Raw genomic sequence first — 141,049 nt, forward strand, 5'->3', positions numbered from 1 at the left:
CACCTCCACATCATTGCGTTTTATTTTTATTCACAATTTGTTTAGTGTCCCAACTTTTTTGGAATCCGGTTTGTATATAAAAGCCTGTGTAACTAATCCAATTGCAGTCATTGGCATTACTATCTTTGTGAATGCATGTTCTCCGAAATCCCTACTCTGTAGGCATATATTGCTATTATGCAGGGTGTGGAAATCATGCAAGTATGTACAGTGCTTCATGACATGCTGCTGTTATTAAGCGACTGCCTCATTTCCTTCCCTTTTGCCACACAGGGAAAGGTAAAACCATTATGATTCATTTCTATCCCACGTGCCAGATCTTCAGGCTAAGTTCATTTGGCTGGATTTCTAATATCGGATATGAACATTTAGGAATGAGGTGTAGATGCCTGCCTGAAGAAAGTGCTAGGCTTTCATCAGTTCATCATAATTCACAGGCAGCTACTAAACATACTTAACAAAGAGAATTGTTTTCATAGTACTGTTAGACCAGAGACCAGGAAGCTGATTTGACCAATTAAAATCGAAATACAGTTTTTTTGGGCAGATTAATTGAGTGTAGTTCCCAGAGCGTTTATAAATATTTATTCTGGATAAGCAAACAAGAGAGGATAGGACAGCACCAACCCTGCACTAGTACAGAATGCTCTGCAAGTGTAACCAAACTTGTTTGTGCAGAAAAAGGATACCTAAAATGCACAGAAAAAGGGCAGAACTTAGAAACAAACTATAGGAGAAATGGGCAAATGCTGCTCACTGTAAAAATGAAAAAGGTGGCCAATGGGGCTGATTCACTAAAGGTTGTTAACACTTAACACATAGTTTTATGCATTAAAAAGTGTTCGATAATTAAGTACCGATTCATCAAAGTAATTTTGCATGCGTTAGTACTCATATCACATTCGCAAAAATCACAATTATCGCAAAGCGTTATTTCCATCGCATTGCGGTAATTATCTAATAGAAATAATACTAACGCATAATTCACAGACATATTTTAAGCGTTAAAAGCATAAAATGTGGCGATAATTACTGTGAAACTTAACGCTTCCCAGCAGTAGGCATTACTAAACAATATTGCAGCTGGTGATTGTCTGTGGTGACAAGATGGAGTTTGCAGTCAGATTTTTTCAAGTATGTGATCTTCCTAGAGTGATGCATCCTCCAGTTTTCAGGGAAATGGTAGTTTTCAGAATGGTAGCTTTCAGAAAGTAACAATTCCGTGCATAATAGCGTGCGCTAATAACGCAGAAATGTATTGCCTGGTTTAAAATATTGCTTAAAAATATGTCATTTTGGCATCAACATAAATAATGACAATAACATTGCTTCTTAACTCAGACAAGTGTCTTTTTTGTGAATCGATCGTTAATTCTCCAAATATAAGAAGTGATAATATTTTTAACGCATGCTATAAATAACACTAGTTTTTGCACCCTTTAGTGAATCGGCCCCAATATGTCTAGCTCAGTGGCACTGCAGACTAATTATGTTGTGTTATAATTTAAATATAATCTTGTAGTCAGCAATTCTTGAGTATATTAAATAACTGTGTAACTATATGGACAAAGCTGGAAGGGCCGGATTTCTGAATAGGGTACCCTGAGGCCGCCCCCTTTCGCCGCCTGCCCACCTCGACCGACCGACCCCCCAGTGTGGCTGGGCAGCATGCCTCCTCTAAATTTCTGCCACCCTAGGCCTGGGGCTTTGTGGCCTCGCCACAAATCCAGGCCTGAAAGCTGGACAACACTTGTGTAGATGTGTGAATGGGGCAAGGAATAAAAAAAAAATTAGCCATGTCTCGATCGGGCAGGTTTGATTTTCCATCAGTTCTGGGACTGCATCGGATTGTTGATGCAGTCCGCAGTCTGACGGAACCTGTGTACACTGGTTTAATTGTATTTAGCCTGATATCACCCACCTTAGGTGGGTATAGCAGGAAATGATTGGCTTGTTTGGCATCCTCGCCAAACAAGCGGATCTTACAGTGTATGGCGGATCTTAAAGTGTATGGCCATCTTACAGTGTATGGCTACCTTAAAGCATTATAAACCATTAAACATTGTTTTTTTTGTGCACATTGTTGCTTTAGTAGGGTGGACCTGGCCATACAGTATATAATGCCTATGTAAAAAAATAAAAAGGATATTTATAAATTCAGTGCAGTGTGTGAAGTGAGATTTTCCACACAATGTAAAGATTTTACCTAAAATTCCAGCACCTGGCATAATTGCACCCAATGGATCAAAATGAATGCAGTTTAGCATGTGATAAATATTTTGTGTGTGTATCCTTAATCTGCTAACAGTGCTTTCCATTGCTGTCAACAGAATGTGATTTGGACTGAATCACAAGTATCAGTGATCAGTATTAGTACCTAGTGTGCTGTAGCTCTCAATGAAATATTACTACAGGTATGGGATCAGTTATCCGGAAATCTGTTGTCTAGAAAGCTCTGAATTATGGGAAGGTCATCTCCCCTAGACTCTACTTTAAGCAAATGATCCTAATTTTTTAAAATAGTTTCCTTTTTCTCTGTAATAATAACAGCACCTTGTAATTGATGGTAACTAGGCTGCATGAATTTGTATTGGTGGCAAAACAGTCCTACTGGGTTAACTTATTGTTAAAATAATTTTTTAGTAGAGTTAAGGTATAGAGATCCAAATTATGGGAAGTCTGCTTATGTTGAAAGCATTCTGGATAGCAGGTCCCTAATCAGTATATATAAATTCCATTCATAATTACTAGAAGAACAACAAAATATTAGTAACGGTCCTTTTTAAGAGCAAATTCCCATTTTTTTAAGAAGCATGAACCCATTTCTTTGTCTTGGTGGTTCCTTTTCTAAAGTAGGATAAGGAAAGGTCATTCAGATCTTCATCTTTCTTCTTATGTAATAGGGGTGAGGCAACTTTCAGCCATCTGATGTGCATGAAGGCAGGAAAATGAGGCCACTTCCTGTGTGTCCACTTAGCTTGTGATAAACGAAGATAAGAATTTGACTCCGTTTTCTGAAACAATAATGCTGTCTGTGAACTCAGCGCAGATATCTTTCATCAATTTAGTTCACAAAAGTATTTACTCAGAAAGGAACCACTCTTTTATTTAATGAAGAAGTATATCCTGTTTATTTGTGGGGATTTTTTGGTCCCTGTAAAGAGAAAATATACCCCGTTTGTCTAGAAATTTATATAGGGCTAATGTATGAATGCTATGTACAAACATAGGAGCAGAACTGCAAAATAGAGAAATTGGATACCCACCTTTGGGTAATGGGTGGAGCTTTCCGTCAGACAGGACAATTAACCCAGAAATGAAACAAATTAAAAATAGAAAAATGTAAGGCTTCCCAAAAACAAGGGAGAATTATAATATCCTATTCTCCCTTATAAAGAAATTCCTCAAGTCTGTGTTATTAAAGATAGTAGACTAATAACTGACTGAAGTTAGATATTTGCCAGACGATGGACATGAGGTGGACATGAGGTGCAATGCAAATGGCACTTTGCTCAGGAGGAGGAAACAGTGGAAATGAATGCCTCTTTTGGACAAGAGCAGTAGGAATCATCTGTTTATCTATATTGGTCATACTGTATATATGGGATTGTGCATTGGCCCTTAGTACAATTTTATTCCTTTTATAATTATTTTTGTGCAGTTATAATTATTTTTGTGCAGTTATAATGAGAAATTTTGCTTTCTATTATAAAATACTGCTTTTCTTGGGGTATAATATTATTAAACTATTAGGATACATATGATAAACTTTGGTAAGAGCTATATAAAAACTAAGTGAAACAGTAAAGAAGGCACAGGTTTCTCATAGCCCAGGCAGCCTTAAGCTTTATTACATTTTTTGCCACTTCCCTCTTTTGACTTAACATGAAGACTTTGGGTTTTGCTCCTGAGTAACCTCATGTGGTTCATGAGAATAATATTTTGAAATCTAAGTCTGTCTCATGAGGTAACTTGAAAGTGTTTTCTAAACACCTGACTGTCTTAATTTATATTAGTTCCTGTTGCTGTCATGTGTAACAGTGGCACTGTGGTTAGCATTATTGCCTTCCATCACTGGGGTCCTGGGGTTTGATACCAGGAGTGTGTGTATTCTCCCTTTGCTTGTGAAGATTATCCTTTGGGAAAAATGCAGGGAAGCTAGTTATCTCACGATAAAACTATCCCTACTGTGTGTGAATGTGATAGGGACCTTAGATTATGAGCTCCACTAGGGCAGGGACTTAAGGTGCAGGATGTGAAATAAAGAGCTGTGAAATCTGTCACCCCCTCTTTAAAGAAAAATAATATTGTTAAGACTAGGGGAAAAATGCAACTTTATAGGGCTAACAAAATATCACAAATGTTATAAAAGAAGAAGAAATGTAATGAAATAAAAAGTCTGTTGATGCAACAACTGCATACTATATTGACATATCTTACACAGAAGGCAATATCCTTAATTGGCCATAAAACTATGTGCAGTCGCCAGATCCAAAATGGGTGAAGTATGCCATTTTTTTTTACTTTGCCCCCTACCCTGCGCATAGGAGAATTGCTGCAGATCTCTGCACTACAATCAGCACTTTGTCTGAAGTGCATCCAGACCCTGGTCAGAAGTGAACTTTGAATGAGCACTAAGGTGCACACTAATGGTCTTGCAATTCTTTCTGGGGTTTATGTTATAGACCTCTCATATCTTTTACATATGATAACATAAGAATTAAAAAAAATAAACAAAAACAATAGAATTATGATTCTGCCTTGTTTTCTCAGGTATTTGATACAAAAAAGTAAGTAGCTTTAACAAATGATGAACCATATTGTCCCAATGATTCATATAACATAGAAATATACGATTATGCATAACACAAGCAATCTGAATTCTGTCAATTTATGTTTTGCTACTTAAAGGAAAACTATACCCTTAAACAATGTAGTTCTCTATAAAAATATATTGCATAAAACAACTCATATGTAAAACCCCCTTTATCTAAAAAACATTTTCATAAAAATATACCAGTATGCACCATTGGATAATCCTAAATGCAAAATTTCCATTTTAGGAATAAAGCGCCGACCCCTGGGATCATATGATTCATGGTGCATACAAACAAACCAAGGTCACATAAGCCAATTAATAGACAGAGTTCTGTCTTTTACTCCCACACTTCTTCCTGTTATATTTACAGTAACATTATTTCCTGACAGGTGACCTCTGAGAGAGCACACCGACCAACATAAAATGGTGGCTGCATATAAAAAATGTTAGGACAGTTTTGGTAAGATTCTTTAACAGGCCACTATTGATTAAGTATTCATTCTGAGGGTATAGTTTACATTTTAGTTGGTCTGTCAGATGACATTTGAATGGGGGGGAATAGTAATTCATGGTAATAGGTTTTATTTACTACAGTGGGACAGCAGAGACACAAATTGAGAACAATACTCTTCTTATATCAGTGCAGATATAGTAATATATGTCTTCAATAATACCTCTACCAAATGCACAATGGTTGTTGGATGGACAATATTAATAGAATTTGCAGCAATATACAATGGGTGGGTCTAAATTGCTTATAACTATATCTTTAAAGCAGTAATGTACACCTATGTTCAATATGAGTATGGCTGGAAATAAAATAGCTTTATAAATATTCTTTTTGTTAAAACATTTCACATTTTCTGATTTTTTTCAATATAAAGTACTAAATGATAATTTTTTACTTTTCTATTACCTCTATTACCTTCTATTACCTCTGCTGCTGTCTATATCTCAGGTTTACAGATGGAGAATGGAGAAGTTTATTAACCAGTGGAGTCAAATATGTGACATTGAGTGAACACTAGAAGCAGGGCCGGATTTGTTGGCCGGGCGCCCCGAGGCCGCCCCCTCTCTGTCATGGCCCCCTGCGCATGCGCGAACGGCGAACGCCCCCTGCGCATGCGCGAACGGCGAACCTCCCCCCGCGCATGTGCGAACTCGCGATTGCGCATGCTCGGCCCTTTTCAATCGCATACGGAGCAGTGGGGGAGAGTTCCCCATTGCTCCGTATGCGCAATAAACTTTAATATTTTGGTGCGGCGGGGCGGCATGCCGCCCCCCAAATTTTGCCGCCCTAGGCCCGGGCCTTTGTGGCCTTTCCACAAATCCGGGCCTGACTAGAAGTACTAGAAGTATGCCCAAAAGCATATATATTATTTAACTAAAACTATAGACACATTGTATATCTAACACAAACACTATATTTTGAACTCAGAATGAGCATAGTTGCTAGTTATGTTTCCATTTGATTTTTTATTTCATTGAATGAAAAGGACATTTTACATTTAGTGATGAGCAAGTATATTTTATCCCAAACCTCTTTCGGGGAAAATCATAACAAGCTGTGCCATATTGTCTTGTGTTACACAACTGACTGGAACATGCTGAATTTTGTTGACGGGTGGATGTTATTTTCAGTCATATTCAAAGCATCTGTTGGTGGAAAAAGAACGCTCAGACAGGAAGAGTATTAAGCTTAGCTGGGTTTGTTTTCTTAATAGCAACCACATAAATAAGTCTAACAAGACTAACGGAGGGAAGCTGATAGGGAAGAAATGTCCCATTATGTAATAGAATATTAGGCGACCCTTATGTCTTGTTATTAACCAAAATATTCCATCTGTAAAAAGCTGATCCATGCACAAATTGCCTTTCATATTTCCCATGAAAGTTCATTTACAAACTGGGTGCAATATGTAAAGTGCAGTTTTTGAATGCAAATTGGCATGTTATTACCTATTGCAGTATCGCTGGATGCATGAAATAAAACAATTATGTGTGTTTGTGTTCAAAAATTGGGTAGAAGTTGCAGAGAACATCTTTACAATGGGGATTGTGTCACTTATAGTGTGGCATTGAAACTGCATTGGCATGTCATTTATTGGTGTATTCTCCCATGCTTCTAGGAGCTGCCCACTGTGTGAACCCTAAAATAACCACCACGGTAGTTTCAGGGTTCTGCAGCGTCCATAGCTACAACTTTGCAAAAGTGCAAGGAGTGTGTTTGGGCCCCCAGTATATTTAACGAATGGCTTCAATACATGCAATATTTGTGTCTATATTAGCACAGCTTCACACATTTGTACATACCAATACATTCAGCTGTTTTGAAAAATGTTTAACAATGGTTAATTGTTTCCTGATCATTAAGAACAATAATGGGATAGTATTGAGACTGCTGAGAATCCTGCCCAATGGAAGTCCGCCCCATAATGCCAAAAATAAAATGGAAAAAACAGTGTGTAAGAGCATGTATTATTAGTGGCAGTCTCCCCAAGATGTAGATGTCTGCCCTGATGCAAAATGTTCTGCCTGAAGACAATTACAGGGTATGTATAAATGCAAGTCATAAGTAGATGAAGCCTGCAGTTGGTTGTCCTGTGCATGGCAGCAGCCAACGGGCCTGCCCATTTGCTATCTGTATAAAGATTGGCTAGATATTTATGAGACAGGTTAATGTGGATGTTCTGCATAGCTACAAATATGATCCGTTTGTTGAAAATGTTATCGATGGAAGATCTTCTTGTTTGGTGAACTTGGCAAGTGAGTGGATCTTTACATGGATGGCTGGCTTAAGAATGTGAGGAATAATGCACATCAGTGATCAATCTAAAAGCAAAAAAGTGAACACTTTTTTTGTATCACTCTGTTGCATATATTCTAGAAGCCTGAGGCGGCTTCTCGGATGCCGCCCCCCCCCCTCGGCCCCCCCAGCGCTTACCTTTAGAGTGCAAGAGGGGGTCCAGGGGTGGGCGTATCACTAGTGTAGAGAGTGCAATTTCACTTTCTGCACCAGCAGAGTCAAATTTCTGTTTTATAAAAACAGAAATTCGAGTCTGAAAGTTACCAGGAGATGCTTATTGCCACCCCTGCTAACTTTGGGGATGCTGACTCAACAGCGTATCTTTATATGAGATACAACAGTGCAGCATGGGCATCAAATGTGAGGAGCCTTATGGTATAATCAGTAGAAACACTGGTCTTTATTGTAAGGAAGGTTATAGCAGTTGTAGCTGCTGTGCGGCGCAATACACAGAGAAGGGAGAAAGTATTGAGTGTGCTCAGGTAGTTGCACCTTGGGTGCAAATAGTAGTTGGCTTGGCACTGTCCAGACAATAATTCTAAATACAATGTACACTACATTGCAATTACTAGACAGCAATGTGAGCTATGTATTTTGCCAAAAAGTGGAATACATTGCATTTAAATTGTGATTTATATTTGCAATCAGTTGTACATGCAAGCTCCATGACAACAAAATATAAAATCAGCACAAAGAGGAACACTATCTGCAGTAATGTATGCACAGCTGGTAACTGGGCTTGTTGATCCAGAGCTGATACAGTAAGGTAAATGATAGTATATGTTTGGTCTCAGGAGCCTTTATCACTAGACTGAAACAGTCCTTCATCATTTAAGAATGATCCTACATAATTAAATATTCAGACTGAGAAAATAAATATCTATTTATTCCACTGAGGCAAAGATAAGCAGAAAACACATGGATACAGCAGCATCTCAGACAGCATCTTCTATAATAAGGTGGGGATCAGAAAGGATAACTGTAGAGGCTCACTGTTGCACCGATGATATTGTACGAAACCTGGGTAATGACTGTATTTTATTCTGAAAAGAATCAGAAAACATAAATATTTTTAAAAGCTGACTTTTTTCAAGTCGTTATTATTTTTCATGAAGATATCTCAAACATTTTGGAATGGGAGAAGCAGAACAAATAACTTGAGACCTGAGTATTCAAGGTTATGATATCTGCTAAGTAAATCTAAAAGAAAAGTATTTCCAACAGGCCATCTTAAATTATTATGTGCTATAAAATATTTTTCATGAAATATATGTAATTACTAACAGGCTAGGAACTAGGAATAGGCAGAAGAGGCACCTGCCTAGGGCACAACAGGTACCCCTTCTGCCTATCCCTGGTCTGTGGCACCCTTGTCATTGCCCCCGCCACTTGTCATTGCATGGCGGGGGCAATGGGGAGGAAGGGTGCAGGGGTGGGGTGGACGAATGGGTTGCCTAGGGCGCCAGGTCAGCTTGGCTTAAAGCTGAGTAATTAGACCAAATTTCCCAACCCATTACTCTGTCCAAGAAAGCCTACCTTTGGATTCCATCACAGACTAATTCAGTGCATTATATTGGTGTCCAGTGATAGAATAACAACTGTTTGCAGTCCAGTGCTTCAGCAGAAAGAGGAGGGCAGCCTCTGCAGTTTAAGTGAACATGGAGGCCTAGACTAGATAAACTTTAAAGATTTTAGGGCTATAGCAAATATGTAGAGGAGGGAAAAACTAAAGGGAGGGAATAGGTGTAGGGGGATTTAAAAGGTAGCACACAGAGAGGGATCATAACTAATCTGTGATTTTTCTCCGACCCTCCCTCCCAAGTCTAGGATTACCAAGTCAGTATAAGCATCAAAAACTGAGATACGCTTTCTGGCCTCGGGGATAAACCAGGCAAAGCCAATTTTAACAGAGGGGCAACCACTGAGGCAGGTCTGGACTGGCAATCTGTGGATTCTGGCAAATGCCAGAGGGGCTGCTGTATGATTCCATAGACACTATTCCATAGTCACTATTTAATGGGCATATTTGGACCTCTTTGTATCTGAAATACCAGGGCCTATTTTGAATCTCAGTCCACACCTGCAGGGGCTCACTGGCACTGGTTTTGTTTCCAGGTTTTGCTTCCTACAGGAGAAGCCCATACTTCTCTACTATGAAAACTGGTGGTGGGCCTGCCCATTTTTGGTGAATTTATAGTAACATTTTAATAAACATGACCTCTCTTTTTCCAGAAACTAATTATGTTGTCTCAGTGGTTATTATGATTACTATCTTATGGTAGAAGCTGAAGTTGTGGGTTTTTGCTTTGAGTGACAGGAGGTAGGTTGCACGCTACAGACCTTATGGTGCAATTCACTGGTGGTATCTCTAAGGTTTTCCAGCCTCACTAAGTGCATCTGCACTTTGTTCATCAGAAGAGGCAAGATGGATACATTGGGACTACTGTCAGGGCCGCTATGTGAAAGTTCAAGGATCATATATGGCCACAATGTCAGCCCACGCAACATCACTTCTACTTTAGTGTGTCTGCACTTGCAGTTGCCAGGTTATATATTCCAAGAGATGGTGCATCCCAGGCTTTGGTGAATCAGAGTAAAGAGCTATTCAATGAACCACTCATATACAACTTTAATCCTCATAAAAGATGTGTTTTAAGAAAAACTCATTACTAGTTTCTGCTCCTAAGTTCCTTATACCTGAAGATCTTTGTTCCTGAGTTCTTGTCTAATACCTGCCTTGATCCTGAGCTTTTAAGTGTGCCCTGTCCTGGTCCCTGTTTGTTGGTTTCCCTGGTTTTGATAGATGGTTGCTTTGGATTCTGCCCTGCCTGCCCACATCTATAGCCTGGACTTGTGTTACCTTGCCAACTGGTTTACTATTCTACCTAGCTAGTTCTTTTGGGATTACAAATGATTGCCACCTTCTGATTGTCTGAAATCCAGGTGTGGGGCCCGGGCGGGGTTGTGATGTCACGGGGTGAGGCAGGTGATGTTGGGGATGGGCAGGTGACATGCGTGGGGTTTTGACATGACAACCGGAGATTTCCCAATCGGCACATCAATTTTAAAGAGTCCTGCCCGGTTTCCCTAATTTGGAAAACTGGACATGGTGATTGGACACCAACAGACCTCCCGTAAGCTGGTCTGTCTGGGTTAAAACCAGGTAGGTGGCAACCCTAGGATTACATAAGTGCCTGCATAATTATTTTGCTTTTGGATAGTTACATTTACTTGGAAATCACCTCAACTACTTTCCCTTATAATATAATCAAGAATTGTCTTTACTTTGGTAGCATCTGCTGGCACTCTCTGTCGGGGATTGCTTAGGAACACTTCCTTTTGACATTATTTTTTCGCAATTTATTATGCCACAAAAACGTGACAATTCAGAATGCAAAAATACACCAGATAATGGCACTCAATGGCAAATGACCCTTTTACAATTGTAAGATCTTTCTTTGCTTAGTGGTTTTAGAGGTTTTCGGGGGGTGGTTTATGGTGGTTTTTGTTCAAGAAAAAGTCATGGCTTTGCTGTTTTCTCTGCAATTTTTTTTTGTTTATATTTTTCAATTTGGATTTTGGATTTTTTGATAAATGACCGCATCATAGAAATGTGTATACATAAAACCCTGTGCTATTTCAAGATCTTTATCTCTGTGTTGGAATTAGGAGGAAATATAAACTTAGTGGGCAACTTTATATAGGTACTTGCTTTTGACAATAAATAATATGACTTTTTGTCACATAAACACGGAAGTTGAAAATGTAACCCTTCCGAACCTAATTAGCATACGCTAATGAAGATTTAACCCTTCTGTTGTCTAATTTGCATATGCTAAATAGGATTCGGATTCTGTTCGGTGTTCGGTATTCGGCCGAATCCAAAAAAGTGGATTCAGTGCATTCCTCAATAGAACAATATAAAGGCAACTTATTGTAACTAATGGTATTAAAATGGCTCGGTGTAAACTATTTGTGCTGTTCCAATCTTTTTTCCTGTTTGATGCTTTTAACTTTACTATCTCGTCTTACTCCATTTATTGTCTTATTTCTATTCTGTATTTTACACTCTAACCATGCAGTGGAAAAGCAGTCAGAAACCAAGAATCGGAAGTGAAACTCCTAAAGTTAGAATAAAGAGTCTGTGCAGTTTTTTTTGGAGTCACAAAACTCACAACTGAAGGACAAGATGAGTGAAAGGTACAGGTATTCCGGCACTACCCGTGGTCCTCGTTGTGAGTTAATTGTCATGTAAGTAATAAGTGTCACTATTTCCTAAAGGGTACTGGCTAGAAAAAAAGAAAGATCATATTTTACAGGAACAGCAATCCAAGCAATGCTTTAGGTACTTTAGGTATCTAGTAACATGAGTTAAATTGGCAATACATGGGCCAATAAAAGCTGTGGACTCCCTTCAGCACAAGTTGCAGCATACTGACCCACTAACTGACCACAGATATAAAAATCTCACTGGGCGAGGACTGCATTTTTATGTTGATGTGGGTCTTTTTCTTATAGATCTCCACAGGCCCCACTGTATTATCCAATTATTGGCCTAATTATTATTATAATTACTATTACAGTATCTAGTAGAATTAAGTCTAAAACAACTGGACTTTTCTGAGTTTTTTCTTGAAAACGTTTCACCACTCATCCGAGTGGCTACTTCAGTTCAAATGACTGGTAGGGAATTCCCCGGTATTTAAACTCTTGATGGTAGTAGAGTCACAGACATCCAATCACAATGGTTCCATTGAACTTGTTCAGTTAGGTGTTAGCTGAAACTGACAGGTGTAAGAAGGTATGATCCAATCACAATGGTACCAAGATTCTCATTGATGAAGGTGTTAATCCTTCAAAGTACATATTTTGGACCGAGAGGACAGATGGTTTGAAAGAGCTGTGAAAGAGGCCATTTATGCCAACCTGGAAAAACCATCCCTGAACAGAGACACCGCTTGTCGCCAACATACAATGGCGCGTTGACATCCTTACCCCGGCAGTTTCACAACAGTTCACACTTCCAGTCATGCACTTTGAAGGATTAACACCTTCATCAATGAGAATCTTGGTACCATTGTGATTGGATCATACCTTCTTACACCTGTCAGTTTCAGCTAACACCTAACTGAACAAGTTCAATGGAACCATTGTGATTGGATGTCTGTGACTCTACTACCATCAAGAGTTTAAATACCGGGGAATTCCCTACCAGTCATTTGAACTGAAGAAGCCACTCGGATGAGTGGTGAAATGTTTTCAAGAAAAAACTCAGAAAAGTCCAGTTGTTTTAGACTTAATTCTACTAGATACTGTATATCATGACCTGGATGAATGAGAATCTTCATAGACATATAATTACTATTATAATAATTATTATAATTTTTAGCCCAATCTGGCTATGTACACACTTGACCAAATTGGACATACCTGATCGACATCATGAATCTGGGCAGATCTTACCATGAATGGCCAGCTTTAAATTTACCCCAGTTTAGTTACCCATAGCAGCCAATCAAAAGTTTTAGTAACCTGATCTAAGCTGATTAAAGTTTCCTACGAATGATTGCTAAGGATTTCTGGATAAGGGGGTATTTTTCTCATCTTTTCTAACCCCCATCCCACACTTATAAAATAGAAGAAGGTTCATATATCATGCTTATGCATTGGACTCAACAGTCAAGTCACTAATGTATAATATATCCTAAAGTCTAACTATAACAAATTGTTAAAGTCTGCGCTGTGAAGTAATACAGCTATCTCTAGTCCCTGCCATACAAAAATTGTTCAGTATTTAGAAACATTATCTGTTGGCAAGGATTATTACAAAACAGTTACATGTTAGCCGTAACCTTTCAGTCACTTTACAGGCCCAGGCACTTTATTGTTGCCCTGTACAAATTTCTGTTTTTTAAGCCAAAAGTATTTGCTCTTTTCTTGTAGAAAATCTTCTCCTCCTCACCTTGGTACATGCCTTTTTTTGTGGACCATTTTTAATTTTTAATTTTTCTGCATAAATATGACCTAAAATGTAGCCTGCAAAGCATAAAATGTGATAACCAAGTTAATTAAAGTTTGTGTTGTTTGTTTGTTTATTTATTTATTGAGGAAAATTATCCAAAATTACATATTTGTGTGTAGCAAAACATACTATTATATGATATTATGATATTATGCTATTATATAGATATTAGTAACTGGTGTGCCTCCCTTGTTGCTGGTGTTGCAGCAATGACTACACCCAAATGTTTCCAGTAATCCAGTAACTGTTGATCAGTCCTGCAAAGTCCTGCATTTGTGGGCAGAGGGTTATTTTATTTATTATTTTTGTTTATATAGTGGCAACACAATCACATGGCACTTTTAGGGTGATGTCCCACAGGGCACTTCATCGCCCGGTGGGAAATCTCCTCTCCCATGGTCAACAAAGCACCCAAAATACCAGCTCCTTCACTTTCCTGTCAATCGCCACATGTAAAAAGCACTACATGAGGCAATCCTGGGTAATCAATCAAAAATGTCTCCTGCATTTTTGGGTGATTACCAGGGATTACCCTCTGCATGTAATGTATTTTACATGCAGCAATTAAAAGTAAAGCATCCCATGTGGAGCTGATCATCAAAGGACCTGATAAGGTAAGGTACTTGCAGCACTAGCTATAGTTCTCTTTGGGAAGTGACCAGATATTTGATCTCTGTTACCCAGGGGCAACTAATCTCCCCGTGTGCCGCAGCCCTAAATGTGATACACTAAACAAAATAATTAAAAACATGACAGGGTAAAAAATTTAGAGGAAAACTGATCCCATCAGCTGTCGCAGGAATACTCTGTTCAGCTGCTGATACATCACTTATAGCTGCTTATTGGCAGGCCAAAAATGCAGGTCGAGGATCAGCCCCTATGAGGCATCAATGTTCTACTTTTCCTGTGCCCAGACCCATCCGCCAAGTATGCCTGCAAAGTAGGGAAGCAAGGGATAGGTAGGGTATGAAGGAAGGGAAGGATTTATAGGTAGGGTTTGAAGGAAGGGAGGGATTTATAGGAAGGGTTAACACTCTTACAAATTTACCGGCAGATATATTGCTGGTAAATTTGTATTACCAGCACCGGCCCTAGCAGGTGTTTTGCAGGCTAGGCCAGTCTAGGTAGTAACCCTACAAGGGGCTGTGATTTTTCGCAGACCAAAAATCAGCCCCATGTGGCATCAGCCTAAGGCTGAACAGAGTCGAGTGGGGATCGGGTTGAATATACGGAAGCAAGCATTTTAGGGCCGATTCCCTCTCGGCTCCACTTTATGATGTGGAGGTGAAAGCTGTACTTGTCAGTGCAGTTTTACTGAGGTGTGTAAGGGAGTAAATCTGCTTATCTCAGCCTGCAAAAATACACAGGCTGATAGCCAATGCTACCTGTGCCCTCAGCCTAAGGGGCACAAAAAACAATTCACTTATTTCCTGCCTTTGACCTGGCAACCCTCATTCTTCATAATTTACTGAATAATTTAGGGTAGGCAAACCATTTTGTGCTGACATAAAAAATGTAGAACTGTGCAAATGTTCAAGCTGTAACTTTTTAAGTAACTAACCCTGATAATTGCATATTTTAAAACTGATCTATGGATTTTTAAAAGAAAAGATTGTGTATAATGTTTTGTTCTGCCTCTTTCCAGGAAAGAACATATGAATCTAGATTCTTTATATTTGTTGTTATTATTTTATATTTTAAGTACATATCTTTCTATTCAAACCCTGAGTATAATAAAGGAGCCTAGCAGCTAGGTAACAGTTTTAATAAAAACCTTGAGTTCTGCAAAAAAATAAAAGAGTTAGGAAAACACATATCATTCACTCGATATCAAGCTAAAAGTACTGGGCATTTAAGTTGAAGAGATTTTGTTGTTTATATACACAGTGAAGACATTTTCACCAAAGAATTATGCCCTACCACTTATATTTTTAGAATAGTACAGTTAGAACCAAAACAACCCAGTGTTTTTATTGAAGACTAGAAATAGATATTGGTTAAGACTCTTCTGAAAATAAAAATGTTTTTGCTAACCCAGTTACTGTTTACAATGCTCCATACTAGGCTCCAAAAACGGCTGTTGTGTCATATTGCATGAAGAACTGTCTGATTTGAATGACCCCCATGCCCAGCACCTGCCATTTATTTTCCACTTTGTTATATATTTAATTACTAGACCCATGACATTGTGAATGAGACAACAGTTAACATATTACAGTGGTGCCAGTTGCACAAAAAAATTAGTCCCCATTGTTGTATTTATAGGGAGTGGCATTTTTGGTATTCTTTTTTCACAAAATGTCTCATAGTCAGCTCTATTATTTATTGATGGGTTTGTTCTGTAATATTTTTCTGAAAACATTTTTTAAAAAAAGGTTATAATAAAAAAGCAGGTGCAAATCAGATGAAACACAAATTACCTTCATCACACAAACAGTTGGTAAATAGGCATGCACCAACAAAAGACCCATAAACCTATTGCCAGCCAAAATAAGCAGACCCTTGCCTGGCTGATGTGTGATCTGCTGGCATGCAGGCACTTTTGGGGTTGGGTGGGTTTGTGTTATTACAGTTCCAAAGATGTGAAAATGCAGCATTTATTGCAAATATTTTAAAAATTATAAGGTTCAAGCCGCCCTTTCCCATCCTAACTTAACAAAATTATAATGTAGCCATTATTGTTCCAGGCAGTGGATTAACTAGAATTTCTAGTTCAAATAGCATCTACACTGCTAACTCACAAACACACTGCAATTTTCTAGCACTAATATGTGTGTAATTTTATTTTTTTCAGAGAAGCGCAATTATCTCTCCAGGTTCAAGACTAAAGCAGCATTTCTCATTTCAAGTCCTTTTGTTACTAGTGCTTACCTGCACACAATTTTGTGCATATTTTTGTGATTTGCACTTATGATTGCATTTGTAAATAGCCTTACTGAGTTTCACAGCAAAATTAATTTAGGGTCCCCAATACCTTAAAGTCAGTAACTTACTGGACCCTTAACACTCCTGGGTCCCCATACTATTCCTATTGTACAGCTCCTGTTTCAATAATATTAAAGACTACAATCCTTACATACCCCCCAAAGCATTACATTGAGCTGCTATAGAAGGGCAAGCCAACAGCTTGTAAGCCACTGGCCTCTGGAAATAAACAAGGCAGGTTTAGCAATAGAGCAAACATGTTGGTACATTTATTCTTTTGCATTCTTATCAGAATGATCTCATTTTCCCATGAAGTATAGTGAGATCAAACACCCAAGTTTACAACTTCTTGCTACATCTGTATTTCACAAGATCTTGAGAAAGGCCTGTTGTCTGGGCTGAAAGAAGAACAAAATAAACACACAAAACCTTTTTCATTAAAGTAGCCACTGACCTTAAATGAACCTTTAGGGTCAAGACACACGGACCTACTTAGTAGCAGCTACTTGTCGTGGCTACTAAATGTCAGAAAATACCCTGCCATAGACAATAAAGTTAGGTTCACTAGTGGCTCTAGGAGGTCCAGTCTAATGCAGGATCCAAATTGACTGCATAAGGTCAGTAGTTTGGCCATTCATATCAGAAAGGTGATCCGCTATAGGCATGGTGCAGTTTTTTTCATCAAACATAAAAAATTGTATCTGAACTTATCTGATTCAATTTGCTAGTAAGCAAGCAAGCAAGCAAGGTTGACAGACAAGGCCTTGATATATGAGGAAGTTTTGTTATTTTACAGGGAGCAAGGCTATTATTGACATAAACTCATTCAGTTGGGCTAATGTAGAAAAGGTGCATAAACACTATCTGAACTTCTAAAAATAAATATATTTTTTACACAGACATATATAATTCCACAGATTGAAAGAAAACCCTGATAATCTGCCTCTGACTCGTAATTGCCATTTCTCTGGATGCAAAAGGACTTCAGTCCCATATACAGTATATATAACCACTCATGTACCCTCTTCTGTTTGTAGTTGTCAGAGACCTTACGTAGTTTACGTAAGTCACTCTTGTGTCTGTCAAGGATTGTATTCAATTTATCAAACCAATCTGTGGTTTTATCTGCCTTCAAAGTTTCTAAATACTTCTCCTCTATCTTTTTAATTTCCTCCCTGAGTGCCACCAGTTCCTTCCCAACCTCTTCTACCACCAGGAGGATGAGATCAAAAGAGCATAGATTGAGGATGCCACACCACTTCCCACAAAATTCTGGATTGTTTCTTCCAATTGTAGGAATGTTATTAATCCGAAACCCTATAGGGATCAGTCTTTGATGGTGGTAATTAGATAGATACACCCCATGGAGCTGCAGATCTACTTCCTTTTTCTTCAAACCCAGCAATTCGTGGTATAAGTTTATAGCCAGTCTACTTACATTCAAATCAAGAGGCGTTTCAACCAATAATATTCGGTCTGTGTCTCTTGTAGCGAATCTAAAATCTCTAGTGGTGTCCACTTCAGTTGTGAATTGTGCTGATTGCTCATCCAATCCTCACAGTCACGGTGATGTAGGTCTGGAAGCCCCGTATGGGATTAAGCTGCAGTGTGTACAATTTACACTGTAGTCAAATTCCCATATCTTTGCTTATAAAAAAAAAATAGTAAAAACCTCACTAAAAAAAATCAAAGCAAATAAACTAAAAATAATAAAGATATATTGTGGCAGAATGAGGAATTTTGAGGGTAAGAGAAGCAATATTTCTGTCAGTAGTGCTAGGGTTAATGCTGTCAGGTAAGCAGGCGCATTGGTGTCCAATTAACATAGCTGCTGTGTTGTAAAGGGGTCTGCCACAAGAGGAGAGGAGAGAGTAGTTTCTCAGTGAAACTGCTCTGACCTGAAAGCCACAATTCGCCAAACAGGTGAATACTGACTTTGTGTTACTTTACGCCAGGATCAGAAAAGCTGACCAGCGTTTTAGAGAGGGGAAACTTTGTGTTAAGTTAGCCTCCAGACAGGACTAGGATTTTATTTTTTTAATTTTATTTGGTGTGAGCCTTAAAGGGGTGGCCTGTTGTTTGATGTACAGGAACTTGAATTAAAGCAAAGCTGAACATTCTGCTGCAATACCTGCTGTCTGGTTCCTTCACTGCCAATCAGCCACAATATGTATATGTATATATATATATATATATATATTCTTTTTTTTTTTTGAAAGTTCAGTACCTTTTTACATAAACTCAATTGGATGTTATTTTTGCCCTTTCAGCTGCATTTAGTATTCTCTAGTTTGCTCAGCTGTGTTTCTCCCTTATAACAAGCTACTGCCACTCAGGGACAACTTACTGAGCTTTTTAATTGACTTTCCCATGGAAATGTTACCGTGCGATCCTGGCATATAACTCTAGATGGAATTTCATGCCAGTTACTGAAATTAAAAATAAAACTAAGCATGGTCATAGTTTCAGTTTACAAGTATCATAAACAAAACTAAAGCAAAGAGGTGGAAAAGGATTTGTAAAAAAAAATACAACATTTTCTGTAATGACAGCAGAACATAATTCTAACTTTCTGCATGGGCGGGTTCGGGTTGAGCGCTTCCACTCACCCTCCCGGCTTGCAAGCTTACACTGCTGGCTTCCTCTTCCGGCTCTCTAATTTATAGGTGCATGCCCCGCCCCCTTTTGTGATGTAATTGCTGGGCGGGTAGGGTTCAGGTTGGGAGCAGCTGGGTTAGGGTCAGGTGTGGGTAGAGTATGGGTTGAGGATTTCTCGACACGCACATCCCTAATACGTGTGAAGTCACTTCCGCAACATAGGGATGCAGTTAGGTCTGGTGCCTAGGGTGGCTGACCTATATACAGCCCTCGTAAAGACCATGTAAAAATGTGAAAATATTTTATATTTGGGATTAAGTATGTATGTATATATATTTTTATTTATTTATAAAGTACTACAGTGCACATAGCGCTATATAGTAGAACAGTAGTAATCCAGTGTTGACTAACACAATCAAGCAGTAATAAAGACCTGGGGCAATGCAAGAAGAGCAGAACATAACGTGCAAAGCATGACAGTGTGCAAAGAGTGACAGCGTGACCTTCCCCACTTAACCTGGAACCCAGAAATGCAAAATCTAGGTAAACTCTATATTTTTTTTATTTCAGGGATAGAGTTAGCAATGCATTGGTTTCCAAATATTCATGTTAGAACTTGTATGCACACATATACACATAATAACTACTTGAATTGCATAGAATCAGACTGTTCTCAAATTTTTCTTTACTTAAATTAACCTTTCAAATTATATACCTTAATTAGGAGATTTCAGGATAACGAGTTGCCAGATCTCATACCTGTACTTGATGTTGAAAAGTAGCCAGACTCTCAATAGTGACCACAGGCATTACATAGGATGGCTCAGTGGGACTCCATAAAACATAAGTGTTAAGTGGCATAGAAATGTGCACATTTAGAGGTCTATTTATGAAATGCGATCAAACGTACCACACTATTTTTACACCATTTACCTGAGATAAATTATTTTACATGGCATTATAAATAGGCCCCTAAGTGTTCAGGGTGCTGTTCAGATGTTGGTGCATAGCTGGAGAGAGGAGGCATGGCCCTATAGGTTAAAAGCCTGCCATACATCAAGAGAGAAGTAGAACACTACAACACAGTCATTTGCATAATTTATTTACCCTTGAAAGTATATAATTAAAAGACACCAGCCGGCTTTGGGAGTGCTGCAGCCTAATGACATTATTAGGCCAGGTGGTCCATGACCGAGTCAGGCCCGTTACCCACCCATTAGAATGTGTTATTATAGCTGAGAGTTATATAACCACATATATACATATTTCCTCTGTGGCCAGGCCCTTTAAGTGACATAAACTCAGTATCTAAGTTGACACAATAAAGCTTATTTATAACAGCTAATGCAAGACGTTTGGTCATTATTCACTATGTATTTTACTCAGAATGCAGCATTTTTCCTTATAATTTCAGGGTAATTGCAGCCATGAGGGGGAGATAGGTCTGATTCAGTTGTGTCAAATGTGTGTGTTTGCACCTGCACATACTGATAAATTGGACACAATTGCGCTAAGAATTTTTGGAATCAGGATTGTGTCATTTCCAGCGTTCTGTGTCAAAATGATGTTTGCACGTGTCAATAGGTGTTCTTGCTGGAAATTCAGAATAGAAGGTGGGACACATATTTTGGCACAAACCACAACTACAGGGAAGTGCAGGGAAGCATCTTACTCTGCAAGTACCTTCTCTGCTACATGTTATGTAAGTTGTCTCACAAGGTTCACTAAAGATTATCTGCAAAATTGTCGCCAATTTTTATCGTCGCCTGGAGAGTGGCGTTATGTGAATCAAAGCCGAAACTGTATAGTGGGAGCGATATAAAGTCAGTATTTAAACATCAGCAGAAAAATGTTGTGACCCACTGGGGAATAATGATACTCATAAATGTATAATTATTAAATTAATTAAGAATAATTAATATAATGTGAAGATAATTGATTCCCAAAATTACTTTATTGGCCATAAGATATTTAATAATGCATTTATAAATTGCTAATAGATTTTATTTTATATAGACTATTCATTAATGTGGCCATTGGCAGTGGTGAAAAAAAGCAGATTATGCAGTTAACCTAAATGAGTGCCAAAAAACTCCCAATGCATCAGAATTAACACAGAAAAATATTGACAAATATGTCTTATCTAACTGTAGTAACTGGTAATCACAGGAGCACTTACCGGACAGCTCAGTGTGTGCTACATGTACCGCTGGCACCCAGACAGCATATCCATCCGCCCAACATAAGAAAGTATACGGAGCAAACCAAAACACTGCTGTATAAAAAATCAATGTTTATTCAGTCCTTTGAAACCATGTTATGCATGTATAAAACCAGGACCTTACGCTTGACGCATTTTGTGGTGTCACGCCACTTTCTCAAAAGCTGCATTGCTCTGTAGTACATGGGAGCGGCTTTGTTGGAACAATATTCGCAGTGATAACAGGTAATAGTATATAGACAATTTTTACGAATTTTAGTAAACAGATGCCTAAGGACAGTCAAGGGAATAAAGTGGCCAAAGAGTAAAAAATACCTGTTTTGCACTATATTGACTCTGTAGTGAGTTTATTGTCCACTATATCCCTTTCCTGGCAGACACATATGCTCCAGTACAGCCGTGGCACTACAGTATGTGTTATATTTATACTGGGTGATTTGCCTCATGATATGTATATGTGTAGTTATGCACCCACACACAGTGCTTTGCCTCATATTATTCTCTCTTCCTATGCTCCTATCTTTTCTATAAAGTCTGCTGGGGAGGAGACATATGACAATTTAGCAAGGCTAAAAAGAGAATAATAGGCTAAAAACAATTAATTCCTATGTATGTTTTCTCTCCTAGCAAGTATTTTTGATAACATTTGTTTTTCTCCCTCAGGGAATTGATTGCAACATAACCTTGTCAGTTTGTTCTCCTTACTCTCCAGCCTAGACTGTCTCATACAAATCCCATCAAATAACTCTCCCTGCAGGTATAGCCTTCTCTGTTCCAATGCAGCATCTTTTAAGGGGCAGAAGGCCATGTGTGCTTCCTGGCTGGAAAAGGAGTTAGAGCTTATTCTGACCAGTGAAACAAACACAATATTGAAATTAAGATTCTGGAGCCCACACTTGTGGCAACAAAAGGTAAGTAACATTATTTTTTTACACCATTTAACACATATATGCTTCTAGCTCTTAATTTGCATTCAGCAACTTCTTCTGAATTATGGCTGGCTTCACAAGGTCATAGCTGCTTGTGCACACCAAAAATATGTCTCTTTTTACCTCCATGCTGTGCAGTTGCCCATATTAAATCTCCCAGTGGAAATATGTGTCTATGAGTAAACTCCTACTGTTACCCACACCCAGTGCCTCCTAGAGCTGATTGTTACATGGGTCTAACTCTATGAACCCCATCTGCCCTTAATACAGTATACCTGAGCACTTAATGCTGATGCTGCAGGACCTATCAACTGCTAACGCTGAGCTGGCCCCCTCTAGTTCATGCATGGGGTAATGTAGAACTAGATTAATTTAATACCCTTCCAAATAGTGGCATAACTATAGAGGAAGCAGACCCTGCAGTCACAGGGTTGCCTGGGGGACAGCGGGCCCGGCCTGGACCTTAATGCTTGTACCTAGACTCTGCCACTGGCAATCCTATACAGTATATCCTCCTGAACTGCTAAGGAAATGGTAACTCTATAGTTGATTTTTTACCTCCTCGTGTCTGCCCATAGGAATCACACACATGCAAAAAGTAAAGGTGGCCATACAGGGGCTGATTCTAGCTGCTGATATCGGTCCTTTAGAGTTTAGACTGATTCGGCAGCTTCTCTGCCTCCAAGACAGGAATTCAAAGATAAGCACCTGCTTGGAGGCCACTGGGAGCAACATCCAAGGGGTTGGTGAGCAACATGTTGCTCCTGAGCCTAGTAATTAATCCTCCCCTAGATATAAGCATGTTTTCAAAGGAGGTTAGCATTTATACTGTGTATGGCCACCTAAAAGGCTTGTACTTGAGTCTGAGTTTTTTAAGTCCCTAAGGTGAAGGCAATTTTTTCTTTATTTTGTCTATTTTGTCCCTTTTTTCACTTGACTCTGTAACAATCTTCATTAGTGATGATCGAATCTGTCCCATTTTGCTTTGCTGAAAAATGTGTGATATTGTGAAAAAAATTTGTGAAACGCAACTTTTTTAGCGCACGTGTCAATTTCTTTTGACTTGTCATTTTTTTTACACATGCATCGTTTTTTGCTGTGTGGCGAATTTCTTCCGTGGCGAATTTTTGCGCCTGTTTTGCAAAATAAAAACACCAATGGCAAAACACAGAAATTCGACAGAAATCCATGCCTGGTGAAAAATTTCACTCATCACTAAAGGAAGAAAAGACAACAGTTTGGCCCTTCTGTGTTGTTGTTTGTTCTAGATTTCTAGCATGGTTGAAAGTAGTTTGCTGTAACTTTCCTCAACACTAGGGCCACTAAACAGAAAGTCAACAAGGTAAAGTGGGAAACAGGTCATGCTAGATTTAACTCTATGCACCAATGCAGCATACTAATGAACATTTGAAAGTAAGAACATGAAGCTGTGAAGCCCATGGGGAGGCATTTATGAACTGAATATTTGTTTCGGAACTTACAACCCAAGTATTTGAAGCTGACTCAATATCTAAATTTGCAACCATTTGCACTTTTAATGCACTACTATCAATAGCAAAGCTAATTGAGCTGGTCTCTGGGTAGTGCAGATGATAAATGAACCTAAAAGTGGCCATACATGCACCGATATAATAGTAAGAAACTTAATTATGTACGATTTATGTAAGTTTATGGCGGGAGAGGCAACCAGTATCAGCAAAGGACTTGGATAATGGTCGTTTTTGTTGATTGGCCTGGTTGGAAAATTTTGGTTGGAAAATTTTGATTGGGCACCAGCAAACCTTTAGTACTGAATCATCAGATAGGGGTAGAATTATAAATACTTTTTATCCAGTCTGTATATCTTGACCCATTCTCAGAATCTGAACCATCAGATGAGTTTTGTCTCACTAGACAAAAGAATTGTGAGTGACAGAAGTGACTTAGAAGATCCAGCAGCTCTCTGCTTGGCAAGAGGATTCTTATGTCAGCTGGCATCATTGGTGAGGTATGGGCACTTGCTCTGGTGATGCTGTTGTGGGTACTCTCTGTGGTGTTTCACTCTGCTTCCCCTTTTAATTACGTTTACCTTCAGACCTTAGTTCCCTGTGTGGCTTTTTTGTAAAAAGGAACAACAATAATCTTAGCAATTTGCAGGTGACCGATAAACCCTTTTAAATGGGTAACATGGCGTGATAACTTGTCTGTGGACACCCTGTTCCCTCTGTGAGGAGTGGAATGCGATGACACCTTAGACTCCCAGTGGAAGCTAAGCCTGGCATCCTCTCTACATCTTATGTGGCTGGACCTTTTACTTGACTAGACTATCTGTGGATTTGTGTGAGAGAAACTGCACTGATAATAATTATTAATGGCCAGGGAAGTGAGAACTGCATAAAAGTTGCAATTATCTGAGTCAAAACTGGAAGTGACATTGGTGCAAGTTCTATTTCTGCATACAGTTCTTGGGCAGATGCTGCATATTGGCTGACCCTTTACAAACCCTACCTGCCTACTGGGGGTCCAGTGGGCTGATCCCTTTTCCTGGTTAAAAACAGAATTGATGCCAGTTCCTCTGTTTCTCAGCATTTCACAGTTGAGAGTGGTAGGGCTGGGTAGACCAGAAGACAGTGGGGACAGGGACCGGGCCATGAATAATCAGACCGGGAGCAGGACCTTCTGCACATTTAATGGTAAGTAGTCAGGGGTAGGTAGTGCAACCTGTGCGCTGGTAAGAAAGCAGAGGAGTCAGCCATAAGTTGTGACTATAATAAAGGTCGTAATGAAAAACAAATGTACAAAGTGGACTTCTGTTCCTTTGTGTGAACAATTTTTTCGTATTTATTGTTTTGTTTGTGACTTTTACTGCATTTCCCCCATTAGTCTTGCATGTCACCTTACTAGCAGCCAGGAGCTCCTAATGGTATCCTTGAGGGGTAACTATTTTCCTGCTGTGCCTGTGGGCTGGATCCTGCCTCTTGGCTGGTGGCTGCTTTCCTGCTTTAGCTGGGCACTTCCTTTGTGCCTTGGATGCAGGTTGCTCTGTGGTTGCTACAGTTTGGGCCTGTCTGTATTAAGTCTCCATTAATTTGCAGACCCTGTAACAACAAAACAAAATGTTAGGCTTGATACAAACCGGCAGCCCAGCAGAATATAACCCCCTCCCTTATTTGTCACTTCCCTAGCTAACACAAACCCTGCCTTCCTTTGTTCATGGCTAGTGGCCGGGGATGGGTAGGCTGCTGCCTGGCCACCCCCCTCCCCCAGCTATGCCTGCCTGCCTGCCTGCCCTCCCTCCCCTGCTTCAGCACGCCTGACTCCCTGCCCCTTACCCACAGCTCACTGCTATTTGCCTTCGCTTCACATTTCCCCTTTTACAGAAACACAGCTGAGAATGCAGCATCATCTGCAGTATCACCCAGCGGCATTCAGAACCAAGACTACAAGCCCCAGAATCCCCTGCGTCTGACCTGAGCACTGCCTGATATTAAGAAGCTCAGGGAGGGGGAAGGCAGCAGAGAGTACTCAGTGGCGCTGCTGCTGTCAGACTAATACTTTGGCCGCGTCTCTTTATTTCCATCAACTTGCTGGCTGCACCACCCCACCGTGCATTCCTAATCTCACTGCTTTACAATCTGGGGACGCTGGAGAGAGACCACGGGGGACTTTTATTTTCTTCAATATTTAGGCCTCCACCCTATATTGTGTAAAGAGTCTTATTAACTAGCTTTTTTTCATGCACATTGTCACTTTTGCTATTTAATAATTGCACTGTTTGCCTGATTTTTTTTTTCCCATTTTTGTATTCGCTGCAAAGCAGTCTTCCCACAACTCTTCTTACCGTTAGATTTATTTTTATTATTTTTTTTGCGAAGATATTTTCCCCCCATTTGCACGGTTCCCGATGCCGAGGAGATGGATAGCGATGGGAAGATGGTAGAGAGGAAGCAGCAGGGGGGTGAGGATGGCGCAGGGGGGGAGAGCAGGCTTGCCCTGGCAGCCCGACAGCAGTGCGAGCTCATCCAGAACATGATTGACATCTCCCTGTCCAACCTGCGGGGGCTCCGCACACAGTGTGCCGCCTCCAACGACCTGACACAGCAGGAGATCCGGACCCTGGAGGTGGGTGACACAGGAATGACAACAAGGGGTGGGGAGGGAAGGAATGACAATGAGGCCCACAAAACCCAATTGGCATGTTGGGGTCCTGGGATTGCAGGGTATTTGCTCATGTGTGTGTCAGTGATCTTTAAATTGACTCTCTGTTCCCTGTGTAATTGCGCCATAAGACATCATGTTTGAACGGAAGGGTCATAAGTTTCTTCCTGTGACTTACTGACTGAATTACACATTACTTTTAGGAGCCTCAGAGAAGAAATGGCCCAGCACAGGTGTATGCTCTGTATCACTGCCTTCCCTTTGCCCCCCCTCCCTCAGTGCACCCAGAAGCCTGGCACAGTGCAGCACTTTTAGGCTCTTCCAAGTTGATCTGTTATCCAGAGAGCTCTAAAATACAGCATAGTGTAATAATAAGACTACACTTTGTACTTCATGGTAACTAAGCATACATCGATGCTGATTGCAAAACGATCGATTTTTTAGTTTATAAGTAAAGAGTAGCATTAAGGAGTCCTTCATCCTCAAAGGGTTTTTTTTTGTATATATGTGTTTTTAAAATTATCTGTAAATGTAGATACAATTGAAAGCAGTATCTATCTGCCTGTGCGTATATGTTATTTTTGTTCTGATACTTTAAACAATGTAACGAGTCAGTTTGCGTCTAGGTGTTTTTTTTAAACCAGCCCTTATCAGCAGGCTTGAAAAATTGTTTCAGGAGTCAGAGCCAGGACTGCAGTTCATTTTAAAAGACACTCATATTTTTTATGAGCAATTACATTTACAGATAAAAAACATTCAAATGTTTTTATCAATGTACAATGAAAAGTTTATTTTTTGATGGATCAGATTAAAATGTTTGTGTTAGTGTACAGGCATAGGCCACTCTATGGTGGATGCTGGTAATAGTAGTTCAATAGCAGTTGTAGTGCAGGTAGGATATTTCTTTAAAGCGACTTTAGTTACTTTCATAGTACTGAATGGTTTTACAGTCATTACTTTAGGCAAGTGATTGTCATTTTTATCAACATCATAATTATTGTTGGGGTGGGGGGGGCGGTAAATAGCCTTTGAAAATTAAATTTGTTTCAGGCAGCCCTCTAGTGGTTCATTTATTATTATTATTAACGTTTATTTATAAAGCGGCAACATATTCCGCAGCGCTGCACAATAAGTGGGTTTCATACATTGGTAAAGCAATCAATAACCGATACAAGATGTGAATAGAGAGCTTACAATCTACAAGATAATGATTTAATGATTGAATGTAAATCTGAGCAATTCTCCAAGGTTTTGAAGATATTTGTAAATGTAATTGCAGTTAAAAGAAAGTTTGTTTATGCCTTTCTGTTCTCTGGGCATTAATGTTCAATTAATGCTTATTGGAAAGTTGCTCAGAATTACAAATTCTTTCCCTCTGGATACATTTTTTTGGGGAGGGTTAGGGACCCCTTTAAAATCCTCTTTATGTCTATCTCATAATCTTTTTTAGGAAAATAAGTTTGGGTAGTTTCTCACTGTAAAAGTTATATACTTTGATAACAAGTTCAATCTTAAAAGAAAAGGTATTTCTCTAATATTTTGAAAGCAGTGGCTCTTTTTCAATAGTTTAATCATTTGTATCTTCATGTCTATTTTTATGGTTACTTTATCACAATCTATATAGGTACAAAACTACCTGCAGTGTGTACAATAGGAAGGAAGGTTGGTGGTTGATAAGCATTGATACAAATCAAAAGAAGGTCACAGGGCCCTGTTTCTGGTACTTGAGAGGATTGTTTGATATATGACATTTACAAAGAAACCAGACTAGTAACAAATCACACAAAACAGTTTTTCCCCTAGAGTTATACAGTGGTTCAGTGGTTAGGTACTGCTGCATATCTGGGGCTTTGAGTTTCATTCTGATCCAGAGACACTCTGCTGTAGTTAGTATTATGTCCTTGTGTCTGTGTGGGTTTCCACTGGGTATTCCACATCCTAAAAACATACAAGAATTTGCCTCTGAAATTGACCCTAGTGTGTGTGTGTGAATGTTAAAGGGACCTTAGATTGTAAGCTCCTTTGTGGGAAGGGGCTGTGGTAAATACAGAACAATGCCTGGAAAGTATTATTGGATGCTCCAGTTTCTGGTTGCTAAGGTCTCTATTACCTTAGCAACCAGGTAGCTGTTTGAATAAGAGACTAATATATGAATAATGGAGGACCTGAAGAGAAAAATAAGTTATAAATAGTAACAATAATAATACTGAAGCCTCACAGAGCAGTAGTTTTTTGGCTGCTGGGGTCAGTAACCCTCCATTTAAAACTTGCAAAGAGTTGTAAGAAGAAGGCAAATAATTCAGAACCTATAAAAAAAAAATTAAATATTGAATGCTCATTAAAAAGTTGCTTAGAAATTATATAACACACAAAAAGTTAAGTTAAAGGTGTTCCACCCCTTTAATGTTGGGGAAAAGTTGAGGATTTTTAGCGCAAGATGCAAGTGAATTGCATATTTTGGGTCCTGTGAGTGGATGATGTTGTTCAGATTAGGGCTGTACTGATACTATGGAAGGTACAACCATTGAAAGCAGGAAGTTATTCAGCATAGAACAACATACATTAGCAACATACACTACATGACTCATTTTCATAATGTGTTAATGCACTATAAATAATAGGCAACAAACTAGTGTCAGTTAAACTCTAGGTCCGTCTTGGTGCTACCCTAGGGTTGGGTTAATGCAGGATTTGCTTTTCCATATGTCTGGCAGAGTAAACTCTGATCCGCTCCCTTGTGCCCTTGAGTACAGGCAGATGTTGTGCCTGCCAGTGCACACTTTTGTGTATTTGCTTAAGCATCTGCCTGGAGTGTGCAGTGAAAAGCAGATGCTCTGCCTGTCGGTACACACTTAAAAATAATTATACTAATAACCGCTCAGTACTGTATATGTAGCTGAAGGCATATATCTTAAAAAGGCAGATTACGCTATTATTTACAGGCCAATAAAATCTTCCAGTTGTGAAAGAATCACCTGAAGGGGAAAAACACCGTATGGTTGAAATACTAGATACCAAAGCTACTGTATTCTAAAGTAAGGGTACCAAATCACTTGAAAAATTGGGGACACTTCAAAATTTAGCTGAAAGGGCTGCACTCAGTGCAGTAATGTACATTTATTAAGTCTTTCAAATGATGCAACAATCTAAGGTAATTAGATTGCTATACAAATGTAGGCCCTACATCCCAGGATAAATAGTGGCTTATTTTAAAGAAAACTAAAGCTTGACTAAAGAAGTAGGGCAGAAATGTTGCACATTATGTATTGGGCTTCTGTACCAGCCCAAGGCAACCACAGCCCTTTAGCAGGGAAGATCTGTGCCTCTGAAGATGCTCCAGTAGCTCCCCGTCTTCTTTTCTGCTGATTCACTGCACATATTCTGTACTGCTGTCACTTATCTGAGCATAGGGACCAATGCACAATATACTGTATATACAGAATAGAAATGTCACAATATAAGGCTGATTAGTATAATAAGGCCTGTAGAATCAGTTTATATGACAGAAAAAACCTCATTTCCTACTTGGTAATTTTTGACAACCCCAAGCTTAGCTTTTCAACAGCTGCTCAGAGCATACTGAGCATGTGAGTGTTTCAGCTAAATCCAAGATGGGGAACTCTTGTAAAGGCCTGGGTCATTGCTGCTATAGAGATGCTGAACTTTTAGGCTGGTGCAGAAAGTTCAGTATATAAAATATGGCATTTCTAGCCATTTTCATTTTTAGGGTTTAGTTCTCCTTTTAGTAATCTTACTTGCCTTTAAGTTCATTAAGGAATAATGAACTCCAAATAAAATGTATACAGATATAGGGAGCTTGTTTTGGATTTCCATGTGCAAGTCAGTATGTAAAGTTCCAGGAATGCAGTAATTACTGGATCTGTTGTACTTCTCATTTAATATTTGTACTTACTGCTGCATGTACCAAACTGTTTTGACATAAATGCTTGTGCATATACTATAGGATTGTCTAATGCTTTCAGACTGACATTTTGCCTTGGCCACATTTTGCCATAAGTGCTGCCTCTGGACTTATTGCTCAAAAATAAATGGACAAAAAGATTTCAGAGAAAAAAAAGGGTTGTACAAAAAAATACAAAAAAAAAAAGAGTTCTGTGGGAATGTGAATGAGTGTAACCTGTCCTAGAGCCACGATAATTTAAAAACTAACTTCCCCAATCTCCCCAATCCTAGAAGATGGACTTTGTAATGCTGTGTTTACTGCTGCATCAGTAATAATTAATAATCATTAATAGTGAAAGCAGGGATGCATTAAATTAATATTTTTTGGATTCTGACAAATTCTGAATCCAGGTTTCAGTACCTCTAACAAATCTCAACCTAATTCTGAGCAAACCTAAAATTGCATAGTCTGGAGAAACTCTCTTATCCAGTGCGGTCATCCATTCTCCAGCTTGTTCACTTTTTCAGTCCATTTTTTATTTCTTTAAATAGTGTTTTGGTTGTATGATAAGTATTGCATAATATTCTGGCAGTGCTTTCCCCCAGTGTACCATTTGTTCTCATAAACAGCTTAAAAGTTCAGTTAACTAATCAAATAGGTTTGAAATAAGCTTCTGTTTTTTAAGGAGTAAAATTGCCTGATTCGCCAAGCAAGCGAGCGGATCTTCTCCCCATATCCCCACCTACGGGTGGGCGATATCTGGAGAATCCAGGGTAATTTGATCGTTTGGGGCTAAATGATCGAATAATAATGACAGGCATACGTAAAGTTGGCCCGGGGACCGCATCAACGAGCCAATGTGGTCCCCGATCCAACTAGATTTTCTAACCTGCCCGATCGAGGCCAGGCTTTCCTGAAGTTGATTTATTACTAAGCAAAGTCCATTGAATCGTATGGAAAAAAGGCTTCACAAGTGTATTAAATATGCACAAGGATGGGTTCAGGTGCAGTGAGCAGCTAAAATCTGCCGGCTAGATGACAAGCATTTGAAAGAATTTGTTGGATCTTTCTTGCACACTGTCATTTCTTATGCCCACTTAGGAGCATATTTTGCTGAATTAGCCAAAGATGATAGCCAAGGACTTTTATGTGAGCTCTGAAAAGTCAGACTTTCTGTGTATACTTTACCTTTAGTCACATGATGTCTTTGAATAATATTTTTATGAGGTTATGTAACGGTTATGTAACAAGAGGTGAAAAGTTTAGTACATGTCTAATCATGAATAGCAACCAATCAACAGGTAGCATTTTGTTGTAAGCAAACTCTTATTGGTTGTGTTCTGTTACCACACCTGGGCAAACTTTGTGCCTTTTATTACAAATTGGGGATATTGCTTTAAGCAAAGGTTTTTTTTTTTTAGCTTCACAGTTCATAACACATGCATTAAAATAGGTACCTTATGAAAGAAACTGTCTAGTGGCAATTGTTGTATTGCTCATGTGCTTTTTATATGGCCCAGTTGGGCTTTGTTCATGTACAGGCAAGACAGCATAAGGCTAAAGTGCACTACTGCCTTTTAGTCAGCCACTTTGTAATCCTGCAAATGCATACATGATGGTCTTTCATCTTCTCTAGTAATATTTCCCTTATCAGTCTTGTCACTGAAACCCTTTGAATGGGAAAGGAACAAGAGAAGCTTTTTTCAACTATTAATTGTTAATTGGAGAGAACATCTACAATTTTACACTATATTCCATACTTTCTGGGATAAATTATTAGTAAATGTAGTTGCACGCCTTCTTCACCACTTTTTTTCTTGGTGACACAAACCAAGAATTGCTGCCGATGGTTTTCTCTTAATGCATCAAAATTGCACTACTTACAGCACATATAGGCCCCATTCTAGAGTTGTTGCCCTAAGATTCTTTTTGCTTTGTGCATTCAAAAATAAGGGAGTGGTGGGCAGCTGTAGAAGGCGGTACTTACTATGCATATTTAAACTCAGGTATTTAAGAAGCCATTCAGCAGTAGCAAGGGCATTGCAATTATTCCTTAAGCTGGCCATGCACGTTGAGATACACATTCTTCCAATGAACGTTCGGAAATCAACTGTATGTTTTTTTGTAGGTCACCCAAGGATATTCTCATATTAACAACACATGCATAGATTTTATTTTGTGTGCACACTGCAGGGCACTTCCCCAGATATTCACACAGTGCTTAAATCTCCTGTCTGTCCTTTGCCTTATGTTGCACAGGAGGATTAGTAGCTGCTATTAATAGGTTTAATTATATATGTGGCAAGTAGCTGGTTATGCACCCTCAGGAAACAATGAAACATGTACTGTATTGTAGCCTGTTACACGTAGCAGCTACCAATCTCCATTTGTGGTATAAACCTTTGGGAAGACTTTCATGACATTTGATAGAAAATCATTTAGTGTAATTTTGGCATTTGCACCATAGCAGTGCTAAAAATATCACATAGGGCTATACTAGGGGACTTAGTTGCCTGTCTGTCCACGATTAACTGGAATTGTAGCCTCCTGTAATATGCCTGTGCACTTTTGGGTAAGTAGATATCACTTTGAAACGCTTGATGTAGCCATGCTGTTTGTCAGTAATATATTGAATATTGCTGACACATGATGTAGTCTGTCAGACACTCACAGCATGCCGTGCTTGCAGCCAGGAAAAAATATTGGGTTTAGGAACCCACAAATAAATTAATAAAGATATAAACAACTATAAGACAATGAAACAAATTAAATAAATGGACTAGATTTTAGTATATTTTTAAATTACTACTTTGCTTTTAATGATGTTTGTCACTTTTCATAACAACATGCACATTTCTGTTTCAGGAAAAATTACTATCCTGCAAATCTATACACACAGTCATATTTGTTGACAGTCCCCGTTTCAAAGTGACAATTGCCTGATAGACCATTGCACAAGTGCTGTAAGGAAATTAGAATAGTAGGCAATGGGGTTCAGTTTGGCACTACCCGACAAAATTAACATTTTTATGTCAGCAAAGTCACTGTTTCTGCTTAGTGTCAGAATACAACTTGGTCTTTATTGAGTTCATAACATATTGGGATATTGGCCGGCAGTCCCTATTGCCAAACTACTATTCATTGTATATACAGAGCAGGCAATGTCCAGTCAAACAAGCTGTTATACATTTTTTAAGTGCCCCAAATCAACCTTTTTGTCATTGCAAACGTAGCTATTATGCCAGTATTCTTCCTTATCCACACCCACAGTCCTTTTGTCAATTATTTATTCAAGAAAAAGGTTGTAGTAAGTAAGATTTACTTGAGAAAGTTAAATGATATGCAATGTGCATAATTTGGTGATTTGTTAATAATTGTTAGTTTTTTTTCTACCTCAAGGACACTAACCACATCTGCTCAGGGTCGTACTTGGCGCCGGGACACCGGGAAAAATCCCGGTGGGCCCCGGCGACCCAGACCCGACCCTTGCCGGCGCTCCCCCTGCCCAACCAGCTCCTGCCCTGACATGTTAAATTTATGCGCTCGGGGGAGGACGTCGGGTGGGGGGGAGGACGTCGGGTGGGGGAGTGGGAGCCCCAGTGGGCCCTTCAACCCCTAGTCTGACCCTGCATCTGCTGCAAATCTTTAGGATTTTTTCCACGTAAAGGTTAAAATGTGATGCAGTGGCCATACAGGGCATACAGTTCACTTCTCTCCTCCTGTGTTTTGTATGCACACTGCGAGAAGCAGATCTGCTCCTATGTGTAGCAGCTACATGGAGCAGAAATTGTGATGAAAAAATGCAAAAGTATGCATTTTTGGCCCAATCTCTGCTCCTTGTAGCTGCACTGAGAGAGAGATGACTGTATGCCCTGTGTGCCCTTAGCCTTAAATTCAGGCCCAGAGAACAGAAAGGGATAAACAAAAACTTCTTTTATTTGCAATTATGTTTACAGATAACTTTAAAATAATGGAATTTTTTTTAATGTTTAAAAACCATAAAGAAAACTAATTGCATACTAAAAATAAATGGGATGAAGACTAATGCAAGTTGAATTTTGTAATTCAACAAAATGTTTCTTGCAATTTACAGTAGGTAGGCAGGTTTGACAATGCATGTATCTAGGCTTTGGTTCTTTTATTAAGTTGGGTGCAGGGTAGTTGGACAGGTTTCCCATGTTTTTATGTTATGCTTAGTAATCTTACAGTGGTTGCAGTTAAGAAAAGGAAACGGATAATTAAAGGGCTGTTTAGTTTGTGGTTTGGGTGGAATGTAAGGCTAAACCAGCCAAGCCACACATCTAACCTTAAAAGATGTTAAAATGTGTCTTCATCCAGAACCTCTGCGTCATGGGTCTGGAGGCTATGTTAACACCTTAAAACACATTGAAAGATCTCAGTGTGTTGGCCCATTAACAGTTTTTTCATACCTTTGGCATCTTCAAAATGAACCTATTAGAAATTATGGTTAATAGTGTAATTATTTTATACATACTCTATGAAGCATCTGATGCCAGGCCCATCTTGTTTTGGATTACATTTTCTCCATGTATGAGAAAGTGTTCTTATGTGTGTAATATGCAAAATTAATTGGTGTCTGCGGCTGTTTCTGCGGCTGAGTGTTTGATGTTAGGCTCTATAAACCCTATACACAGGGAAGCACATTTACATTGGGCGCTTTGATAGATAAAGATCCAAAGTTCAATTGCCCAGTGCATAACTTTTGCACATTGCATAGCCTTTGCATACTGCAGGTGCAACTGGTGTCAGAACATTCTTATAAATACATATCCCTGTTGAATTTGGTTTCTAGATATGTATGCAAATACACTGATACATACATATGCTAATAAGTACATTGATTTTTTGCAGGGGTCATTCACCTAATTGTTTAATAGTATGATGTAGAGAGTGCTATTCTGGGACAGCTTGCAATTGGTCTTTTTTTGCACTTTTTGTTCAGCAGCTGTTCAGTTTGGAATTTCAACAGCTATATGGTTGCTAGGATCCAATTAAACCTAGGAAACAGGCTGTGGTTTGAAAGAGAGACAGAAACATGAATAGATGTTGGCCTACATAGATAAATAGATAAATAAGCTAAGTAATAAAAAGTAGTAAATACAATAAAACTGTAGACTCACAGGGTAATAGTTTTTGGTTGCCAGGGTCAGTGGCCCCCATTTGAAAGCTGGAAACAGTCAGAAGAAGAAAGCAAATATATAAACAACTATAAAAAAACAAAAAAATGAAGACAAATTGAAGAGTTGCTAAGAAAAGGGCATACTATAACATACTAAAAGATAACCTGAAGGTAAACCACCCCTTTAAGTGCTCATGTGTGAAAGCACATTATTAGATTCAATTCTCATTGGAATTTGTAAAAATTTGAGTTATTTCTAAATTATTTTGACCTAAAACGCAGATGTGCATGATGCCCCAATTGCCCATAATAAACAGTGTTTTCTCCAATGTTTTTGTCCTGATGAGCACTGGTAGTTTGCACTTCCATGGTGTTAGATTTCTACACAGAGAGTATTTCCTTTTAAAATAATCCAGAAACTATAGTAAGTTTTCAAATTACATGTAAGAAAGAAAATGTAGATCTATGCAACTTTCCTACACAATACAGTCATTAAAAAGTTGTAGTGGTTATTTCTAAATTGAATTACAATGTACAGCAGTTGTTGGTCCCTTTCTGCACTGCTGGTTATGTCTCTTGAACCAGTGTAGAAGAAGGAAGCCTTGAATGCTTTGTTACAGTGTTGCACTTGGGCATGTATTCATGTGTTTGGGTTTTTCATTCAGTTTTAAAACAATAATGTGTTCGATAAAATGGAAAGGAAAAATGAATTGGAGGTTTTTTGGTGTTTTCTCTGTGACCAAAGATTTTTTTTTTCGCAATGCAGCAGCAAAGTCTCATGCAGTTCAGCAAACATCTGGTACAAATGGCTATAGGTTTTTCCACTTTCTGCATATACAGAGCTCCTGGAAGACTGCAGTTCTGTGCGACAAATTAGGCTAATTTTTTTGTTGAGTGGGTTGTTTGATACCATGGAGAATTCGTGCTGTTGCTAAAAATGTTTGGAATATGAGCTTGAGTGGGTGGAGTTGAGACAACGCTACACAGAATAAAATGTATTGAGACTTACAGTGGTTAACTGTTTTTTACATCACAATCTACTTTCCTGTTCAACCTTTAATCACATTTCTTAAAAGAAATGTTTTTATTCAAATGTAATGCATTTATTTGCTGCCTTCTGGTTAATAACTCTGTAAACTCTCTTGCCCTCAGTTCTTTCTGTTGCTTTCAGTCCTGTAGAACAGAACAAATCGGTAGCTGTCAGACTTAGCAGTAGTACCTAGGAACTGGTTTGTGTGTGTTTGAGACAACCCCTACACAAAGACTGCACAAGTTTTTTTTCAAGATAGGCACCCTTTAGTTATGTATAAATTCTTTTTAACTAATCATAAAAATGCAATTAATACGCTATGTTTAAGGCCATAATATGACAAGTGTGCCCTGTATAGGTGGGGTTATATAAAAGGGTCTAAATTTGCCCATGAACCCATAACAACCAATCAGCAGGTAGAATTTACTGGTCACCTGTTTAAAAGCAAACATCTTACTGGTTGCTATGGTTACTGCTGCTATGGGCAAACTTGCCCTTTATTACATATGGGGGTTAATGTCTTTTTATCTTTTATATTTGTTTGCAAGTCTATGCCCTGGTTTTAGATATATAGCTTACAGGTTTTTACATGGTATTCCTTCCTTAGGGCTCTGGCACACGAGGAGATTAGTTGCCCGCGACAAATCTCCCTGTTTGCGGGCGACTAATATCCCCGAAATGCCGCGTATGCCATCCCACCGGCGATTTACATTTTTGCGGGTGGGATGGCATTTCGGGGAGATTTGTCGCGGGCGACTAATCTCCCCGTGTGCCAGAGCCCTTAGAACACTGTTTTGTATTTACTCAGATAGGGTAATACAGAATACATGCTTATGGTAAATATTAAGTATATACTTTAATTTTTTTTGTTAAAAATGCCCCTTTTTCATCTATTAATAAGGCCCTTTTTTCATCGAACTAGAAGTGTCTGTTTTTTTTTTTTACAACATTTGTTATAAAAGAAGTGTCTTTTTTTTTTTTTTTTTTTTTTTTTAAAGCTTACTGTGGAGTTAAAAAGAGATTAACTGGAAAAACTGCTTGAGCCTGCTATTGCCTTTAGTCTGATCTAGTCTGCTGTTATCAGCCATGCCTTTGGCACACTGCTGTGATTATTCTTGGGAAATGTGTAAGAAAGTCCCTGCATTAAGGAATTGTAACAGGAAATGAAAATAAAGAGCATTTGGTCCCCACTCTCTACTTTGTATTATGGAAGGTTCCATTACACAAAGCAGACAAGAATAAAAAATGGTGGCAGAATTCAGCCGTTACGACACACACAACAATCAAAGCTAAGACTTCTGCCTTAAAGGACATGTAAACCCCACACACAAAAATGTCAGTGAACAGCCTCTTTGAAATCTTTCAATACCTGCCACACTGGTTGTCCAGAGGTTAATAGTAAGGCTGCAGCATCCCCTTTATCACTTATATTTCCTTCTCTTCCTGTAACCCACTCGGCCCCCTCGCTCAGGAATTTGTTTTGGCTGTTGGCTTGTGGGCATGCTCAGTTGTTTTAAGCTCAGATTACTAAACACGCCCCCAGTCTAGCAGCCAGTGGAGAGATGGCATTGCTGGTTCCCATAAAAAACCCCCACTTGTCAACGTTTGTTCACATGCATGTGCTTGGTGAGGGGGAAGGGTGATCACTGGCTTGCCTTGGGAGCTGTTTAATCCTGGCATGGCATTGCTGTGCAGGCTAAGAATCAGCCCCTCCAATGGCATCAGCCTCCTACCTTGCCAGCACCTGGGGCACAAACAAGGTAAAAGGCTGAAGCCAGCAGAGGGGTTGATTCTCAGTCTGTGTTTTTTTTCAGGCTGAGAATCAGCCCTGTATGACATCACCTAACTTCTACAGATTAGTAATAACTGGTATTTAAAATCAAATTTGTACTTTTCATTTTGGTGTTACTGGCCCTTTAATCAGTAGTGTACCAGCCATTGTAGTACAAAGCCACCGTGATTATCTGCTGAAAACACAGAGGGAGCAGTTTCTGGTTATGATATGAGATGTGACTTTGTACTGTCTGCATTTGAAGGTCAGACTTTGAATCAGATATAGACTTCTGGCAACCAAATTGTAGTCACTTTGCTAATGATCCATATCTGGGGTTTGAATTTCAGTGTGTTGGTTTCTTAGCAACATAGTTATATTTAAGCATTATGTGAGGCAATAATGACCTGGGTCATTAATGTGTTACTTTTGACCTGGATTTGATGGTACCTGTTGAATAGCTTCTGTGTATGTTTTGTTAGTTGAACTCGTTTTGCTGTAACAGAGGCATATTTGCTGTTAAATAAGGAATTGCTTAAACTAATAACGTGATTGCATACCTCTATTAAAGGTGAACTACCATCAAAAATCTTTTTTGCTCCACTTTTTATAAGTACACTATATTAAAAAGATTAACTAATTTAAAGATCTTTAGTGCTAATTCCCATACCCGATCTCCTCTGGCACACTGTATCTGGGGCCTTGTTGGATTCCTTGGTAAGCAGAACATTTTGTGCCTGGTATGATAACTTTTGGAGATAAGTATTATGCTTACTGTATTAATCTGGCCTACGGATTTTAGCCACATCAGTTTAATAGATTGCCAGTCAAGCTTAAGGTGAATGTTAACCCAAAAAACGAAAAATTTAATTGTAAGCAAGTTTGAATTTGGTTCCAAAAGTGACGTCAGCGTGTCTGCCAGCATCACTGCGCATGTGCGTGTGATTCGGGCCAGTGCGTGCCAGAGCACGCCGAGGACGGCCATGTGCAGGAGCGCGCTTCACTCCAGGAGACCAGGGACCAACGCGTCTCGAGGTAGGAATGCATGCCAGTCTCCCCGTGCTCCTTACAGTCAGATACCGTAAGAACATGTTTACAAAAAAGGAGACAAGAAATCCTGTGTTTCTTTTGATAGAGGACCCAGTGCAGCTTTTCTGTGAGTGCTTATGACTGTATTTACATAGATCTTTCTGTTAAAGCTGACTTAGTTTTTACTTTTCCTTCTCCTTTAAAATTACATTTTATTTTTGTTTTTGCAACTGAAGAAACTATTCAATTATTCATGGATACTTCTTTCTGTGTGGAAAGTGGAACTGTTCAATTGTGACAGGATGTTAAAGTAGCGGTATGACTTAAGAAAAAAATTATCCTTTTGAATTTCATGCAACAAACCATTTTAGCATACATTAACTTCCCAGTATAGTGGGGGCCAGGTGTGCTGCTCTGAGCCTGCAAATTAAAGGGGCGGATAAACTGTAGTATTTAAAGAGATGGCAGACACTCCAGAACCATCCCAAATTAGGCTTGTAAAACCAAAAGTAGTTGATTGATATTAAAACACCATCAGCTCCGTGTTTTTCTGTATTTCTGTATCTACCAATAGACCCAGACAGGCAATATGTGGATTCCGGCAAGTGTTGAAGGGGCTGCTGTAAGATGCCATAGGTACTATTTATTGGGCCAATAATACTGCCCAAGGACAAATTTGCCCAAACTTGCGCATTGTTGATAAATGAGCCCCCTATGTTTTTCAACATGTTTGCATTTTTTTATTGCAGCTTCACAGTTGCTTCTTAACATACTATATATGCAGTGTTTTACACAGGGATGAGCTATGTAATAAGTGGCTCTTTAAAAATATAGACCTGACAGCGATTAAAAAAATGCATTCCATCATTTCAGATGTTCTGTTTTGCTGTTTCAGAGTTGTGACATGTGCCTGTTTCAGAATCTTCCATTAGATGCTTCACATCTCTATTGTTGTCACTACAAAGGCAAGTGAAAGGGACTTTGTTTCCTGGCAATAAATTAGCAATTTGCTTAGGTTCTGCTCTAAGACTTTTGTGGAAAGCTTTCTCTCTCCCTTTTTTAAGCTTCTAAATGACATGTTCAAACAATCTGAGAGTTATATTATGTTTCAATGTGTGGGTGAAATTGCACTGACAAATCCTGACATGTTTAGCAATTTCATTTAAATGGCTTATCACTTGAAATGTATTTATCTCATTCTCTGAAGCTAGAAATCCTGAAAAGTATGGTTCCTTGGGGAGAAGCATTGGCTTTTTTTAACATGCATTAAAGGGATGCTAAATTCTACATGACTCATTTGTTTGCATTTACAATAATGTAAGTATAAAAGAACATACAGCATTGATGGCAGGACCCGAGCAGGTGCTTGGTGAAATCACACTCAGGTTCTGAATACACGATTGCAAGGCCACTGCTGTAGGTGAAATGTAACATGCAAAGTAGTCAGTAGTCTGAGAATTTCTTTCAAGGGGAAAATGCGTGTGATTGCACACAAAGTGGTTTATCTCTAGTTTCCTCATATGTACTAAAACCTTTGTTTCCTGCAGACTTGTCTGACAATGGTTACCAGACCTCTGCATCAGCATCTTGCAGTTTATGCTTGCACCTAGGTTTTACAATTTTAAAACACAGGGCATTTAATGGTTTTATTACATCCTTGATGAAATAAACTGAATATATTCAGGGAAACAATTTTAGCGGTGAAAAATTCTGTTTCCATAAGTATTCATTTATCATTTTGTTGAGAACATTTGCAGCAATACAGTTTGGGGGTATTTCACAGGTTTGCACACAGTTCACGAGTGGTTTTGCCACTTGGTGTTACTTTTGCTTTGTCTTTGGAAACATCGAGCTTTGCATATGTTGACTGTTTTCTTGAGGAGGCAAATGTTCACACTAGATTTTATAGTCATAAGGAAATGCCATTGTAAGTTAGGACAGCAGTAGAAAGGCACTTAGGGCTGAGGGAAGTACAGAATACAATTATATTACCTCAGCAACAGTGAAAAGATTAAAACATAAGAAGAATTTGTGTTAGGGGAAGGCAACAGTTATTTCATATTTCACTATCCTGTAAGCAGACCCATTGAGAAACAATTTTATATCATTTTAATTAAACTTCTGTACTGCATATGGATATGTGTTTGCATGTATATTTATATGATCTTATGCTATGTCCCTGTGTCAGTGTTTGTGTCTAAGTGATGGTTGTGAAAAGTATGATTATGTAGACAATGTAAATATCTCCCTGAATCCACCTATTCCATTTGATCTGTTACTTGGAAGGAACTTTGCAAGACCCTTAACTGAGGCCTCCACAAGGCACACCAAACTCTTCCATTGAGGTATGCCAACACTTCCTGATTCGAGGCCGCTTTATCCAATCAACTAACTGCTGAGTCACCTCCTTCTCTCATAGCTGTGGACTCCTAGAAACAATACAACAGGGAAGATCATCAAGTGCAGTATTAAAAAGCAGCAATAAATAAATAGTTAAAAAGACACAATGTATTCAAGGATCAAAACCTTTTAATAGAATCATATTCCCTTTAGCCGCAACATGGCATACCTGAGATTATTGTTCTGTCAGATGTATGCAATGAACTGAACAGAATGAACAGAACAATAATTTTAGGTAGGCCATGTAACATCAACAGATTGTTAACCTAGGACCTTTGGTGGAAATGGACAAGGCCGCAGCCTCAACATCTAGAAGACAAGAGGGATAGAAGTTCCTTCCCTAGAGCCTGGTCAGCATTATGTACCCATGAGGAAAGTAAATTAGTGACCTATTAAGGATCATGAGGACTTTATGTCTCCTGAAAGCACTGAAAAATAGGTCAGGCCGCAAACAGTATTATAATTATGTATTATAGACAAAGCAATTATGGTGAAAGCTGTTCTGATATAAAAGTAACTAGTCTGATGATCCATCAGGGTTGCTGCTTCGAGCTGTCCAAGTTCAGTTGTATAATTAGAAGACTTTCCTTAATTACTATTTCTTTATTATTGGTTATTTATATAGCACCAGTACATTTACTCAGCACTTTTCAGAGATTATGTATCAGTCCTAGCCCCAGCAGAACTAAGGACACCATTACTCACATGGATCAGTTTCATCTGAAGCCTGTTAACCTGCTTGTATGTTGTTGGAGTGTGGGAGGAAATCCTAGACAAAGCTTATGTTACCCCATTGGCTGTTGTTTACCATGTTACTATTCCAGCTTTGTTCCAGTATTGATTGAAAGCATTTTCAGTCCTGCAGCATGGTGCCACACTGTGATTACACAAACCAGCAGGAAGTACATGTGTGGGTTTATGCAATCACTGTGTGGCTCCATGCTGCTGGACAGGGCTTGCAATGTACATTGGAACTGAGCAGGTGAAATCATTGTCTAAAAACACACAAAAAGGTTTTATTAGATATTGGGAAGGGAGAGATGAAGAGCTAGAGAAGGCATAAAACTCAGTGGAAAGAGTTGGGGTGGAGATGGAGAGTAGTGGGGGGGGGGGGGGGGGGGGTCAGGGAAAGCAGAAAGAGCTGTGATAGGCAGAAAGGCCATATTGTGCTGAGATGAGGCATATTTTCAGGAAAATATTTGTTCCATCCAGGTTGTCTTGCAGATTTATAGAACTGAACTACACTTAAATAATCACACGATCAATGAATGAATTGATACCACCTGAGAAGAGCTGCACCTTTTTTTGAGAACTTGGTTTTGCCTTAGTGATAAATGTAATTTCTTAATAATATCTGTGGTAAATAAAACTGCCGTAGCCTGGAAGGTAGGAACAACCAGCCAAGTACAATTTTACAGTAGTAAAATTCAGTGCTATGCAGCAGCAGCAGCCAGCAAATGTATTTACTGGTTTCCTTGTCTGTGATGACTGTAGATTGAAGCTTGGAATGGTCAAGTGTCATCAAAATCAGTCTTCTTGCACAAGGACTATATTGTTAATTTTTCTAATTGTATCCCTTTGACTTGTGCATAAATGGCAGTCTCTTGCAAAGTAACAATAACCCAAGTTCCCTTAGAGCTGGGTCACATAACTCAGCGCTTTTGAAATAGAAAGTTTAACATGGCAAAAGCAATGCTGTTTGGATTTAAAGATTAGCTTAAATTTCTTTTTTCCCAGACTGGGATTTGTTTCTATGTATGTCCACATAGAGCCGTAACAATAGCGGAATTGGGCCCTATGACTGCTTTGGGCCCAGGACAAGAGATATAGAGGGCCTAGTGGTACTGATTTATAAAAGGTTTCTTTTTTTTTAAAGGTAGATTTTATTTGTTTTACAAAATCAAAACAAACAACAAAAGTAGATGCATGATTATAAAAGGTTTCTAGATATATTTATGATAAAATATCTTATTCCAACTTATTAGCCATGACATTATTTTGTTGTGGGGCCAAGTAATTTTTAGTTACACCACTCTGTACATGTCTGGAAATGTCATCTTGCTTAGGGTGTTTTATGTATTTAGACATTTGAAAATATATCATGAAATGGATCTCTTTTACTGGTTAATTTTTTTATCCCTCTATGCATTGCACAAGTCATGTATCAACATTCATGTAACATGCATGCACCCACATGAAAAGGCAAGTGCTAGGCGAACAAAATGCTGATACTAAAGATTTGCTATCAAAATATTTGTATTCTTTTAAATTCTTAAAAATATCTTCACAATGAAACTCAGTAGCTGTTGTTTAGTAGCAATAATCTCTTGGTAGATGATCTGTTATATTAACAGAAATATAATAAAAGGTCAATATTTCACTGAAATCTAAATATTTCTACAGTCAGTCAGTTGTTTACTCATTTACTGTTAAGCTACAATATACAAAATAGAAAAAAGAAGATTGATCAATGCACAGGGGTTTCTGTTTTTAAAGCTATATGCTCTTGCACAGATACTGTAAGCTCTTTTGGGCAGGTCCCTTTTCACCTTTTGTATCCGTTATTGGTTGCTTTATTTAAAATTTAGAATTGGTATGCAATTCTGTATGTTTAACATATAATTTTATATGTTACAGTTAATTTGGACAGATCAGTTGCACTTCATTTTACTTAGCCTTGGAGTGCTCCCTCACTCCCGTCCTTTTTGTTGTAAGTCCGTAAAGCTAGTATGAAACTTTGGAAGCCACCCAGAACTGCAGAATTGTGTGATCTAATGCAGACCAGAAATGGAAAACAGGTTCTCAGAAACACTTTAAAATAGACTTAGTCACGTCAAGGTATTGCAGGTTTGTGAGCGTATATACGTGCATTCACCTGGAACCTAAGCATACAGATTCAATTGTAATGAGTAGAAACAACTAAAAATAAGTTACTTTAAATCCCAGTATTGTACCTTGACTTTGTGAATGGCAGGGGTGTTCCAAAAACGTTTGGAACTGTAATTTATCAAAAACTGGGGCGCCAGAAATTGTCAGCATTTAGGGAGTTTGTGTGTGCTAGGGACGAGTGCTTTGTTCAGTCTAAACTATGTTATCCAACATTTGGCTGTTTAACTATTTGGGGACGCTGGAAGTTGTAGTTCAGCAACAGTTAGAGGGTTAGAGATTGTTGATACCTCATTTAATTCTGTTTTAGCTGGGTAAATAAAAAAAATATAAATAAACCCATGCCCCTTCTTGTTTTATATTAAAAATTTTAAACTATAGGAGTTTCAGGCACCGGCATTATACATATTCAAAACTCAGGAGAGTTTCTGTTATCTGTTGTGTCTCTAATATGTAAGAAAGTTGAACATGGTAACACCCAAACAAAACAAGATGCAATGTGATCTGCCTGCATACCAGAGCTTCCAATCTTTTGCCTCTGGCAAGAGACTTAATACAGTGACTCTGAAACCGAGCTTTGACAGTTGGGCGGAACACATTGTTAGTTTCCTGGTTCACTGTAGTTTTATGAGAGCTGCAACACATTTCCTTTTTATTGCCTGTATCAGAAAATTCCAGTTCAGAAAGGTTTTAGTTTTTCTTTTTTTCTTTTTTTTTTGTCCTTTATTTTATATAGTGACAAAATATTCTGCTTTAATGGCTCACTGGATCTTATTTTTTTGCCATTTGTTTTCTTCTTAACAGAATGTTTCATATAAAACAATATTTCAGATACATTCGCATAGTTGCAGCAATAATCTCTACATAAGATCTCTACGTAAGATTTAGTCAAAAAGAACTATATTTAGTATTTGACTAAGAGCAAGAAATAATATGCTGGAAACAGTCCCATGGTATCTAATAAATCTCAGCTTTACAAGTAGCAGCAACAAAATACATGTATTTTTAATAAAACTTAGGATGTTGTCCCCGTTAAAGCTTTTCCTATATCATTCTATAAGTGGTTTTAGCTGGTTATATTCAGTGACGTTAAATCACATCCTTGGCTAGCAGACTATGCCCCCTGCTGGTGCTTTGTTAAGGAACTCAGAGAATTGCATCTTTTATAGCCCTGAAAGTGATAACAAAGTTATCTACATCTTCCCAGAAACTAGGGAAACACTACAAATAATTATACTTCCACTTTTTAATATTTTCATTAGTCACAAATGGGGATAGATATAAGGTATAATGGCTCATTTCCCTGTACTGTGTTGCTTTGTAAATTAGACAGCGTTAACCTATTTTGTTGCTCCTCTGTATTTATAAAGTACCCAGTAACTGTAAGAGCTAAATGCTTTATGTAATACTGAGCTACATAAGTTGTGTACATTTTTATTAGACCATCAATATTCTTGTAGCTTCTCCATATCATTGCTGTGAGAAGTGGATCAGCTTTGTGTTATCTGCCTGACAAATGAATGCGTGAGATGGCATAACTGCAAGGCATATGATTGAAAGTGACAGCACATAAGCTCTCTTGTCCATGGATGATTGCCTAGTCAGGCAGTCTCATTTTACTGATCTGTGAAGGTTCATTAAATATTACATAGAGCCAGGTAATAGTGGCGTTGTTTGTTTGGAAACCGTGTATGTTTGGAAATCAGTAGATATTTATTCAACCTTTAGATATTTGATAGAAAAATATATTCTGCCTTTTTTATGTATTTCTTTCTGTGGCCTTGTTGACTTTTGAAGTTGATATTATTTAGATGACCCCCTGTATCTTAGGTGGGAAAAGGCATAGCTCTGTCAAAATGTTGAAGGAACGAATGGGTGTGGAAGTGTCTATTTTATGTAAGGAATTTGGGACCTCATTGGTCTACTTTAGTTACTGATTTCCTTTGAAGCAGAGAAAATGTAGTCTACATAACATTACAGGTATGTCTATAAGTGTGACATGTTATATATAATATCTGTTTAAAACATTGTGTTACATTTGGTTAAATGCATGTGAGAAAAATATTTCATATCGAGACATTTCCAAGCAGATAGAGAAAATAAATAGTCATCTCAAGAGAAGCTTGGACTTAGGCCAAAAATCCAGACTAGCTGTCACTATGGCAACCTGAGTTGTTGATGCAGTGTTATTAGCCATCTTGGCGGATGGTGTGGTCTGTCATTACCGTACAGTATCTTCAGTTTTCAGGTTTCAAATCCCCTTAAAATTAAGCTTTTAAATATTCACATGATTGGCATGATTTACAGGTGCCAGCCACTAACATCTATAGAAATCATGTAGCTGAAAATGCTGCATTATAAAGTGTGTTTTTGCTTTTAATTACTGTTATATTTGAAATGTCCACAAACAACTATATTTTGTTTGCATGTGACCTAGTGGGTTGATCGGAGAACTTATGTTTTTAGTGATTGCTGCTCTGTTGTTCAAGATATATTCAAATTGTTGTACCATAAAATAAACAGTGTACAATGTACAACAAAGTTAAAATTACAAGACAAAAGAATATTTGTGAAATTAAATGTGAAATAAACCCTCAGATTGTTTTTTTCTTTGCACAGATTTTTCTGTTTTTATACAGTGCTGTAGTAATTAATACAGAGTGCTGTAGTGCTTTCTTAAAAAATAATAGGCTAGTGTAACACCTACACTCCTAACAGCTTTCTGATGTGCCTGCCCCAGAGCCAGTGCATCGGCCAGCAGTGTCGTATTGGGGTGCCAGGGGCCCACCAGAAAACCTTAGAATGTGGGCCCAGTCTCCAAAGATTTTTACTTCTCTCTTCACTCGCAATATTTATCTTTTAATCACTTCCCCATACATGTTATTATCTATTCTTCCTTCTTTTCTTTGTTCTCATATAGAAATGAGGAATGACCATGGTATAGGCATACAAGGAAAATGGCTGGGTGAACAGGAGGGCTCACTGACACCCGGACCCACCAGGAGTTTTCCTGGTATCCTGGTGGGCCAGTCCAACACTCTCGGGGGCAGGCACACAAAGGGAATTTTGCTGCCAAAATGCATACTCCAGCATTTCTGTGCCAAACACCACTCCCTGATGCAGTTACCCAAGGTGCAGCCACTTAAGAAAGCTGTTAGGATCGTAGGGACAGATTCTTGGCCTGTGTGTATTCACAGGCTAAGCATTCGCCTGGTGTGGCACTACCCTTAGCATCTTAAAAGATACCTGATAACAAAACAGTACATTAGTACAATTTCAGATCATTTATTTACTATAAGTGACACTTATAGCTCATATCAAACAGTCACTTTCTCCAGCACTATAATGCAGATCATGGGGTGAACCTTTGCAAAACGAGGAGATGGGTTCTGCCAGCATCTCCCTCCTCAAGCATTCCACCTGCGCATCCACTCTCTGCTGTGATGGGAAGTAATGTTATGCTTGACATGTTTCGCTAAGGACAGCTTATTCAGAGATGCTGTTTTGATATGATGAATCTTGTAAATTGCTAATCTCTCAATGCCTTTCTAACCTGTGCCACTCATCATGTGAGTGAGGCCATGCCACTTGGTACAGTGCAGTAACAGCTGGAAGGACACTGGTTCAATAAGTCTAGTCTTATGCTGTGCAAATGTAGACATTTAGATGATAAACCTGACAATGTGGACATAACTGCATTTCTTTCAGTGATCTTTCCGTTGCTTACTTTCTATTTTTATTTTTCTATAAAATGATGTAACTGTTACATCAAATACTTGCTGTGTGGTCTTCATAAAGATATTAAGCCCAAATGACTTTATCACTGAATTCACTTTATTTACATTTGTAAAAACCTCCTCAGGGCAGTACTGATGGATGAGCATAAAAAGTGTGTACAATATTAGTTACTGTTTAGAGTCTCTAGCCTAATAGTTACATAGTTACATACATACACACACACAAAATTGTAGAGTTTTTTTCAGTATAACTCCCAGCAACCCACTGCCATCCAATGATCCGATTAAACTACTGTGTGCAACCATATTCCTTTTATTCTAGAATCAATTAAGGGGCAATTCACCTTCAAAAACTTGTTGATTTCACATTGTATACCAGAAACTGTTTTGTTGCCTTTTTCTACTATTTTTTCTTAAATTTAAGTTTTAAAAATTTATAAACTTTCCCCTTCTCCAGTTTCCCAGTAGCTGTTCAGTTAGCCAGATCATTAACTTTCCATTACCATTTGATACCTTAGTTGATACATTGCTCAGCAGCTTTACTGAAGTATGCTCCTTGAGCCTGTCCCAGAGCAACCTTTATTGGCTAAATGGTACATGCAAGATTTCATCAGGCATCAGTTGGACAATAAACAGTGTCACTTTACCATTTGTGGGTAACATGGTACAGCTTTTCAGGTTTTTTGATGCTCCAGGCAAATGTAAAATTGTGTATCTAGAAATAGATAGTTTAGAACAGCGTTTTTCAACCGCTGTTCGTGCCGCGAGATGTTGACTGGTGTGCCGTAGGCAGGGCCGCAATTTTTACTTTCAAAGGGGGCCCGGCGATGCTACAGTTTTTCTTAGTAGCTCGGGCCCCTTTAATAAAATCCGGGCCCTGTCATTGGTTGCGCCCCGTGTGTACGGGTGACGTCAGTACGCACGGGGCGCAACGTTATAAAAGGGCCTGTGTGCGGTCGCGTGTAGGCAGAAGTGCAGAGGCGTCGCGCCTGAGGCATACAAAGATGCTGCTGAAGCCACCGGAGAAGCCGCCGAAGAGCAGAAGTAAAATGCTGCTGGGCACCAATGTATTAGGGGGGGCCACGGGGCACACTGACTTATGGGGGCACTGCTGCTGGGCACCAATGTACTAGGGGGGCTGGCTCTTGGCACCAATGTACTAGGGGGGCACTGCTCTTGGCACCAATGTACTAGGGGGGCACTGCTGCTGGGCACCAATGTACTAGGGGGGCACTGCTCTTGGCACCAATGTACTAGGGGGGCACTGCTGCTGGGCACCAATGTACTAGGGGGGCACTGCTCTTGGCACCAATGTACTAGGGGGGCACTGCTGCTGGGCACCAATGTACTAGGGGGGCACTGCTCTTGGCACCAATGTACTAGGGGGGCACTGCTGCTGGGCACAGAGTTAAATTTTTTAACATTTTCTAATGGTGGTGTGCCTCGTGATTTTTTTCATGAAACAAGTGTGCCTTTGCCCAAAAAAGGTTGAAAAACACTGGTTTAGAAAGTCTGGGGCCTGCCTTGAAGAGTTTATATGAGAAGAAGGGAAATAAAACAAATTAATATTGAATTTCTTAATTTTAGATTTGAATAAGTCACTATTTGACATATACCATTTGAGAGTTAAGCATTTAGAAGGGGAGGAGTTAACTTTCATATAAAATACTTTTTCTGTAAGTACTAGTGAGAGTCTTTTTTTTTTTCCAAGAAAGAGAGCAGCAATAACAGTACCTCATCAGTTCAAAGTCATTCTGCCAATTAATCTTGTCAGATTAATCAAATGATCTTTTTTTTTTTTTATAGATTCTTTATTTCTCCAACACTGTCCTAATGTTATGTCTGGCTATGTACTGACCTACATATTGGGTTTTGTCAAACAGCATTCTTTCTACCAGTTGACTCTTCCCCTCCTTAAAGTAAATACAGCTTGTTTATAGTGTGTGTAAAAATGTCTAGTCACCATTGCGCCAGGGCTAAAGGCTAGTTAATGAGCATCTAGCTGAGAGAGAGTAGCACCTGATGTAGCAGCTTACTGCTAGATTAGGTGACCTTCCAAAATCCTTGACACAGAAACTAAAGAGAATGTATTACCATGAAGAAAATATTTTCCTTTCTTGTTTGGCAGAAAAAAAAATCTAAGGCTATGGCACACAGGTGGTGTATATATGTTAGTGGAGAAAAGCTGATGCACTGCCTTCCACACCTTGTATCAGCCTAAAGTGCACTCACAGAGCAGATTTTGTTGAAATTATGATTTTTTTGCTCTGAAATCTGGACTGTATGTTTGCTGACAGGGTGCTCACATTTATAAATCAGATAGGAAAACAACCTGTTTGCCATTAGCCTTAATTGTGATGGAAGGCTGGTTTAATTTTTTAAATACAAACACAATGACTGTTGTATTTCTGCTTGCTTTTCACAATGTGACAGTGTTATAACATCACTGGATTAATTCAGGGAAAGACCATTACCAAGCAAAACAGAGACGTCATACTGACCAATTAGAACATTGACCAGCAAATTACAAGGTTTCTACCTCTGGCCTAATGGTATGAGTATGTAACAGTGCCTGTTAGATTTTGGTAGGAGAAATGGATAACTAAAAGACCAATTCCACACTGACATATTTTCTGTTTGGAATAGTCCTTACTGCTTCCCTTGAGGGTTTTTTATCCCCATGAGAAATCTCAGATTAAAATTGTGAGTAAGCAAAATGCATGCTGTAACATGACTGTCGGCTAATGTCTATATTCGCAAGTTTGGATGTGCAAAAGCAGCCTTAGGGCAATGTCACATGGGTCGTTTAGGATGTCTCTGTAATCAGGCCAGAAATGTCAGCGCCCCCTATCCATATGTCACTGTTTCTGTGGAAACATGCTGCCTAAAGCACACACTCTGTGATATTGTCATAACAACTAAAGTTCATATTTTACACTTCTAAATATGTAATATGCATAAAAGCACCAGTACATACCTGTGTTTGGTTGTTTTCATGTTTAGCAGACTATTACTTTCATCAGTTGCCACACTGCTAAAATCCATTTATAGCAACTACCTATGCAATATGGTCAGTTCTCTTATCCTTATGATAAAAGACAGCAAGTATTAGATGTTGTATTTATGTACACACTTGAAGTCACTTGGGACCCTCCATGCTCCTCCCTCTTACAATCTACATTGCTTGCTGTGTTTTTCCATGGCCCCTACCAGCCCCAAAGTGAGTTGTTTTGTTTTTTTTTGCACCCAACCCCATCACTCTCACTTTGTAAATATTTTTACAGTAGTTATTTCAAATGTAAATGAATGGGACTACCATTAGATATTTGTTATATGTCAAGTTAACCTTCTATGCCATTTATTTATTATATCTGCGTATTGTATTGTGCTGCCTTCCTCACAGCTTAAGATTTTATTTAGAAACTTATCTCATCATCAGTTTAATACCACGTCTTGCCACCCCTCCCCAGGGTTTTAAATGGGCGTATAGTGTTGATATGGATTCCTTGTGGAACTGCAATTACAAATCAAAGAGACAAACAGACAGAGTTCTGTCTGAAGTGACAAAAAAAAAATCTAAAATATGTTTATTTTACCAGAATTGGATTCGGGGGGGGGGGTGATGCTACAAAGGCCCGGTCCTAGGACGGCATAAATTTAGGGGCGGCATGCCCCTATATGCGGCGCTAACATTTTGCCCCCCCCCCCACAAGTGATTCAACCTTTCCTTCTCCTTTAAATAGGTCACTCTGAGATAGATATATTTATCTATTTTATTTATCAAGGATGGCTATGAGCATGACAACAGATTTTATTAATATAGTGTCATGAATGGACCTGATAAAAATTAGTGCATAGATGTATATTCATAATATCTGCCTTCAGTTTTCACAACAGGATTAAAACTTTAAGGACACTAAATTGCGACAAAAAATAGTTTTCTGCGTAGCATCCACCTTAAGAAACTTGTGCACACTATGGGGCACATTCATGAAATCACGAGTTCTAATCCCGAATGGGAAAAATCCGGATTGGATACGATAATTTCTGAAGATCGCAAATATCATGAAGATGCCTACAAAAAAATCGTATTAGTCATGATAATATCGTATTGGCGATCCGAAATTTTCGTACCAAATGATTGTAAACAGCGGGAAAACCTTTCCGACTTTGATCCTTCGGTACATGATTTTGGAAGCCTCCCATAGGAATCAATGGCACTCTGCAGCTCCAAGCTGGCCCAAGGAAAGTCACGATAACGAAGCTTGAATGAATCCGAAACTTTCGTACTCGGCGCGACAATATGATTTTGTCTCACAAATTTTGTTGCAAGGTACGAAAAAGTAGCAGAAAATACGCTCGGAGCATTCGAACAAACTTTTCAAGTTGCTTAACTAATTTGCTCCACATTTTGCTATACATTAAAATGTTTTTTTTGTACCCTTGGTGCAAATTTTTGACAAAAATCCATCAGAAACTTTATGCCTGTTGTTGCATCATTTCCATGACTGTGCCATAGCACTACTTTTATTGTTCAGCCACAATCCGGAGACCACCAAAAAAGTAGCTTGCTTACCCTATTTTGAAGCACCCGATCAAGTTCCAGCTAAGAAAAGTGTTAACTTTGATGTTTTTATTGCCCCAACAAAATAAATTGGGTTAATAATATTTGGTATAGGCTGAAGTGAAACCGTGTGCAGCCTGTTAAACTGTTATCTCTCTGGAGTAAAGAAGCAGTATCGCAGAGGCTCATCCACTTGCCCACTACCTTTTGCTGTTTTCTGCTTTGCTTTCTGCTGCACCTAACTGGATCAAGCTGTGTTAGATCAGGTGACTACAGTATGCTGTGTGACCCATGCCTAATGAAAACAAATCCCTATTTATATGGGAAAATAAACATTTTTGCATTGTTATGATACAGGCTGTCATGGCTGTTATTGTCTAATAAAAATAAATCTCCATCTGTATATAAAAACATTTTTGCATTGTTTTTAGAACAAGCTCTATTGACTTTTGAAGGACCACTAAACATCTAATAAGTGTTTTTTGCTCACTTTCTTGTACGCCTTATTTCAAAGTAAGCCTGTTAAAATAGTGACAGGAAGGAGTACATTAAAGGGTCTGCTTTCTTCCACCTGGGTACACCTGGTGGAGGAAAGTAGACAATACGCTCCATGTGCCCCTGGCCTTCGTAAATCATTTTTTACTATCCCTGACCTGCTTTTATTTGGATGTCTACCATATGAAAACTATTGTTCCTGAGGAGAAGCAGCCTCTGGGAGCTACCATCCCTCTAGTACAGTGCTGTCCAACTTCTGCGGTCCCGAGGGCCGGAATTTCTCTCGCATACATGGTGGAGGGCCGCTAATGGAAGCCAGTTTTGGCCACTCCCCAATTTTAAACCACACCTACTTCAAACCACACCCATTTTATCGCAATGGTCGCTGCAAGGATATCAACCATCATTCATATGTTAAAGAATTATATTATGTCATATTAAGACACACCCTTAAATCCATATGCCTCCTCCTCCCCTGTGTATAGCACAGCAACCCCCAGCATATAATTACACACCTTAGGAACCATTTAATGGCTATTTCCAACTGCTAACAAACTCCCAGAACAAACCCCTGCCAGGTTCACCTCCCACAGGCAGCACTCTGCCTGTGTGTGCCATACTCTGCCTGTCCTATGCTGCCTGTGGGTGCCATACTATGCCTGCCCTACCCTGCCTTTGTGTGCCATACTCTGCCTGCCCTATGCTGCCTATGTGCCATACTCTGCCTGCCCTACCCTGCCTGTGTGTGCCATACTCTGCCTGCCCTATGATGCTTATGTGCCATACTCTGCCTGCCCTATGCTGCCTGTGTGTGTCATACTCTGCCTGCCCTATGCTGCCTGTGTGTGCCATACTCTGCCTGTCCTATGCTGCCTGTGGGTGCCATACTCTGCCTGCCCTATGCTGCCTATCTGCCATACTCTGCCTACCCTATGCTGCCTATACACAGGCAGCATAGGACGGGCAGTACATACAATGTCTGAGGTGTGAAGAAGTGAACAATGTGGGTGATTACAGCCTGAGCCTGAGGTGTGAACACTGCAGGGGGTGAACAATGCATAGATTAAAAGGTGTGAACAACACAGGGGATTAAATTTTTAAACAATACAGAGGGATTACAGCCTGAATCTGAGGTGATAACCATGCAGGGGGCCAGTTAATCTCAGTACTGATACCATTTAAAGCTAACACAAAGTTAAGCCATCAAAGCAGTCAGACAGGTGGGGGGCCACACAGAGGGGGGTCGAGGGCCGCCAGTTGGACAGCACTGCTCTAGTAGATATTTTGTTATTTTATCTGGAGTAACATCCTGACTCCAGCATTTCGGTGCTTATAAAGCTTTTTCTGAGGTAATTTAATCCAGTCGCTCTCTCTAACTCCCATAATCTGATATATTCACAATCTGTTATTCGATCTGGTGTGTTAAACCGCTTATATAGGATTTAAACTGTACTTTTAGAAGAAGCCATATTAACACACTTTTTGTAGAAGGAGTTCAAAACATCACTTGAGTCAGTAGTACTCCAGCAACATTATAGAAAGTGGATAATTTGAGATGCTCTAAATGTCTCAGCTGGAAAAAGTCTTAATTTTTCTTAATTGAAACCCTTAAGAGCCATGCTGTCAGTTCTAATTGGCCTGGGTAACTTTATGATTTTTTTGGGGGGGGAGAAGTTCAGCCTAAAGGTCCCCATACACGGGCCTATTCTAGCTGCTGATATCGGTCCTTTAGACCAATTTGGCAGCTAACCGGCCTGTGTGGGCACTACCGATGGGCCTGCCCGACCGATATCTGGCCTGAAATCTGCCAGATCTCGATCGGGCAGGTTAAAAAATCTAGTCAGATCGACTTTGCCTATACCCGCTGTAATAAAACGATCGAATTAGCCTGGATTCTCCCGATATCGACTACCCGTAGGTAGGGGATATCGGGAGAAGATCGCCAAGCGAGCGGATCTTAAGGTGTATGGGAACCTTTATGAAAGAAGTGCATCAGATGTACTTGCTTCCCTTTTACATTTGTTGGAACACTGTCTGTGTAGAGCTTTTGTTTGACAGTGTGATAGAATAGGAAATTCTATGCAGTGCAAGCAAGAAATGTTTTCCTCTGCTAATTTTTTTTCCAATCTATATACGGGCTCAGAACAAGAGCTATAATAAATGCTATTTGCATTGTCTCAGAGCTGCATCTGCCAGGCTCTACTGAAAACAGAAATTTGGGGTTGATGGTGTCACACTTTTTCCATGAATTTGGTTTATTACTGTGTTTGAAAACAGCACAAGGTATCCATGACAGGCTTCTGTTTTGCAGACATAGGCATCCCACTATGTGGCCCTCTTCTCTAGTTCTCAGTCAAATGTGGCCCTTAGCTACTGAAGTAGTACTGTATCATCTGATGTAGGGCTTAAACAATTTTAATTACTTGGTCTAAATATCTGTGGAATATGTTCAGGCTATATAAATAAAGGATAATGATAAAATATGTCAGTATGAAATATCCAGTGCAAATAATAATTAGCTTACCAACATTATTTGTGTTATATGGTTTGTGTTTCTCCGATACTGGGTGAAGACTGAAATTTTTTTTACATGATTCCTCCTAGTTTTTGTATGTTTCTTCTGTTAGTTTTATAAATATATATTTACAACTGCAAACACAGTTGTGGTCAGTGTCGGACTGGGCCCACCAGGGCTACCACCTTAGGGGTCCCTCACCACAGTGACTGCCCCTTTGCTTTTCAAACCTGCCCACCAGCCTCTGAATTGACACCACTGGATTGACACCATTCATTAAATTCATGGATGCTGAGTTACCCTTCAGCTACGTTCACTTCCAAGGTGGGGTTCCCACAGCAACCAGAGTCAGTAAGCATAGCATACTTGCATAATTGCCAACCTTTGTAAATGTAACTGAGTAGTCATACCATTGGGAACTTTTGAGCATTTACTAAGGAGCTTTAGGGAGAAAACAGTAAAACTTTCAAGGCCTAACTAATTAAGATACAACTGTGAGGAGCTCCTCATTCTAAGGTTAAATGGCAGCTAGAAAGAATATTATACTATAATTTCTACCCAAAACAAAGAAAGAAATACTCAGTCTAACCCACAATGTGGTGTAGACAAGCCACTAGGCACACATCAGTGCTCAATATAACCTATGTTCTGGAGAAACCAACAAGCAGTGCAGTGATGTGAGTATTAGCAAATGTATTGCTCAGTGGCTGCCACATATCTTCCAGTTGCATTGATATTAAATTAAAATACAAAAAAAACACTGCAGGGTCTCGTCTTACTGTCTGTTGCCTAAGATGCATTTTGTTTATGAAGACAGAACAACTTGCTGATATCTTCACAGGGAACAATGGCTAATGTAATGGCACATATGTTTAAAAAAGACAGACAACAAGGTATATTATTTTACCAATATTTGTCCAAGATGTCAGCTCAACATGCAAGACAAATATTAGTCATAGGGAAAAAGTTGGGGCCAGGGCAAATGAAAATGATTATAAATCATTCCTGAGTAGTGATCTTTGTTGTTCAGTTAAGCACTTCTCTCCTAGGCCCATATTTGCACTGGGGCAAATGGCAAACAATGACCAACATTTAGCTTTCATTGTTTTACCTGCAGCTGGCTGAAAAAGGTCTAGAGGAGGCCACATTGCTAGTGTAGAGAGCACAGTTGATCGGAAAATTCAGCTCTTAAAGTTACCAGGAGTGGATTTTTGCCGCCCCTGGTAACTTTGGGGGCGCTGCCACCTAAGACGAGTTTCTCAACTCACCTCATGGTAGCAGAGCCCCTGGTTGCTAGGTATTACTGCCCAGGTACAAATTTGCCTAGTATTGAGAAAAAGTACCTCAATGTTAACATTGGTTACACTGTTTTGGATCTTTACACACTTTCACTTTTATTTTACATTAACATTTTAACACTGGTTACAGGTGGAACTTTGAATGTTTGCACTTTTCCTTATTTCTGGCCACTATAATGCAAGTGCTTTTTGCTTGTTGGGTCACTTGTTGGGTCACAGTGTTGTCTGTGTATAGGGGTTTCCATGGTTACAATAGACTTTTGGTGCAATTTCACCTGGTCACTATAAAGCACAGGCTTTTTGCTTGTTAGGTCACAGTGTTGTCTTTGTATAGAGGTTTCCATAGTTACAATAGCCTTTTGGTGCAATTCCACTGAGTTTGGGTATTTTAAGTGTTTGTTTAGCTCCTCCTTAATTCTAGACAAACTGAGAATTAATCTTTTTTATCCATTGCTTGGCTTAGTTGTTTATATAGAAAGTTAAATATTAATTTGTAAAAGGTAATTATAATCAACAATCAAAAATATTTACCTTTAACATAGGTTGTCATACCTTTGAGTGATCCAAAATGGGCAAGCTGACTATTCTTTTTAACTTGTTTATGAATGTGGTTACATATAAAGTGCCTTATATATATAGTTCTTGTACCTATTCTATCATTCACATCTGCCCATGCAATGGGCTGAGACTGAGTTCATAATCTAAACCTTCCTGCATGTTACTTTGTATTGTTAACATTGTAGTAAGTTTTGACTCTTTCTGTTTTTTTTTTCCAGTCTTTCATCATATGCTACATATGCTATCAACCACTGTGAACTAATTGGTTATTGTATAACTGTTACAGGCAAAGCTGATTAACTACATAAGCAAGCAGCTACAATGCAAGCTTCATGTGCCTCATGTTGAGAGAACAGAAATACTGAACAGCTACCCAAGAGTCAGTGACTGGTTACACACTATCAGTGTGAGAAATGAAGTTGTCCATGTAAGTGTTTTATTTTTTATTATCTTTCACCTGCAAGAGACCCAGGGACAGATTTATCAAAATGTGAGTTTAATACATAAAATTCACCCACTTTCTATTCATTTCTATGGGATTTTTAAAAGCAAATTTATCAGTGGGTGAAAGTTTTTTCATTACAATAGGAAACATGTTTTGCATCACTAATGTACTAAGTGATTTGAGTCCCACTAGAGAAAAGTGCTATAAAAATGTTATATTATTATGTCATTTGTATGAAAGCCCAGTATTGGGCCTTAAACCATTTAGGGCGAAGACAACACATGGCGATTAGTTGCTGCGACATTTAAAAAAAAAAAAAAAAAAACTTATGTTAAACACTGTGATTTAGCTTCCATAGATTAATATATAAGTCAGCGTGACTAATCGCACATGTTTTGCAGTGCGTGATTAGTCGCCGCAACTTTTTAAAGAAGCTGCGTTGATTAATCGTGCCATGTGTCTTCACCCTTAGCTTTGCTGGCAAACAGATAACATAATCAAGTTCAGCACTCTTGAAAACCACTACATGTATAGCCCCTATTTGCAACCAAAAGTGTAAAAAGAATGCATGGTCTCTGCTGCTGCTACAAAATTTTTTTTAGAGCCTTACACTTTACATTTACCTTAGGCCCAGTAGTCTGTTCAGAATGGATATTTGCCTTTGCTTTTTATGTATATGTATGTTTATATAATTTATTTTTCTGAATTAAGGTATTTCATTATATATGCATTAAAAACCTGTTGGTCATATTTAATCAATCCTAATAATAATTTATTGTCCAAATAATACATTTTTTACCACCTAATGCAGATGTGTGTCTTAACATTTCCAATCTCTAGCTTTTTATCATTGTCACCAAAATACTGTTTTAAAGTCTTAAGCTGGCCATCACGCACCGATGATAACGTACGAAACCTTGTACACTTAATGTTTGTCTAGTTTGAGACCTTAATAAATGATATGGCAGCTTGTCCCAGGTGACCGTTTTTGCTGTGTTTTTTGTTTTTACGCTGCTCTCACAGAGGGAAGCATAACACTAGCATTTTAATGGTATATAGTTAGTTTTTATGTGCAGCCAAAGCTGGGGACGTCATGTTTGTTGCCAAGTTTATTGCTGTGCATTAGAAAAGATCTGGCAATTTAAACTACTGATGTCTTTTTAATTTATGTATGTAGCTCACAGAATTTGTAAGCCTCATTTTGCCATTTCTTCTGCAGATTGTGAAAATTCATTAGCACTTTCAGGCTGATTAACACCCTCTCCTCCCCCATACAAGCTTTGCTTACCACTGTTGCTAGCTGGATGCTGCACGCTGGTTCCTGATTGTTACATGCAATCTGTTTTCCAAAGAAAAGAGACTTTTGCAGCTCATTATTTAATTTGGACCATTATAATTTTTCTTTTGTTAATGTTTTCCCTGGCATATGGAGTGAATTCAAGCACATATAGTTCTTCAAATGTAAAATAGGGATTGCATTCTTTTGTTGATTTTGTTTCATAGTTTATAGGTAGCAAAAGTCTAAATTTAGCAGAGTTACCTTTTTTTTTGTTCTCAAAGACTTGTTACCAGCTGTGTTTGTCTGATTTTAGATTGATCCACAGATTGGATAATCCCATCTGGCTAGGACCACTGTGGATATCTATATGATTCCATCCTTGACCTTGGGACCAAAAAATCACATCAGCCCATAATTTGGATGACCAAATCAGGCAAATATTCCTCACCTTGCAAACATTGCTAACAGAGTGGCTTTTTAATGAAAAACACACCAACCAATGTTATAAATGGGTCATGAGGTGAAATTAGCATTAATAAGTTCCATGTATTTCATCAGATATTTGTACTCTTTCTTCATCAGTATACAATAAATGTGTCATCTCCCTGCTTACCACTACAAGCCTCTTGAATTTGTAATGGATGTAATTAAAAAAAAATAAAAATTTGTGTATTTTGTTAGAACACACAACATTTACAGATAGATCATATAAAGAATGAATCTGAGCATTTGTTAAAGGAAAAGTAACACTAAAATTTTTTAGCAAAAAAATCTATTCTACCCTGCCCCAATAACTGCCCTATCCTGCAAACCACTTAGTATTTTGAATGCTTTAGTAAAAAATACCTGCTTAAACTTGGCTTCCGGTCAATTGAAATAAGGTGATACGGCGATGCAGGGGAAGCATCCACTATGCGATGATCGATTGATCAAGCCTAGCCTGACTCCTTCCTATACAGAAAGAAGGCTAGGCTTGATCAGTTGATCGTCGCATAGTGGATGCTGCTCCTTCCTTCGCCGTATCGCCTTATATTAGTGTTACTTTTCCTTTAAATAAAGCATTGCAAGTGCCTAAGTAATAATTTGTACAGATCTCTGTACTGCACCTGTGAATGAACTACTTCTCTGTAGAAGTCAATATATACTTATAATTCATTCATTTTATTAATAAAGTAATGTCTCGGTAATAAAAGGTCTTAGTTTATGCTAGTGTCTCAGAGTTTCTGGTAAGAAGTGACCAACGGCCAGATGCTAGTAGTCGTGGGACAGATAGCAAAGCAGTGGTTAGCAGTTGCTACCTTTGGGATCCTAGGTTTGATCCTGGTTTTTCATGTTTTCCCTGTGCTTGGTTAAGTTCCTACTGACAGGTAAACTAGCTCGTATTGTGTGTTGGTATGTATTATGGACCTTAGACTGTGGTTTCTGGTGATGCAGGTATTAATGAGAATGATGAATAATGTCTATAGAGTACTGCAGAATATATTAGTGTCATATAAATAAAGCATTATAATATCCGTTATGACATCATATAATGTCTTGGTTGCTAGTTCAAAATGGCCACTGCTTGTATGACCTCCAGCCCTAGACACATGCTTTTGTTGGTTTCTCTAATTGTATTGTAGTGAGGGGCGGGGGGGGGGGGGTGCCGCAAGCCGTAATATTTTTACCTGTGTCAAAGTAGTTGAGCTTCACAAAGAATTGGGTAGATATTACCAGATGTCAGGTCCCAGAGGCTTATCTGCCTGCCCATCTCTGATTGCTTATTAATGCAGCTTTGATACACTTGGAGATCCACTCCAACAGGGTTACCCAGCAATTGGATATTTGCATGCTTTGGCCAACCAAGTAGTGGGTCAGATTAGAATCATTTTAATGATTAGTCCCTGGCCCATTTATTGGATCATATAGGGATTGAGGACTAAATAAACCTCCAATGCTTTCCTCACCTAGGATTTCCAGCTTCCCAATTAATATTTTACTTAACTAAGAATAGATCTTGGTCAGGGATTTTATAGTTTTGGTTAAATACAGGCTGTGGATTCAATCATCCTAAAAAAAACAACCTGTATCTCTATCTATATCTTTCAGCGTAATAGTTGTAACTAAGTGCTGAGCATTTTATTATGAGCTGATTTATTTGACACAGATTTACTGGACAGTTTAAAATTAGGTCATCATAGTGGAATGCCCCAAAGCTAACACTATCTCAAATAGAGTCCTACTTCTAATATTAAGGTATGTGCTGATTCGTCTGATCATGAGAAGATCCTATATTTATCCAGTGACTGGCATCAGTCATTGTTGGACACTAAGCCCTGCGGATTCAGTTAATGTTTGCAAACCTCCTGTCTCCTGCAGTCTCTGAAATGAGCTGGACTTAAATCCGTGGGAACATTAGTTTGATCAGAAAGCATAGAGTGCTGCACCAAGCAAAAGCAACAAGTTCTTGTAACATGGAACCCAAGCAGACAGTCACACTGAAAAGCATAAGAGGATTATTTTGCATAAAATCTACTGATGTAAAGGTGTGTTGGAAAATGCATATTGCATATGATTTCACGGTGAAGGTATTGTCACCATACATTCTATGAAAATCCATGCTGCAAAGGTTGGTCTGCAATATTAGTCACTATAAACATGTTTAGTTCTTTGTATGTCTTATTGTGGGTCGTTTTATGTGTTTGAAGGAAAAAAACTACCCACCAGTACATGGTTAGTTTCTTAAATCTGTCTGGCATGTAGTGCATGGTTTATGTTGATCCAGGGCCAGAAATAGGGGTAAGCAGAAGAGCTGCATGCCTTGTGGGGGTTGCTATAAACTCTAGAAACATCTTCTGCATTCTCTAACACTAACCTTGTGCATCAGCAAGCAGATAAACGGATGGAGGATTTGTTGTGTGAGTTTTCAGTAAGGTGGAGGTAGTTAGGTGATGAGGGATGGTGGGGGGCAAGGGGGTGGATGAGGGAAAGGGGGTGGATGAGGGAAAGGTACCTGCCTTGCATGCTCTTACCTGATGGTCCAGGACTGTGTTGATATGCCTTTTTTTCTTGCACTGTCAAATAAAAGCTGTTCTTTCTTAAATCCACGTATATGTGCAATTGTTCCCAAACTATGCGGCTGCGTATAGCTGGTTGGTGCCACTGTAAAGGTTACTTGGGCTTATGGCACACAGGACATTTTACTGACTGTCATATTGAGCTGAATGGAAAACCGGACTGGGTACAAAAACTGTCACGTTTTAAGGTGGCCATACACGTAGCAAAAACATCACCCCACCCTCCACAGACGTTTAGGGCTGAATCGGCAGGTTTACCACCACAAGGTTCTGTACGATAATATTGGTGTGTGTATGGGCCGGCTTTGGTCTGTAAATGCTGTATCTCATACACATCCAGTGTACTATCAGACTTAAGCTGGCCATACACTCACCAATATGATCGTATGAAACTAGGTTTGGTATGATATTTGGTGTGTGTATGGTGGATCGACAAGACAGCCGATATTGGCAAAAGCCTTGCATATCAGTTGTCATGTCAATTGAGCGGGTCAAAAGATTTTGATCAGGCACTGCTGAAGGCACCCCAACAAAATCTGCGTTTAGGGCTGAATTGTCAGATAGGGGTAGAATTCCTATTGTTTCTACCTCCATATTCAGCCCTGAACGTCAATGGAGGGTATGAACGATCTTTTCACAGGAAAGACCGTAATTGTAATGTGTATGGGCAGCTTTACTGTTGTGATGTGTCAGATACTGAATCTGTTTGTGGTCATCCTGTGAAAATACATTGCTATTTAATAAAAAGCTCAAGTGCAGCTTGAAACCACTTTTAACTTTAAAGGGGTTATGTAGTAAATGGCACCAAGTTTGCCCAGGAGCAGTAACCCATAGCAACCAATCAGTAGATAGAATTTACTAGTCACTTATTTAAAATAAGGCATCTTATTGGTAGCTATGGGTTACTGCTATCGGCAAACTTTGCCGTGGTTCTTGCTAGTTTTTGGCGCTCATTTAGGCTAACTGCATAACCTGCTAAAAATATTTTGGATATTTTTTTTGCCACTGCAAATGACTGCACCAATAAATAGTTTAAATTAAATAGTAAGTATTAACTATTTATGAATGTATTATTAAATGTAATTGTGCTCACTGGATACATATTAGTAGTCTGTTACATTCTCATTATATTAATTCTTATAAATGAATTCACTTAAGTACTCAGAGGACTTATTGTCACCGCTTGCAGAACCATATTACATCAATATTGTGCAGAGATACCATACATGCCTCTTTATGCAACAGTGCGTTAAAATGGTTGCTGCAGTAGGCATTTTACAGAACATAAATAGAGGAACATATCCACAAATATATCATAAATATACCTACAGTAATAGATAAAAAGGCACGTTAAAAAATTCAGTAACTTCATGATAATTAAAAATGGAAATATGCCAATCAGACTCCGTTATAAAAGAAGATTTAAAAGCTACAATGTCATTTTATTCTGAAGTATGCAGGTTGTATACTGTATTTTACAAAGTTGTTTTTCCTGGTGTTCAGCTGAAATTATTTAGTTTTTAGACACAATCTGTTAGAGTGATGCAGATCCCAGATAATAGATATTTTGCCAGTGCCTATCAATTAGATAGACTCATTCTGTCTCCTAGTCACCAGCTGCACCAGATAATGTCTGTTTAGAGGAAAGACTCCAGTGCCAGAGGGGTCTGCAGCACATTGCAAGTGCTTGTGGCAGTGTAGGCGTTCAGATGGATTCATGAGCACAGGCAGCACACTCTGCATTTGGATGAAGAGCTGGAGGCAGTACAAGAGTATTCCTGACGCCTGTGCTTGTGCTAACTCGTCAGCCTGTTAAAAACACACACATTTCTCAGATGTCACTGCTGAGAACGGCTTCATGAGCAGTGCATCTTGCGTGTGGATCTCAGTGTAATGTTTCTGGAGTGTCCACTTTGCTTCTACTTAAAAGGTAATATTTTTTTTCATAGCTGTTTGTAGCTGTGTACTGGTTTCTTATTTACTAGCTGCCAGCTACTTTTATGATGTGTGAGGTTTGAACTGATATATGAAGTTGGGAATCTTTCCCAGCTTTTTATTATTATGCTTGCTACAGTATTCTACAGCATAGGCATTGTTATACTTTTATTTTCAAGGAAAAGTCTTAGGGGGGACTGTGCTTTTGTATTATTGTGCAAATTCACTCTTTGGCTGCCCAAGTGCTCTCCCTTGTTTACCACTTTGGCAGTTCTGCCATTGTAACTGCACAAACATGATGAGAGCACCCATAGTATTTATACCCTGTTCCTGGTTGAAACATACTGTAAAGCAAGTTTCTTAAAGTATGTAGTTGATTATTAGTATGGGTGTGCCTAAAAATATGAGTTTTCCATGCCTTCTGGTCTGTATGCTTTACAGAAAAGGCACGGGATTAGTTAAACCATGATTTCACAAGGATTTTTTCTTCCGAAGGAGTTATGATCTCAGTGTGTGGGGTGGGGTTAGTTTATGCTAGCTAACAGGAATGTCCAACCTGCTGCCCTCCAGCTGCTGTTAAATTGCAACCCTTTGCATGAAATGACCACCAAAGTCTGTCGGTGGATTGGCAAAGGCTATTGCTCTTCAGGCTGGGCATCACTATTAAATTAAAGTCCCAATTGTTTTTTTGAAAAGGTTGCCATTGGAGATCTTCCTTTTCTTGTTCCAAAACAGAAAACAGCCCATAGCCTTTTCCAATAACTCTTGTCAATCTCTTTTTCCAGTTATCTTACTCCTTTGATATATAGTTTGTTTTATCCTGTGTGTCAGATGTACTCAAATCCACAGTACAGATTTTCATTGCAGAATGGTCACAATACACAATGGCACACCGCTTGGTTTTGTTTATGCCGGACACACAAATTACAGGTTGGGTGCGTTTCAGACTTTTGCATATGCTCTTATTGTATAACAGGGTAGATTTATGTGCTGACCCATTGTTATTTAAATTCCAAATAATCTGTGCTACATTACACACATTCAATACAAGATTTAGTAAATTTGCTTTGCTGCACCATGCTCAAACACTAACATATTCTGAGCAAGCATGAAATAATATATTCTCTACTATGAAAACCCTGCACTCCTGTTTATTGTATTCAGTGCAGAGAGGGGGTCATGTGGTTAAATGCCTAGCATTTCTACAGCATGGAAAGGTTTGCTCTTTGACATCTGCACATCTTTTCTCCAGCTCAGTAATTCTGCCAATCCAAAACACTGAGGTTCTTTCTGCAGTTGGTATTCTGCTTTTCTTAAAGGAACAGTAACACAAAAATACTTAAATACCTTATAAGTGACAAAACATCTCTAACATTAGGTCTATCCTTTCCCTCCTTGCCTCTTTTAAATGCTTCATGTAGAATTTTAGTGAGGAACTGCTCCATAGCAGCATGGCGAAAAGGCGAGGGGTGCTTGAATTCCTGTGTGCACTGACCCAGAAGTTGTCTTCGTGTCAGAGCACCTTCAGCACTTAAGCTTTTTATCAGCTTATGGTAGTTGAAATTTATGATCGCAACATTACCCCCTAAACTGTCCGAAGAAATAGAAACATAAATTTAAACTGCATAAAAAGCTTTAAGTGCCGAAGGTCCTCTGATGTGAAGACAACTTCTGGGTCAGTGCACACAGGAATTCAAGCACCCGTCGCCTTTTCGTTGTGCTGCTATGGAGCAGTTCGTCACTAAAATTCTACATGAAGCATTTAAAAAAGGCAAAGGGGGAAAGGATAGACCTAATGTTAGAGATGTTTTGTGACTTATAAGGTATTTAAATATTTTTGTGTTACTGTTCCTTTAAAGGGACAATATATTCTTTATTTGTACCGCCATATATTGTACTACACATTGTACAATATAAGGCAATACATATAGGCAAACAAAATAAAACATTTTTTATTTGCATATTTATTCATAGGATTGAATGATGCTATGCTGGTCTCCCCCCCCCCCTCCCTGCACAACAACTGTACTGTGTATGATTCTGAACAATTCAGGTGGTGTTTATTGTAGTCTTGGAAAACGACAGTAAGGAAGCAGAAATGTTACCAGTGTTGAAAAGTTAAACTTGTGGCCACAATGGACAAATTGTGGTGGAGCCTGCAGCCCACCAGAACTTTCACTGAGGGTAATGCAAATGCACCCTAATGCCAGTGCATGCACACCATAGTAAAGTCAGAAAAGGAATTCCTTGAAAGTATCACTAACACAAAAGCCACAAACACTGATGGATTATTCTGTTTTTTTTTAGCTTACTATCTCCGCTACACACTCCCTATAATCATAGAGATCTTGAGCTCTGTATAAACAAACCCCCTGACCATTTGTTGTTGCAGGAGTTCACTCCTCCAACAATTACGTGCAAGAACCAGGAAGTTGATAAATGAAACCAAAAAATAACAAACCATAGGTTTTTATTAAAGGAAAGATCCATGGAAATACAGTTTTTAGATAATGAGAGAAAAAAATACATTTTGGGTGGAAAAATTCTTTAATTTAAACAATTATGCTGTACGTTCATATATAAAATGATCATCAATGGCACTGACAAAAGTTACAGAATTCCACCGCTGTAGATGTTATATTTCTGTGTTACAGGCTATTCAACGTCTCCTGACAACTTACAACCCCACTGATGAGTTTAAACTATGTTTTACAGTTCTCCATTAGTTTACAGCTTGTGAGATTTGCATTGACCACTACACAAATAGATGGCTGCATGCACTGCTAAATCTTGAGACAAGCAGATTAAGATTTTGAAAGGCTGGGGAAGTAGCCAAGGAGTCTGCATAAAAATAAAACACAGCAGCATAGGGCATTATTTAAAGTACTGACACAATTCCTATATATAGTAGTGAAGTGTCAGCATCACTTTATGGCCATTAATTCATATAACAGCATTTTATATAAGCAAAACATAATGGGTTTTAGTGGTAGATCCATTAACTGGCTGTTTAAATGCGTGCAGGTTTGAAGTACACTATACATTTTCTTTTTTCATCAAGTTTCTCTCAAAAGATGTGCTTTATAAATACAAGATATTAGGTAATATCAAAGCTTTAAAGGAGACATATCATATAAAAATTATTAATGTACCAGTGAATTATACTCCTCTAGATATAGAAGGATTGTGTTTAAAAAGTTGTGTTTCTGACTGATTTATTGAGAAATTCCACAAAAACCCCACTAGTCCCGCCCATCTGTTCCTGCTGGCTGAATTCTCTGGATGAGCTGGGGAGCCGGCGGCCCTCCATACACTGCACTATAAGATAGGAACCAATCAGCAGCTAGGCTGACCTGATAGGGAACTGAAGCCTGTCTTTGCTTGTGTGAGTGCAGGGCTGTGATTGGCTATCCCCCTCTTACTGTGCTTCTGGCAGGGACCGTTAGGACACGCCCACTCTTCATTTCACACTGGACGGAGAAGTGATACGATCTATAGGGAGCTCCAATAAAGGGGCCATTTTTACAGAGAGGATTAATTTTTAGCACAAAGGGAAACCAGCACTGTATATTATTCATAATTGCCTACAAAATTAGCGTTTTTCCCATTTATCCAATATGTCTCCTTTAACAAAAAAAAAAAGTTCCAAGTTGTTGAGTTGTTTCCAGCAAATAAGAGTAGGAATTTTCCTTTGCAGTCCTACCTTCCTTGACCCCAAATTATCATAGTACAGAATTCTAAGGTATTCAGCGAACAATAGCTTCTCTGAGGTTCCCATATACTGAAATAATGATAATACATATTCTCTATTGGAAGTTCTTCTCTATGTCAGATGTCCCAGTAGAGATGGGCAAAATAATTTGCCACGCGCGTGCGTCGTTCTTTTGACACACGTGTCAGAGAAAGCATCGTCCACGTCAAAAGAAGCCACTCGCTGCAAATTTTATTGTTGCGCTGCAAATTATTTCACCCATCCCTGTCACCACTTAGAGTTTGACTTCATAATGTCCCACGGAGAGATTTAGTTGCCTGTGATAGATCTTTGCTACCGTCGGCATCTAACCTCTCGGAAAAGGCTTTCCACCGGTAACAAAGGGAATGGCTGGTAGAAAGGCCTACGCATTGCTTTGGCTTTTCGAAGTAGCACAAAGTTGCCTGCAGGGGGCAATTTTGTAAACAATGTGTAGGCCTTTCCATCAGCAATTACCTTTTTTGCTGGTGGAAAGACATTTTTGGAGAGATAAGAGTTCTGCTGCCATGGGCGACTAAATCTCTCTGTGGGACTTTAGCCTAAGGGCGAAGACAGAGGCAATTCGTAGCTACCATTTTAAAAATACAGTTGTGGTGCCTTAATCGTCTGCCACAAAAGTCACAACGACTAGCCCTGCACAAAACATTTTGAACACGGTGACTAGTATACTTGTGCACAGAGATTAGTTGCTTAGATTGCGTTTTCCATCACCCTGAGTGGGGTTTTAAAAAATTGAGGATGACTAATCGCTGAAGTCACTGGAGATCTGTGTTTTTATGGCTTAAAATGTAGTTTCCTAGAATTATTCTACTTTTATCTGCAAGCCAGTATCTATATCAAGCCAGTCCCTATATTTGCTGTAGCTTTGTGGTTTCAGCACTTGTACTTGCTGACTCTGTAATATCTTGATATATCTTTTAACTGTTAAGTGGTTTGTTGCATTTGGTTGTATTAATAGTTGTTTTTGATTCAAATATCAGAAATCACTGCATTAATGTCCATGCATGGATGATGGGTATTTTAGTATTTTACTTTGACACTAACCTTACATCAGCCTTACTTGTGTGATCACTTCAGCTGTTGCCAAGTCTGACCATTATAGCCAGTACCCAAATAGAAAAGGATCAAAGAACATAATACCTATAATATTTCTGTGGGTTAGGTTTCATAGGCATCTGGGAGGGGTTACACATGTGGTTGCCTGTACTATAATATTAATATCTTAAAGAAGAAGGGGCCAAACTGGAATCTCGCAATAGTTCACAGATCAGATATGTGACAGGTTTTTTCACGCTCATCCTCACAAATAAAGGATTTTCTGCACATCTCCAAGGTATTTCAGTTGGCACAGGAGCTAGTTGTTGCCACAGTTTGCCCCCTTCCTGGAGGCATTTTGACTTCCATCTTTACTTGTACCAGTGTACCTAAAGTTTTATTCATTGGGGCATGCAAACAACTGATAGCGCAGGTCACTGAGATCTATCAGATTTTGAACTGTCAGTTCCTTCACTGTTGGTTCCATAGCAGAGGAAATCTTTCACCACTTTGAATATACAACAATTAGTAATGATCAGGCTATTTTCGGATTCCTAACTAATCCCTGCTCCATCTGTTCTGCACAAGTGAGGGATAAGGGGACTAATAAGTGCCATAGAATACTAGAAAAAGAAAAAGGCAAATCTATATGCTGTTAAATAATTCTTATTAGGGATGCACCGAATCCGGGATTCGGTTCGGGATTCAACCAAGATTTGGCCTTTTTCACCAGGATTCGGCCAAATACACACTCCTGGATGAACTGAATCTGAATAGTTAAAATAACGACTTTTTGTCACATAAACACGTAAGTTTAAAAAACATTTGCTCTGTGCGCACAGTCCTCTTTACCCCTCCCGTATTCTAATTTGCATATGCAAATTAGGGTTCAGATTCAGTTCACTATTCGGCTGAATCTTTTACAAAGGATTTGGGGTTCGGCCGAATCCACAAATAGTGGATTCAGTGTATCCCTAATTCTTATAGCTTAAACTCAAATGTTACTACTACTATTATTGTTATAAGAAGTACTTATAAGAGCCTGGACACACAGAGCATTGGCTTTGCTGCTCTCAGCCTGCATTTTTTTCTTTAGGCTAAGAGAAGTGGATCAGTTCCCTTATGTAGCTTCGTGTACCTGCACTGAAAAGTACAGCTTCCCCCCGAGTGCAGGTACGTGGAGCGGAGCAGGGGTTGACTGCAAAATTCTCTCAGCCCAAGGAAAAAATGCAGGCTGAGAGAAGCAGACCAAATTCTCCACGTCTCCAGGATCTAAGGGGCTAACATTTTCTGCAGTCCTGTACGATAGAAGGGGGGTAAACATTCCTGTAATGACTTCTCAATATTGCATAGTCAGAGACCACTAATCCTGTAAACCTTACACTCAGCAGTGCACCAGCCTGGGGCCCAGAGCTCAAGTGTGTCTGCACAGTAATCTTCTGCAACCCAGGAGGTATTACCTTGCTCTTGCACTTCACCACAGGCAAAGGGGTGTAGGCATACTGCTGAGGAAGAATGGGGGAGTTGAACAAGAGCGGTACCATTTGTGATATGGTACAGCAACTCTATGATTGGGGACAAATGGTCTGGTGCCACCTTAGGACCTAACTGTGCTTGTGAAAGTAACTTTTGCTATGCATGATGTCACTTTTATGTGTGACATCACTTTTGTCACAATGAGTGGAGTTCACATCAGTGGAGTAAACTGAAACTGGAGTATGAAATATAATTGGAGTTATACTGGAGTTAAAAGAATGTCAGATTCACAAAAGCCTAATTTTGTAAAAAGGCCGTTTTGTACACTTTGGAGTTAAAATGTCATCCCTTCTCCATACAAATCTGGAGTACAATTTACACCAATTTTATGTTTTTGTAAGGTTTTTGTTGATGTTAACCACAAACAAATAAAGACCTATTGCAAAATGTCTCAGAATAGGACTGCCTGCACCCACTAAAAGTTAATTTAAAGGTGTAGTAACCTTTAATTTTGGTAATTTTTTTTGGGGGGGCGGGGTTAGGACTTTTTATTAAGTCCTGCTCTCTGCAGGTTCCCTCATTGTGGATATCTCTCTGAGCTGTTTCAGCTAATTCTGTTAAGTAGTACACATGAATCGCGATACAATCAAAAGCCTAAATCTCTTTATGATCTTTAGCTGAAGTTTGAAACAAATAAGAAGCTGTTGTTCTAACTAGAGATTTAGGGCCAGAGGTTTAGAGAAAGCCTTTGTTTTCCTCTCGGCTTAGCTGCTTTGGTCGCGTGTCACAGGGACTAGTAGCAGGTTTAGAAAGCCTGTCTGAGCCCTGTGGCCCCCAAGGTCATAAGGGCTGTTGCAATCTAATCTCCTTTCTGTTATTTATACCTGCACAATAACCCACTATAATATAGTGTTCCACAAAATGCACAAATGAAATTCAGTAGAAGGGTGGAGGTGTCTTCTATATTTGGTGAAGTTACTTGCCAGGTATTAAGCTGGAAGTCTAATTTCATGATGCAGGTTCCTCTTTCTTTTTGATAGAGGAACATATCTAACAGTCTACTCTCTAAACTAATACTAATTTTATAGAACAGAAGTTTTGCTTATGAGAACAATTTGGTTAATACAACATACATACATACAACATAGTGTTGAAGCTTGGTCAAGTTATGTGGTAATTCCTGATGTGCTGCACCAGTACTTATAAAGGTATGGAATCTTATATTCACAATGCATGGGAATTAGGGCTTTCTGAATAAATCGTCTTTCTTTATTATGGCGCAAAATGCCTTAAGGCTATTAAAAAACGAAAAACACTTCATCATAAGGGGGTTCTAAACCCAAAAATAAAATTTTAAATGGTAAATAAAGTCATTTATAAATGAAACTGAGTTTCGGCTGGAGGGGAGGAGAGCTGACTTCTGCTTAGAAATACATTTTTTTTTTTTAGGTTAGGAAAAGTTTTGTTTTTCGGAGTACATGCTCTTTAAAAGGAATTGTGCTTACCAATTTATTGTACAGCACTGCGGAATAAGACACTTTATAAATACATGGTAAGAATAATGATATTAAGTACAAGGTACTGTCTTATTACAAAGAAAAATCACATTTATCAAAATGATGTATATTGCAGTATTTCGCAGTTTCCAGGAAAACTTGATCCCATACCTGTACTCCAGACACAGTTACTGGTGGTAGTGAATGTCCAAGAGGTCAGACAGTACTCTAGAAATAAAGACCTTTTTTAGTTGCCTTCTATTTTTATTTTTGACCGTATTTCTAATATTGAGCTTTAAAGTTTAATTTTCACCTTCTTATGTATTCCCAGAGCAGCAAGTGGGTCGCTGATGTTTTTAAACAGTTCTAATTTGATACATTAGTTGATACATTTCGTATCTTTTGGCATTGAGCATAATCCCAGAGTTTCAGTAAAGTCAAATACAGGTATAGGACCCATTATCCAGAATGCTCGGGACCAAGGGTATTCCGGATAAGGGGTCTTTCCGTAATTTGGATCTCAATACCTTAAGTCTACTAAAAAATCAATAAAACATTAATTAAACCCAATAGGATTGTTTTCCATCCAATAAGGATTCATTATATCTTAGTTGGAATCAATTACAAGGTTCTGTTTTATTTCTACATAGAAAAAGGAAATCCGTTTTAAAATTCTGAATTATTTGATTAAAATGGAGTCTATGGGAGACGGGCATTCTGTAATTCGGAGCTTTCTGGATAACGGGTTTTCGGATAAGGGGTCCGATACCTGTAATATAATTTATATATTATATCAATTATAAGTAGCACCCCTAAGTAGCACCTTTCATGACACAAAGTAGCACCCCCAAGTCACTAGCCCTTTCATGAATGTATAACAAAAAGTTACTAAAAATTATGGGGTTTTTTGTTTTTTTTTTAGGAGGACAATTTAAATTTCTCCTCTAATAAAACACAAGCCATCACAGTTTATAGTGATCTACATAGGGATGCAGAAAATAAATTATTTTTGGATTTGTGTGTAAATGTAACAAAATTGGTCTATATACAGAATTGAACAAACCTTTTATTTGCATAGTTTTAGTTGACAAATACATAATTTGTTAATGCACAATTGCATTACTGTTGCATTTCATCAGTGTTTTAGGTTCATTTGGGCTTAACATTCAGCTGAATGTAAATCTTGCAAATATTTGTGGAATGCATCCAAATTCCAAATCCTAGATTGTATACATCTTTTGTACTATGTATGTTATGTAAGCTAGGTAGCCCGGGCCATTTTGCATTAAAATGAAGTAAAAGAGCTTTAATGAATTAATTATGCACGTTGCCTGCTTTTTTGCAATCCTCTAATGGTCACTATCCCTTCAGGATGCATCCAGGATCCTGAATGGCACTAGCAGCTATTGTGCCTTTATCTGTCACATGCATACATATAGAAGATACATGCCTACAAAACTAAATAAACTATACAAGAGGTTAAAAAGAAACATGTTCATATATGTTCTTGCCTTAGATACCTTGGCAATGCCTGTATTAGTTTTTCAATTTATTATTTTCAGAGCTGGTGTGGATATTATAACACAGATATACGAATCATGCCTGAATTCTACTCTTGAGTTTTGTATGTCTAACTGTAAGACAGTTAAAGGGATTTTGACATGATTCTTATAGTGTACTTTTAATTTCTAAATTACACTGTTTACATAGCAAATAATTCACTCTACCATTTAAAATGTTATTCTTGAACCAACAAATGTATTTTTTAGTAATATTGGTGCCTGATTCTGAACTTTCAGAAAGAGCCAGCGCTACACATTAGAATTTAGCCTATTGTTTCTCCTTCTCAATGTAACTGGAGGGGTCCCAAGCTGGATTTGTTACTATTGAGTTCTATTCTGATATGTACTGGGAGCTGCTACCTTCCCATTGTTCTGAGAGAGGGAAAGCAAGTTCATTATGAGAGGCTGAAGTCTGGCTCCTTTGGTCACACAGAGCATTTTTAATCAGGCGTATAAGTGGATCCACTCTTATCAGCATCTCCCTGTAGCTGCACTGACAATCACAGCCTGCATGCAGCTACTCAGAATGGAGTGGAAGCAGTGAATTGCCCTAAAACGTGAAAGCAGGCATTTTTGGCCGCTCTACTCTATGTAGCTGCACTCTGGTGGAAGCTGTCATTGTTATTGCAGCTACAGGGAAATGATGAGTGTTGCAGATCCACTTCTTTCCACGTGACTGAAACCCACAGGCAGAGATCAGCATGTAGGAAATTGAGGATGTACAGCAAATGGATACACATGTATAACAGTTTTAAGTACTTTGTGCCTCCTTAACCTTACTTAAAGATGGCAAATATTTACCATTTTGAAAGTTGTACATGACAATTGTTTTGCATCTGTTTTTAGAAAGTATCAGAAGAATTAACACTAGATGCCTTATTGGAATTGAATGAATTAAAAGTAAAAGAAACCATGAAGAAATGTGGAGCCAACACAGAAGAATGCTCCAGACTTAATGGAGCTCTAACCTGCTTAAAGAAATTAGCACGTTCAGGTAAGAATTTCTCTCCCAACCTGTACCATTACAACAATAATAAAACAGGACATGACCCACCCAAAAGGGAATACTCCCTTCTGTAGAAAGCATTTCTGAGTACATAAGGCAACCCTGTGTAGGTCTCAATAAGCTGACAGACCAGGCCAGTATAACTGAATTTAAAGGTACAACACACACCCATTTTCATCAAGAATTCTATGAAAAGGCTTGTGCTAATCTTACTTATATAATCTTTTACATCTGACACTAAACTAGAATATGAAGCCAGTTCCACTTTAATACTTCCTGTCACATCCTGATCCTACAGCACTTCAAAGGAGCTGATAAAACTAATTACCAGTCCATGGAAAAGCCCTCTGATAATGAGCTGCTCAAAGGCTGCTGCTTAGAGAAGGGGGGTGTTAGTTTAAATGTAGATCTATCTATCATCTATCTATCTGGTTTCCCAACATGATTTCTGCTACATAACACCAAGATTTAATATCCTGGGGATGGTTTTGATATTTTCAAGGCCACAGCCTAAATTCCTGCCTGCTACCTCCTAAATATTGGCAGCCCTAGCCCAAGCGTTTATATATACCTGTAGAACGTGTTTCTTAAATGGGACATAAAAAAGGGTAAAATACAACTTTTAGCAAACTAGACTTTACAGAACAACCAGCTGAGTACATTTGCAACATTTGGAGCAATACAAATCATTTATTTCTGCCTTAAAGCAGACTTTGGATGCTGTGAATAAGCAAGAAAACTATTGTGAAGTAAAATTTTAAAAATATACACTCCCTAGTGATATCAGATTGTGGCTCATTCAGCTATCCATCAAAGACATTAGATTAGAATAGTGCTGTACAACTTTTGTGGTACCGAGGGCCAAAAAAACACTCCCCTTTTTAAACCACACCAATTTTATCACAGGAACTTTTAAGGCAATACCCCCATTAATGGTGGTAGCACACCAAAAAAATCGAATGATTGGTGCTCACCCACCACTCATATGTGAAAAAAGTTGATTGTCATATTAAAGCATACACTTATACTCTTAAATCTATAAGGCTTCTCCTCCTTCCCTGTGGGTAGCGCCTTAACCCCCACCTTTGTGTAAGCTTTAAAAGGTATCCGTTCTGAGATTAACTGGTCCCTGAATTATTCACACCTTAGATTCAAGCTGTGAACCCCTGCATTGTTCACAGTTGTGAGCCCCTGCATTTTTCACACCTGTAAGACCCTGCATTTCACAGACTGAATAGGGCAGGCAGAGTTTGACACACACAGGTAGCATAGGGCAGACAGAGTAGGGAAGGAAACAGGGAAGCTTAGGGTCTGAGGTGTGAACAATGCAGGGTTTTACAGCTTGAATCTGAGGTGTGAATAATGCAGGGGGCAAGTTAATCTCAGTACTGATGCTTTTTAAGATTATACAAATGTAAGCATTCACAGCAGCCAGATTTTAATGAGGCCACACAAGGAGGGGGGCTGCAGGCCACCAGTTGGACAAGTAGCTTGGCAAGAAGATGAGATTGACAAGATTACATCTTGTCAGCCCTAAGATTTGCAACTGACTATTGACAGTAACATAGAATTTCATAATTTACTTCTAGATTAAAGAAATGTTCTTTATTTTGCGCATACAAAATATTTTCCAAACTGATTTTCTTTTTTCCTTTTTTTTTTTTACAGGGGGGGACATGAAAGATACATTATGGAATCCACCAGAGATGAGGAAAGAAAGCTCTTCCCAAGTTCCGTCTGATATTTCCTCTCCCGTTGGAGCAGCATGGACTCTTAACTCTCAGCCTCCGAAGACCAACAGCCACCAGCCTCGCTCCATTTCCGTTTCTGCCATCCCTTTCTCAGAATCCTCAAGCCAAGGACCTTATATTTATGCAGAGAACTTGCAGGACCCTTTCTCCTCCTCAACACCTATCAGTAGGTTAACACTTAGGACTCCCCATGGATTTACAATCACCCCTCCTACCACCCCACAGTTAAAGAGGGCCATAAAATTAAAGCCCCCTCGGACACCACCCCCTCCAGGCCGCAAAGTGTTTCAGCAATTACTTCCCAACTTTTCAACGCTCAAAAGAAGCAAGTCTCATGAATCTCAGCTTGGCAACAGAATAGATGAAGTTCCTTCTCTTAAGTAAGTTTTTATTCAGGTATATATCTTTTGAATTTACAGAGGATTGCTTAATCATCAGATAAGTAGTCTGCCATCTTCCCTTTAATTCAAAGGGAATATTGAAAAGCTCCCAGTGTTGCATTGACCTAAAAATATTTGTTAAAACCAAATACAGCTTTTTGCACAATTCTTCTAGAATATGTGCTGGTATCATAATGCCTTTCTTGGCCATTTCTGTGCAGAGGTATCATCACTGATGTCTTCATCTTTCTATTGTGGAATATGTTAGCATTTTATAAATTCTTGTTTAATAATACTTTCCATTTGATGTTGGTATCATTACAGTGAGTTGTGCAGCTTAATATCTTTGACTAGACAGAACTGAAACATAAATTCAATACATTCTGGGTGGTTCTTCCTTTTTGTTTTTTGTTGTTTACCCTTGGCCTTCTTTAAAGGGAAACGAAAGGTAAAGTCACTTGGGGGTGCCAAAATGTTAGGCACCCCCAAGTGACTTTAACCGCTTACCTCGTACCCCGGGCTGGTGCCCCTGTTGGGAGAAAACAGCACCAGCCCGGGGCACCTGGAGCGCAGCGCTTCCGTGTTCTGGCTTCCTCTTCCTGAATGCCAGCAGTGGGCGCATGCGCAGTAGAGTGAAAAGCCGACTTTAATGTTTAAGTTCGGCTTTTCACTCTACTGCGCATGCGCGCGCAGCGAAACAAGAGGAAGGAAGCGCCGGCAGCTACCCCGGGCTGGTGCTGTTCCCTCCTCACAGGGGCACCAGCCCGGGGTAAAAGGTAGGTGGTCAAAGTCACTTGGGGGTGCCTAACATTTTGGCACCCCCAAGTGACTTTGACTTTCTTTTCCCTTTAAGAGAGGGATGAGTTGGGATATGGATCTGTACAATGTATTGATCATTGAAGAGATTGGATGCAAAAGACAAGGTTCATCATATTCCCTTTAGATGTTTACTGGAAAACACACTTTTACTTAGAGGCTTTTACTTTTATGGTTTTTCTATAATTGTCAGCTATATGAGAGTCCGCCAGCTCCATGCTGTCTTATGTAATAGCCGCTTCTGATTATGGCTTTTGGGCCAGAATTCCCTCTCAGGAAGTTATCTGCACTATCCAATGAATCTTTTTTTGGGAGCTGTTTCTACCACTGTTGCCCTGGCACAAGTAATATAACAACAGTGTTGCAATGGGCATAAGTAGAGCTTGAATTGAAGAATAAATATAAGCACTGCAAAATGCACAGTCACGGAGCAAAATGCACCAAACAGATGCAATGTTACATTTTCTTTCCACTTGCAAAACAGTTAAGCCATAAATGTATGCAGCATTTCAAAGATAAGGGTTAAAGGATCAGTAACATCAAAAAATTAAAGTGTTTTAAAGTAATTAAAATATAATGTGCTGTTGCTCTGCAAAAAACTGGTATTTTTGCTACAAAAAAGCTACTATATAAATAAGCTGCTGTGTAGCCATGGGGGCAGCCATTCAAGCTGAAAAAAAGGAGAAAAGGCACAGGTTACATAGCAGATAACTAGTAGATAAGCCCCATATAATGGGGGTTTATCTGTTATCTGCTAAGTAACCTGTGCCTTTTCTCCTTTGAATGGCTGCCCCCATGGCTTAACAGCAGCTAACTTAAATAAACTATAGTAGTCTTTCTGAGGCAAACACACCAGTTGTAGCAATGCAGGGCAACAGTACATTATATTGTTATTACTTTTATACACTTTCATTTTTTGGTGTTACTGTTCCTTTAAGTGCAGCACCAGTGTGAGCTTGCTTTGCACCTGCCACTGATACAGACACAAATTGGAATTTTGGGCTAGAAGTTTTACCCATTAGAACTCCTGTAGTTGCTTCTTCTCAAGTGGTAAATGAGTTTGCTCTTGTATGAATGCATTCCAAAAGGATATGGCTTATGCAGTATCAGTGGCACACAGAACAGTATGAAATTGGTAGAGGATAGGTTAGAATTACTACCATATATGAATTTATTCATTCAGGTTGCCTTTTTTATTGTCAAAGTTGTTGTATAATGAACCCAAGGTATAAAATAATTTTAACCCAACAACTGAGAAGTTATGTAAGTCTCCTGAAATAGGGATACCCAAACTGTGGCCATGCAACTTTTATTTGCATCTTTTTACCAAGTGTTGGCAGTTGGGAGTGTTGCAAATCATTTATAGTTTTAAACAGAATAGCCCTGAATCCGGGATTGTCCTGCTGCAGCCAGATAGACTGAAGATAACTCCTTTTCTTTTCTCTTTTTTTGACAATACAAAAAAAGGCAACCAATAATGTTTGGGTTTTTTTTTTTTTATTTGTTTTTAAATTTTTCCTTGGTTTTGTATTTCATTAAAAAATTTACATACACTGTGCTATTTCCATGAAACACACCAAAAGTTCCACAGTAATTAAAAGACTGCAGGAAACCAAGCTTAAGTGAATATCACCAGCCTGTTCAGCTGTCAGCGCTGGTAACTGTGGTTTAGTTTTCCGAGAGTTGACACATGGGGATTTCCAGGAGTTTCAGTGATTAGTCACAAGCTTGACTCGAAGTGCATTGTTTAACCTCGTCACACTTTCTGCAGAATTCAAAATCAATAATTACTGAGTATCATCTGTGTGTGTGTACATGAGTATACAGTATATAGATATATGTGTGTATATTTTGTATATGTGTGTGTATATATAATGCAAGATATAGCTGTACTTGCATCTCAACAAAGAAAAGCCTGGGTGCATATCATGAATAGGTAATATGCAGACATAACAATAAGGCACTCACAGGACTTCAAAAAGTTGAGAAAAATAGTGAGCAAATTTGGTTTATAAGTAAAATTTTTGCACTGTTTTTCACAAATTTGGAATCCTATAAGTGCCTTATTGTTATGTATGTATATATGTATATGTGTATCTATGTAAATATGTACCTGCACTTGTCTTCAAATAATCTGTCACGGTGCACAGTCAAAAATGCATATGTTTGGTAAGGACCAGCACTATCTTGCATTAGATTCAAACATAACAAATATATATACCAAACATATATTTATATAAAATACATATATACATACATCAACAGGATTCACAAATAGGGGGAGATTTACTAATCCACGAATGGTCCAAAGGTGTCCGAATGCGTTTTTTTCGTCACTGACCACAGCCGCTAAAAAAAACAAAAAACAAACTCTTTCTCTGTGAAACTACAATTTTATTAGGCCCTTTTTTATTCATGTTCCTGTCTGTCTTTCAAACCACTGCCTGGTTGTTAGGTTAAGTTGGACTCAAATTCCAAAATAATTAAAAAAAAAAAAAAAAACCCTCAAATAAAAAAATGAAGACCAATTGAAAATTTCCAAACATTCCACATAAACAATCCTATAGTAATGTAGCATTATCCTTTATTTAGACATAGCCAATATAGTTACATGGTGCTTTTTAAAAGGCTGTTCATTCACATCAGCCCCTAACCCAGGGAGGAACATACAGACTCCTTGCAGGTAAGGCCTGGGTCAGTCCATGTAATATTCCTGTTGCTTTCACACACACTCTAGGGGCAAGAGACAGTTGACCTACCTGTATATTTTGGAGTCTTATAGGATATTGGGCTACATGTTTGAAACCCTTGCAGATACTGCCCTTGTTGGAATCAAACTCATACTGAAAGACAGTAGTGCTGTCCATTTTGTTCACAATCAAACGTTTAATTCAGAAGTTCTCACCCCTGCTCTGTAGTCTATTTTCTCGGCTCCCTTTAGCTAATAACAATGACAGAGATGATTATACTGTAACAGTTACTTGGCAACTGGTCCAGGAGTGATCAGAACTGCAAACTAACTCAAATATCTAATTTCACCCTAACTGGATCACCCAAGTTGAGGGTCTATGGTTTTTTTTATGATTTTTCATTTTTGTAATGCAATTTGCTGTTTCAGAGTGCACATGATTACTAATCTTAGTAAGCAACAAAAAAAACCCCAAAAAACTCATTTGTAACCAGTTCAGGAAACTCACAGTCGCTTCCTGTTTGTACTGTTTAACTCCTTTTATGTATGCATACTTTGTTGTCCAGCAATGCAACTGGCAATTTCACAGAAAGGAAATGTACTAATGAAGCAGCAATACCCAATCAGCAGTCCTCTTCTGCACAGCCCCTATGCTATCAGACACATAAGGAAGCTTGTATCTGCGGTCTGTACAGATATTATGAATTTACATAAAGGCAGATAGTTCTGATTTCCACATTTTGTAAAAAAATTATAACAAGTACTCCGTAATTGAGTGGACAACCTTCAATGCTGTACACGCATTACAAATGCTTTTCAAAAAACTGCACAGTAGAAATGTGGATAATGCATGACTCCTGTGTAGATATTTATGATGTAAGAAATTTGTATTCATTTTTTATGCTTCCTGTTACCAAAATGTACATTATAATCTTGCCATTTTCTTATACAACCATTTTATTCATTTCTTAGCCATTTGTCCATTTTCTGTTAGTACTATTTTATGTTATATCTTATATGTTATTGCTATGATCAGTTACATGTCAAATTTATTGCATTTGGTACATGTCACAGAACAACAATATCGAGATTAAAAACATATCTTAACCCATAAATTACAGTTCATTTTAATTTCTTACTAAATAATAATTTTTGTTTTTTTATTCTGTTTTTGCAGGTTCGGTAAGCTGCTGATTTGGGCTTTTGTGAAGGACAAGTTTGTATTGAAGAAAATAGATTCAGTTAACATATTGCAAAGTTGTACAAATATGTTAATAATTTCACTATTATAGCAAATTAATTCTTGCTAGTGGAAAGCCTCATAAACTGTTTGCTAAATACCATGTATTTCATTAATTGTATGAGATTTCCTTACATATTATTTGGCATTTTATACTTTATGGTTATAAAGCTTATTACCTTTATATATTCTATATATTTTTAAACTGTTCTGATTTAAAATATCTTAGCTGACACATTTCTCATCTATATCTAAAAACTTGTGACACAGTTAGAAGGTCCTTACAGAGCAATGGCTTATGGGACATTTTTATAATGGGTACCATTATTCACTTACCAACACTAGGAAGTGTTGCAAGTAGCTTTGAACTGATTACACCCCAAACACACACACATGCATGGCTTTGGGTGCTGGGAGACATGTTTGGGCTGCCCAGTGCAAGTAACTACCATGACAGCACCCCATGAACCATAGACCTGAAGTGACATTTTAACAAAAACACGGCATTTAGAAATCATGAGGAAATATAATCTATTCCCAGGTGATCTTGGTTAGAACCCCCATTTTATGTTTTTCAGGGGATCAGAAAAAAATGGTGTAAAATACAGGAAAATGTAATATCTGGGAAATGTATTATGTGTTACAAAAATGCAGGAAAAAATTAGCAGATGTAATATTAAAGTTTCACTATATTTAGTTTAATGTCTTTTATACACAGAAACCATGAATTACCTCTGTGATATATAGGTTAATAATGATAATGCATGATGCACTGAAACTTGTCAATAGTAAGAAAAATATAACCCTAAATATGACATGTATTAGAGCAGTCAGTCTTAGGCCTTGTGTCTTTATATGTTTATATGATCAGCATATGCCTTGTCAAATATTAGTATTCTTATAATTTTAATAACAGGTATATATATAATATATATATAATGCTTTCAATTGCTAAAATGCAATGCCTGCAGCAAAACTTCCTGCAGCATAAAGCAGTATTCTCACACTGCAGGGTATTGCACAGAGCAAATTGAATTTGCACAGGAACTGACATATAACTCTGGAAATGGGGGACTGGGACTTCTTTTTCTAATAAGTTGTTTAACAGCAATTTTTTCTATGCTCATCACAGCCCTTTCTGTTGGGACCATAATAAAATATGACGGTTTGTTAACTAGTGCTGTCCCAACAGGTAAAGAAACTTTTTTGTTTTCCCTTTATCCTAGATCTCCCTCAAGGGTCCCCACAGATGGTACGGCGAGATATTGGGCTTTCAGTTACACACAGGTAAGATGCATATTCTGATTTAATGATTTTTAGCAACAGATTCTAGAAATAAATGTGCAAAATATACACGTATATTAAATATAAGCCAAATTAGTAACATTCGTTTCTATAGTATTTAATGATTAAAATCTATTTAATATTTATTTCTGGATAACTATTCTTTTTATACTGAAATATTCCTACCCGTGAGAGGCAGTAACACATGCCCTGACATGTGAAAAGTGGCACATACTTTGCACAGTCTGGGGACAAACAGCAAAATGAATATTCCCCTTAGCATAAGAACAAACCTGTGAACAAAGCTCTACCCTAGTTAAAATCTCTGTCCTGGATTGCAAGCTGCTGTTACACCAGTGGCCAAGACTGACTTGAATAGAAGTTGGAAAATAATAGAAAGGACAGTTGCCTGGTCTTTAGTTTTTTTAACAGCTGATGAAATAAAACTTGGCTTACAATGGCCTTTGGCTGACATCAGGTGCTGAGAGTTCTGTCTGAATCTCATTTTGATTTATAGCTGCTGTCCCCCTACTATTCCCACCTACTCCTGCTGCAGCACTCTGGACATTAGCCCATATTTGCACCATCTAAAGATATATCTGCCAACCACAGAGTAACTTAGCATTCCTAGACTACAGTATAATACTGTAAAGTTACAGTTACAAAACTGTAACTAATGTGGTACATTAAATATAGCAGCTTATTTTAGTCATACGCCTATCCATTTTTACAGCCAGAGGGCTGCTGTAAGGTGCCATAGACAGCCATTGTTTATTGGGCTTGTGGGGGGTTCTTTGGGCCTGTACTTAAATCGCCATGGCCTATTTTAAATCTCAGTCTGGGCCTGTCTCTCATATAACTTAAGAACCACATTGCAGTTACAGGCCCTCTAAAAGTACCTACAGACAGGTTTTGCCTGCTACTTCCAGTATTGTACCATGATAAAGTTTAGACAGTGGGGCTGCAGTTTGGTCTACCCTTGCTCAATCTATATTGTCTAGGAATGCTAAGTTACTATGCAGTATATACAGGTTTACCAAGAAGCTTACTGTTTATGGTAGGAGCTTGGCAGGAATGACTGTCAAAGCTCAAAGCAGAACTGTCCTTGAGGGAGGGACATGGTAAATTTGCCAAAAACTGTGTAGACAAATAGCTGAATATAAGTGGCCAAGAATTTAAAAAGTTTGTCTATGTTCTTATTACGTTAACCTTTTTCAGATTCTCTACAAAATCCTGGCTTTCTCAGATGTGTCATGTCTGTCAGAAAAGTATGATGTTTGGGGTCAAATGCAAACACTGCAAGTGAGTGCAAACTGGATATGTTTAATTTTTCTAGTAGAATCTGATTGGTTTTTAAGGTGTCTTCCACTAGGTAAGTAAATAGACTTTCACTGCAGAAATGTTATGGCCCAATTAAAACCAGATAATTTTAATCTTGCTTGTCTCTACTGTGGGGTCCAGGACTGTACTAGTTTTTTACCTTATCTAAAAATATAACTGTTTACATAAAACCAAGGCCACTCACCTGGTGGCTTACTATCCAGGAACTGTTGTTATGGTGGCTACCTCTTATTTTGGTGACATCTATGACCAGATTTTAAAACTAAGAGCCTGCCACAAGCATTGGTTTGAAGGATGATGCAGGCAACACTGAAAGTACTAGGAGCGCAGAGGTCAGTGGTTTTGACTTAATTAAAAGTAGCCTGCCATATGTGGGGAATAGTATAGCAACCTAGTTCTTTAATTCATACACGGCAGTTGTTCTTTAGTGGCTTGGGATCCCTTTAAAGGCAACCATACTTTATTTTCTTTGTTAATATATTGTGTGAAAGTATTAATTGTGAATTGGTAACTATTTCCATCTTACTTCTTTACCTAGCTTCTATGAAGGTGTTAGAGGTCTGCTTACTGTTGTAGTCTAGACCTAGCTGCCATTATCTCTTCAGCTGACTGGCTACAGTCTTCCTTATCACATCCCATAGCTCTCCTATTGTGTAAAACTGCCATAGCAAGAGGTTAAAGGGGTAATGGACTAGCAACCCTTTAAGAGTAGTCATTTGGGGCATTGCCATACAAAAGACCTTGAACTGAATTATTCCTAGCAGGGCCAAGTTTTCATATAATCTGTACAGAAAGGAGCCTAAAAATTATAATAATACAATTCTAGGGAAAATTTAAGGGTAAAACCCAAACATTCTCTGGGGAAACTCAATGTTGTTAAATAGTTAAACTCTTCAAAACCTGTAAAAAGCTTCCTAAAACGTAGCATATACCTTACTGATCTGGCCTGTTCTGAGGTTGGTAACTTTTTGCACGCTACAAATATTGTTGCTATTATGAAGCTCAGAAACTGAACAATGTTCTAGCGTTGTACAGCAAAACCAGTCAATGGTCACCATATGGTGAAACAGCAGAGTTTTCATGTATCAGTAACTTGAGGCAGGTGCTGACCAACTAATAGATATTAATGGGGGGCTTGAACCAAAATCTCCTTTTATAAAAGCAAGTTGCTTATAGACCCTTGGCTAGCTAATGTAAATTGAGAGAGTTAGGGGTCACTTTCAGAATAAGACGAAGGATGGTTCTCTGTGTATAAAACTCATATGAAATGCTCACGTTTGTGGACTGTCTGGAGATACAGTTTTGATAAACACTGTAGAGGCAGTGTAGTGGTGCAAGTTCTACAGCTCTGGCTAATGCTTCCACTGTGTAGAACGTGATATCTGATCACTTGCTTTTTCCAGCATGTGATACATGATGGCCTTTACTTGCAGCAGTAAGTAATCTGCTCTTGCAATCAGCAGACATATCGTTACCTGAGATAACATTGCAACACAAGATTTTTTTCTTTCCACTATATAAAGTGATTCACTCACAGATCTGTGTGACATCACATGCAGGCATTTTATGCATAGATATACAGTTATCACAGATACTGAAAGTTGACTACCGCAAGTGACTTTCCAGTAATGGTATAATTTAACAGAAGGTGTGTATAGTTCCAGTCTAAACAGCTTTTTTAATCACTTCTTTCTATTTTTTAAGGTTAAAATGTCACAATAAATGCACAAAAGATGCTCCTTCATGTAGAATATCATTCCTTCCAAGTAAGTTTCACATGACAAATATCCTTCTGTATCTGTATTTTGGAATAAAGATAAAGGACACAATACTTTTTCACCACATGCTTACATTATCCATCAATCAGTGCTGGGTAAGTGGCGCCCAAGGCACCCCCGCCAATATTTCCTCTAATACCTTCTTGGCTATGTGCACAAAAAAATGGTGTGCTCAGGTCAGAATCCATGCTAAGTTTTGGTGTCCACCAAAATTTGTTGTGTGTGCAGAACACAGCTTAGAGGTAACACTGTCCCACTGTGCTTCCAGCCACAATGAAGTGAAGGGCAGGGTAGGGAATTTCTGAGGTGCTTTTGAATTCTTCTTTTCCAGCTTAGATATGCCTGTAAGAAACCTCTCTTGTGCCTTGTGCCTTAAAGGAGAGTTAAAACTTAATAACGATTCATAATATCCTGTATATATAGAATATAAATACAAGGCATTTTAGTGATTATTTCAGCTTCTGTAATAGGCAAACCCTAAGGTTATGTTTTCAACAACTGCCCAGGACACCCTGAGCATGTGCAGTGTCACTGACATTCCTAACAAAATCCAAGATGGGAAGCTCTTGTGTGCAACTTAAAAGGCCTGGAACATTTCTGTTTTATAGATGCTAAAACTTAAGGCTGGTACAGTAAGTTCAATATATAAAATAAGAAAATACTAGTTAACTTTGTTATAATATTTTCTCCTTTAAACTGTATATAAATGGTAAAATTGTCTTGTCTTTGCTTGCAGTAGCCAAAATAAGGAGGACAGAGTCAGTTCCTTCTGACATAAATAATCAGGTAGACAGACCAGCAGAGCCTCATTTTGGAACCCTTCCCAAAGCACTAACTAAGAAGGTAGGCCTTGTTCTGCAGCTTCAGGACTGTTACAGTTATCTATGGTTACAGATAAATTAATACAAAACAGAAGGTGCATTCCATGCCAAAAACAGTACTCGGTTTCTACTGTATTACTAGTAATCAATTCCATTTGAAGGAGCAGTCAGAGGGATCCATTTAAACACTTAAATCAGCGTTTCAGTCCTCTCTGGGATCTTTGTTGAGACTTTAAACAATATATATATATATACATATAAGTGTAGGGCTCAAGGTGCACTATGCATTCAAAGCTGCTCTTTGTGACCCCCTTGTAAATGATGTGTAGGATGCCCATGTGCCATACAGTCCATGGTTAACAGTCAGGTGTAACATTTTGTGCCCCACTCTGGAGATGTAATAATGCATTGTGTTTAAAAAAAAAAACCCTGTTGCTTTGCCACTCGCCCCCATTTATAAATTTACCCTCCAGTTTGCTGTCTTTTGCTCTGTTTTTCTCACTCACAAAATCCCACAGGTATGTACAGTGCAGAGCTGCTTTCTAGTGGGTAGAGAAGTGCTGGTGTGGTTTGCATTACTGCAATCTATGTATAAACCCAAAATGTCTTACTCTCTTTCTGCCTTCTGATATGATTACTTTTTATTTGGGTTTTATAGTGGGTCAAAGTGTGGGTAAAGAGGCTCTCTCTAATTATTTCATTTTTTTTAAGGAACATTCTCCAGCAATAAACCACCTTGATTCAAGCAGCAACCCATCTTCTACCACTTCCTCCACACCTTCTTCTCCAGCACCCTTCCAGTCTTCAAACCCCTCCAGTGCTATAACACCCCCAAACCCTTCCCCAATAGGCCCGAGGGACAGTCGCTTTAATTTCCCAGGTAACACTTCAGTTTACGATGTTTACGTGAATGTTAAACAACTTCCATTGTTTAATTTGCAATTTTTGGATCCTCTGTGTCTCAAAAAGAGCAGTGCCTTACATAAAGCTGTGGGTTTATCCACCCCTTTTACCTTTTTTGGCTCTAATGCCTGAATGACTAGAAATAAAAGTTAAACTATATATTTTTATCATTGTGCTTGGATTTAATGCTATCAAAATATTACTATGATATTAGGAATTCCTCTAAAAAAATGTGATTCAGTAGCGGCAGATCCCAGTTATAACTGGAGCCAGAACTCATTAAGGGCTTTTAATATAGCAACACTGTCTTCAACTTTTTGGCTTTTGTGTAATGCACTTCTCTTCATCTTTGCATGCTGCATGCTTGATAATTGCATTTACATCTAAATCCACACAGCTTTAGTCAAATATGGTGTTCGTTCCAAGAATCCCTAAGCTTAGACTTCAACTTTCCTTTTTCTGAAGTAGTTACAAACATATACAAGTAATTCTTTCTTTAATGTGGGGATTTTTTTATACAAGCTACCTCCAATTTTAGGATTGATTCACCACAGGTTTATTTTAGAAGTACTATGAATCAAATAGACTAGCAATGTTTATGGCCATTTACGCTATCTACTTAGTTCCCAGCAACATATGTGGGTAGCAGAAATTCCATCCAGTTTGATGAAATTATTTTAGAGAACTGTCATATGCCATAACATGTTTGTGAATTTAATTTTGTTGCTCAAAACTAGAAATTATCTTATTTTTTTATGAAAATTGTTGTATTGTAGCCAATGTACTGTTTCTGCCTGGTGTGTATATACCATATCCTCTCCCAAGTGTGAATAAAGCTAAAATACTAAGACCCACAGTCAACTCTATAAACTTTGTATTGTTTAATACATAGCATTATCCTCCTTGAAAACTTGCTTGTGTGTATTGTTAGAATCAGGGATGTCTAATCAGAGGCCCATGGTAAGCTTATTCAATCATTTAATTTCGAGGTCGCCCACCTGTTGGTGGGAATATTGGGAGAAGATCCTTTCCGACCTCACCAAGCTAGCAGATCTTACCATGTATGGCCACCTTAAGATGCACTGGATGCAACTCTTTTGGCTGGATTTTGTGGAAGAGACCTCAGTTTTTCACAGATGTGCTCCTACATGGCATTTTAATGACCCACTTCTTGCACAACATCTCTATAGGTTTCTATTTTAGCATCATTATTCAAATATAATTTTGCCAATAATTAGAATACTACCTGAAAGTATTTGGACAGCTTCAGCTTGGATCAGTGTGAAACGGCAGTCAAGAACTTTATGCCTGCTGTGAAATAGAGATATAGAGCCCTAGAAATGTAGGGGTTAAGAGAATTATGCCCCAAAGCAGCATTCCAAAGAGAAAATAGAACTGTGGAGTCAGTTAGACAGCTGTCTGATGGCTGTGCACATCCCTGCCTCCCTGTCACAAACAGCTCATATGGAATATGCTTGCACAATATTACCAAAAATTTAAAGGCATAAATTGTATTCCATGGATTTGCCTCCCGTTTTGGATGAGGTCACTGCATTGCAAAAATTCCTCTATAGTCCAGTAATGGTATCTTTTGTTAGCGTGTGGTAAGCAGGCAGATTCCACTTGAGCAGAGTAATAGGAAACATTTAACCAGTGCTTTCCCAGTAAAACAACATTATTGCAGCACTAGAACAGGATTGTTTGTAACATTTATTGTTTTAGTACAGTATGAATATTTAGCACTGGTAGTACTTTTTTTTTTTTTAAAAAGTATTTTGTTTTATTTTTGTACTCATACAATACTATTTGGCTGAGACACCAGTCATTTATCAATGTAACTGATAACTGAACGAAGAAAATATATTTTGCTGAATATTGGTAATTTCAATTTTACTGTGAATCCTTGGATTCAGTGCTTGTTCACAGCCAGTGATAAAAAAAACCTATTTAGCACCGAACCAGTAATTTGGAGCTGTGCACCTACAATATACAGTGCCAGATGCCCACCACAAAGCCTTAGCCTGTAGACCCATTTTCCACACTATTTTTTCCTCAGTAACTTCTTTATTCTGCTAGTTTCTTTTATATCCGTTATCATTCTATCTACTTCTTTTTTGTTCTGACTCCTTAACTTTTTACCTCAAATGACTTTCGTTATATATGAAATTTCTACAACACTAGAAAAAAAGCAAACATTAAACTTTGCACATATTTTTTCACGTTTTCCGTCTTACTGTATCTACTGCGCATGCACAAACCACTGGGGCATTATCAAAGAATTAAGTTATTGCTTACCACAGTGAAATACCTCTACTCCTGTTTGGTTCTATGGGATTTTCAAGACCTATTTATCAATGCGTGAAAGTGAGAATTCAACCTTTGATAAATATGCCTCTGAAATTCCCATAGAAATGAAAATAGAATAGCAGAATTTCACTGTGACAAGCTCTAATTTCACTCTGTTAAATTTGCCCCATTTTCTCTAGAATGATTTGGGGGGATACAAGCACTTACCTTCCACCTTGTAACCTGTTGGGGACCTAATACTTGACCCAGTTGGGTGGGGATCCTGACTGTTTCAACGTTAATGAAAAAAAGCTAAAACGTATAATTTTGGTTTGAAGTTGAGTTATTAATTAATAATACAGCTGTACACACCCAGCGAATTCTTAATCTCTCCTTAGGAAAGCTATGCAGGCCACTATAGATATAAGGGTGAAGACACACGGAGCTACTCGTAGTAGCTACTTGTTTTGGCTACTAAAATAGACAATGCTGATCATTTACTGATAACTGTCTCTACGTGTGTATTACCAGAGGCAATTCTTAGTATTGTCTATGGTAGGGTATTTTATGGCGTTAAGAAACTGTGAAAAAGACCTTTACACCAATTTGTCAGTTTATATGCCTGTGTATGGAGCCCCCTGATGGGCCTCTGTGATCAATATTTCTCCAAAAATCAGCCAGGTGTAGATTGGGCAGGTTTTTATTTTCCCGTCGATATCTGCCTGAATATTGGGCAAGTGTAGATTGGGCAGGTTTTAATTTTCTTGTTAGATCAGGGTCCTCAGTCTACCAGCTCCTATACCCACTCAGTCCTTGACTTGGCCCAATGAGCTATCTGTTGAGGTTCTAGAAAAAGTTACATTTGCAAAGTACGAGATTTTGCTGTTGCTATTCAATGGATTTTACAGACCTATACTGTAGAGAAAATGCTGATAAGACATAAAGCCCACTCTGAATTCTACGAATAACTGACCTATGGCATTTTCAGTTCCCCCAAAATGTGCTTTGTTGTTTGGTCAGACTTAGAACTAGAACTACTTCTATTTATATTTATTTTCCTCTTACAAGAAGCCACAGCTGTTTTTTTTCAGGCCTACAGTGCAGAGATAGGCGCCTTTATGTGGCAGCTGGTAGTGATCTGATTAGTCTGTATTCACTGGGGAGCTTTTCCCTGCAGACTACACAGGAGAACACCTTTATTGACTTGAGCTGTGTTCAGACAGCATGTGGCCTGGACTTTCAATGAATGCATTCGGGGCAGACTTCAGCAGGTGTCCTGGTGCTCTCTAACTGGTTGTTTTTCTCATTCTGCCTGGGTGGTTGCTGTCATCTTTTATTAAAAGCTGCCTACTACATTCAGCATAGACAACAGTTTATCTTCCCAGGTGAGTTCTCTGCTATAATCCTCCTAACCATCGTTTTTCTGCTAACCTTCTGGCTTTCTGTCATTACCTGTAGCCTTTTATCAGGAATTATTGCATACAAAAAGGCCTAGGAATGTTGTAGTGCAGGTCATGCTGTAAGAAATATGTGCATCCCAGTTTTGCAGTGCCGAAATACAGTACAAACCATTTGTATGTTATGTCTTTAAAGGGACTTATTATTCTTCTTTCAATAAATAGGGCTTCTGCTGAACATATTTTTGCCTTTTGTTTTACATAAGCAATATCATGGTTATTCTTTGCGCTAAAACAGAAATTAAAACCACTTACATTTTCTTCTTTTGGTTCTGCTGAGTCACTGTTTGCAGAGGAGTATGTAGTAAAGCCAATTACCAGTCCACGTATAAGCCCTCTATATAATTATATATATATATACTTTGAAAAAGGCTGTGGAGACAGCCAAAACGTCAATTTAATGTTTTGAACAATAAATTAACTTTTCTTTACATTAAGTCCTGTGAGTGCGGTATCCATCTTGTGATATATATATATAGCCTAACAAAGCCAACATAGCCTAACAAAAGCTGCAGCTTAGGTAAAGAACAGGTTTGTTTATAGAGAGTTCGTCTGCATTTAAACAAATTTCGCTGTTTGCAAGGGGAGGGCAAGGTCAGGGAAAAACAAAACAAAAAAATTCTGTTACTGGTTTTAATAGCAAAATATGAATGTTTTTACTTGAAATGATAGCTATGATATATTTTCAATGAGCTGTGGTTGCTCAAACATGACACATGACACACAAAAAAGCAAGTGTTAGGCTAATGCCAGATGTGTCTCAGCATTTGTATAAAACGTAGGTTGATAAACAGCTGTTCAATGCTTGTATGTCTGCACTCATAGGCACTGCACTGTCCTGTGTGCACATACGGAGTGGATTTCTTAAAAAAAAAAAAAAAAGCAAGAGTATGAATTTTTGCTCTAAATATTTCTCCGTGTTCACACAGGCCAACGCAGTGCTTGTCAGTGCAGACAGAGGAGTGAGCAGAGTAGAGTGAATCGGCCTACCTTTATACACAACCTATAAGACTTCTACGTCTGGCATTAGCTCTATCCCTATTATATATTGATAATATACTTGATAACCTACACTGACCAAAATTAAAGGAAAAAAACAGCCAATGTTTGTTGAATCACTTATTATGCAGAAAGGTGCAAAGTCACCTCATTGAGTCTGCTTGATTATCTATAATGGACATATCTGCCACATGAACACCTGTGCCTAGCTACAAAGTCACGGGGGCCACGGTGATTCACTAAACAACGTTTTCTGTTCACATGTATCAAAATACTGTTAGTTAATTAAAATACTTAGTTTTTCTTTAGGCAATAAGAATTCTTTTAACTTGTATGATGCAATTACATGCAATTGTCTTTATGAAGGGGCATAAGAGATTCAATTCAAGGATATAAAACTTTTCTCCTGGTTCAGTTTGTTTTTTCCCTTAGACTTCAATAGAGTTTTCATGTGATAAACCATGAGATAAGTTTTTTAAATTAAATTGAATCTCCTCCATGAGTTTTCATGTGAAAACTCCTTTTCTCACCAAACTAAATCTGGCCCAAAACATCAGGTTTGTATTGTATTTTCATGTTGCAGTAATCTTGGTTAACCACTTGATGGTGCTAACAGCACAAACTCGAACAATGACCATGCAATTCCACTAATGTGCTGTTCTCCACCCAAAAATTGTTCTTTATATAATGAAAGAAAATGTAATTGAAAACAAGCTTCAAATATACGTTAATTAAACATTTCAATGATTTTAAAGTTTTTGTAAGTGCAATTGATATAAGTATTTTGTATATTCAAAAGCAGCAGACAGATAACTACTTTCCATAACAATTACAGTATATTTGGTGGAGATAACTTTTAATTTGAGGACAGAGAAATTCCTATATTTAACAGATGCTATTAATACAAGATATGTATTGTATATTATGTATTGATTGCATGTCTTTTTTATTTATTATTGTAGAAGTATCTGTCACTGCCCAAGCATCGCATGTTTCTGAGACTTCAGAGAACTCCAGGTAATGTGCTAACTGCTGTTGAATTCAGATGATTCTTTTCATTTCCTTACATTTGTTAGAGATTGCCCCTTCAGTCATGTATATGCCATATGGCGGATCCAGTGGAGACATTTTTAACATTAGATCAGAAGCAAGTCTACTTGATTGCATGTTTTTTTCTGCAATCATATACAAAAGTGTATATGTTTATTATTCTACATTTTCAGAGTACATTCATATACAACTGAATTGCTGTTTTAATAATTATATCCAAAAGCAATACTTTTATCATTTAAAAACTGTAATGTTTTGAAGCATCTGTACCAACATTAATTATAATGTGTGTCCCTTGCATCCATTGATGGACAGTGTCCCTGTATCTAAATGTGCTTCTGATACCTTGTATCACTCCTCAAATCAAGTAAGAAAATTAGATAAGTCTGTGTGAAAAGTTCAAAGCCGATCCCTGCCAAAGTTGATGGACTTCCCACAAATCCTTTTAGTTCAAAACAAACAAGAAAAACTTCAGCGCCATTGGCTAAGGGATAGAAACAGCAAAAAAAATATATGTAGTGTAATATTTTCTCCTTTTGTGGTCCAATATATCAGTACCACTGCAGATAAGGGATTTGTATATCGTTCCTGGAGTTTTTTGGTTTTAAAGATTTGATCTCTTTTCTACTGATCACATGTATAATTATATATTGGACCACAAAGTGTGTATTGTTAAGAGAAAATACTACACTGTATAGATTTTTTTGCTGTTTCTATCCCTTTGTCAACTCCTCAAATCAAAGCTGCCTTCTACACCCAGCAGAAATAATTGGCTTCCTACAAACGTAAAATTGATCTGATTTGGCATTCTACCTTTGGCAACAGCAAAACATTCACCTATTCTAACTACATATGTGTTTTGAGATATTATTCTGTATTATTCCTAGTGCTGAGGCTGAAATGGAAACTGATGTGGCAGAAGAGCAAGAAGCTGAGGTAAAGTGGCTCATCATGTACAGTCATGGAATGGGAGCATACAATAAATGTCATTATAAGGTGCTCCGTACCTAATAAATGTATTGGGATGTTAGGAGCCAAATGTAGCATTATTTGAAATCATATCTAAATTTTGTATGATAGTAGAAGGTATATTGCTTTAAAATAAGAAATAGTTTCTTGTGTAGGGAAATCTCAAGGGGCTCTACAAGGCTTCATGTTGTCTGCACTCAGGAGACTTCTCGTAATGATTAGGTATCACATCCCTTGCCACCATTCCTGTGTTGCCAGATTTCCAGCCTACCAGAAGCACATCTCAAGAGAGAGGTTGTTTTTATCCCTCCTAGAAACATTACTGCCAGTGCACATGCAACAGTTGTATCAAATAGGAACAAAATGGCACACGGTCATTCAGAAAATGCCATTGTGACTGCAGTATATATATATATATATATATATATATATATATATATATATAGATCATAATATATGATGCTAGGTGCCTTTCACTTGAAAGAGAACCCCCTTCCCCCCATGCAGTGGCAGCCGTAGTGTAAACTGATTTATCAGACATTTTTAAATATAATGGATGAGGTACAGTTCTGTAAGTAGGGTATATGCAACAATACCCATGTATTTAAAAAAAACTATTATTACCTAAGATCACTGCCTGAATATTCAAATGCAACTGAATATGGACCTAATTATTATATATTTACTACAGGTGGAAGAGCAGGATGCCAATAAATCTGAGCCAGAGTATGACGATGATGAGCTTGATGAGCTTCCTAACTCCAGATACACAAGTGGAACTTTCAGGGGAATGATCATCCGCAAGGCGAGCCAGACCAGTGTATACCTGCAAGAGTGGGATATTCCCTTTGAGCAGATAGAACTTGGGGAGCTCATTGGCCAAGGCAGATGGGGAAAGGTGTTTAGAGGCAAGTGGCACGGTGAGGTAGCCATACGTTTATTGGAGATAGATGGAAATAATCAAGATCACTTAAAACTCTTCAAAAAGGAGGTGATGAACTACAGACAGACGCGGCATGAGAATGTAGTTCTGTTTATGGGAGCATGCATGCATCCTCCTCACTTGGCCATCATCACCAGGTCAGTGGTGTTTCTTTTCTGGTTGTAAGCCATATATTTATTGAATGTAAAAATATATTGGATAAAATATCAGTTTAATAAAAAACTGTACAAAAAATATAAATTCCTGATGAGGGTTTCCTGATAAAGGTTTTATGTAATTATTTTATTTATGTTTATTATTATGAACTCTGAAGGCATTGGATTATTCACAAAGTTAAGACTGTGTGTCTTACCATTAGCAGCCTCACTAAAGCAGATCAACTGGCTTCACCCTGCAAGTGCTAAATGCTGGTATTAATCCACTTTCTCTATACCGTGCAAACTTAGGGCACTGGCACATGGAAGATTCCCTGTGGTTTGCTGCCTGCAAAATTTCCAGCTCAGCAGGTTTGCGGCAGAACTCTCAGAATTGAGCCTCTATTCGCATGAATGATAATTGCCTGGACCTGCAAGGTGCACAAGGTGAATCAGGCAGTTATAACGCGGAATCACTTGATGATGTGGTTCTAAACAATAACTGGCTGACCACCAAGTGCACCAAATGCAGGTCCAGATGATTACTATTCAAATGAATGGAAGGGCAATTCAGAGCATTTTGTCTTCTGCTCATTGAAACAGAAACGGCACCGAGATTCTTCTCGTTAGACCAGCTATTTTGGACTTTTATAGTTAAACCCATTTAGAGGTTCAGCCTTTGGCGAGGGCCCCCACCAGAAAATACTGGTACAGGTATAGGATCCATTATCCAGAATGCTCGGGACCAGGGGTATTCCGGATAAGGGGTCTTTCCATAATTTGGATCTCCATATTTTAAGTCTACTAAAAAATCAATAAAACATTAATGAACCCCAATAGGATTGTTTTGCTTAAATAAGGGTTATTTATATCTTAGAAAAAAGGCAGGCACTCCAGGATTTCAGTGAAAAAAAGGCAGTTAACTGTTCACGAAAGAGTGAAGTAAAATCACAAAAAGATTATTGTTCTAACACATAGTACATTAAGCCTTACGCGTTTCGTACCTCACGGTACTTTCAGCCTATGACTAAGTACCGTGAGGTACGAAACACGTAAGGCTTAAAGGAGAAGGAAAGTCTAAGTCACTTGGGGGTGCCAAAATGTTAGGCACCCCCAAGTGACTTAAATCGCTTAGCTTTTACCCCGGGCTGGTGCCCCTGTACGGAGGGAACAGCACCAGCCCGGGCTAGCACTTCCTTCTTCCTTCTCTGTGCACGCATGCGCAGTAGAGTGAAAAGCCGAACTTTCAACAGAGAAGTCGGCGTTTCACTCTACTGCGCATGCGCCTGTCCCGGACAATAAGCAGCAGCGCGAATAGGGAAGAAGGAAGCGCTCGCTACAGGTACCCCGGGCTGGTGCTGTTTTCTCCTAACAGGGGCACCAGCCCGGGGTACAAGGTAAGCGATTTAAGTCACTTGGGGGTGCCTAACATTTTGCCACCCCCAAGTGACTTAGACTTTCCTTGTCCTTTAATGTACTATGTGTTAGAACAGGGGTGGGCAAACTACGGCCCGTGGGCCACATCCGGCCCCTTTGCCTTTTTAATCCGGCCCGCCGACGACACCAAGTCTCATCACGCGAGACTTGGTGTCATTGGCGCGCCGGAATTAAAGAGAGAAGGGGGCCCGGTCCGGCCCGGGGGTGAGTAAATGTGGCCCGTGAGCCAAAAAGTTTGCCCACCCCTGTGTTAGAACAATAAGCTTTTTGTGATTTTACTTCACTCTTTCGTGAACAACTGCCTTTTTTTCACTGAAATCCTGGAGTGCCTGCCTTTTTTCTACGTTTGTGATATATCCATGATGGCTCCCTTAAGCTGAAGGTCTGGGGCATGAGCACCTGGGCCCATCTATACTACGGGTGAGATCCTGACTAAATTATTTACTTATGAGCATATGTTTTTCTCTATTTTATTTATATCTTAGCTGGGATCAATTACAAGGTACTGTTTTATTACTACAGAGAAAAAGGAAATCAGTTTTAAAATTCTGAATTATTTGATTAAAATGGAGTCTATGGGAGACAGGCTTTCCGTAATTCGGAGCTTTCTGGATAACGGGTTTCCGGATAAGGGATCCCATACCTGTATATTGGTTATTCAGTCATAGTTCCAAGAATATCTTGGTAGCAAATAAGTTTTCACCTCAAATGTCACCCTAACTAATGCTGAAGCTGGTTTTAAGTGTATTTAGAAGAGCATGTATTTCACTTTGAATGGATATTTAGTAGGTGGTATAATTTGACATAAATCTGTGTATGCAAATTATTATTTTCTTTTAGCTTTTGCAAAGGGAGGACACTTTATTCATTTGTGAGAGACCCCAAAACATCCCTGGATATCAACAAAACAAGACAGATTGCTCAAGAAATTATCAAGGTACAAAGACACATTCTAAATCTGGCAAAATGTATAGTTTACCCTCTGCCCCTTTACTTGCTTTTTATTGCATATTCTTTATCAGTTTTAATTTACAAAACTCACAGAGCTCCTCTCCACCAAATGTTTTAAAGTAATAGCTTGCTAAATTTTATTGTGCCTTATAAATATTTTTAATTTTATTTGCCCTCTCAACACCATAACTCCTACTAAACCCACATGCCCTGTATATATATTTTGTTGGAAAAGAGAAAGTTTACAGATGCTATATCAAATTTAAGTTTTTTTTCCCTCAGTGGCTATTAAAGGGGTTGTTAACCTTTTGAGTTAACTTTTAGTATGATGTAGTGACAGTTTGCAATTGGTCTTTATTTTTTATAATTGTTTTTTCAATTATTTTACTTTACTTTTTGTTTAGACATTTTCAAGTTTGGAATTTGCTAGGATCCAAAATTCAATAACAAACAGGGAGACATTTGAATGAGAGACTGGAATATAAAGAGGAGAGGGTCTAAATAGAAAGATAACTAATAAAAAGTAACTAACAATAAAATTGTAGTTGTTGTGAGTTCTTTTGGCTTCTGGGGTCAGTGACCCCCATTTGAAAGCTGAAAAGAGTCAGAAGAAGAAGGCAAATAATTATAAAAAAATAAATAATAGACCAATAAAAAAGTTGCTTAGAATTGGCCATTTTATAACATACAAAAAGTTATCGTAAAGGTGAACCAATCTTTTAAAGTTAGTTGTCCTTCCTATGCACCCAGTCATTTTACAATGAATAGCATTAATTTTGAATGGTTACCACCTTCCCCCAGGATTTAGCTAATTGCATATCACGAGTTCGAATCCCGAATGGGATAAATTCGGATTGGATACGAAAATTTCTGAAGATCGCAAATATCACAAAAATGCTTATGAAAAAATCGCATTAGTCACGATAATATTGTATTGGCGATCCGAAAGTCACGAAAATTTTCATACCGAACTATTGTAACCAGCGGGAAAACCTTTCCAATTTTTTCAAGCAAGCATACGAAAATGTCACACAATCGTACAAAAAAGTCGCGCAAGCGACGAAAAATTCGGCGAAAATACGCTCTGAGCGTTCATGTCTTAGTAAATCTGCCCCATGGTGTTTCAAATTGCACAGAAAAATAATTACTTTTTAAAATTGCTTTCTATTGCTTTTTTGTATGTCAAAATGAATTACATTTTAAAAAGTAAATGTCAGAAAAACTGTAAAAAACAGAGAATATAGAAAAATTGACAAAAGGTCATCATTTGTGGTTTACTATTTAAAACTGCCCCTGTTAAGGCATGATACTCCATATTACAAAAATTTCCTTATCTGGAAATCTCATAGCACAGTTTTTCTACAACCATTCCCAGCTCCAGATAGGTGATGCCAGTGGTGGCCAATAAAAGGGCTTTCCCTTTTGAGAAATGTGGGGATTTTAACCTTGAAAGCAAGCAAATTGCGGGTAAAACTTAGTCTGTGTGAATAATGTGTAATGAAGCAGTTGAATTCTTAATGAATCAGATAAAAGTGAGTGAAGGACTGGCCGGACCGGGCATGACTTGAATATTTTGCAATATATGGACAAACAATCTGTGTTCTGTTTAAAGGGGAGGATATTTCTTAATAGCTTAATGCACAGACTGTCTATATATTGATAGTGGGTGAGTGCAGAGGACCTCTTGTTTCTGCCAAACTTTACTTTTTTTGCTATAATTTATACTTTTGGAAGTTTTCCTCCTGCCCTTCTCTTTTTTTCTGCCCCTCCCTTTCCCCCCTCCCTTTGCCTCACCCAAATACATTTCTGTAGACTTTGCCAGTGGACTCTGTATATTATTTTTTAGGTATTTGTTGCCATGGAATAAAAGGGATTCAAGTTTTATTGAAAGGAAGCTATATGTTCAGCTTGTAATTTCTCTTGTAAAATAGTGGGAGTACATCTATAAACTTTATTATACTATTAAAGCTTTTGTTTGACTTGATATACCTACTGCTTGGGTTTGTTGTCACAATATTATTAAGAGCAAAGGGCACTTTGGTAATGACAGCTGGTTTATGTTGGGCAAAAGTCATGCTTTGTTTTACACTAGATTAATAATTACCTACCATGTCATTCCACTAGCATGTCTTATCTGGGGCCAACAGAAAGACTTTCTCAATGCAATATCCATTTCTTGATGATATTATGATAATGTAGGTCATTAGTATTAAGCTGGCCATACACACACTGATATTGTTTTGTACAATATTTGGTCCGTGTATGGTGGATCGTCGAGGCAACCGGTATCGCATAGGCTGCGGATATCGGTCATCTCATCAATCGGAAAGATCGTTATTGCTGCATGTATGGCTACCTTTAGACCGTATCACTGATCTCCATCTTAACAATGTGTTTATAATAGATTGGATTGACTGTTTGTCTTAGGGTGTCTTGGGTGTCAGTCAGGGGTTTGACTGTAGGCACAGTAGAATTTAATTTAATGGATTACACTTCTGCAATGTAACTTGCCATCTGTCAACACATTGCCCTGCACAATCGCATAACCAATGTAGGATAGAGGTTTAACAAAATGTAACTGTCAAAGGTGTTAGGCCTGTATTTATAGACGCTCTGTGGCTCATTTATCAAAACTGAAGAAATTTGCACCTGGGCATTAATATGGCAACCAGTCAGTTATTGGCTTTTTCCCAGCCAACTGTAAGTAGAAAAATTAAATCCAACTACTATATAACTTTGACTACTATAAGGTATTTAATAATATAAAGTTTACCAGAAAGGACTGTTGCACTTTGTAAAATAATGACTGAAAGCTAATCTCAGTGGGTATAGAATAGTCATGCAAAATTTGTCTTGTGTTAAGGGCCAGAAGGCAGCCCACCATGAGTGAGAAGGCAGTCAGTCAGTACTGGAGACTGGTTATAATGTGGTGCTATTGGTGGATTACTGCCATCTTAGCTGAGCTCTTCATAACTCGGATCAGGCCTATATGGGTTTACTAAATTACACCTCATTATCATTTCATGACAATAACAGAGATGTTTGTGTTTGAGATATTTGAAATTATTTCTTTAATATAGCATTCCATTTTGCCTGTGTTTCAGGGAATGGGCTATCTGCATGCTAAAGGCATTGTCCATAAAGATTTGAAATCCAAGAATGTTTTCTATGAAAATGGGAAGGTTGTCATCACTGACTTTGGGCTGTTTGGCATCTCAGGGGTGGTTCAGGAGGGAAGGTGAGTATTCAGACACAGCAAGAAAAAGAACCTGCTGTTATTTTCAGGAAATTAAGTGTTGATCACATTTTAAGGGTCCTGCTTTCTATTTACCTTCCCACAATTCTAGACGTGAGAATGAGCTGAAATTGAGCCACGATTGGCTTTGTTATTTGGCCCCAGAAATAGTGCGTGAGATGACTCCTGGAAAAGGTGAAGACACGCTTCCGTTCTCCAAAGCTGCTGACATTTATGCTTTCGGGTGAGGCTGCAATCCCTCTCATGTCTGACTGCTCATTTTTCCTCTTGTTTAGTGCTGGGACTCGGCGACCATGAGAAGTCCTAATCTCTCCACCACGATAGGAAGTTACATTATAAAGAATTCAAATTACTTCAGTTGAGGATGTGTCTGAGTCAATAACATTTTTTCTGTTTAAAAGAAACACAAATGTGAACCATCTCTGCTTAGCTTGTAATTATACGGCATATTTAAGGGGCAGTATACTCCCTTTAAAAACTATTTAATGAATAGGGCTTGTGCTTGAATTTCCATGCTATTTTATTTTTAGAAATATTTATTCCTGCATTATTTAGGCCAGCACCAGCCAAAGGGCTTCTCAGTGTAGTATTTGGAATGCCATGCACTGGAATTTTTTAAATTCAAATTCCATCTCGGTTTTTATTGGAAAAAGATTTAGTTGGAAATAAATTTGAGAAGCTTTGCAAAGTAATGTGATTCTGGGCTGGCCTCAGTTAGATATTTAGTTCATAGTACTACTTATTACACAACTCTAATCTGCTGTTTTTGGTTATTTAGCAGTTAACTTGCCCCTTGCTTCTGTACTTCCTTCTATCTTTTATCTTCCCCATTTAGTAATAAAGTAATGGCTGCTGAAAAATAGTACAGCTTTGTCAGTTGCAGTTAATTGTACCCTATATTCCTTTTTTTTCCAAAAGGCAAATATTTTCTACAGATTGTAAAAAAATTTGTGTTTGCCGAACAAAGACAATTATTCAAAACTTATACTACCTCTATCATACTACTTCTCTTTATACCTGTAATGTGTTTTAACTTGTTACCTGGTTATTGTCACTCATATTTCCTGCATTTCTGACATATGTAAAGCCATAGGTACTCTTATACAAACTAGGTTACTCTGTAGTGCTACTTTTCTGGCCTTCTGATACCCAGTGTATTATGTAAATGTCAGCAAGTTGCTTTAATCCACAGGGGGACACATCCCAGGGGGTTACATGCCAATGCTGCACAAATTGGCCCTGCATCCAAGAAAACGCCATAAAGGAAACCCTATACATTTATTTGAAAATACTAATACTTTGTAGTAAATCAGTAGATTAAAAAGTATTGTCCATTTATGTAACCAAGTGGGGGTTTCGTTTCAGCACCATTTGGTATGAACTTCAGGCTAGAGACTGGCCCCTGAAAAGACAAGCAGCTGAGGCCCTAATCTGGCAGATTGGAAGTGGTGAAGGCATGAAGCAAGTCTTGTCTACAATAAGTTTAGGGAAAGAAGTTACTGTAAGTATCTCGGTTAATATTGTCATTTGTTTTAAATAGAGAAAAATATATTTCCTGCAGTTCATCATCAGCTAGTGGGCTACTAGTTAGACACTGTTAACATAGATAAGTTATTATATTTCTTTCTTTTTTTGGCAGTAGTGTTGTGTTATGTTTCTACATACAATTCTTTATCGCTTTTGATACCTTTCAAAATTACATTTATGGAGCGTATATTCTTCTATATTATTTAATCAGCTTTATGAGAACCTTTATTAATGCATTGTAGGAAATCTTGGCTGCATGTTGGGCTTTTGATGTCAATGAAAGACCAAGTTTTACACTCCTTATGGACATGTTGGAAAAGCTGCCGAAACTGAATCGAAGATTGTCCCATCCAGGTCACTTCTGGAAATCTGCAGAGTGAGTATCTTGATTTTAGCCTTGGCAGTGTCTATTGATCTCTCAGCCAGCATCACCCTTTGCTATGATGCATTTTGTATGAGTGCTTTTCTGAGTGCAAGAGTTGTCTAGAGAATCCTAAAAATGACTGGAAAAGTCTAAAGGAAGTGACATATAGTAGGATTTTATGGGCTCTACCTACCTTGTTTCTTTTAGCAAAAAAGCAGACCAAAATGCAACTATTTCCCTGTATTGAAATTGCCTAAAATAAAGTATGCATTTTCCAGTAAGAATTACAGGACAAGCACCTGCACAAGACCTTTTGGGCTATGGTTCTGAAGGAAAATGTTGAGTATTTCAGCCATGCCTCTTTGGCTTGTTACAAAACCACAGCAGGCAATGTGGCCCAGTTCTTTCCCTGTGCCCTGCCTCTAAAGAGACAGAGTGTTACATTGACAGTCCGAGAGAGGAAAAGAGCTTTTACATGACATGCAGTCTGCAGCTCTTTAGATGTTGTTTGGCTGTTCAGGGGTTGCTGGAAGGGTTGGTTATCACTGGATTAGACCAGGAATACAAGGGCAAAAGGAAACTAATGCTCATTTAAAAGGGACTTTTAAGACATTGTTAAATACTCATCATACGTGTGTGCAGGTAGGGGTTTGTGAAGGTGGATACTCTGAGCCACCCACTTGCACTTAAATAGAATGCACAATGACAGCATATGTTTCTCTATCAGATGCCACTACTTTCACATGAGACACATGACTCACATCTGACAGTGCTGGGGGGAGGGGATGGGGGAAGGACAAAGTGCATACTGGTTTACACAGAACTCCTCTGGTGCCTCTTAAGATAATACCAATAAAGATGTTCCCTTTCAAAAAGAATAAATGAAAGGACTTGATCCTCTTTACATAATATTAAATATTGCTGGATGTATTTAATTTTCAGTGATGTGCAAGTGAACCAGTTTGTATTTTTGATGTGCAACTAACTAAACATGTTATTTTTGCTTTTTCCTTCTTGGTTAAATTTTGCTGCTCTTCTCATCGTGCCATCTCTTTCCATTCTTCATGAACCTACTGTGGGGCCTGTCCATACTCCGCGGATATAATTTCACTTTTACACATTACTGTTTCCACTCTGGGTACCTGGAATTATTGCATGCTTTCATTTTGCATGTTTGCTTATGAAGACAGTGGCATCGCTTTTATATCAAGGGCCACTTCTATCAGCATGGAGTTCAAATGCACTGTCCTGTGGCTAACAAATAGCTTACTGCACCTTTCTCATTACTCTGCCTTCCCTTGCACTTTTGTTAAGGCCTTTTTGAAAACCTAAAAATTACAGCAGTGAAAATAGGTAAAATGTAAATATGTAAGGCTCTGGAGTATATAAACATCTGCTGTACTAATTTTTGTGTATGGCACGCTCTCCATAAATAAGAATGTCATAAAAAAACAAAACATGCCTTAATTATAATGTCCAAAATGTGTTCAGAAACTTTCAACTATTTCATCAGATGATGTTCAGCCTAAATATAATTTATATTTTGCTGTATCAAGTATGAAACAGTTATTATTATGTTGGCCAATAGAGCAGAAGGAAGGAAACATTTTTTTTTACTAGAGAACAGATTCTTACCCATGTTCAGCAAAACAAAACAAAAATGTTTTTCATTACTGGCTGTTAACAATAACATTATTTGGTTACAATACAGGACGTGTAGCACATATGGGTGACTTATTTGCCTTTTCTACAGGTAGCCATCCAACCATACAATACCTATAACTATACCTGTATTGATTTAACCCTTTCCTTATAATATTTCCCTGTATGAATCTGATCAGACCTACCCTTGTAAGTGACAGAGTGGAGGGTGGAAGAAAGCTGCCTAATACCACAGGAAGGAACCAGTATGTTTATTGCCTGTGTACTGTTATGACAGCAAATTGCTCTCAAAAGATCTTAGCTAGGCCACATCACACCCCTTTTTATTTATTCAAACCATTTTGCCACTTCTGACTTACTTTACTAATACTGATAATGTTCTTCTCTAAGGATTGTCGATTAACTGTTGTTTACTTTTGATCAACTCTTGTCTCTGTTTTTTTTCCCATAGGTTATAGCTGCTGGCACACTAACTTGGCATTGCCTTGCATGTTTCCATAATGTCTTCTGCTAATCTTCAGCTTCGTGGACAGTGGCCTTCCATCCACAAAACCAATAACAGAAATCCTTTTTAACCCCCTGGATGTTCTTATGCTTTGATTTCCTCCTGCCTGCTCTTCTCTTGGTGTCGGCTATTTGCTTGAATAACAAATTCTGACTGCAATGGGAAAATATCCTTGGCACTAACCATAGGACTAAGCAGCATATTTACTTTCTCAAGCACTTTTTTTGACAAAAGTAACTGTCTCTGAAGTAGGGATACAAGCATTTGCGTTTTAAGCTGAGTGCTTTATGTGTGTGTGTCCTTAAAAGTAGTGTCATATAACTTTTTAATTTAACCGTGTTTAAGATTGTCCAGCAAATGTACATGCGTAACAATTTTTACTTTTTTTTAATGAATGTGTAGCATATTAAAATATTGTTTACAAGAATGACATGCATATATATGTAACTATTTACAAATGGTAGCTGTTAATTGAACCACCCAATTGAGCCACTGTTTTGGGACAGATTATTTTCAGTACTTCTAGTGCTGAAGCCTTTTGAATATCCAGCAATAACAACAAGCAAATGGTATTGGTAACTTTAATTCACTGGCTATGTATATAATTCACTATACAGGTATGAGATCTATTATCCTTAAAAATATTGTAACATCATTTTTTTTTTGTAATAGTCGGTACTGTACTGTACTTTGTACTTGATGGTAAATAAGCTAGAAAAGATCCATTCTGGTGGCAATGCAGGCCTACTGGGGTTTTTAATGTTTTAGTAGCTGAAATTGAAGGAATGGCCCCCTATCCAAAAGATTCAAGGTTCCAATCATTAGGCATAATAGATCCCATACCTGTATATTATAAAGAAGGAACCACTTCTGTAAACAACATCCCATATACTTTAAATAATGCAGGAGTCTGCGCCCAGTTTAAAACTGCTGTTTAAATCAAAGAGATTCACCTGGAAAAATGTATACATAAATGTATATATACAAAAAGAAAGAAAATAAGATCACAACTAGTGTAACCTTAAAAGAACTCCAGATATCTGCACCATTCCCCCAAACATCGAATAGGTACCACAATATAATTAAGACTTAACTTTTATTAGTAAAATTTAAATCCCTGTGTTGAATTCAATTTGTTTGCGAATTGTAAGTGTTACCATCCACCCGAAACAGTTATAATTCTGTGCGCCAAAATGTCAGAATGCTTTGACAAAGCTCCTGTGTGGGGAGCAAAATGTACGTCGTGCATTAGCAATGGGGGAGGTTGTTGAAGGGGGTTTTTAATAGAGTGGGTAAATGAATCCTGGGTCTCAGTGGTTATGGGGGTCACCTTGTGATTAGGATACAAGTGGGAATGGCAGGGCGGGAGAATGTTCTATGACTTGTTTGTTTAAACAGTGGAATTTAGATATCGGCTACTCTATGTGATGTGGGATGCAAGACCTAAGTAAGGTGACTTGCGCACAGGATTATAACTGTTTCGGGTGGATGGTAATACTTACAATTCGCAAACGCAGTTGTGGGGAAGTCGATATTATTGTTGCCAGTGGGATAGGAGAAAACATTAGGATAAGTGTCTCAGAAGGGTGGCGAGATAGAGATACATTGTCACACCTGTTCTTTCCCTCCTTAACCATTTCTGGCTTTTGTACCTTACACCTTTTATTTAAGGGATAGTAGCACATTAAGTGCAGGATAGGCAGGGATAGAATGATTTTCTCATTTTGTGACCTCCTTTGAGTTCCCCTAATGAATTAATAACGTCTACTTGTTTTAATTTATATCGGATTCAACACAGGGATTTTAATTTTACTAATAAAAGTCTTAATTATATCCTGGTACCTACTCACCTATTTGATGTTTGGGGGAATGGTGCAGATATCTGGAGTTCTGTTACAGTTACACTAGTTGTGATCTTATTTTCTTTCTTTTTGTATATATATATACTCCATGTGCACATTACCCATGTATCCTCATTGGACCTTAAATCTCTGTGTGGGAGGTGCCACCATTCTCTTAGTTTTTTTATTCATAAATATATGTGCTTATGTATATATACATATATACACAAATATAATACACATACACAGGCATTGGCAAATAATGCCAGTAAAGCCATTGAAATTGTATTCAGATACATTTCATTTTAGTAATGTAAAATATTTTTAAGAGTAGTGTGCTAATGTGCAAGCTGGTCTTGACTTTATTCCCCCTTCCCTCCCTTTTTGCAGCTATCGTTTTATTTTGCATCCCTAAATTCATAAAAAGTTCATACATATCAATTTGTATAAGTTTTATTGCTGAAAACCGTATTTGTAATTTTTTAATAAGGCATAGTAAATATTTATACAGAAAAATGTTCATCACACTGCTCAGTTATTTGTTGGACAATCTTACATCACATTCGAGCGATGATGATGATGATTACATTTTGTAAAGTAGATTTAAATATAACTTGAATTGGTTTAATCTGTCTAACTTGGAAATGTCTGTTTTGTCCTCCTTTTTTCAGCATTAACGGTAGCAAAATGATCTCCCGTTATTAAAAGTTTGGCCTGGTCATCTTGGAGCAGGGTAGCCTACAATGGAATATGTCATTGTAAATTCCCCTTCTAAAAGTGCAGCAAATCTCCGATTCGGACTTCAGCCATAAGGCAGGCACAGTAAATTGTCTCAGTATTGGATTTTTTTCCCTCTGTCACTGTATTTTTATTAACCCATTCTGCACTGAGTAAGAGCACTGCAGTGCCTTGGCTACCATTTCCAGCGCCGAATGGCTTAAACCTTAACTTTATGTTCTCTTCATGTTGTTTACATATGTTTACATACAATTTTAGGCTTGTAAACTGTATTGTATCAATGAAACTAAATAAATGTGACTGACTTTTTATCTTCTGTATAAGCTATGAGAAGTGAAAGGAAAAACAATTTTGTTCGTTTGTAAGCCTTTGGTGGGTAACCATAATGCTCCAGCAGTTACCTGCCTCAGGATGCTGCAAAATCATTTATTTGCTTTGACTTTAGTAAAATGCTAGAATTTCATTATCATACATTCAGTATGATCCCCAATGAAAGCTAAAGATTCCAACAATAACTTTATACAGAGGTTATAATTTACTTTTTGACTCATAACGCCTAATCTCTCAAACTCTTTTTGACAGACTCAGTAAATTCTTTGCAGAATTAAATCAACTTATTACATACATAATTGGCTGTGAGTAAGATATAGATCTCTGTACTGCGGAAGTGTGTCTTTCATAGGATTTTATTACTTTGTAAACCTGTCTTCACATAATTAATGTAACATTTGGATAGGTTCTTTTTTTTGGCTCCTGATTACCCCCAACAGAGCTAGTTTGTTTGTGTTTCACAACCAACCAGTACAGAAATAATGTTTGTTTGGCCAGGGTTTCTTCTAATTTAAGTCACCCTTTTACACTCCTGCAGTCATTGCCACATAACTAGAATTATGCTTTTTCATGTATGAATGTATTTTAATACAATGGTCAGAGGTAACAAAATCCTTGTTGAAATTCTAGAGCTGAGTTGGGTGTCCTAACTCTCTCTTTATTAGATTTTTCTTTAACAACAGTACAAATGTCATGAAATTCACGGAACAGAGAAAGAGAGCTCTCAAGTGTCTTTTAAATAATTCTGTCAAAATGACCCATTTTAGAGATGTACACTCACTAGGTTTTAAATGCAGAATATACCCTATAGCATTTTGTGTGTGCATGTGAAACGCCATTTCTCTGTGTTTGCACACCCTCAATTTTTTTTTTGCTCGTGTTCTATAATATAATAATATTATAATATAAGTTATCTGCAAATAGTGTAACGTTTCCAAACGTTTCAAATGTGTATTTGATTGCTCTGGAAATGTGAGCAACTCACAACTACCAGCAGTAGGAATTAGGCTCTACAGAGCACACAGCATATCTGCCTGAAGTTTGTTGTGTATAAACACAACTTTGCTGAGATTTGTTGAATTTTTACACCTAGCACAATAATTGCATGAAAATGCACAATTCTTAATTAGATTTTAATAAGCACTCTGTCTCCTTAAAGGGGTGGTTTGCCTATACATTAACTTTTAGTATATTATAGAATGTCTATTTTTAAGTAACTTTGCAAAATGTCTTCATTATTTATTTTTTCTAGTTTTTGAATTATTTGCCTTCCTCTGCTACAACCTTCCAGGTTTAAAATGGGAGTCACTGACCCTGCAGCCAAAAACTATTGCTCTGTGAACCTACAATTTTATTTTTATTTTTACTTTTTATTCCTTATCTTTCCATTTTTTGCCTCTCCTATTCATATGCCAGCTATCATTCAAACTACTGTCTGGTTGCTATGGTAAACAAGACCCTAGCAAACATATAGCTGCTGATATACCAAACTGGAGAGCTTCAAAACAAAAATCTAAGTAAATAAAGAATAACAATGTCTATGTCATACTACATACTAAAGGTCAATTTAAAAGTGAACAACCCCTTTAATACATGTTGATCTTTACAGAGATACTAAAATCTCTATATCAGGGTTTCTAGGGCTGATAATATTTGGGGATCTTTTCAGATGGCTGCAGAGTATGAAATCCCACACTAGAGATTTTTTTCAGTCCATAATCTGTAATTAGGTTTTGGGCTGAAAAGTGCTTGTACTGGCGCTGTCAGACATTTCCAACTTTTTAGCCAGGAAAAGCACTCTTTGTGCCGTAATGGGTCCATGTGCTGTGAGTTTTGCATGATTCCCTTTAACACAGTGAATGCTTTTCCTCTAATAGAAAATATTAAATGTGAAGTAATTTTACCACCCAAAAACCTGAATAAAGCACTGACCAATAAATTGGATCTAAATCCTATAAATCTATGCAAACCTTTCATAAACATTTATAAATGAGATTGCGTTTACCAGTACTGGGTTTTGATGGTATTTCTATATTTGGTTTATATACATTTTTGGAGAATAAAAATTAAAACATGTGAGACTTCAAAATGCTATCTATTAATGAATACCTTGTTGGCCTATTCAAATGATTACTTCCTTCTGCACATACAAATAAAAATCAGATTATTGGATGCATTGGTGTCCTCCTACAGATTAGTATGACATACTGTGCTTGGCTTTCTGCTTTTAGAGTGCACAGATAAGTAAGTAACAAGTAAGTGATTTAGCCAAATTAGACTGCTAAACATGATGTTAGAGTGATTGTTATAAAGAAAGAGAACCCGTGTGTGTAGTCCCCAAGAGCTCAGATTACTGTAGTTTTTGGCTTCTTTGCGTTGCAACATTTGGTTGGGGATATATGAAAACATTGTAAGCCATACAGCCAACACACCAAGACTATATATCCAATAAGAATATACCCAAAATCCCATTCTAACTGATCTTAAAGCTGGGCTTCCAGAAGCACCTTGGATAGACATCAGGTATCCTCCATAAATCTTATCCTAATTTTGCCTTCAGGTTGTGTCCCCAGCTACTGCCACGCAGTTTGAGAAATTACTTAATAATCTGTACTCACACATAAACCACATAACTAATTTCAAGGAAACAATTTCAAAATGTTGATAAAGCAAAATGTTATAATACAGTGGAGGCCAAGTAGGAGGCTCTGTATTGGGAGATGCAAAGATTTGCCTTTTCCAATATACAGACTCTTGCTTTGATATAGCTGGATGGACTGCAGCTTCAGCCAACATTGAAGGTCAATAATTTATAGTTTAGTGCTCTTATGTAGATGTGAGGAGTTCCCTGGATAAGTAAGGATTTCCTTTGTTCTGTATATAAATCTTTTTATTGATATATGACACTCCCTCGGTGGGGCTGTTAAAGTTCCTAGGTGAAGGTGCAGCAAAGTACTACTTTAGATAAGAAGTGTTTTAGGAGCAATAAAAAGCAGTGATATGGGCAGATAAATATAATAATAGACCTACATAACAAAACTAGTTTTATATTAATACACACTCACAATAGATCTCTGATGTATAAATCCTAGTTTTAGCAATATTTGACTTTTAAAGATTTCCCATGTTTCTAACAAATTATCTGCTGATTCACATGGTCTATGGAGATGGAATTTTCGCAACTAGAGTGGTCCAGGCCCCCTGTGACTGCGGGGTCTGCTTCCTTTATTGTTACACCACTGCTTATAACTTCAAGCACATCTGTACACATTTGCAATATAACAATGAAATCAGTTAGGATTTTATCCATTTTTTATTTTTATTGTGTGTAGGTATTTTATTTAGAAACCATAAATGGTGGAAACAATATACATAATATATATAAATATACTGTAAATTGCACTTAACTTCTTACTACTGACTCACGTTAATCTTCCAAACAAATATTACACAAGTCCTGAACTATATAGGTCACCTGAAACAAATTTCACTTCCCCCCATTTGTCATTGCTTAGTGATTCAGTCAGTGGCACAAATCATGTGAATTCTAAACAAGGCACACAGATGAGAATGTTCCTGTTACATGTTTTGTTTGCTGTAAATGGGCTTTTGCCTTATAATGCCACAGCCACGTGGGTAAGTTAGTCATCTGCTAGGGTCACTGTGTAGAGTTAGGGCAGCAATCAGCTTTTGGCCTGGAGGCAGGGTGGGCATAGAGGTGAGCCAGTCCTTGTGGCATCACTGCTGGTGCTCTGGGAATGCTCGCTAGAGAGCACTGCAGTATTGTACTCATTTGTTTAATATTCAGCAATGAAAACAGCAAATATCACCAAATATTTCCGGGTAACGGATGAGTGTTACTTTGGGGCAGGCCTGGACTGGGTTTCAAAATAGGCCCTTGCATTTTAAGTACGAAGAGACCCAAACAGCCCCCCCACCAGCCCTCTAATCAGCGACTGTCTATGGCACCTTACAGCAGCCCTTCTGGCATATACCACAATCCACAGATTGCCACCCTGCATCTCTCAACCAGCTGTCTCAGGTGGCATTCATTCCTCTGGCTCAGCCACATAGGGAAGTAGGCAGGGATATTCTGGATACATAATATCGAAACAAAAAGGCAGGCACTCCGGAACTCAAATAAACATCTGTAGTAGCTCAAAAAGGTTGAAGTAGAATCAAAAAATGTATTTAAACTTAGTCATAGGCATAATATGTTGAGATAAGTACCAATATTAATTGCACACTGTAACTACTGTTTAAAAATCATATAACTTATTCTTCTACTTATTTATTACTATAGGGTGTACAACGTAGTGTAGCATTTAGCTACAGTAGCATTTATGTGTTTTTGGTTCCTGGACATGTATTTCCTGACCTTTTTAGTGATTTAGTTTTGACATGATTTTTTTCATTATTAATTTAGTCACTGGATAAAAAAATAAATTTGTCTTACATCAAGGCTTACGAAATAGTCTATGCAGAGGCTTTATGTCCCTGCTTGTTCATAGTGTAGACCTTTACCATTTGCTTAATATAAAGGTACTTTTCACACTCCCTAAATGCTAATATTACTAAGAGAAGGGTAATCATTTTTAAATGCCACCTATCTACCCATTTAGTTCTATAACTCGGGCATATTTTTGCTAAAGGCCTGTTTTCTTTGAGGTGTTTTATTGAAGCTAGCCATTGTTCATTTCTTAATGAGAATATAAAATGCAGGTATCAAGGCAAGAGTAAGTATACTTTAGTAAATGACCCTGGTCCTGAGGCATTCGGATTCCTGTACATGTCTCACAGGTTAGGCTCAAATCACTTATGTGAAGTCTTCACAGCATCAGCTGTTTCTGCATTGTCTTTTTTACCATATACCCCTCTATAGTATAACATATTGCTTCTATACTAAAGCTAATTAGATATAGTGGTAAATTTACAACTGAGTGCTGCAAATCCTGAATTTCACATTTTTTAGACTGCGCTAGAAATAAAGTGGGGCACATCTCTCTTTAAACCAAGGATATACACGGAGCTGTGACTTGCAGCATTTGGACATGGCTTTATCATGTGCTGTACCTGGATGCTTTATTTTTCCATTTATTATTATACTGTCTGACTTGATGCGAATAGAAATATATTTGTAAGATTAAACTGCAGGCCTATTGGAGCACTGACCAGTTCTTGGATAAAATATTGCCTAGTCCTAGGATAATATACATACTGCTTTAAGTTTGGTTTGATGCACTAGTGTGTTTTATTTTTTAGTAGATTTTCCCCACACTTTTTGAAAGACCACTAAGTTAAATGTGACTATTGTTTTAGTAATCTTTCCATATTGTGGTATAGTAAGGGAGTGAATCAAAACTGTAAAATCTGTGTCCTTTTAGACATGTACATGTAGAAATGTTTATTTTGGCTGTACAATACTGCTCTATTGGCTGAGACTTCAGTGCTAGATGTAAATGGAGTCTGTACTATGGTGTACTGGACACGTATCTTTTTGAATGTGTTGTAAAATTTTGTACAGTAAAATTTTTATATTTTCTATCAAATGAGTTTGTCTTCCAGAATTGCTATTAATTTAATGAAACTGTTAGTATTAACAAAGGTTCTGTATTAGTTATGCAAGCAGCAGAAGTGCACTCCAATGCTAATGAAATTTTGGGTATATAGGATTCTGTAACGTCAATAAATTCTCTCTGAGAAAACAAACCTGCTCGGTCTCTTTATTTTTCCTTCAATTGTTCAATCACTAAAGGGAAATCACAACACTGGTCATCAGAAAAGTGTTTAAAGGAGAATGCAAGTCAAAATTTAAAAAGCATGCTGCTCAATAGTCGTCCTATTGTTTAGTAAAAACGCCACACTTTTGGCTCACCTAATCAAATATTTACTCAGTCACACTTACTTCACATTTTCTAGAACAGGCAGCCATCTCTAAAAAGATATTCTCCCTTCCTTTCCCTCCTTGCTTCATACTGCACATGTGTTTCATTCCCTCCCCCCTCCCCTCTGCCAGATCCGCTTCTGATTGGCTGGTGGGCATGTGTAGCTCAGAACAGCAGACAGGATCAAGTTACACACATGCTCAGAGAATAGGAAGGCTGCTGCTGGCAGCCTACAGGAAGGACAGAGAGATTTCAGTGATGTCACTGTAGTCTTCACACTGCTGTAGGCTGCCAGCACCATATCTCAGAGAAGCAAGCAGGGATCTGGGAATTTAGATATGCAGTAAGTACTTAAAAAGAATGCCTTAAAGGCCCTCATACACGGGACAATTTTTTACTGTCAAACAACTGATTCCCAAATAATCCGATACTATCGTTAAGTTATCGTATAGTTGATGGTGTGCGAACGATCGTCGGCCCACTAATCGACCCGACATTATCGCCCCCAAAATCGATCGCCCAGGTTTAAAAATTTTAGTAGTTTAACGATAAAATCTGCCAGTTGGTGTGAGTGTCAGACATTTGTCTTCGAACAATTGTTCTCTGCGCATGTCATGATTGCCAGCAGCGGAAGTCAACGAACATAAATAAATAAATACCGCTTCCGCCACGACATTGGATCGTACGTAGATGTACGATCGTATGTATTTTACGATAATGATACGATTAAATCTTTTGCAAATTATCGTTGCCCGTGGATGGCATATCGGATGGAAACCCGATCGCCATACGAACGTTCGTCGATATAATCGTTCGTCGCACGAGTGAAATCGCCTCGTGTATGGGGACCTTTAGACTTACTTTTAATTTATATTTACCTTTCATTGTCCTTTAATCTCTTTCTGTAAATAGCATTTTTTCAAATACATATGAATGAATAGAAAGTGGGGGAGTTCTTCTGTGGTGGGCTCTGATTTCACACTTTGATAAATTTGCACCTTAGTATATTATATAGTCATCTGCAATTTTGGGGCTGCTGCCCCCTCTCTCCAACTCCACACTTACAACTTTAGTGTCAGAGCGGGTCCAGAGGGGGCCGCATCACTAGTGCAGAGAGTGCTTTTGTGCATTAGCAGAGTCAAATTTTCCTTTTAAAAAATGAAAATTTGACTCTTAAAGTTACCAGAGGCAGCTTTTTGCCCCCCTGGTAACTAGCTGCTCCCTGCCGCCTGAGGCAAGGTTCACACCCTGTATATAGTATAGTAGATTTTTATGTACCTTAAACTGTTCAGGACCTCAATGACTTTTTTGCACGACTTATAATCTGATCTTTGAACATCCGAGAAATGACATCCGTCTCACTACATATAAAATTTTACACCTCATTGGTATAAAGGTTAACTACAGGTAACTGCAAGCAACGTAGCAGTAAAACTTGCCAAATAATGTCAAAGCCAATTATATTGACAGTCCAGTAATGAGCAACTCAGTAGACAGGTATTTTATTCATGGTGCTGTAAAACACACCCTTCAATCTGTAATTATGTAAAAATGCTAAAGGTCTGAATTTTTTAAAAAATGGTTTAAAAATATTTTTTTGTAAATGATTTGCAGATCCTGATAGTGACATTGCTTGTGTCACACAGCCAATTTAAATGTGTGTATTATCAAAAATAATGTACTGTTGTACAATAAGAGGATATTGGAAATCACATCGGGGTACAATGACCTATGTGAAAGCACTTAGCCTTGTGCCTTTATATAGTCTAACATCTTTATGTATTGCAAGAGGAGAGTTCATTATATCTGTAAAAATGCTAATTTAGGATCATTTATAATTTATAATCATTTATTTATCTAGAGCCAGCAAGTTGCACAGTGATTTAGAACATAAACACGTGGGTCTTACAATAATTGAACAGGGGTTAAAGAAAAAAATAGGATCACTGCAGATTTTATTTATATAAAGGGGTAACAAAAGTATCTAGTATTACAGTCAGTAATGGTCAGAGGAACCGGTATATTTGCTTCCTCGTAAACACAGATATGAATGTAAATAAAGAACATAGGTTATGCTGCCCTGTGAGAAGTATAGAAAGTACACCCCGTGCACACATACTATATATACTGAGAATATTGTCATAAATGTCCTACATAATTAGAAATGTATTACTCAACATTTCACTGTTCACATCCAGATAAAATATTGAATCATTTTATTAGCAGAAAGTGTAGCAAGCATTACCTTAGTCTGGGTTGACAGCATCACTTACCTTCATTTCCATATTGTCTTGCTCTGTGTATCTCAAATCAGAACCACTGAGTTTCAATGTGCATTATTGTGTAATTTGAATTACCTTACCTTGATTCTGCCAAAAAAACACAATGCCAAACACAACAAGATTGTTTTGCAACCAATGTGTATTTATGTGAGTTTAATTACCATCAAATATAAAGTTTGTAAGCTCTTTTGGGCAGGGCTCTCTTCACCTCTTGTATCGGTTATTGATTGCTTTATATGTTACTCTGTATGTCCAATGTCTGAAACCCACTTATTGTACAGCGCTGCCGAATATGTTGGCGCTTTATAAATAAATGTTAATAATAATAATACTGCTTTATTATTACAGAACAAGGGAAGTAATTTTACAAAATAGAATTAAAAAGGCCTAAAAAAAGATGTGTTTCCTATAATTCAGAGCTTTCTGGATATCCAGTTTCCATATAGGAGATCCCATACCTGTAAACTAATTTTAACTTCAATATTCAAATAATTTGCTTTTACTTCCCCTCGCTGATTTTATTCCTAGATCCTTTGATTCTTTATTAGTAAATCTGCATCCACGCAAGTCCATGCCAATGATTTCTCATCTGCATTATTCTTTCATATTAATAGCAAAAAAATGCACCGGCCAGGGGATATGCAGGCCTGTGATCCTCTTCTTTCTTTGCGCTGGCTGTGCATGCACAGTAGAATAAAAAGTCACAAAAAGTCTACTTTTTTACTTAGCTGCACATGTGTGGGCCCGGGATTGCAGTGAAACATCGGTGGACAGGGGAAGCAGCAATAGGGTCGGGTAGCCGCTGGGGCCCACACAATATTTTCCTGGTGTCCAGTCTGACCCTGCTGGGCAACCACGGGTGACAAATTTCGGGTGACAAATTTCAGCTGACTTTCCTGTAGATAAGGTTAAAAGCAAAAAAACTGCATGATTTCATGCAGGAAGTGACAGTCTTCTTCCTCTTTTTCTACTTTTTTCTTACAGGCCCTTTCTTTCCAAATATCCTTCCAGTTTTACTTAAAGTCCCATACCAGCTCATTTAACTTTAAGAGCCAAATTTCACTCAATGCAAGTGTGGGGAAGGGGGTGGGTCAGGGGTGTTTCTGGGGTCTATGCCACCCTGAGGCGGCCTTTTGAATGCCACCCCCTTGCACCCAACGCTTAGTTTTCCCAGCATCACAGAGGGGATGGGGGGGGGGGATTACCACTAGTGCATAGAGCACAATTGCTCTTTCTGCACTAGCAGAGATAAAATTCCAATTTAAAAAATTAAACTTAGCAGGAGCTGCTTTTTGCCACCCCTGGTAACGTGGGCTGCTGCCACCTGAGGCGAGTTTCTCAACTTGCCTCATGGCAGCATCTCCCCTGGGATGGGTACAGCAACGGGTCTGTGGGCAGGTGGCAGCATCTCCCCTGGGATGGGTACAGCAACGGGTCTGTGGGCAGGTGGCAGCATCTCCCCTGGGATGGGTACAGCAACGGGTCTGTGGGCAGGTGGCAGCATCTCCCCTGGGATGGGTACAGCAACGGGTCTGTGGGCAGGTGGCAGCATCTCCCCTGGGATGGGTACAGCAACGGGTCTGTGGGCAGGTGGCAGCATCTCCCCTGGGATGGGTACAGCAACGGGTCTGTGGGCAGGTGGCAGCATCTCCCCTGGGATGGGTACAGCAACGGGTCTGTGGGCAGGTGGCAGCATCTCCCCTGGGATGGGTACAGCAACGGGTCTGTGGGCAGGTGGCAGCATCTCCCCTGGGATGGGTACAGCAACGGGTCTGTGGGCAGGTGGCAGCATCTCCCCTGGGATGGGTACAGCAACAGGTGTGTGGGCAGGTGGCAGCATCTCCCCTGGGATGGGTACAGCAACGGGTCTGTGGGCAGGTGGCAGCATCTCCCCTGGGATGGGTACAGCAACGGGTCTGTGGGCAGGTGGCAGCATCTCCCCTGGGATGGGTACAGCAACGGGTCTGTGGGCAAGTGGCAGCATCTCCCCTGGGATGGGTACAGAAACAGGTCTGTGAGCAGGTGGCAGCAGACCCTGAATGCTTTGTGCTGATCTGCATTTGCTCTATCTCCCCCACCTTGCATGTGAAGTATTTCACACCATAGGCCTTTTGACTCCTAACCTGAAATGCATTGTGTTCACATTTGGAGAAGCTTGGTACAAGCTGTAGGTTTTGTGGTCAGATGAAAACAAAATAGAGCTTTTCGTTCTAAGTTTAATGCAATGTGTGAGCTGCAAACATAACACTGCCCACACTGAAACAGAACCATATCTAAAGTTTCATAATGGAAGCATCGTACAGAGACTTAGAATTATGTTAAAATAGAAGCAAGAACAGATGGTGCGAAATGCAGGGAAATACTGCCCGAGAACCTGTTTCAGTCTGCTAAAAAAAATCTGAAAAAGTTCATCTTTTAGGAGGATAATTCTCCTGAACACGAGAATAAAGAAACACTGGTGGCTCAAGAACAGGTTTACCAGTTCATGTGAAAAAACAGTAAAATCGAGCCAGACGTGCTGTACTGATGGAAATTAATTTAGGCTAGAGGCAGCATACTCCCTTGTTCAACATGAGTAGAAGCAATAAGGCTTGTGCTGAACATATTTTTTGCTTACAGTTTTTTTAAAAAAAATCCTTGGTTTTTGTTATTTGTTCAGCTAAACAGGGTCAAACGCGGGTTATTTGTACATCTAATTATCTACCTTGCAAGAACAAAACAAAGAGTAGCTCCAGTTCCCCTGTTTGCTTACTTGAAAACAAGGTCAGGATCCTACAATTGCCCAGTCAAATGGCACAGTCTAAAAATGAAAAAAGTGCCCACTTCAAGGCAACTTTGGCCACTTTGAGGACTTCGGCAAATGTCGGCGCCATTTACATTCTAGCCGGTGGGATTGCATTGCGGGGAGATTAGTCGCCTGCGACAATGAAGATTTGTTGCGCAGTGACTAACCTCCCCGTGTGTCACTATTAATAGTGATTTGTAAGAACCCACTTTAAGGGTGAAGACATATGGAGCTACAAGTAGCAGCTACTTGTCACGGCTAGCTACCTGTAGCGATGCGCTTCCTCCTTCCGTTTTTTAATCGTATTTCGGCTACATGTGCCTGCACCCGAGCGTATTCCATTCATTTGGGTGTAAGCACAGGTAGGAGGCGTATGGAGCTATTTTTGGCAAGCGTTTTTCAGCTTGCCAAAAATATGCACCATATGCCTGGTCGGACATTGGCCTAACCAGGTTATGTTTGAAAAAGTGCTGTGTCCTGAACTGGTGTCCCATGTCCAGAAATCTACTATTCTCACTGCTAAAGGTATTGGCAAATAGTGAGAGGGTATCCTTGGTGGGAAGTATGCCCCATCTACTGAGTGAATGTGCTGTAGAGTCTCAAGAGGATGGCACCTCAAATGTACCCAAGGCAAAAGAGGTAAAGTTGGCAGTTGGAGTGAAAGTGCCCACTAAAGCTGTGGTAAAAGAGGCTGAAAGGAGTAATTAGTCTGAACAGGTAAAATACATTGAAAAGTTGAAAGTGATGTATACTCAACTGGCCAAACTGCTATCAAATAAGGGGTCCTATGTTAAAATGTAACGTGACCTGTTAAAATGTTGTTAAAAGTTTGATTGAAATAGCTTTTGATTTCAGTAAATATGCTGCAAACACAACAAATGACAATTTTCAGTTCTCTACAACCTATAAAGTGTTTTGAAACTTACAATGCACTGTCCCAAATTATTACGCACAGTAAGTTTTTTTATTCTTAAAAAAAAAATACTGTTATCATTAGGAGGTTTGATAACATGAGAATTATGCTGACTGTTATTTACATCAATTATTTTGGTAAATAAGAAAAATATAATTTGCATAATGATTTGGAACAGGGTGTAAAGATTCTTGATATGGAAAGAGATATTAAGGGGCACATTCATCAAAGTATGGCAGGTCCAAATACAAACAATTCTTTTTTTTTTTTTTTTTTTTTTTTTAAATGTTACAACTTTTGCATTTTTTCTGCAACTTTTTTGTACTTTGTGACAAAAAGCATGACAAAAACGCGACAAAATCGTATTGTTGCGCTGAGTACAAAAGTTTCGGATTCATTCAAGCTTCGGTATCGTGACTTTCCTTGGGCCAGGTTGGAGCTGCAGAGTGCCATTGAGCCCTATGGGAGACTTTCCTTGGGCCAGGTTGGAGCTGCAGAGTGCCATTGAGTCCTATGGGAGACTTTCCTTGGGCCAGGTTGGAGCTGCAGAGTGCCATTGAGCCCTATGGGAGACTTTCCTTGGGCCAGGTTAGAGCTGCAGAGTGCCATTGAGCCCTATGGGAGACTTTCCTTGGGCCAGGTTGGAGCTGCAGAGTGCCATTGAGTCCTATGGGAGACTTTCCTTGGGCCAGGTTGGAGCTGCAGAGTGCCATTGAGCCCTATGGGAGACTTTCCTTGGGCCAGGTTGGAGCTGCAGAGTGCCATTGAGCCCTATGGGAGACTTTCCTTGGGCCAGGTTGGAGCTGCAGAGTGCCATTGATTCCTATGGGAGGCTTCCAACATCATGCACAGAAGGATCAAAGTCAGCAGAGTTTTCCTGCATTTTACGATCGTTCAGATATTTTTCATCCATTATATGATCAGATACGATTTTTTTCGTATTTTCAAATACGAATTTTTTGTACTTTGAAAAGCTTTTCAAATGTACGAAAACTGTACTTTGATAAATCTGCCTCTAAGTCTCTAAAGGAGAGTGTCACTTCAGAGGTTGAGAGACATGTCCTGGAGTCAGAAAAAATAAAGTTGTGACGGACCTACAGAAGGAGGTCGCTGACCTGACAAAAAATCTATGCCCCTTTTAATGCAGCTCAAAACCGTGTTTGGCCTTGCATCTGCTGACTGCCATTGCTCTCTACAGCCAAGTTTATAATCCCCTGGGTCCTTCTTCATCCTGGATGTGCCTAACATAGCCCCATTAAGGGTAAACTGGAAAACATTGGTGATGGGATGTGAAAAATGGTACCTTAAGGTATTTATCACCTGTAGCAGGCTGATACTAGTCAGATATATAGGAGACTGGAAACTAGGGGCAGTGTCCAGACATGAGCAGGGCAGCTCCCATCCACCAGTTTTGGCTAATGGCTCAAATGTGGACAGTCCAGAGCATCAGGCATTTAGGCCTAGCATTTCATCCTTCCCTAAAACAATTCTGTAAAGTGGCAACCTGCTGCAGTTTGGACATATTGGGACTCAAATTTGCACCTGGGTAGTAACCCACGGCAATCTTTCAAATGTTAGCTTTCATTCTGCAGCTGGCTTAGGCTAATGCCAGATGAGGCGTAGGGAGGATACTTTCAGCAAGCGGAAAAGCGGTTGCTGAAAATTCCGCCCTATGCCTCCTACATGTGCCTGCACTCGAGCATATCTCATTCATTTGGGTGCAGGCACATGTAGCCGATATATGCATAAAAATGTTAGACTTTGCATTGTCTCGCATTTTTATGCATATCTCATGCGTATATCATTCATTCGGGTGCAGGCACATGTAAGAGGCGTAGGGCGGAATTTTCAGCAAGCGCTTTTCCGCTTGCCAAAAATAAATCCACCCTACGCCTCGTCTGACATTAGCCTTAGAAAAGCTAATAACTGATCATCAGGGAGACCAATACAGAGTGAATGCAAATGCTTTAAATGTGCATAATGGCGCCAAAAGGACGCTGCTAGGCAACCACCAAGTAAATGTAAATAATAAATAAACCACACCGAAATGAAAAAAAATAAGACAAGACAATACAAGGGAGAATACAAGGGAGAAAGGCTATAGCAATATAATGCATGGAGCCACATGTAAGACCCAAATTGTCCCACCACCCCTAGCTTACTGGCCCCTAAATCACTCATGCCTTACAATGCTGCGGGGTGGAATGCATGCGAGGAGGCAGGGAACCACTTACTAAAGGTATCCGGTCCGTCATGTAGCCACAGCTTGTGGCACAGCATGCCACACGGAAGCTCCGATCCCCATTAGTTCAGTCGCGCTGGACCTGCCACGTCTCCTAGCAACCAGACGCCGCTTTGAATCTCCCATGCGCTATTGGTAACAATGGAATACACACTCACAGGCGCCCATGGGGAAACACTGATCCAATGTAAATTAGACCAAAGTTCCCCACATCGATCTGTTTTGTGCATATAGAGGGTGTCTAGCAAGGGGTTCACAAAGGGGGTATAGTGCTGTGGCTCAGTATTTCAGGACAACCCCCTGGAGGGTATAAGGTACCAGCCCGTGTGCGGGCGTATGTAAGGGTATCCTCTGAGAGCCTGCCGGGAACAAACAAGGGTACGCTTGCTACCCTATATCTACCACCACCGCATCGTGCCTATGGGGTCAGTGAGGGGGCAGGTAAGGGACCTAGAGTCTAGTGAAACTACACTTCACAGCGTCTGTGCATTAGCAAAGATATATGGCAGATAGGGAAAGAGGAAGAGAGCAGAAACAGAATAAAGGTTACAAAATATGTAGCAACCACACTTGTTGCAAGTATGAAGCAGATAAGACAAAGTTACAAATAATGGTAACAGAAATTGATTCCCAGGGCAGCTGAGCGGTTACACAGTATATCCTGAAGACCTAAGTGAAACAACCCAGTGATAGTGTTTCATTAAGGCCCCTAGGGGCTACACAATCCAATGTATGAATCCATCTAGATTCTCTGCGGAGTAGAGCCAAGTCCCTGTTGCCCCCCCTCCTGAGGGGCGGTTGTTGGTCAATCGCCATACATTTGAAGGTAGGCAGGGGGTGTCGTTGTAGTGCAAAATGTCTAGCAACCAGCTGAATCGATTTCCCTTCTTTCAAGGCTTTGCTGATTGCTGATCTATGGTTTCCAATTCTTTCTTTCAGCATGTTTACTGTTTTCCCTACATAGTACAATCTGCATGGGCAAGTAATGATATAGATGACATAGCTAGATGTGGACCCAACAGCAAGCATCGACATGTCACACAGTCCGGGCATCTGTAGCAACCGAATTTCTTTTGTGCCGATAGCCAGTCTGAGGGGTCCCTACTTTGGTCTTTAAAGTCCGTTCTAACCAGAAGGTCTCTGAGGCTATTCCTCCTCTTGTAACCCATCAAGGGTTTGTTAGACAGGTATAGTGACAAGGATTCATCCTGATTTATCATTGGCCAGTGTTTGTGGATGCTTCTGGTCAGTTGTGATGATGCTGTAGTAAAAGTAGTGGTGAAAATTAATGGTGGTTCCCCAGTGTTCGCCTTGTTTCTCTGCAGGAAATCATCCTGTGTATGTTGAAGAGCTCTTTGAAGCTGTGCTTCCAAAATGGTGTCAGAATAGCCCCTTTGCTGAAATCTAGTGTACATATCCCTGAGTTGTTCTACGGCTAATTCTGGAGTGCTGTTGTTCCTAATGGTCCGTAAGAATTGTGAATAGGGGATGCCCCTAATGGTGGCAGGAGGATGGTTACTAGAGGCATGCAAAATGGAATTACGGTCGAGATTGGTCCCTAAAAATGTTGAGGTCCAGAAAATCTATGTTCTCATGTTGAAAGTTCAGAGTCAACTTAACCAGATTATCAAGGTTGTTAAGGTATTGGTGAAAAGAAAGCAAACCCTCAACCCAGATCATGAACAGATCATCAATATAGCGAAAGTACACCAAAATGGCGTCTCTAATTAAGGGTGCAATATGTTCAGTTTCGAACTGTAACATAAATAAGTTGGCGTATGATGGAGCAAGAGCATTACCCATGGCCGTACCAGCTATTTGTAGGTAAAAAGAATTAGTTAGTTAGTTCCAATTATTGTGTTTAAAATTCAATTGGTATACGTCATGATGTATCTGTGAGTAGTGCCTGTCGGGATGCCAAAATACCCATGTCATACGGTATAACAGTATATAAACTTTTGACATCCATTGTAACTAAGAGACAGTCAGTTGGAATTTCAGCTAATTCCCTTAGTCTAAGAATGACGTGTAGAGTCTTGTCCAGGGGACAGATTGGGGTGTGATTTGGCCATACCCGTAATTGATTTGGCTTCTAGGCTAAGCACATTGTAAAGCATGAGTGATTTAGTTTTTTTCATTTTTTCTGTTTTTTTTCGTTTCTGTGTGGTTAATTTGTTATTTACATTTACTTGGTGGTTGCCTAGCAACATCCTTTTGGAGCCATTATGCACATTTAAAGCATTTGCATTCACTCTGTATTGGTCTCCCTGATGAAACTTCCAGGAAGGAACTGAAACGTGGAGTAATAAAAAAAACCTTGCTATATATATATATATATATATGTATATATATAGAAAAGTCCAAAGCAACAGGCACTCTCGTCTAATACAGTATAAGATGGCCAGGGTGCAGTATTGAAAAATAGTATTACAGCATGCAAAAAGTAAAAAGTTGTATTGTGTTGTTTCGTTTTTTGATGTACACCTATGGGGGTGGGCACTGGCTGATGACTGAGTGACGTCATCAGCCCAAATTTGGCGCCACATTGGGTTTATCAGTGGGTTTCTATGTTTGCTTATTCACTTTGAGAAAGGCTGTGGTAGCAGCCGAAACATTAGATTGACATTGAAATAAACAAGTTTATTTTTCATCACTAAGTCCTGTGAGTGCGGCATTTACTTTTTGCATGCTAGAGATAGAGATATAGAGATAGAGATACATATATATAAAAATAAAGTTAATTTTTTTTATTAATAATTTTTAAATATAATGCATTTTGCAACATTTTTACTAGGTCTTGCAATGAATGAGATATTTCATTTCCTATGTACTATGCTAAATACAGTTGGACCAGCAAGTCTTTCAAATATGGACAACTATGAACTCTGAATTATTAGCAAGGACTTCTACAAAACCTGCAGCCTTCAGGTAGAGCAGATACATAAATGTAGGCATATTCTTCACAAAGACCTTTGTCTTATTTGGCATTTAGGAACATTTCTACCCTATAATGGAACTTTATATTATGTAATTGACTTGACAGAAGGGAAGTATTACATAAATCACGAGTGCTATGAGCACAGCATGTCACTTCCTACTTGCAAACTAGTTGAATACAATAGATTCTTCCCACTGTACCAGCCCCATCCCACTCTCTCTATTTTGTGTGACTGTGAAATCACAGGGCACTTCCCTATTGTAAGGCCCCTCCTCCTCTTGTTTAGACTCGGGCTGTTCCCTGAACTCCCTCACCGTTATAAGTACAGTGAGATCAGAGCAAGTTTCAGGCACTCGTGTCCCGGGGAGCAACATGTCTTTCGGTCCCATTAACAACCCTGTAAGTATGATGTGCAGCCTTGCATGGAATGGGTATGTCATTGGGAGAGGGGTCCCTGCCACTGAAGTTGGTTTCTTATTCGGCCAGATTCTTATTCCTGCCTTGAAAATGGTTTCTTATTCAGACAGTGAATAAGTAGCTGGTATTTAAAAGAATGAAATGACCCATGGATTTAAAAGTACTTATTCATAGACAGGGGTGCCCTACATAGGCTACAGCTTGTTCCAGCCGCAATGATTCTGGGAAGGAAAAGTGGCACCAAAATGGTGTGAGAATTGTATTCGGTTCAATGAATAACTAATAATTTAAATTACCTCTTTAAATAAGTATAAGGGATGCTGAAGGGGTTAAATTACTTTGAGATGCTAAATGAAACCTATATACTTGCAGGTAGGGATGCCCCACAGTGTATGCATCCTCTTCCAGCCTAGCCCCAAAGGGTTCTGAGCAGTAAAAGTGGCATCAAAGTGGGTATCTTTGCAATTCAGGCTTTCTGAATAAGTTACAGGGTTGCTGAAGGGTTAAACGCCACATGGGATATCCCACATTGTATGCACCCCCATTCCAGCCTGGCGCAAAATTGTTATGAGACAGAAAAGTAGCATTAAAATGGGCATATTTGCAAATAAGCCTTTTTTGAAAAACAAACAGGGGTTCAAAAGGAGTTAAGTGACTTTAGTTTACTGATTTAAGGCTAATGCCAGACGTGGTATTTGGTGTATATTTTCAGCAAGCCGAAAATCGCTTGCCAAAAATAGCGCCATACGCCTCCTACCTGTGCCTGCACCCAAATGAATGGAATACGCTCGAGTGCAGGCACATGTAGCCGATATCTGCCTAAAAATGCGAGACTTCATATCTTTGGCGGATATTGGCTACATGTGCCTGCACCTGAGCGTATTCCATTTATTTGTGGTCAGCCACAGGTAGGAGGCATATGGCACTATTTTCGGCTTGCTGAAAATATACGCCAAACACCCCATCTGGCATTAGCCTTAACCTATATATTTACAGACAGGGAAATTCCCTGCATTAGAAATATATTGTTCTAGCCTGGCCCAAATAGTTTCTGAGCAGGAAAAGTGGCATCAAAATGGGCATCACTACAAATCTACCTATTTGAATAAGTAAAGGGGTGCTGAAGGGGTTAAATTAGTTGGAGTCACTGGGGGATCAATTATAAAGTTGGCACGGAAATTTTTGTTGTTGCGCATGGTTTCCTCTACACGCTTAAATTTTGCACTGCTGTGTCTGTCTTTCCTTTTTTGTGAATCACAGTGAAATGTGAATTGCGCACAAAAATTTGCAAATGAGAGGCCCGCTTTGTGTATTTATTGAATGCAAATATAGCACCAATTTTAACTTTGCAAAATCAGTTTAGCGAACATTTTTTCCGCCACCAAAGTTGGCGTAATGTGGACGCTTAGTGCGTGCATAAATATATATAATTTGTGAATATACCATATTTAAAAAGCTTTCAAGCTGTTGATAAAAAAAACATTATTTTGTTTGCATATTAAATGCACCAGTCTTGTCCAGCTTTATAAATATAAACATGGGCAGGGGAAAATATGTTCACTGTCCGAATAATTCTGCACTGTGAAAATTTTAGAAATGACCCCCACTGATTTAAACCTATATATTTGCAGGCAGGGATTCCCTGCATTGTAAGCACCCCCATCCATCCTGGCCAGAAAAAGTTCTGGGCAGGAAAAGTGGCATTAAAAGGGCATCTTTGCAATTCTGCCGTTTTGAATACAGGAATGCTGAAGGGGTTAAATGACTTTGGACCTCTGATTTCACAACATTATATACAGTTTATTCCAGCCTGGCCCAAAATGGTACTGACAAGCATGAAAAGTGAAATTAAAGTTTTCATCTTTAAAATTCTGCCTTTTTAACAGAGGTGCTGAAGAGGTTAATGACCTCAGGGTCATAGCAGATATGCTATATTTATTCAAACAGCATGAATTGCAAAGATGCCCACTTTGATACCATTTTTCAGGCCAGGTTGAACTGGATGCATACAATGGGGGGCATCCCTGACTGCATAGTACATAGGTTTATATCAGTGGCCCAAATCTATTAACCCCTTTAGCCCCCTTGTTGCTCATTTAATTTGCAAAGATGCCCACTTTGATGCCCATTTTTCCTGCCCGGAAACATATTGGGCCAGGCTAAAATGGGGTGCATACAATCAGGGGCATTCCTGCCTGCAAATATATAGGAGTAAATCAGTGGCTAAAAATCATTTAACCCCTTCAGCACCCCTGTAACATTTCAGAAGGCAGAATTGGACACTTTGATGACACTTTTCCTGCTCAGAACCCTTTCGGGCCAGGCTGGAAGACTCGAATCGGCAGCTAGGATCTGCCTGTGTAAAGGTCCCCATACACGGCCGATTCTAGCTACCGATAAAGGTCCCTTAGAGGTCTCTGTCTTAAAGTTCAGACCATAAGTAACACAGATATGGGAATTTGTGTTTGCAGCATACATCCTAAGATTGCCTGATCCAGCCTTGAATCCATTTGTAGTGTTAAGCAGTATTTTTAAGTTCCACTATGTGCTTTCATATCTAATTCACTAATTCTGTGTTTGTTTTCCAGCCTGTTCCCTTTACATTGCCACTGTCCCATGGCCTCCATGATGGGTTTTTGGTGGTCATTAGCGGAGTTGTCTGTCCTTCAGGAGACAGGTGAACTATTTTATTTTTTTCAGTTTATTTATTAAAAACATTTGCTACAAGGTGCTCATGGCACTTCAGCTTGCATGTTATTTTGGTGGCATTGCTCTCGTCTGTACAGCATTCCATGCTTAGGACCAAGGAAAGCCAGGCAACTGAGTGAATAATCATGGCCTGACAGAGAAATAAACCCAAAACCCTATAAGACCCCCTGTTGCTATGCTAGGCTTGCCTATGCCAATTTAACATTTTAACATCTCCCTATGCGTGGGGCAATTGAGAATGTTTCTGTCATGTTTAGAGGTTCACATTAACCAGTTTGATAAAATAGATGCAGCACAATCTATATGGAATATATATATATATATATATATATATATATATAATATGAGAACATGCAGTGTGGGGGGGAGGAGAGATATATTTTGCAGGGAGTTAATGGCAGATATAGAATTGCAACAGTTTAATAATTACAGCTGAAAGAATAAAATTGTGCAATAAAACGACTCAAAAATGTAATTTTTTTTAGTTGGTGAAAAATTTATTAGGATAGATATTTACAGTGGATAAATAAAACTGATGCAATGCAATTAAAAAGGTCAGACCTGACAACAGTCAGAGGATAGGAGGCCTAAGGAGAATATATAGTTAAAGCTTGCTCAGCACAACATATTTTCTCTCTGTTAAATTGTAACCAGATATTTGCTACAAATGCAATCTATTTGCATAAGTGTCCCCAATTCATTGTTTTTCATGGCTTCTTTTCTGGCAACAATGATACCTGGAACTAATGCATATTGTGACACAGGTGAATGTCTCTTCCATTTCCATTATTGTGGCTTGTAGTATTATTCCTGTAAGTGAGTATAAACAGGGAATGGAGACATACCTAAACCTCATTTCCTTAATTCATTTTATTTTTCAACTTGCTGTCAATGAGTGGCGCTGACCTAGTGGTTTAATGTGTGTGCTCAGTGACTTTACTTGCTCACATTCTAGACTGATTTGTGCAATGATTCAAAGCTGCTTATCTGGTTTCCTTTGTATTTTAACCCAGTACTGAGATCTCAAGGTCAAGGAGTAGGATCTTTAGTTATTCCTGCCTGGTCTTTCAGTCAGATCGTCATGCTGTTCAATTTTCCTCCCAGCCTGTATTTTACCTGTCTAACTTGTAAAATACAGATCAAGGCTGGTATTACAAATTTACAAGCAAACGATTTGCCATAGCTCCGCTCCTACACCATTGATGTGCCCATACTTATGTCACTGGTCCACCCCCCCTCATGAGCAGGCTCATGAGTCTCCTTTAATTCTGTTTGTTACTGTAGCTCCTGACAAATGTCCTCAACAAATGCCTTTCTTTTACTGAGGTCTATTACTCTCTTATTCAAAATATTCGGCAGCTGGGCTTATCCAGGTTTGTTAATTGTATGTATTTGACAACTGCCTTCACTATACTCTCTGTGCAATTACTCCCATATGACATAGAAAAGATTTAGCTGTCAAGGCCACCTAAAGCTAAGGTAAACAACAAATGGTAATAATTGCCATGAATGATTGATGAACATTTAAGCAATGAATATATACACTGGGTTTTACATTAGTGTGACTTGATTTATTATTGTTATTATTAACATTTATTTATAAAGCGCCTACATATTCCGCAGCACTGTACAATAAGTGGGTTTCATACATTGGACATACAGAGTAACATATAAAGCAATCAATAACCAATACAAGAGGTGGAGAGCCCTGCCCAAAAGAACTTACAATCTACAAATTTACTGTATTAGATTGCATTATACTATATTATAAATGATATGCATGGCTTTGCTGTCTGTTACAGGTTTAATATAAACTTTCAGTGTGGTCACTCTTCGAATGATGATGTTGCCTTCCATTTTAACCCCCGATTCATTGATGGCGGAATTGTTGTGTGCAACACCAAAGAGCGTAATAGCTGGGGGAGGGAGGAAAATAAGCGGGAAATGCCTTTTCACAGACATCAGCCTTTTGAGATCCGGATCCTTGTTTCCAACCACAGTTACAACGTATGTATTCAAGCACTCCCAACATTTACCTTTTGAAGGTTTTACAGAGCTGTAACAAAAATTATGAAACCCTGTCATCATCTTGCCTGTTGCCCAGAGGCTAATATCCACATTTCTACAGGCACCATGTCACTATATTATACTAACTATCATGTAACCATCAGAACTCATCAGGTCCCCATACTACTTAGTTGGCAGAGTTAGCCAATGCCATGCCATAATCAGCCTGAACACACCCCTGGCCCAACCGTTGTCATATAAGTCTTGCTGCCCTCTTTTGCAGCCCATGGTTTGGAACCATCCTACCTTTCCAGTTCCATCATTGTGATGGGCCCGTAACTGTGTTCCTGCTTGTCCACCTCTGATGATGGCCCTACCAGCCACTATATTACCTGCTATACTACAGGCAACTTCCTAACCCAGTCCTTCCCCAGGAGCTTCACAAAAGCTACCTTTGCATTTTTCAAATATTTCATATCTAAAACTGATACACCATAAACTAAATTTGCCTTTTCCAATACAGGCACATTTGTGATCAAAACTTATTTGTGAAATATTAGGTGAAGCACATTATGTTGGTGACATATCCTGCAGTACATTACAGACTTTATATGTTACAACCTAACCTAAGGTGTTTGATGGGTTAATGGTTGCTATGCATTTTCCTTTATTAATAGTAAAATGATAACATATTAGGTTCTTACTGGCCCTTAGCAATAAGCTTCTTAATTAGCTCTAAAATTACCATTATACTTGGATTATTTTTTATATTTTTTTATAGCATTGTAAATTTTCTCCCCAGGTTTCTGTGAACAGGAATCACTTTGTGGAATACCATCACCGGATCCCAATCCAAAGAGTTAATACACTGACCATAGGGGGATGTGTTAACTTAACATGTGTCCATGTACAACAGCAAGGGGTATGTAAATACCAGTGTTTGTGTAATTACCAAGGAGTAACAGTCCTGAGTAGTCTTGTGTTGCACTTAAATACTTTTCAGCTGCTTCAGAAGTTCTCATCTACTGTAAACACAATGAAATGTAGCTTCACTAGCAAAGAACTGACATACACCATCTGTGTTGTTAAAACATGCACCACATCTTATCATTAGGCAGAGAATGTATTACTAGTCCAAAAACAGGTAATATTTTAGGTACCAGATGTTGAAAAACTGCCAGTTCCCTCTGCCAAAAGATATTATTCTACAAACAGACTGCATATATATACACCAGTGCATTACCTGATTATTGCATTCATTAGACTGATGTTTGAACTGACAATAATAATAATATTTATATACTGTACAGTATATTCATGTTTGTATCATAGAGATATTTGTATATGCTTCATTGCTTCAGTATGTTCACCCAGTGTACAGAATAGGGTTCATCAAACACATTCTGGAGAATAGCGACATTCATCTGCATTGATATGTCTGTAAAATCATTAATAACATTAAACCCTGTGTGTTTTGTTACCTGCACCTTTTTGTGTTTTGTTGCCCCTCCATGGGCTAACCATGTAATTGTTCTGCAGTGTAAATGTGCTATGGCTTGAAATTGCATCAGTATGCATGTATACTGACCCTATTGAAGGGTATTTGCTGATGTTTTGTCACCTACCGTAAGAGAGCAAATGTGTGGGTGACAAAGCACCTTTTGCACCAACTACATTCTTCGGCTTCCATGGTTCAATTTTTTTTTTGTAAATCTGCACATATTCTTCCTTGAAACATAACCCATAGCCTAGATTAAATACACCATACAAGTCTGTTTGTGGTGTTCATGTCCAGCAATTTAATTTGAAGGTATTTTTTCTAGGGTGGCTTCCCTCCTCAACACTTTCCTGGTGCACCCACATTCAGTGTGAGTTTTTATTTGTGGTTGGTTGTTTTAAATTTTATAAACTTCTCTTTTCGGGGAGATTATTTGCCTGCGGCAGCAGAGATTTATTATGGGGGACTAATCTCCCTGTGGCACACTACCCTTACTATGACCCTGTACACTGGTTATATCAACAGTGGCTTTGAGACAGCAGCCAAATCCTGCCTCTACTGGGAAGTTCCTGTTCTTGATAGCATTGTTTTGTTCACACGCCCTAGTGTGAAAATGTAGTCAGATGATTCACAACTGCTGATCTGTTTTCAGTATATGCCAGACTGATGTATGTTCCTCTGCTGTCTACAGCTGCCCCCTAGCTTATATATATTCAGATGTCTAATTATACCACAGTCAGCTTAGTGACTGTGAAAGGAGTTACCCTCAAATATAAGTATAGGCCTTGAGATGGCAGTCTCATAAAGTATGTTATAAACTGTGTTGGTGTTTGCTTTATTTGGTAGTTTCTGTAAATTCATTATATTATTTGTCCCTATTGGAATGTAAAATTTAGAATGTCATTATGTTCAACTGCACATTATTCACTTCTGCATTTCTAATAAATAATTGCACTTTTTTTCAGCCCCATCAACCAGGATACCTTCCTCAACAATTCCCACCTGGAGGTGCATTCAATGTGAGTTTTCCATCTCAGCATATCCTAAGGCAGGGCCCCAACCTTTCTGACCCGTGAGCCACATTTCAATGTAAAAAGAGTTCAGGAGCAACACAAGCATTCAAAAAGTTCCTGGGGTGCCAAATGAGGGCTGTGACTGGCTATTTGGTTGTCCCTATGGGGACTGGCAGCCTATAGGAGGCTCTGTTTGTTAGTACACCTGGTTTTTATGCAACCAAAACTTGCCTCCAAGCCAGGAATTAAAAAATAATAACCTACTTTGAGGCCACTGGGAGCAACATCCAAGGGGTTGGGGAGCAACATGGGATCACTGCCCTAATGTATACAGAGTATACAAGTGGTATAAACTGCAACTAGATTAGAATTACTTTAGATTAGAATTCACTAAGACATACAGTGACCATATAGAGAGCATGTGCTTGCAGTTCTTATCATTTACTGATCCATTTTGCTTTATTTACAGCCGCAAGTTTATGTAAGTATTCACTTTATTCTATTTGTGCATAATTAAAGAAAATGTAATGAACTTGTAGAGGCCAAATTAGCAAAATCCAGATTTATATAATTTTAGATTTTTTTTTCTACCACAACTAAAATCACTTTTTAAAAAAAAAGAATGTCTCATTTATTTAAAAGTCTAAATATAAAAAGCATGAATAAATAAAAATGCAGAAAATATGTATAGGAATACCAAATACTCTTTTTTTGCAAGAATTTTCATGCAATTACAAACAAAAAATCCCAAAAACTATGGGTGGCAGAAGAGGCGCTTGCCTAGGGTGCAATGCTGGCGGGGTGCTAGGCATGTAGCTTTTCTGTCTGCCTACCCCTAGCTCAGAGCCCTATACAATTTTTATACATTTTCTTTTATTATGCAAAAAATTATTTTGGGTGGTGGATCCCTTCATAACGAATTACTAGGATATGATAGGGCAGAGATGCATCCAACCCAGTAATGCCCCTCTATACTGGCAAAAATAGCAGTCTTTAATGAACAGTTAAGTCATTCCTTCTCCCTTAGGAACAAATGACACTTACCTTCTCCAATAGTAGCATATGAGCCTTTTCTTCTCCCATAGGTAGAACTGAGAAATGTGTTCTCCAGTAGCAACAACTTAGCCATCTCTTTTCCCATAGGAACAAATGTACTATTCCATTTCTTCTCCCCATAATATTTCTGCAGTTAAACATGCACAGGGAACAATGTCTTAGTCAAGAATATGAGATTGTAAAATGTAATAGACAATGTCTTACAAGAAATAAAAGTTTTATTTTTATTGCTGTATAGGCAATTCCATACCAAACTAAAATCCATGGAGGTTTTTTTCCTTCCAAGATGATTGCTGTCAGGGGAACAGTCCCTGCACACCCAAAAAGGTAAATGACACACACTGTGCATGAAAATAACCCAGTCTATCAGGAATTAGCAGATGGCTCTGTCTTTTCCCTAATACAGGAGTCAGACAGAGGGCATTACATGAAGTCTGGGCGGAAATACAGAAAACATGGATAGCAAACTGTAGCCCTACTGTAGTCCAACAATGGCTTGAGGGATATTTATACTGATACTGCTCTTTTAGTTGATGTGAGTGAGTAGTGAGAGTTGCACCTTTGCCTATTACTACCCATTAGTGACTGTAGAGCAGGCAGGGCCAGTGCACTGTATACTATCCAGACCTGGCCTCAAGCAGTCTTAACCTTTGAAAAAGACAGTTTAAAAAAATTTAAATGGTGGAAAGGGGATGGATCATGAGATCTTACAATCTAATCAAGTATGTAGTCCTTATTCTGGGAGTCAAATTAGTCAACATACACTTCTAACAAAAGATAATCATTTGCCAGTTTCAATTTTTAGTCACCTTAGCATGACTGCCTATCCCTGCCTTAGCATGACTGCCTATCCCTGCCTTAGCATGACTGCCTATCCCTGCCTTAGCATGACTGCCTATCCCTGCCTTAGCATGACTGCCTATCCCTGCCTTAGCATGACTGCCTATTCCTGCCTTAGCATGACTGCCTATCCCTGCCTTAGCATGACTGCCTATCCCTGCCTTAGCATGACTGCCTATTCCTGCCTTAGCATGACTGCCTATCCCTGCCTTAGCATGACCACATATTAAAGGGCCTGTTCACATTAAAATTAACTTTAAGTATGATCTAGAGAGTGATATTCTAAGATAATCTGCACTTGGTGTTAAGTTTTTATTATTATTGTGGTTTATTAATTATTTAGCTTTATGTTCAGCACCTTTACAGTTAAGAATTTCAGAAGCTATTTGGTTGCTTGACTCCATATTACCATAGAAACAATAAAACTGTAGCCTCACTCAGAAAGAGTTTTTTGATTGCCAGGGTCAGTGATCCCCATTTAAAAGCTGGAAAGAGGCAAAAGAAGCCAAATAATCCAAAAACTATTAGAAAATAAAAGAAGACTATTCGAAAAGTTTGCTAAGAACTTAACATATTAAAAGTTAACTTAAAGCTGAACAACCCCTTCAAGTTACTTGATGAAGATAAATCTTTCCAGGTTTCATTTAAACCTCAAATTCCATGGCGGCACAGCATTGCACTTCAACCCGAGGTTTGATGAGCACACAATTGTACGGAACAGTCACCTGAATGGCAGCTGGGGCAAAGAAGAGCGCAATCTACCAAGTGGGATGGTCTTTTCACCAGGACAGAGCTTTGTGGTAAGTAAATGAAAGATTCTCTATATGATTTTGGGGGGAATTGTTTAAAATAAATCTTTTACAGGTATGGGACCTGTTATACAGAATGCTTGGGACCTGGGGTTTTCTGGATAAGGGATCTATCCGTAATTTGGATCTCTATAACTGTAGTCTGCTAAAAATCATTTAAATATTGAATAAACCCAATAGGATTGTTTTGCCTCCAATAAGGATACATTATATCTTAGTTGGGATCAAGTACAAGGTACTGTTTAATTATTACAGAGAAAAAGGAAATCATATTTAAAACTTAGAATTATTTGCTTATAATGGAGTCTATGGGAAATGGCCTTCCCGTAATTTGCAACTTTCTGGATAACTGGTTTCCGTATAAGGGATCCCATAACTGTACTGCTTTATAATGGCAAAACTGAGGCTTTTTTTAAATGAAAAGAACAGAATACATTTTCAACAGAAGTTCTATTTATTGTGCTCATATTTAGCAGAGATGTATACAGATGTATACTGCCCATTTAAAACTGGAATTGTATCTAACTTCTTATTTTAACCAGGTTTTTTTAAAATTCTTTAGCTTGTTGACTGAAAACAGGTCCAGCACAGATTTCCTATATTCTCCTCTAATTCTGCCTAGATTCTCACATACATAATATGATGTATATATTACAGACTCGTGGGATTACAGTGGCAATCACCCTGCTTCGTTTCTTTTTTCACAGATTGAAATAAGATGTGAGCAACACGCTTTCAAGGTGCATGTGAATGGAGCCCATATATGTGACTTCAATCACCGTGTGCACAGCCTGCAGCAGATAGACACCTTGCAGATTGAAGGAGATGTTGTCCTACAGCATGTGCAGGTCTAGCAGCGGATCAACAATAGAAAAATTGGAAGATAAATAAGTTTCTTATCTTATACGCTTGCTTTAAACAGTGTAGGGTGTTGATTTTTACCTAAGGTCTGGTATTGGAGTAAAATATTAGACCTGTAGATTTTTATGGGAGAATTTAGTAACGGACACAATGGCTGTTATTTTTTATGCTGTGTAAAACACCAAAATAAAGTGTAAAAAAACTGTGTAAAATAATTGGCAAATTTATCAAGGTGTGTCTTATTTTGCACCACCTGTGTGCCAGATATTTTTCAATATCAGCAGTTTTGTTGTCATTTTTTACACCACATAAAAAATCTGCCCCAAAGTGTACACCAGGTCTATTAACCCATTGCAACCAATCAGGGTATTGGTTACAAACAGGTGAGCAATAAATGCTTCTGATTGGTGGCCATAGGTTACTAGAATTTGAGTAAACCGAACATTCCTGTATGAATGTGAGCCACCATGTTGCTTACAGTAAAGGGACAGTTCACTTTTAAATTAATTTTTGGTATGAAGTAGACTGTGGTATTTAGAGACAACTTCTTATAGGTTATAGTTTTTTTTTAGCTATTTGTTCAGCAGCTCTTCAGTTTGGAATATCAGCAGCTATCCAGTTGTTTGGGTCCAACTTGAATATAAATAGGAGAGACCCTGAATAGAAAGATAACAAAAAAAGAAAATCATTTACAAATTTTAAAAACAAAAATTGAAATTAAAAAGCTGCTTAGAACTGGGCATGATAAAGGGCATACTAAAAACTAACATAAAGGTAAAAAAAACCCTTTAAACGCAGTCCTCCTGCAACCTCTGAGTCTTTAGGTTTACTAAGTGTATCCGTAATATAACATCTCTGTTTCACACTACCTGATGCTAAGACCTGTAAAGAAATAATTTATATAGACTTTTTAAATAGTGAACCTTTTTAAAACCAACACTACTCCACTCGAAACAGATGAGAATGGAAAATCTTGTTATATTAGCAAACATTTGAAGAGATGGAGTCAGTTTTATATAAATATGTATTCCCCATGATGTATATTTACATGATAATGTTCACAATAAGTAAAAGTGATATAATAAATAAGCAGCTATACAAGTTGGTACTCATGCACCATTCATAGGATGGGAATAGAGCAGAACTGTGTTAGTTTGAAGTACAGGAAACCTTGCCTTTCAAAATGGTTGTAACCCATAAGTACACCGTATTCAATTATTTGCATATATGTAACTTGGCTCACAATAAATCTGCATTATCAAAAGAATGTTTTGCTTTTATATTTTTTATTATACCCTTTTTTTGTAAAGGTCCTGTGTACTGTGTGTTGTATTAGAATCTCTATTACTAACAGACTAAACCAGTCTGGACTGGGACTGCGATTCAAATTAGGCCCTGGCATTTAAATTACACAGAGACCCAAACAGCCCCACACAAGCTTATTATACAGTGACTGTCAAAGGCATTTTACAGCAGTCAATCTGTCATATGGCCAAATCCACAGATTGGCAGTCCAGATCTGAACTGAGCTCTCCATGCAACGAATATCTACTGGTATGTCACAATCTAACTTTTGAACACCAGTTGCCTTCACTGTTTCTTTATCATTTTAAACACTAGAGGGAGCTCATTGTCTGTCTTGATCTTGGAAATGTATCGGAAACATTTCTTATGCACAAAACTACCAATGATTTTGAATACTGTATAGTTTTATAGATATTTTTGGCTTGTACAGATCAAATCTCCCAGACAGTACTATACCACATTTCTAAAGCACAGCTCCAGAGATCCGCATACTTTAGATTGCAAGGCCAAAAATTCTGCTAATGGCACACAAGGAGATTAGTTGCCTGCGATAAATCACCTGCTGCAGGAGACTAGCCTCCTGAAATGCTTTCCCATCAGCAACAATGTAAATCACCAACAGGAAGACATATGTGACACATACGTTTCCTCACAAGGCAATTTTAAGCAACTTTGGAAAAGTTAAATGACACATATTTTTTCTCACCAGCGATTTAAATTACTGCTGGTGGGAAAGCATTTTCAGGAGATTAGTCTCCCACAGTAGAGGAGATTTACTGCACGCGACTAATTTTCTCCTGTGCCAGAGCCCTAACAGTCGGTTTACCCTAGGAAACCATATATTTTTGGAAAGCACACTTTCTAACAAATTGAAAATTTTTTGCTAAAGCAGCATCTTATCTCCCACATATCATTAGGAACCAAGATAAAATTTCCTAAATATGAATGCCAGAGTTAGAATGGTGGTCAAAATTGCAGTTTTAATAGTTTTGTTAATCCAGCACAAACATATAGCAACAGCTATGCATAATTTCCACACTGGCTAAAAATGTGCAAAACCCTCAAATGCTCTAAAAAGTGTGTGTGTGTACATAAGTGGGCGTTAGTGTAAAAAGTGTGTGTGTGGCATTGAGAACTGAGAACCACAATGATTGTAAGGACCGCATTGGGGAGCATAGCTGGAGGGCACCAGAAATAGAGGCAGAAGCAGACACAAACACACAAATCTGCAAGTGCGGTGAGCAAAGTGAAATTTTCAGAACAATCACCATGGTTTTTTTGCACAACGTGGCATTTTCCACAGAATTCCAGCATCATTGCAGTTGCAAGGGGGCAATACGCTTGGTTCAGTTGTGCTGTGCTTACTGTATTTGCACACAATTTGGCAAAATTACCGCCTCTGCACTGTGTGCATGAAATTCTTGTGGTGCAAATGTGCTGTGCTTACTGATGCTCAGAGTCAATAGGTGCAGCAGCACTTAAAAGAAAAGTACCACCAAATTTTTTTAAGTAAACAATCTATATTACCTTGCTCCAATAATTGCCCTATCCTTCCCAGTGTTTATTATTGTGAATGCTTTATTCGAATTTACCTTGTAAAACTTTTACAAATACGGCGATGCGGCCGCCTGCCCTCTGCACAATCCACAATGCGACGATCGGCATCTCCTTGTAGCCCAACTCCAAAACCGGAAGTCAATTGTTTGCCTGTGCAAAAGGAAGGCTAGGAGGAGATGTCGATCGTCGCATAGTGGATTGTGCGGAGGGAAGATCGCCGTATCGCCATATTTGAAATGACCGGATGCAAAGTTTTACAAGGTATTTTCTAATAAAGCATTCAGAATAATAAACACTGGGAAGGATAGGGCAATTATTGGAGCAGGGTAGAATAGATTTTTTACTTAAAAAAAAATTAGTGTTACTTTTCCTTTAATTTAGAACAGAAGGCAGGAAGAACCGAGCAGTATGGGCACAATACAGAAGTGGAAGGAGTACATTTGGTGAAAGTACCTTTAATGCTTTATGTGCAGCTGACTGCAGGTAAATTGCCGGAACCAGAGGCAGGCCAAGCCAGCTGGGCGCCCTAGGCGACCAATCCGGCCACCTCATCCCCACTGCTGCTACCCCTTGCCCCACCCCTGCACGTGCATGAATGTGCACATGCACAACATTGAGCAGGGAGCGCAGCACTGTGCAGAGGGGAGAGAGACCAGGAAATCCGTGGTGGGGGTAAGCGATCCCCAACTAGTTTCCACTTCTGCCACTGCCTAGGGGCCCCTGGGTAATTGTACCTTAGAACACACTCATTCCTCACTTCTGTTTGTTGCTTAGGGGTGGCGGAACAAATAGAGAATTAAAGAGAAAAAGGAGCAGATTTAGAATACACCATTCAGTAGACCTGCAGGACAAAGGACCTATATTCTGTGGCACTTAGCCTTTTATCCACAGAATGTAGAGGTTCTGTTGCACTTTAAGAGCTAACCAATAAATTCCTGCAGAAGTCATATTCCATTTGAAAGCAACAAATATAGGAAGCCATATTCTATTATTGTGGTTACCCACCTAGCAGCAGAAGTGTGTTTCCCATAAAATATTAGGGGTCATTTATTTTGTGTGGATAAATGTAATAACTACCAGGGGGTGCATCTGCCATGGTGCCTGATGGCAGTAGTGAATGTGGCGATCTGATGACAATTTGTAGAGAGCAGTGTTAAATGGCAGTTCTGGGGGAAGTAGAGGCTGGGGAAGCTCAGTTGTAGGCCTGTTAGTGTCTAGTTTTACCAACGGGCAAGTGAGGGAATGTAAGTTTTCCCTTTCCTGCTGTGATCTGTGTGTCAACTCCCTAATTTGTGCCAACACACAAGTTAGGGAGCACATGTGCTCAGTCTGCAATGAGGCCCTGTATTTACCACCTGCCCTGTGGCAGGCAGTAAGGACAGGACCAATAGCCACTTGCACTTTACATTCCAGCCTGAGGTGAGGGTGGAACACTGTCCAACCTGAATGAGCACTTACCTTTTTTACCCAGCATCGGCAGTTGCATATGACCTATACTGAATTTTACATTAAAGTAAAAAGCAGTAAATTAAGCTTAGAATCAGGATAGAACAAAACTGTAGTGACTTGATGACATTAGTTGGCTTGGCTCGGCCCCTTTATAAGGCTATGGTGGGCTGCAATGTCAGAACATTCTGTACTAACTTAGACTAGGG

The 141,049-nt window shown here is 38.6% G+C and overlaps 2 protein-coding genes and 1 long non-coding RNA gene across 9 annotated transcripts; 2 read left to right on the plus strand and 1 right to left on the minus strand.

Annotated features, from left to right (window-relative positions):
• Positions 1-11,753: 11,753 nt before the first annotated feature.
• Positions 11,754-113,986, plus strand: ksr1 (kinase suppressor of ras 1). 4 transcript variants are annotated; one of them, XM_031895788.1, is made up of 21 exons: positions 11,754-11,876; positions 22,149-22,302; positions 58,071-58,211; positions 74,666-74,813; positions 76,494-76,956; positions 81,639-81,643; positions 82,928-82,988; positions 84,204-84,287; positions 86,031-86,092; positions 86,841-86,947; positions 87,637-87,805; positions 91,458-91,499; positions 93,533-93,587; positions 94,508-94,556; positions 95,281-95,669; positions 97,944-98,040; positions 101,159-101,292; positions 101,402-101,533; positions 102,676-102,811; positions 103,080-103,213; positions 107,881-108,270. In XM_031895788.1, exons 1-21 carry the CDS (start codon positions 11,815-11,817, stop codon positions 107,912-107,914), a joined length of 2,658 nt encoding a protein of 885 aa, XP_031751648.1. In that variant the 5' UTR covers positions 11,754-11,814; the 3' UTR covers positions 107,915-108,270.
• LOC116408863 lies at positions 25,055-26,228 on the minus strand. The gene is made up of 2 exons (XR_004221343.1): positions 26,141-26,228; positions 25,055-25,397 (listed from the first exon to the last, which is right to left on the minus strand). It is a non-coding gene; the product is annotated as an uncharacterized LOC116408863 (long non-coding RNA).
• An 11,550-nt stretch (positions 113,987-125,536) lies between the features above and the next one.
• lgals9c (lectin, galactoside-binding, soluble, 9C) lies at positions 125,537-137,799 on the plus strand. Of its 4 annotated transcripts, XM_012956288.3 has the most exons (10): positions 125,542-125,721; positions 128,328-128,416; positions 130,251-130,455; positions 131,258-131,377; positions 132,279-132,323; positions 132,919-132,972; positions 133,436-133,447; positions 134,261-134,349; positions 135,500-135,662; positions 136,379-137,799. In XM_012956288.3, exons 1-10 carry the CDS (start codon positions 125,695-125,697, stop codon positions 136,523-136,525), a joined length of 951 nt encoding a protein of 316 aa, XP_012811742.1. In that variant the 5' UTR covers positions 125,542-125,694; the 3' UTR covers positions 136,526-137,799.
• Positions 137,800-141,049: the final 3,250 nt, after the last annotated feature.

This window comes from Xenopus tropicalis, chromosome 2 (genome assembly GCF_000004195.4).
Source record: "Xenopus tropicalis strain Nigerian chromosome 2, UCB_Xtro_10.0, whole genome shotgun sequence".
Classification (NCBI taxonomy): domain Eukaryota; kingdom Metazoa; phylum Chordata; class Amphibia; order Anura; family Pipidae; genus Xenopus; species Xenopus tropicalis.

Bases quoted from the DNA above. Each gene is read 5' to 3' on its own strand.
- lgals9c (XM_012956288.3), top strand. From the start codon at position 125,695: ATGTCTTTCGGTCCCATTAACAACCCT. The intron at 125,722-128,327 runs GTAAGTATGATG...TTTGTTTTCCAG, and splicing joins TCGGTCCCATTAACAACCCT to CCTGTTCCCTTTACATTGCC. The intron at 134,350-135,499 runs GTAAATGACACA...AAATCTTTCCAG, and splicing joins GTCCCTGCACACCCAAAAAG to GTTTCATTTAAACCTCAAAT.
- ksr1 (XM_031895788.1), top strand. From the start codon at position 11,815: ATGAGTGAAAGGTACAGGTATTCCGGCACTACCCGTGGTCCTCGTTGT. The intron at 74,814-76,493 runs GTAAGAATTTCT...TTTTTTTTACAG, and splicing joins AAAGAAATTAGCACGTTCAG to GGGGGGACATGAAAGATACA. The intron at 91,500-93,532 runs GTGAGTTCTCTG...TTATTATTGTAG, and splicing joins ACAACAGTTTATCTTCCCAG to AAGTATCTGTCACTGCCCAA.